This window comes from Magnolia sinica, chromosome 3 (genome assembly GCF_029962835.1).
Source record: "Magnolia sinica isolate HGM2019 chromosome 3, MsV1, whole genome shotgun sequence".
Classification (NCBI taxonomy): domain Eukaryota; kingdom Viridiplantae; phylum Streptophyta; class Magnoliopsida; order Magnoliales; family Magnoliaceae; genus Magnolia; species Magnolia sinica.
In genome coordinates this window covers 6035570-6179748 of record NC_080575.1, presented here as the reverse complement: position 1 = coordinate 6179748, position 144179 = coordinate 6035570, and the positions used below count along the sequence as shown (strand labels likewise).

Below are 144179 nucleotides of genomic sequence, written 5' to 3'. Positions count from 1 at the left end.
AATCACTTGGAAATTGCATATGCATGCAAGTAATTCAAATTAATCTGTACAAGTTGTGGGCCCCAATTAAGATGTGTCGTGAAAATTGCTTCATAATCTATTGGACGGTTAATAATGAAAAAAATAAATCCAATGGTTCTATTTTAATAAACGAGTGTCCATAAATTAGAGGTTAGGATTATCCAATCAATTCGATTTTGGAACCGTTAATTTGAGTTCATGTAAGCCACGTGTACAATTCCTGAGGTTGTGCCTGAGTATCAAGCCTCGTACTCTGCCGTTGTTGCGGAAGCTGACGAATGTCCAAATTAGTTCACCACACCCTACGTGAGGATATTCTGTCTCCATATGCAAGAGTGGATGATTAGGAATTGTGTGAGACGACATGAGAAGCAAGTAATCTGAACCGTTGATCCAATAGGCCTTACCATAGATAGATATATCCTACCAGATTGGAAGATCCTAGATATCCATCAGATTTCGCATATTCAGTTGAACTGGACGGTTGCTAATTGCAACTTTAATTTAATAGCCTTCCATTTGGAGGACACAAATCAAAGGGCTAGGATTGTGCGGCTGAGAAGGTTCTTTTTGTGGGACGGTTTTATCTAATACAAGGCATCAGACCGACGGTCCGAATCGCTGAACTATGGACCCCACTTGTGCAAACTTGTAGTTACGGTGGCCCAGACTGGCGGTCCTGTGTTAGTTCTGCACCATGTAGAAAACGATGGTGACTCGTCAACCGTAAACCTGGGATGGTAGGAGGGAATCTAGACCGTCCAAATAGCTGACCCAACTACGGATGGAGCAACTGCAGAGAACTGCATTGAGAAGTTAATATTAATCACGTGAGTTTCCCTTGAAATATGGACCACTCGATGTTCTAACCATCCATTTTAAAGCTATTAATTGGGTGGTCAGGATTTCTTGATCGGTGTGATTTTAGATACATGACCCATCCACCGTGGTACCCTCAATTTGGAGGGTGATGAGTCACTTAGGCGTTGGGGGTTTGTATAATACAAATTAGAAACAGGGAGATGCAGAAGAGATGAGGTGATGCATCAGAATCTTCTTGGTGGGCCCCACTGTGTGCATGATCTGGTCTAATCTAATCATGCTTCTAACTCATCAGGTGGGCCGCGTCCCAATTCAATATACATGTGTAGCCCACCTGATTGTTGGACTGGCCTGCTCTTTTGGCCAGGCCGTAAGTCCCTATCATGGTGGGGCCCACCTGATGAATGGCTTTATAGCCTAAACACTTGCCACGTCCGCAACATATTATGGTGCAACTTATATTATCGAACCCATAGAGATCCAAGCATTGATCAGAACCATCCATTTTATAGGCCCCACCTTGGATTTTCCCTATCTTGAAAATCCCACTGATAAGATTATCTAGGGGTGTATATGAACCGAGCTAGCTCGGTTAGCTCGCTTGACTCGACTCGGCAAAGCCCGACTCAACTCGGTTCGAAGTTGAATTCGAGCCGAGTCGAGCTTATTTTTTGAGGTATAAAATGAGTTCGAGTCGGCCTCAGCTAGACTCGACTCAAATTGAATTCAACTCGAATTCAGCTTGAATTAAACTCGGATCAAACCAGATTGGTGACTCGGATATTTTGCTATTGATGTTGTTCGCTAAGTATTTAATAAAATGACTGAACGAAGTGTGGCTGTTGGCAAGGAAGGTATGTACATGAAACAAATACCTTCTTTTTCTTGATTTTTATGTTGCTTAAAAAGTATTTGATGAAATACTTGTAAAACCATTGCTTCTGTTTCACATACAAAGAAATTTTAAAGGTGCAATCAATGTGTTTGTGGAAATGCCTCAATGGCGAACTCGGCTCGATCTTGGCTTGAGCTAGAAAATGAGTTTGAGCCGGGTTCGAGCAGGCTCCAGCTTGACTCGACTCGGATTGAATCCATCTCGAATCAAACTTGGATCAAACAAGTTCGGTGACTTGGTTGCTTTGCTATTGATGTTGTTCACCAAGTGTTTGATAAAATGACTCAACAAAGTGTGGCTAGTAGCAATGAAGGTATGTACATGCAACAAATATCTTTTTTTTTTTTTTGGTTTTTATGTTGCTTAAAAGGTGTTCGATGAAATACTTGTAAAACTATTGTTTCTGTTTTACATGCAAAGCAATTTTGAAGGTGCAGTCAAGATATTTGTGGAAATGCCTCAATGACGAACTCGGCCCGATCTTGGCTCGAACTCGGCCCGATCTGCTAACTGAACCGAGCCAAGCCAAGTTCAAGCTGGGGTCAGCTAGTTGCAACTCGACTCAATTCCACTCGATGTACACCCCTAAGATTATCCTAGCCATCTGCCGATGGCCTGAAAACGGCCAGCCAAAAAGGCCATTTCGTAAGCTGTCCATTAGGCGCGATCGGACGGTTAGGATCAGTTACGTGCACCATTTTTTGGGTGGCACTTGGATTCATCAAGAACACTACTTTTCACGCAATCCTTCAATCATGGGGATTTATTTGTCACTACCGCAGCACATGACGTTTGATACGCAGGCACTCAGAAAAAGTACACGTGGCATGCATAAATTCAGAATAAACCGATTAATTAATTTGTGCAGCTCAATGTCTCTGGCCCACATTCCCAAAATCAGATTTGTTGAGCAGTACTATTATCTGACCCATAGACACTTGATTGTTGAAGTGGGACCTTTTGGATATTTTTCATTTTAACCATCCAATAAATGTCAAACGCTCTAGTCAAATAATAAAATATCACCGTACACCAATTAATTTGAATTACATGCATGCCATTCATATAATTTCTAAGTGCCTGCGTATCATCCATCACATTCTTCCAGAGTATCAAAGTTTTTCTCTTTTATTACCTCATGCTTTGATCATGGCCACGAGAGTTTGAGTGGATAATGCCGATAGCGAACAAAACAAAACCCGACATGGTGCATGCATTTTCTATTGCGTACATACGTGGATTGAGTGTTTGGACGGCCCAAAACTAACTACTCCACCTAATCCTCAAAACTAACTCAATGCTTTGCATGATATTCGCAGGTTTATGCAATTCTTAAAAGTGGGGCCCACTCTCCAGTTATCCAGACCATCCTTAGGTGTTCAATCGCGGGTTAATCATGCCCCAATATATGTCAGACTTAAAGATCCTAGCCACCAATCTCTATATATATATTTCATTTTTTCTCTTCTCAACCTTCCTTTTTTAACAAAAAAATCAAAAGGTTTAGATTGTTCTATCAATGAGATTTTTTTCATATGTACCATCCAAGATGAGATTTGAAATTGAATGGTGTGGATTAATGAAAAATAGCCCATTTGTCCCAAATGAAAACGCACGTGCACTAGAGAGCTTTGATCTCGAGTAATATATTTCCACTCATAGAACGATACGTTGTCCGCACGTGCTTTTTGACGTAGCAAAGTTGACGTGGACAAAAAAGACACTCCCTATGCAAAACTATGTCTTAGCATACAATACAGATGCATACCTTCTTTATATGCATGCACCTCCATCCACACCGTCCAAATCGTAGGGCCCACTCTGGTGGCACTTTCGTAGAAGCTGTTCACTCAACGTGATCCTAACCATCTACTTTGTATTCATCAAGGAGATGGCTTAGATGGTAGTTTTAGATAGTATACCATGCAAAGAGGAACCCATGATTTAAATGGTTCAGATTGAGGCTTAGTGGTAGGGACGTGAATTGCATGAGCCCCACCACAGGAAGTTATGGGTCAGAAGCTATGTGGGGCCACAAAGATGCCGGTGAGAAATTCGATCCGTCCATCAGTTTCTAAAGCTTATAATAAGAGAGAATTCAAAATTCAGATGCATCGAAAGCTCAGGTGGCCAGAAAATAATGAAAATAGAAATATCAAGCGTTGAAACCTTACTATTGTGGACAATAATGCCCATGTGCCAACCAAAGCTTTAATAAGTTTATTACCACTGGAAAAAACTATTATCACTAATGTCATTATGAGCTAAAATTTCCATAGCCCTCGAACGGAAACGGATTGGCTACTCCCCCTGCCACCGGCCCCATGGCTGGTGGTCGGTGCTTTGTGGGCCCCACCATGATGTATGTGTTTCATCCACTCCGTTCATCCATTTTTACAGATCACTTTAGGGCTTGATCCCAATACTGAGAGGATATAAATGTCAGGTGGACCACACCACATGAAAACAACAGTGATTGGATATCCACCATTAAAATCCTCCCAAGGCCCACTGTACTGTTTATTTGGCATCCAATCTGTTGATTAGGTCATACAGACTCAGATGAAGGGAAAAAACAAAAATCAGCCTGATCCAAAACTTCTATAACCCCTTAAATGTTTTTAATGGTCGAAACTCATTCAGCCCTGTTTCCTGTAATGTGGTCCATTTGAGATTAGGATATACCTCATTTTGGGTCTTATACCTTAAAATGATCTATAAAAATAGATAGACAGCATGGATGAAACAAATACATCATAGTGGTGCCCACGGAGCAACGACCACCGGCCAATGGATGATGTCAGGGGGAGCAGCCACTCCGTTGCCCCTCACAAAGTTTTCAGCAGTAGGTGTTTAATTTTTATTATTTTTGTAGTCTTCATAAAGTTTCTAATGGCATTTAATTCTTATTATTTGTATTATATGACTTCCTTGAGTTTTAAGTTTTAGATATGCCTTATTCTTTTATTCTTATTCTATTGTGAGCTTGACAAACTGCTGCATGAAATTTTCTTTGTGGACCACCTAGCCTCATACCTCAGGAACTTCTTGTACCCAAGGGCATAGCCAATCAGCATTCTAGCATGCATGTTATAATTAATGTAATAGAATATTCCAAAATTTTAGTTATAAGTCCTTTTAGTTTTTTGGATTATTTGATACCTTGGCAGAGCATCAGTACTCAACACACTTAGAAATTATACATGTAGAAGATATTAACTTAGGATAAACCAATTAAATGATGGAAAACACTCACTAATTAAGTCACCCATTCAAGACAAAATTGGCTAAACTATAGTTTAAAAAATAATAATTAAAATCGACTTGACTATTTTGCGTCAGACTCTACTCAACCATATTTCAATAAGACTTGGGAAAAGTCAATCTAGTCAAGACATGGTTGGAACTCAGAAAAATCCCGGCTGGACTGAGAAAAACTCAACTCAACTGGGTTTGGCACAACTTGACACTATTTATATATTACTTATACTTAAAAATGTTTAATAATAATGAAAAAACTCAAGAAACTCTAGCTGAAATTTTTAGTCCAATTAATCACTTAACTAGATTTTGAGTCCAACCTATTTTTTGTGTTTTTAAACTATGTTTGGGTTCATGGGCCATGGGTGGACGACTTGGCTTAATTCACTGAACCATGGTCCCCACTTGTACAAACTACTAACCTAGCTGGCCAAAGTCTAACCTTAGGTCCTTAGCTCATGGGCTGGACTTGGACATGCCTTAGCCTGCCATGAATGATTTATATGGATTGTGGTCCCAGCCAGCTCATGCAGGCTTCGGTTGTAGGCAGGCTAGGACTTAGGTTCTTAGCTCAGGTTATGGACTTGGACATGCCTTGGCCGGATCGATCCTGCCTGGTTGTCACTGTGTCATTAATAACGTAATGGAATCTTAGTGGATTGGGTGTGGCCCTTATATGTAGTCTATATATATTCACGCCAAAATCTGTTTTGGTGGACCATATCATAGGAAAGAGTGGCGGTTGGCTATTAAAAACTTCTTGTTAGCTACAAAATTTTTGGATCAAGCTAATATTTATTTATTTTCCCTTCATTTAGGTTTATGTGACCTTATCAATAAGCTGGATTGAAAATAAACATGATGAAAACATTATAGTAAGCCTTAGGACGTTTTAATGGTGTACCTAATCCATTCATTTAAGTGGCCCATGTGTAAAAGTAGCACATGTGTGTAATCCATTCATTTAAGTGGCCCAGCCATGTAGATGCCCTTATTTGACATGGGTATGACCCATACCCGATTCAAGGTCCGATTATCCAATAAGTACCAAAACCCAATCGGATCTAGGTCCACCAAAAAACGAGAACCAGACCCAGAAAGACCCAAATCAGAATATACCGGGTCCGGGAAGTCTAACAAGCCAAATCATGATTTTAAGACTCGGACGAGTCTGGTTCGCTCATCTGAGTCAACTCGGACTCGGTTGGTCCAGTTCGACCGTGCTCATGTACATGCATCTTCTCCATCAATCTAGGCCGTCCAATTTGTATGACGGGCCAATTTTGAATGGATACCAATCAAAAAATCTGGTTGCCCAGTGGATGACACCAAATGAACGGTTGAATTACACTGTAAATAGTCCAAGTACATGGGCTAAAATACATTGATCGAGTGGCTATCCTCGTCCTATCCGATTTCTGAGTTACTGCCCCATTTATAGTCGGGCCCACAAATATCTTTTCTTTTTGGCACCGCTCCTCGTGTTGCTTGCTGTCCTCGACGGTTAAAGCGTCCATGCAACTAGCGACTTGCAAGTTGCAAACGGTGACATGCCATTGGAACCAGGGAGTGCTTTTTGGACAGTGATTTGCTAGAATACATCCCTACAACAGCATACATCAGCAGTATATACGTTGGATCTAACCGTTTACAAGATAGACCTCATAGTAGATGGAGGATGTTTGATAATGAAACACTCGCTTAGAATATGTAAGCAGTTTGTCTATTTAGCCTTTTTTTAAAATTTAGATATGGATAATATCATCATCATTGCTTCGTGGACCATTTATTTGAATATCTACAAATTTTCAATCTTGAAGATTTTTGAAGCAGCTACCATCATCATTGAATGCCGTCAGATCAACAGTTTAGATCACTGATTATGACACTAGATCCAATAGATGTAGTCGAGATGTATTCTAGCACAATACATGGCGATGTATTCCATCGAGCTTGATGAAACGCTAAAACATACAAAGGCGTCCCTGCTTTTCATTGTCCAGGGGGATAGAGGGCGATCACGGACACAAAATTTCCGAAGAGAGCCCGTGTAACAAAAAGCTCTTTGGGGCCACCATGATGTGCATGTGATATCCACCCCGTCCATCATCCTAGAACGTGATCCCAATAATCAAGCAGATCCAAAATTCAAGTGGGCCACACTACAGGGAACGGTAGGGATGGGGACACCCACTCAAGAGGGCCACATCACATCACATTCCATTCTCGTCAAAAGTAGGAATGCCGATACACGCCCTTAGTTGTTCGGTCGTCCACCTTGACGCAATCAATGGAAGAAATGGTTACAATTTAGGGCTGAAATTCAGGTGGGTTGGGTTGGGTGGGTCGGGTTGGGCCGGGTTGGTGCTCATCCCTAACCCAACCCAACCTCAGGTTGGGAATTTTCAACCCAAGCCCAACCTAAGCGGTCTCCGTCGGGTTGGTTCGACGGATACATACTAATATTTTCGTTATTACATTAGTCTATTATATTTCTATACACGTCTTATTTTTGTACCTATGATTTTTTTAATTTATATGTAATTATTTATGATAAAAAACTTCATTTTTTAAATAAACAAGCTAAAATATAAGACAACCACTTTTTTAAAAGTCGTGTTGTGTAGCAAGCAATCTATTTGGGAGAGAAATTCCGCGTATCTTGTTAGCTTTGGTCATCGGAAATAATGAGGACTAATGAGACCTGATGACATTGGAATTTTCCGTGCCTTCAACACAGACGATCAACACTCAATTATATATTGATCGGGTTTGAGTTAGGTCGGGCAACCCGAGACCTCAACCTAAGCCCAACCCAAGTTTTATCGGATTGATGTTTATATAACACAAGCTCAGGACCAAACCCAATAAATCCTGCCCAAGCCCAACCCAATGTCGGGTCGGTCATGGGTCGATCGGGTTGAACCCGCCCGACTTTCAACCCTAAGTTACATACTCAGTTGGATGATAAGAAAGGTTCTAACCAATAGATTCATGTTAATATATACAACATCTAATCCATCCAAAAGGTTAGTCCCACCGTGAGGATCATCCGGTGAAAAAATCAAACTGATCCACTCACGTGGTGGGTCATAACTTCACTTTTGAACTATTTATTTTCTATATTGTGAGTGGATTGATTTGATTCCTTCACCACATGATCTTCATGGCAGGATGAACTTGTTGGATGGTTTTGATCCCTAGCATACTTAGGAAAGTTAGCAATAGGCCAGTTGAATTGTAATTTATCATAAATTCAGTTGTACGTGAGCATATCTCTTTGAAGGAACCTTTCAAATCATGGATAAAGACTCAATGGCCACGATTCGGCCATGTTAGGGTTGATGCAAGGATGGATGTGATGAGGTTGATCACCATTTTCCATAGGTGATAACTACGAATCCATGAAGCTTCTTTAGACTCCTTACAATGATTCCTTGAATCTATAAGGAAAAATAGAAATAATTTCTTATAAATTTAAAATTAAATTGATTGGTGATTAAAAAAAATGAAATTACAATCCTTTAAATAGTGAACTCAAACTTAGGAAGTAGTTTTACACTCAAACTCTTTAAAAACATGACTTACTATGAATATTAAACTTACTATTTATAGACGGTTATGATTTTTACTAGACTCTATGATTTTCAGCCAAAAATGGTAAGTATCCTAAAACTCTAAGGATCAAAAGTTATATATGATTGAATTAAAATTAATATTTATAGTAAAAATGAAAATAAAATAGACTTTCGACCATTGATATGATGGAATCTCGCAAATCTAATGTGGTCAACCTGGCATAGCATGTTGGTTGGCTAAAATATCTTCTCCTATCCCAAAATCATATATGATACATTGAAAAACTCATTCCAATTTGCGAGATACAACTATTTTAAGTTTTTGACTATCTTAATCACTTCCGCATCCAATCGGCCTTCTTTGATCCATCTAATCCATCTTTGCCATGAAAGTTCCCGCAATGCGTGACGCGCTCTACATCAAGGGTTGACACATGGGTGAGTCATGGTGTCAACTTGGATTCGTCCCACTGAGTCTGATCATGAGTCAACCAGGACAAGTAGTCCCAAAGACTTGAATATTTGCATTTGAAAATTGCTATGCTTATTAAAATAATGAAGGTTTACAAGGTAATTATGATTAAGAAAGAGTTCATTCAACCTAAGTCACAACTCAAGCTCACCATTATGCTGCACTCCTTGGGGGCCACATGTAGAGACAGTTTGATGATCTGAACTGTTCATCCCTTTCGCCATATTTTGAATGGCTTATTGTCAATAAAAGAATATATATGATCTTGAAAATTGATTAGTAGCATTGAATGTAATTGAAAATTTCCTTTTTGGCAACTCCACATTAGCCATACATGTTAATGGTCACAATCATTCGGCATAAATTTCCACCTATGGCCCACCTACTCTAAGATGGAAGGATCTTATCATAGACCATTTCTACTTGTTGGTGCTAATGGAGCGATGACTTCTAAAATGTGCAAAGCAAATTCAATTTAAAACATTATCTTTCATAATTATTGTCGATTCACAAAAAACAATTAAAATCACAGATCCAAGAAACTTTCCATGGACGGAATCTATTGGATGAGAATATTTATCCATTTGTAAAACGTTTGTAAAAATGCTAGTGGGCCGCCAATCAATCTTGACTATTGGTAATACTTTCTTCAACCCAATGAGAGCTTCATTCAATGGCTCTTTCTAAAGGGCATAGATTAGGTGTTATCCCATCATGTAACACCTTAGTTGGGTGTTACCCTTACTGTGGAGCCCAGCTTGATGATGTGATGTATATCCATGCCGTCCATTCATTTTTTCAGCCTATTTTAGGATTTGATCCCAAATATTAAGCAGATCGAAATCTCAAGTGGACTACACTAAGGGAAACAATGGTGATTGAATTTCCACCATTAAAAACTCCCAAGGGCCCACAGTGAGAAGAGCCGTAATGTTTATTTGCCACCCAACTCTCTTATGACTTGGATGAAATAAAAAATACAAAGATTGCCTTGTTCCTAAATTTTGTGCCCTACAAAGCACTTTTAAGGCCTGCTTGGGAGTGTGGATTTGGAACCCTTTGGATTTGAAATCCCCCTGTTGTGTTTGGCACCTGGATTGAGAATCAACTTAATCCAAAAGTTGCTATGTATGGTATATTTATAGAGGTTTGAATTCAATTACTAAGTCAACTTTAACATTTCTAATTAGTGATGTATGTAATGTTTGACATAATGATTGTAATAAGCTTGCTGAAATATATGCTTTGCGGGAAAATAATGAAATTCCAAGTCTTGGATAGGCCACAGGCACAAGATCTTGTCCGAGTGACTAACCAATGATTTTTAACCATTGATTTACATGGAGAATGTTTGGACGGTGCTGATCATCATATTAAAGTAATTATAGTAATGCAATTGATAATCTAAATGTTCTAGGATACCATTAATGGGTCATGTGCCCAATAGAATAATAACCTAGTGACACACATATTACACATGCAACTCTTGGAAGGATTTAGATGTAATTCAAGCTCTCAACATGGATTTCAAACCCTCGTTTGAGGAGATTTGAAACCCCCAATTACTTTATGGTGCCAAACAACTATGGGATTTGAAATCACCTCAAATCCTCAAAACCCCCAAATCCATGATGCCAAATGACCCTTAGTGATTATTCACCACCTCTTCTAATGGTATCATCCACCAGAGATTTGGATTTGCTTAAATTTTGGGATAACCTCCTTAGGGCCGGTTTGATTTTTCAAATCCCGTGTAAATGGGTTTTGAATTAGTAATTATTATTCCTCCGCCCCGTTTGAAAATGCACTTACGTTTAACTTTTGAAAAGCATGTTAAAAAGACTGGTTTAAATTTTGGGATAACCTCCTTAGGGCTGGTTTGATTTTTCAAATCCCATGTAAATGGGCTGTGAATTAGTAATTATTATTCCTCCACCCCATTTGAAAATGCACTTAAATTTCAGTTTTGAAAAACGCATCAAAAAGATTGGTTTAAATTTTTGTGCCCTACCCTGATATATATGATATATCTACATCATCCATCCATTTTAGCGTAACATTTTGAGGCATGAGCCAAAAAATGAGGCTGATCCAACACTCAAGTGGCCCACACTAAAGGAAATAATGGCACTGATAAGTTTTTAATGGTAGATGTTTGATTCCCTAAACGCTGTGGTGTGGTCCACTTAAACTTTGTATCAGCCTCATTTTTTTGGTCAAGCCCTAAATTTAGCTAATATAACAGATGGATGGTATGGATAAGCCACATACATCAAGGTGGGCCCCAAATATATTTCTCAATGTCCTCGATTTTTTAGATCTAAAAAGTAACAGTCAAATCAAGGATTGGTAACAATGCCGCAATTACCAAAAGAAATAATCATTATCCCATTTGGACTGCATTTACCTATGGTTTAGAAAATCAAACATGCCCAAACGATATGAAAAACAAATGGGTGGCATGTATATGCAACACATTCATCAAGGTGGGCTCCACTAGGTAACAGGATCACCTACTAAGGTGTTACTCCACTAACACCTAATCTACCCCATTTTCTAAAAGGCGCGAATGCAAATAAAAAGTCTTAGTCTTCCAAATAAGTTCTCGTCTATTGGGCCAATTTGCTTTTCTTTTAAATTCTTATATCAAAGAGGTGTTTGTTTGTCGATCCGTGCCTCAGGATCTTGGAAACATCACTTATTTTATATTACCATACTTTCATAACTTAAATAAAATAACTAGTTTGGGAATGGTGCAATAAGACAAGGTCATGATTCAATGAGCAGCTTGCTCACTTGGGGAGCATGGATCTAAGTGCACGACCCACATGTTAGACATCCAGGCCATTCATCAAGTAGGGTAGTGAACATGCCATGTATAAAATAATGCTAGTCCCTTAAGCAAGTAAGTAGAACTTGTAAATAAAGATACTATGTTTAGAAAGAAAGTCCAACACTCCTCATTCAATGAACATGTGTGGCTCACTTGAAGCATATACCACCTTGGTTTTTCATGAATAGTAAATTCACATTGGTGCGATACTTGAAGAGTAGCTCAAACTTCTCGGATATGTGTACCAAACACTGCTATTTTTGACATGTTACTGCATTATCAAGCAAGCGCCGGTCACTAAATCAGAAACCTAGATTCATGGTTAACTAGCGAGAAAGGTTAGCATCAATCTGTGAAACTCGTGGAGCATGTTGATTTGTGGTGGGGTCGATTAGATGCTCGATCTACCTTTTATAGAGATAAGGAGTACTTAGGTTAACTTTTAAAAAGAGAGATGAGTTGTCCTAATTTTCTTATAATTCTATTTAAAATTACTATAGCATCAATTTTAAAAACTTTGATAAAAGTTTATTTAGATTGTAGATTAGGTTTGTAATATATTATAATTGTGCAATGATTATAAATTACAATACTTGTTTCCTATTATGCTAATACTTTAAGCAGTAGCTTTCATGTTTGACAAGCGTGATAAAATTATAATGACAGTACTTGCAAATTGTTGAAATGTTAGATCAACATGAGAAATACACTTGTGTGAGTGTTTAGAAAGAAAACTTTCTTTGTAATATAATATAAAAGTATAATTATTAAAATCTCTATCTCATGTTACATTTGCATTTGATTGTCAAATTATGTTGTAAAATTGTAATAAATGTATTTTTACAATATATCATGATCGTGTGTATGTACGTATGTATATCTGTTAAGATCAACGTATATGTATATTTGTTGAGATCAACGTATAAAGCATTTTCTAAATTTATCAATTAAAAAAATATAAAGTAGAAAATCAATAAAATAGAAAAATCAAAATTCTAGGTGACTAATACACCTTAAGAAATTTTGATTATTTATACATATGATATAATTCATAAGAGTACTGCTCAGTACTAACTAAGGTCGAGCAACATCTTCCTCAGGGGATGATTGTTCTGAATTCACGAAACTTCTCGACTCCTTAAAGAGAAACCTCGAATACCTGAGGAAAAGAAAATAAAAAATAATTTTAAAACATTCAAGTTTGATCTCCATGTGTCTCCTATTATGTCATTAATATAGAAAAAAAACTAAAACTCTTAATTATAAAAAATAACAAAATTTCAACTCTAATAAAAATCTTAATTATAATAAAACTCTTCTAAAGCTTAATTATCTTTTACAAGAAGCATCCTAATATAATTATGAGTTATTTTTAAAAAGAAGAAAATTTAAAACTCTAAATATAAGAAAAAATTTAAAAATTTAGAATTTCCAACCATGTGTCTTACTTTATGGGTCGGTTCACCTCGGATGACCCGTTTCAATAAAGATTGATAGGTTGTATGTCTCGTTAGGATACCCGCATCAAAAGTTATGATCAATTTATAGTCTTAACTTTTTTTAGACCGACCATGCTAGGATTGTATCAGTGACACTTTATACATCAACTACACTACTCAACGGAAGTGGAGATCCTTTACACAGATTTATTTTTATCAAAGATTTTCCTGTCTCCATTACAGTGGAATCAACATAATTTGTGATCCAAATTATGCCAGTTCGGATTTCAACTTTTCCTACCACCAATCAATTCCGTAGCATGCCCTCATCAAGACTATTCTATTTATATTACTTCTTGGGGAGTTTAACATGGTTGGCCTGACCTTTTGCACGGTTCAGATGTTACACACGCCTGACAAGTTGTCACGCACCGTGGATACATGAGAGCATTATCAAAAAAGGATCATTTTGCAAAAGTCTCAGCAAGGGTATCTGAGAGATATTTGATGCTCTGGCATTGTTTGAGGCTTGGTACTCTGGCACTCACAAATTGTACACGTGGAATATATTAACTTGATTTAGATCTGCCGAACACGTACTGACAAGGTAATAGTTCCAAATCCAGATGGGCTGAATAATTCCAACCTCTGATTGTGGACACTTGTTTGTTTGAAACGGAACCATTGGATATTTTCATTCTCAACCGTCCAATCAATGTCCACCAATCTGATAATCAGACCATCCAAATATTTTAGTTTTTTGGTTCATGATACATTTATAGGAGGACCATAATCTGGACCGTATAATTTAAAAGTAATTTCTAAGTGGCTGAGTATCATCCATCTCGTGCTGCCGGAGTATCAAACTTTTCTCATTATCTAACTCCTTTTTGTTTGTGGCTGTCAATCTCATCTTTTGGCGATATCTTCGACCGTGTCTATGTTACGTCGGTGTGGCCCACCGGCACTTCTATCAAAATCCATTAGACAAGAAGATGAGGTGAATCCATCCCACCTATGGTTGGGCCCCACGGTCCTAGCTTTATTGTCGGATGGGGCAACCTTTCTTTATCGAAAATGACGTACATACCCTTGTCTTTTTCCTCGCGGTCTCCTCTTCCATGAGGGTAAACCGTCATATTTGAAAGAGTCCCGAGTGACAGTCCCATACATCCTGCCTGCCAACTATTACATAAACTGATTTCTTCGCCGCCCACGTTTAGCTTATTTTATATGTCATCCGAGCCGAGCAGAAGGTATATGGGTGCGAAAACCATGACCGTCCATTCATCAGAACGGTTACACCGTCAAAGTCGATGGACAGCTGATGGTCTTACTTAATGTACAGTGTGGCCCACCTAATCAATGGATTTTTCCAATTTTAGATCCAGGTGATCTTCATGGTATGGCCCACTTTTTTTCACGGATTAGATGTTTCATGTGTCAAGTACTATATACTTAGTTGAACAGATCTGTACTTTCTATTTGGTTGAAATAAGGGTTAGATCATTTGCTTCAAAATTCACACACTCCGCAGGTTGAAATAGAGCCGGTCGCGGACACTTTCATGCCCCCACATGGCTCAGAGAAGGCCCGATAAGAGGCAGAAGTGATTAATATCGTAAAACCCTAAAATACGCATATCTCATAAATTGAAATGAGTTATCCTATGTAACATATATAATTTGGGTTAAAGAAGGCTAACCAACCCAGATATATTAGGATGCCTACGTTGGATTTGTAAGATTCCATCATATCAAAAGTTGAAAATATTTTTTAATTTTAATTTTATTATTTATAGTAAGTTTTATTTCGGTTATAACTTTTAATACTTTGAGCTTTAGTATTTGTGCCCAACATGAAAAGAGCTTAGATATTTAAAAGAATAATGTGGTTAAGCCAAATTGGATATTTATTATTTTTGGCTGAAAATCATAAAGTGCAGTAGAAATCATGACGGCCGGTAAATAGTTTACTATCTATAGTAAGCCACATTTTTAGAGAGTTTTTAATTGGAGTTTGATTCTGATATTTATTCCTAAGTTTTAAATTACTATTTAAAGGGTTTTAATTTCATTTTTATCATGAATTGATTTATTTTTGAATTTATTATAATTTATTTATATTTTTTCTTATGAGGTCATGGGTACGGATTAACTTTCCCTGTGAAAAAGACGGTGATCAGCCTCATCACGTCCATCCCCAAGTCACAGGTGGGCCACAGTGTACTACTCGAACTGACCATGAAAATAAATTCTTCATGGCCCTCCATTTTCCTAGTATGTGGTGGCTGACCTAAGGTCTGAAATGATTAGGCTAGAATCTCAAAACAGCGTAGGCCACCTGATGCAGTAAAAGAAAAATACGTAGTAAACGAATATACAAGTCCAAGATAAGAGTCCACACCAAGCACTCACGTACTACATCCTAGCCGTTCAAAAGCTGGGCCCCACTATGAAGATCCCATTGCACAAAAAATCAGGCCAGGCTAATCGTCAGGTGGGCCTCCCGTACAAAAAAAAAAACTAGTATTCCATGTACACCTGTGACTTAGCTAGAACCTGATTCTCACCTATGTCCATATTCACGGTGGGCCTCATCTTTTTAACGGATCAGATGTCAAAAGCATGTGAAACATTGCCATGTGCTCCGGGGTGTAGGGTAACCCCCGGTCTATTGAGGTGCATGTGATAATTCCTCCACTGTATATTTTAAAAGGATCATCTGGCCATTTTTTATTCATAGGATGGGTACGTAAGCAGTTTTGTTTGTGCCCATCAATTGCATTATTTTATCTTCGACGGTCTCTAGGTTACGAAATGTGTGGTCCACACCATAACGTCAAATGTTAATTAATTACATTAATCAAATATGCAGTCATGATTCCATAACTAGGATAGTGAAATACAAATGTATACCAGGATATCATTAGAAAATCATGAACTAGAAGTGAGATTACGCTAGGATCTATGAAGACTGATAGTAAGAGTGCTCCCAATGTAGAGGGTAATTTCAATTTCATATGAAGTTTTTATGTAAACCTTAATTCATTTGGAGTAATATACATGATGTCATGAGAGGGAAAATTGTTGTTGTTGCAGTAAAAGATCTTCTTCATTATTTTTTAAACCTTGGAACATAATAGATAGGTGTGAATTAGTGAATGCACTCAAAGTATATCATGTAAATCTCTTATTTATGTCAGCCTCTTTTTCTACTTTCTTTTAATTTTATTAATGTTGTGCATGTGGTTGAGAAGCGATTTTTCTCTCAATAAGTTAGTCATGTGCCTTGAGCCAAGCTAATCCAATAATGCACAACACTTGCTAGGCTTAATGATAAACAACTCAAGTCATTGCTCCAAGCACACCGCATGAAAGATGCATTTGACTCAATTTCTCCTAGCCAGTGGGCACCATTATTATTAATGCTATCATGGTACGGAATATTGCTTGAGCCTTGGATCTGCCTCATTTTTTGGACTCATGCCTTAAAATGATCTAGCAAAATGGACGAACAGCGATGAAATCATGGTGGACCTCTGCCTCTCCCCTTCAATTTAAAGAGATCCTAGTGATGTTACCATACAACCTTGTATATATGTTTTCAAGTACAACCCTTTCTTCCTACCAACGTATAATTCATCTTTATTGTGCATATGATATAAAAAATTACTTCATCTAATAAATATGATATAGGGTGAAAGCTATAGTAGTCTATTCATAATAGTGGTTACAACTCCATAGCCAATGGACTACAGATTAACACCAATATAGCCTATCTAATGAGTATATTGTTGTCATTTTCGCTCCAAGTGATCCTTGAAATATGAACTATGTTTTTTTACAACTCATATATTTAGACTGAGATGATAAATTGTAGGAAAATAAAAATAGTGTATGCAAACATTTCTTGTAAATCAATCTCTCGGCCGGACATTTTGCGAGGGAAGGTGGATTGTCCGTTGACCCTTGTGAGCTAACATGGCATGATTTAATTGAGTCGCGTGCTGCTGTTAGAAATGGAAGAGTGGATTAGATGTGCCTTGGCCTCATCCAAGATGGTGCAACCCTTACCTCGAGGTCCACTCTGATGAATGTATTCATGATGCCCATCTATTTTGCCAGGTCATTTTAGCTCATGAGCTCATAAATGAAGTAGATTAAAATCTAAGGTGGACCACACTATAAGAAATAGTTGTGATTTAATATTGGACCATTCAAAACTTCCCAAGGCACACCGTAATGTTTATTTCTCTACCATTAAAAACTTCACAAGGCCTATCATAATGTTTATTTTCCATCCAATTTGTTAATATGGTCTCATAAATTAGATGAAGGAAAAAAAAACTAATATCAGCTTCATCAAAAACTTTTGTGGCCTCCTTAGAAGTTTTTAATGGTCAATCACACCACTGTTTCCTATTATATGGTCCACCTGATATTTAAATTTATATCATTTGTTGGGCTCATGTATTAAACTAATATGAAATAATGAATGGACAAAATAGAGCATGGGATTGCCCGATGATCAAGTCATCAAGGATAACTTTGGATGACCTGACCTAATGTGAAAGGATTTGATTTGCTGCATGTTTTGTTGGGCATGTATTTGATTGGGCCTATCTTTACGGCACAGTTAGATAACTCATTTGTCATGGATAATCCCATCCATCATTCCATTTAATTCATGGTCATCAAGGTAGCATTGGAAAGAAATCAATCATTTTTTAATAAAATGAGCTAAAAAACCGAGGCAAATTCAAAACAAAAGCGAACCACACATCATGAAACGATGGTTATTGAATGTTTGTAGGCCATAAATGCTCTGGATCAAGCTGGTATTTGTGTTTTCACTTCGTCCAAATCTGTGTGATCTTTTCAAAAGATTGGATGGAAAATAAACGTTATAGTGGGACCCAAGAAGCTTTTATGGTGGATGTTCAATCATCACTGGTTCATGTTGTGTGGTCCACCTTAGATTTGGATTTTCTTTATTTTTAGGTGCATGAGCTGGAAAAATCGATGGACGGCGTAGATATACAACATATACACAACGGTGGCGCACGGTCACGGCTCACGTGTTTCCCTGGTCTCGCCGAATTCGCGCTCACGTCTTCAACTAACCTACATGTAGCATCAGAGAAGCTTCCTTTCCTCAACGGTCGCCGATTTTTTAAATCTAACCTGTCCCGCACGTCCACTTTGCAAGTACACTTGATTTGTCTACTCACCATCACGCGTGCTAATATTCGGTATCCATTCGGCCATTGGTTTAAAAATGTGGGACCCACCATTTAGATTTCCTCGGCCAATATGATTTAAATACTCGGATATATTTCACAATCACGATGATTAGCTGGGCTACTTGATTCCCCTTAGCCACCCAGTTCATTTGCACACGTGTACTCACCAGATTATATATCATCTTGATTCGCCCGATGAACGGATTGGATCTCGAATTCGAACGTGTGGAATAGCATAACCTAGCACGTGTACATTGCCGAATTCATCGGGCTCTCTTTCCTGCTCGATTACCGCAGGGATGGAGTAGGTGTTACACAGGGAAGACGTTAGTGGGTGTTTCCCTGAAGGTGGGGCCCACTTTGATATATTTTTTGTATATCCATGCCGTCCATAGATTTTCAAATATAATTTTATGGAATTATATAAAAAATAAATTAAATTCAACTCTGGAATGAACCACACCACTTTTGTGGGAACGGAGAAGTTTTTAATGGTAAGTATTCTATCCCTACTGTGTGGTCCAAATATCATTTGGATCTTCTTATTTTTAGTTTGTATACCATAAAACTAGCCGAAAAAACGGATGGACAGCGTGGATATACAAAATATAAATCAAGGTGGGCCCCACTGTTAGGGAAACACCCAGCTGGTTAATACCTAATATGCTCCCCCTCAAAATTCCTCCACCATTTGAATTTTACCGAATAATGCCTCAAGAAACCGATATTACCGATAGCCTTCTTCAGAGGTAAAAATTACGTTACTGCCTTTATTTTCTTTATTTTGTTTTTTTTACAATGGCGGCTTCGGTTAATCCCGGATCCACCGAGTCGGGTGGATAACTGACTGTAGGGCCCAATTTAATGTTTGTGCTTTACATCCATGCTGTCAATCCATTGTAACATCTCATTCTAGGATATTATCCCAAAAATTTAAGTAGATCCAAGTCTTAGGTCGACCACATCATAAGAAACAAAAGGAATTAAATACCAACCTTAAAAACTTCTTGGTCCCTTCTTATGGTATGATTTAACCGATATTTGAATTTATTTTATTTTTAAGATCATAACCTAAGATGAGCTTTCAAAATGGATGAATGGCTGGTTTTAAGTAGGGATTCACATATGGTGAAGCCATACACAAATTGTAGGTCCACGTGGCATACCTCTAACATCCAACCCACCCAATATATGAATTGAGGCAAATGAAAAATGCAAAGGATACAATTGTAAGGTGGACCAATCCATACAAAATAATATTAACGGATCAAAATATTCAAATTCATGTGTAGCTCATATGATGATTTGATCAGCCTGATTTTTTTCCTTGTGATCAACAAAGGTGGGGTGCATATGTTGGATGGCTCGGATGCTCTACACATACAACGCAATGACCCAAACAAGTATCGATTTTTACTACTTTTCAAAGAAAAGTTGGATTAGGACATTTTCACCGTATGGTTCTTCAACAATTCTTTTCTGATCGTCCAAAGCATTACTTGTTAAAATGTAAGGATACCAAAATATAAAAATGGAGGGAAATGACCTTGTGGGGGTGGACTCCGACAATCTCACATCCAATCTACAGGACACCTTAAATGTGGTAAATGATTTACTTAATCCAAACCGTCCATCCAGAATATCCTATATCAGATGGGAAGTACATTGGTGGCCATTATAATCGAATCATCCTAGCCATCCATTTTCAAACTTATACCTGCTAAATGGCTAACATTGAATTTTTCGCTTTTACATGGATTTAAACGACAGTAACTCTGGATGGAAACATTGTTACAACAATGTGAGATTTTGGTGTAGAAAAAAAGAAAGAGATTTTAACAGCAAAATTTCTCCTGAATCCATGATTTACTAAATAATGCCTCTACCATGACTTAAACTACAGGAAGGTCACTTTGGAGAAAGGAAATTACAAAAATACTCTCACCAAATTTTTTTCAATGCTGGAAGTTGGAGACTTGTGGGGCCATTTCATGTTTAAAACATCCAACCCGTCTAACATATAGACTCCTTTGTGATGGTCGTATGAGAAAATAATGAGGCTGATCAAATCATAAAATGTGTTGAAATTGAATTTAAATGTTTTGGATGGTGTATATTATTTTTCATGAATTATACCACGTTCCGGTGGAAGTCTTCATAATTTTGATTCATCTAAGAGTAATGTCGGTTTCCATCTTTCTGAGATGTTAGCCACATACCACACGGGCCCATAATTCCCAATTCCAACAAGGGCATTAGCGGAAATTCTACACTCCACTCTTAAATCAAATTGATTTGATGATCCCAGCTGTAAAATCAATGCCATGCAAAAAAATGGATGGATAAGATCTATTGTAGAGATCTTGACGCAGGGATGAACGTGATGAGGATAACTACTCCGAATCTACGGAGCTTCTCTGGACTCCTCACAGAGACTTCTCGAATCCACGAGGAAAGAAAGTCGAAAATAGAGATAAATTCTAATAAATTCGAAATTGATTAATTGATGAATAAAAATGAGTTCACAACCCTTTAAATAGGGGTACCAAGCAATGAGAAAGAAATTAAATCAAACTACAACTCAAACTCTTAGAATCTGCGACTTACTATAAATAGTAAACTTACTATTTATAGACGATCGTGACATCCACTAGTGCGCAAGGTTTTCGGCCAAAAATAGTAAGTGTCCTATTTGGCTTCACCAAACCGTTCTCTTAATTATTCTAAGCTCTTTTCACGTTGGGCGCAACTCCTAAAGCCCAATGGATGGAAAGTTATAATCAAACTAAAACTTACTATTTATAGTAAAAATGAAATTAAAACAGGGAAACAACCGTCGATCCAGGGGTTTTTCGCAATTCCAGGCTGTGCAACCCGGCATAGCAGGGTTGGTTGGCTTCAGTAGCTCGTTCTACCCCAAAATCATATATTTTTCGTTAGATAACTCATTCCGAATTGCAAGATACGCCCGATTTAAGGTTCGATGGTCTGGATCACTTCTATCATCGGTCGGGCCTTTTCTGATCCATCTTGGCCATGTAACTATCCACGACCCGCTCTACATCAGATCTAGTCACAGTGTTAGTGTTTTCGGCTATCAGATTGTTGTGGGAACCCTGGAAAATACACCCAGATCCATAGCTCAACTAGCAGACTGAGCGGAGATACCTTGTTTCAACACTTGAGGTCTTGGTATCGATCCTTAGCAGGGGTGGCTAACATGGAGTGTGTGTACTGACATGGGTGTGTACTAGCAAGCTAACCCCCCCTCTCCCTTTATTTTAATTTTTTATTTTTTACCCATTGCTCACCTAAGCACCACTTCACATGGAACTATGAACTTTCTTGAGAACCCATTGTATGTGATTTGACTCCAAGATGTGAACAGTCCACTTGAAGAAGCACCTCATGAAACACTCCGGGCCAATTTTTACTTTGATCCGAAGCTCAGGTAGGGTATGAAAAATGAAAACAACTTCCTCCTTTGATTTGCATTTCTCTTTGCTACAGCTCTCCAAAAATTTAGATCATGATGAAATTTTTTTCCTTCAGGTTTTATGTGATTTCGTATCATATGGACCGTTCATTTTAGACGCCCATGAAACGTGTGCAAAGGTGCGCATGTGCCCCAGGTGAGTGTGTGTGTATATATATATACCAACAAATGACCACTAATCCGTTAGTTATATTACCAAACAAGTGTAAATTTTGGTTGATGACGCTTCTAAGCTCAAAATTCATAACTTAGATAGTTTGATCTGACTTATGTGCATGCCACATGTGCAATGTTATTCATCCATCATACCCTTCCAGAATATCAAGCTTTTCTCATCTTTAAATTCTCCAAGACGTGTATAGTTGTCCAATGTGATTGAGATAAGCCAAAGCCCACCGTTAGTGATGTAATCGTTCATTTGGTGTTCCCCACAGCTCATTATGCAAATACAACTGATTACTGCAACCCCTCCAAAGTACCACTTTCTTAAGACATCCTAGCCATCTAAAATGTGGGCCCCGCTACAGTTTTCATCTATGTCGAAAATCATGCCCATCCGCTTATTAGGTGGGCCGCATCTGTTTGCAGAGTCAGAACATCATCCATCCATTGATTTTAGCAGCACAGCCCACCTGGTGAGTGTATCTGCCAGTTCTTCTGCACTACATGATCTTCATGGTGGGGGGCAATGTTTACATGGTTGGGATGTTCTAACTTCTATGTAAGTGACACGTCAGCCTGAAAGACCAAGCTGCATGTTAAGCTAGCATACAACCAGTTGTAGGAAGCGTACAAAACTTATAAAATAATCCTGACCGTCCAATTTAAAGTGAACCATTGACGTGTTTAGTCTTGATTCTCCATTGGGAAACCATGATAGAATTTACCAGATTATCCAATAGGTGGGTCCTTTGCATCTTAACTATCCACGGTGGGGCCGACTATATCAACATTCCTGATTGTGTAAGGTTGGAGGTTGATGTAGAGTGGGTTGTGGACACTTTCATGGCCAAGATAGAGGTGAAAGTAACTAGGATCACAAAAACCTCAAAGTTATTCATCTCACAAATCGGAATGAGTTTTTCAACATATCATATATGATTTTGGGTATGAGAACCTACTTTAGCCAAACAACCTACTATGCTAGGTAGCCAATGTCAGATTTGCAAGATTCCATTAAATCAACAATTTTAAGTCCATTTTATTTCCATTTTTACTATAAATAATAAATTTTAATTTGACCATAATTTTTAATACTTTTGAATTTTAGGAGCTGTGCCCAACATGAAAATAGTTTAGAAAAATTTTAAAATAATATAATTAGGATAAATTGAACAAACTTACTATTTTTTGCTAAAAATCATAAAGCTCAATAGAAATCATGTTTGTCCATAAATGATAAGTTTACTATTTATAGTAAGTAAGGTTTTTAGAGAACTTGACTTGTAATTTGAGTATGAAATTTCATCCTAAGTTTGAGTTCACTTTTTAAAGGATTGTAAAATTTTATTATTTTTTAATCATCAATCAATTTATTTTAAATTATTAAAAATTATTTTTATTTTCATCCCTAGCCGATTCAAGAGATGTATATACAAATTATTAAAAATTATTTTTATTTTCATCCCTAGTGGATTCAAGAAATCTATATACAGAATCTGAAGAAGCTTACATCGGAGTATTTATCACGGGAGGAGACGGTGATACCTCATCACGTCCTTCCCTACGTCAAAGGTGTAGGATTACCATAATCAAAACTCCAGCTAACTACCTGCCTTTTTTATTATTTTAAGAAAAAATTAGCGATGTAGTTGCTTCCCTTCCATGCCCTGTTTTTTTTTTGCTGGCCGAAAACTTAAGTAAGTAAATTTTTAGGGTATGGAAGGACAACTTTGGATGAAAATACCCGTGGCTTTTAGGGTAAAGCAATTGAAAAAAGTAAAAATATTTTTATTTTTATGGGTTTGTCCATATGTCTAGTTTAGTAAGTAAGTTTTGTTTTAATCGAATAAAAAAAGATGTATGGACGGTCACGCCTGTATTAAATAAGTTCCCTTATATTAATCCCTTTTGTCTATTTCATTAGGCGTTGAACTCTCACGGAAGCATGCCTTTCCATGCTTCTCATGTCACCGTTGATATTTCTTTGTGAAATTAACATTTACACAGCTCTTTATTGATTTTCACACACCCAGTTGTCAAATTGGAATTTGATGGAACAGAAGTGTACTATTTCAATTCTCAAAATAAAAAAATGTGTATTTAAATCAATGGGGTGGGCATGAATAGTGACCCGCATTTCGAATAAGAGAAATGCTCCCGTGCTCTCAAGCATTATAAGTTATAGTGTTCCTACCTACACTGGTTCAGTCAAGCAGGCCAATCAATCGATCTGAACCGTCCATTAAGTCCCGAACACATTCCATAGGCTATGAGAGTGGAAACATCTCACTGATCTGATGATCCAATCCATCCTTGATTTGGCCTTAGTCTTATCACCATCCATTTTCCATCCCATCGGTGCGATGGTTACAATCGCCTGGAAATAGTGATTCTTTGTAAATATAAGCATTCCATGATGGGTCGTAACAAATAGATGGATAGAATAGGTTTGTCGACTTATTTTATGTGAAGGATCTTGACCGTCCATGTTAGATGCTATTAATCAAATGGTTATATTCCTCAGATTAGTGAGATGTTTGTGCTGGATTCGATGAACGGTCTGGATCAATGGATTGGATCCTTCACCGTCCACGTTAGATGCTATTAATCAAATGGTTATATTTGTCAGATTAGTGAGATGTTTTGTGCTGGATTCGATGAACGGTCTGGATCAATGGATTGGATTGTTCAATGGGTCGTTGCACCATGGATAGGAGGGGATTTGAGGGGGTTTCAAATCCCCTCGTTGTTTGGCAGCACGAGGTTTCAAATCCAGGGGTTCCAATCCCCTCTTTCCGGGGTTTGTAATCCAAGGTGAGAGGTTACACCTAAAATCATTTCAGTAGTTACATGTGTAACATGTGTTTCACTATACATTTAACCATACATTATTATACTATTGGGCACATGGCTCACTAATGATGATCAGTACTATCTAAACATTATCGATGTAACTCAACACCGTCCAAGCATTGTCCAACACTGACCAAACATTGTCCGTGTAAATCAATGATTAAAAATCATTGGTTAGTGATCCAGACATGATCTCGTGCTTGTGGCTCTTCAGAGACTTAGAATTTCATCATTTTTGGGCAAAGCATGTATTTCAGCGGGCTTATCACAATCATTTTATTAAAAATTACATATCTCAGAGATATTAAAATTGATTTAATAATTAAATTCAAACCCTTTTTAATATACTTTGGATATGTGCTTTTGAATTAAAGTTTTTTTTTTTTTCGTTAGTACACCCACTGTTAATTCACACTTCACTATTAAATGAGGTATCTTTCACTCAATCTACCACTTGAGCTATGGATCTAGGTGTTGAATTAAAGTTGATTCATACTCCAAGGTGCCAAACACATTGGATTGCAAATCCAGGGTTTCTAATCCTGAGGGCTCCGAATTCATGTTCCAAATCCACACTCCTAGACAGGCCCTTATTATAGCCTACAAGCTTTAATGCTGTGACAACGCCACTGCATTTGAAAAGGTTTAAGAAAGAGAAATGCTCCGGCGCTCTAGAGCAATGTAATAATCTACGGTGCTTCTGGTTGCATCTGGCCATTTGGACAGTCCGATCAATCGATGCTGCATTTAGCAGTTTGGACAGTATAATCGATCGATCTGGACCATCTATTAACTCAACAATACATTTTATAGGCTACTATGCAAAAAATACACCATCAAATGATCCAATCCATTCTTTATTTTTTTTCCCCCTTTAGTCGTCCTTTCCCCACACCATCTATGTGATGGATGGTTAGGATTTCCTTTAAAAAGTTCTGTTTCAGAATCATAACCAACTTACGATGGCCCCCACATAGATTGATCAAATTATTGAGTAGACCTATTTTTGTGAAAGTGATCTGCACCGTGCAGATTAAAGGCTACTGATCAGATAGTTATGATTGTAGATTGGTGCAATGTTTTAATGGTTTCCTATGAAATCTACATTGGACATAATGGACAGTCTAGATGAATTGATTGGATTTCCAAAGTGTCCCAATCCAGCCAGGAGCATTATAACATCGACTGCTTTGAGAGAACTGGAGCATTTTTCTCTTTAAAAATGAAGAAAAATGCATTATGGCGTTGACAAATCGCTTTCTCTCTCGTATTTATATACAAGGATGGTATGTGGAGGCTTTTCTATGCATTAGATTTCCTCATTGGAGACGGAAGTGAAACCGTATCTTGTGTAGTTCTCGTCTGTTTTTTCCTCTCTTTTAGTTCCTCTGGTAGTTGGGTTTTCAGATACAGATATGCCTTAGATTGTTGTTTTTTATTTTCAGAAAGCAGCCATCTTTAGATTCTTTTGGTGTTTTTTTCTGTTGGGTTTTGGTTGGTTCGTTAGATATTCCTTGAATCGTTTGATTCTCGTAAAAAAGCAGCTTTCTTTAGTACAATTTTGTGTTTTTTTAAAACTTGGGTGGGTGTTCTCTTTCTGGGTTCGTCTTTGGTTCTTGAGATATTCCTTGGGTTTTTGTTTCTTATAAGAAAGCAGCAATCTTTAGCTGAATTTGGTGTCTTTCTTTCAATTGGGTGGCCGTTTTTTGTTGGGGTTTTTTCGAAAGAAGTTTTGGTTTAAAGAAGGTATGAGTAATCCAATGAGGCCGAGGATGAAGGTAACGTTCCATCTGGCTTACGATCGGGGATAAACGATCTGACCCATTTGGCATTTTCACAATTTAAAACGTTTTTCTTTTTAGTTTTCAATCAGTTCTTGTTTGGATTTTTTGATAACAGAGAAGATATCGAATGAGGGTGGTTTGAATTCTGTTTGAGGTAGAGAGGTTAGTACTTCAACACTGAAAAATCTCTGTTGGTTCTCAGTTGAGAAAGTTCTGCCGGGTTTATAATAGAATTTGAAGCTCAAAGACTCTGATTTGCTTTGTGTTCTTGTCAAAGTTATCGATTTTTGAAAGTTTTCAAATGGAAGGGGATGTTTCATATGTTTTATCTCTTTAAGGATTGAACATAAAAGGTTTAAAACCCAGAATTTTATTCCCTTTGTTCCTCATCGAGAAATTCCAATATATGGAGATTTTATGCTGGGTTTGTGATTGAGTTTGAAGGTCGAAGACTCTAAATTACTTCGATTTTTCTCCTGAGAATTTGTCGATTGCAGCATAAGAGTCTTGAAGCTTGAAGAAATTAAACTTTGATTTCTTTTACTTGTTTCTACTCAACCGGTGATTCTGATAAGCTTGTAATGGAGAAAATTGAATTCGGGAAGGGTAAACGAACCAAATTGGGACAGATTCTGCAGACTTTGGCGCGTTCGCGGTCAATCAGCAGTGTTAAAAGGTCATCAGGGATCCCTTCTGGTCCCATGTCAAAGAGCAAATCGTGGCCCCGGGCCACTAATACAGGCAATGATAAACACTGCCCAAAACACCGGGTTGCACCCGAAGGTTGCTTCTCTGTATATGTTGGTCCTGAGAAAGAACGCTTCGTGATCAAGACGGAATACGCCAACCATCCTCTCTTCAAGATGCTACTAGAGGAGGCTGAGATGGAATATGGGTACAACAGCTGTGGGCCTCTGGCGCTGCCCTGTGGCGTCGATATTTTTCACAAGGTCTTGTGCGAGATGGACAGTGATGAAATCCCCAGTGGATGCAATTTCACCAAGGGATATGCCGGGTATCAGCTTCTCAGCCCATCTCGGGCTGGGGCCGCAATGCACTGATCTGCTTTTATGTGGAGTTTCTTAGGCATTTCTGTGTAGTGAAATGTTTCATGGCCATTAGCTAGATTCAGTTCTTGTTTCCATGTACATAGCAAGGGAGGTTGTTCATATCATTTCTACTACATCCAAGGCCTGTGTAATCCAATCTGGCTATGTATGAGAATAAAGAGGTGAAGATCTTCTTCTAAGATCTTCTTTTATTTGAATATTTTTCACTGTTATGGTTGTGGATGGATTGTATTTTGTCCTTGTTTTTCCAGTGATTGTGAACTTGGTACTCGTAACTTCTCATCCATGGCTTCCGAATATTGGCTGAATGATGGGATTTTATTTTATTTTTTTGAGTTGATTTTATGTTTGGCAATTGTTGGTTATTTGTTTTGGTCAGTGATTCACATGTTCTAATATGGAATGTGATGTGTAAATAGGAAGATACTGTCAAGCACTAGTGTTGTGTTTGGATGCACAATTGAATTGGATCGCAATAGGTAGTTCATTTGGGTTGAAATCATGAAATTTTAGGGGCCTTCTGTTTTATTTGCCCCACAGAAGTAGCCTTCAAATTGCAGTTCCATTTCTTTTAAGTTCAGCTTCAAAAACCTGTTTTGCTGCTCCTTAAAAATGAATTCATCTCATTTTAGTCAATCATAATTATGTACTAGAGATCATGATTGTTGGTTATCAATACTAGTTCGAATTGTTACCGAAATGAAGTATGATCTCTAATACATAGTTATGACTGACTAAAATGAGATGAACTCATTTTTAAGTGGCACCCAAACAGGTTCTTAGCACCAAGAAAGGAAATTGCAATTTGGTCATATTGACTTAGGGCCTGTTTGGTTGCCACTGAAAAGTGAGTTCGTCTCATTTTAGTTACCCGTAATTATATATTAGAGATCATACTATATATAAATTGTTGGTTATCAGTTATTTTATTTTTTTCATTGTTAAAATCTCCAGTATAAATTGATCTCTGATATATATGGTTGACTAAAAAGAGATGAACTCTTTGTAAAGTGCCAACCAAACAGGCCATCTGTTTCAGTAGGGGATTGAGGAAAATCAGGATTAAGCCTAATTCAGATTTTGGCAGGCCCCATAACCTCAGCATCAGATTCACATCTCTAAAGTGAGTTTTTCTTCTGCTTATTCAAAATTAAGATTTTTGAAAAACAGTAAACATGTCGGAAATTGTGAAAGCATAGGTTTAACGATTCAAATCGACATGGAGGGGATGGAGATATCCCGCTTTTGCCGGATCCCTACCCAAACGGAGCTGTAATTGGATTAATCATTGCATCATTGGAGTCCACTTGATTAAGTTCAACCATCCATTAGACTTAGCCTAATCTTCTTGAATCAATATGTAAAAATCACATTGGTCTGTGTACTTGTGCTCCCTCTTTCGCTGTGCATTGCTCACTCCCTCTCCATTAGGCCATTGTGTCTGTGCTTCCTCTAGCACTCAAAAGAAAAGGAGGCGAGAGAGGAGCAGAGGAGGTAAACAAGTGAGGATTGTCTGCTTGCATTTGGTTGGGACCATGTCACCAGCTTACCATCTTCACTGTCAGATCGGAGAAGTAAATTGGCTTGTCTTCCCACCTGTGATTGATTTGAGTGGGCTACCAAATTCTATTTCTCGGTTCTATGTAGTCGTATAATTGTGGTTCTTGATCCATAACAATAACACCCAAAATGAATGTGCCTTATATTCCACTCCCAAGATACCATAATGGATGATTAAGGTTGACGGTTGATGTAGAGTGGGTCGTGGACACTTTCATGGAATAGATGGACCAGAGAAGGCCCGATCAGAGGCGTAAATGATCCGGACCATCAGAACCTTAAAACAGTCGTATGTCACAAACCAGAAAAACAGTTGTATCTTGGACACTTACTATTTTTGGCCGAAAACCATGAAGTCTAGTAGGAATGATGACCGTCTATTTATAGTAAGTCACGGTTTTAGGGAGTTTGAGTCTAAAACTTCATCCTAGGTTTGAGCTCATTATTTAAAGGATTGTAATTTCATTTTTTTTAAAAATTATCATCAATCAATTTATTTTTGAATTTATTAGAAATTATTTCTATTTTATCCCTCGTGGATTCGAGGAAACTCTGTGAGGAATCCAGAGAGCTCCGTGAATTTGGAGTGGTTATCCCTAAGGAAGACAGTGATCGACCTCATCACGTCCTTCCTTGCGTCAACAATTGGACTAAAGTATTATGATTACTATTATTATTGTTGTTGTCGTTGTTGTTATCTAATATTAAAAATGAACTTGGACATCCATTTTTGCATGCTATTTATTGGATGATTAGGATAATCTGAGATGTGACTTTTCCAAGAGGTCTAGGAAGAGTGGGTTCGATCAGATGAAGGGTCTGGATCAAGAAATTGGATTGGCCAATGTTTTGTGAATCAACCTACTGATGTAGCAAAACTAAAAAAAAAAAAAAAAAAAAAAAAAAGAAGAGAGAGAGAGAGAGAGAGAGAGAACCTGTTTTATATACAACTCAAGAATAAAACCTTATTCCACTTTTAACATTTAAATCTAATTCCAAATAAAACCGTATTCCACTTTTAACATTTAAATCTAATTCCAAAAGTGAGTTTCAGAATTCAACTGAATCAACTCAACTCAGCCGAGTTTCAAGCCAACTCAATGAGTTTTAAAACTACAGTCCCTGACCCTCCTCTGGCAGCAAGTGCCTCACATTCATTTCTATAATATTAATGAGAACTGAAGCAATAGGTGATGGCATGGTAAGTTGGCATACAGGCCTGTTTTTCCAGCCAACATTCTACTTGTGTAGGAGTACATGCCATGATAATGGTATGGCCCACCATGAAGATTGCTCATTTCGAAAACAGGATGATCCTCTACTTAGATGGGCCACACCTGGATTTCGAATCATATTGTCGGTTTTCCCTCGACCCGATTGGGACGATGAGCAGACTGGCCTGATTTTCGTGTCAGGCAATCTTCATGGTTGGGCCTACGCAAGTTGCAGTTGAATGCTGGCAGCAAAGATAGGTCTGCATGACAATTTACCATGCTGTGGCTTGTCAGTTATCAGTTTCCAATATTTATTTCTGTTCTCTTACATTTCAGCTTCTGATTTTTCTGGTTGAGCTTGTAACAAAAGGAATGGGCTAGTCCATCACTGGAATAAATGTGACATACCATAAATGTATCCTTCATGACTAACCAATGCTGCAACATTGTAGGAAATGATCAAAATTCCTTTCAATACATTCCTTTTGAGTTCATGGTCATGCTTTTTGTGGTTTACATGCTACATTTGGGTGTGTTTGGATGTTCAATTGAAATGAATTACAGTGACTCAATTCAATAAAGAGGAATGATCATAGTGGGTCTAGCCCTCAATTTACCATTATGGTTATCTGAGCTATTTTCTGAAGGTATGGTAATGCAGGGGCATTTTCACACCAGGCTCGAGTGGGGTCGCTTGTGGGATGCAGGGGCATACTCGGGGTGGGTGCGGCCTACGGAGGAGGTCTCGTGTTTGGGACTCCTCACCGGGGGTGATCAATGCGCATTTCACACTAGGCTCGAGTGGGGTAGCCCGTGAGATGCGGGGACACACTCGGGGTGGGCGGCCCGTGTGATTTGGGGCCCACGTAGGGGGTTCGGCCGAGGTCCTAACCCATGCGATGTGGGGCCTGGGCTATGAGATAAAGGGATTAATTCGCCATACTCTAACAGTTCGAGCTTTTAGAGCAAGTGGTTAATTGTCCTGCATCAAATTGGTATCAAAGCAGGAGGTCTCGTGTTCGAGACTCCTCACTGGGGGGTGATTAATGCAGGGGCATTTTCACACCGGGCTCGAGTGGGGTCGCTTGTGGGATGCAGGGGCACACTCGGGGTGGGTGCGGCCTACGGAGGAGGTCTTGTGTTCGAGACTCCTCACCAGGGGTGATTAATGTGTATTTCACACCAGGCTCGAGTGGGGTAACCCGTGAGATGCGGGGACACAGTCGGGGTGAGCAGCCCGTGTGATTTGGGGCCCACGTAGGGGGTTCGGCCGAGGTCCTAACCCATGTGATGTGGGGCCTGAGCTATGAGATAAAGGGATTAATTCGCCACACTCTAACAGTTCGAGCTTTTAGAGCAAGTGGTTAATTGTCCTGCATCATATGGTTTGTCATTATTATTATTATCAAAATGGTACCAACCCAAGTTTCTTCATTCATTCCTTATTATGATTTATTACAATTCAAATCGACAAAGATCCAAACGCACTGTTAGAAATCATCTTTGTATTAAGATATGTACTCTCCTCAAGAGCAAGACTTTCCGCTCTGATACCATGTCATACAACCACTTGCTCTAAAAGCTCGAGCCATTAGAGGATGGTGCATCAATGTCTATCAAGGGACTCTAACAGAGATTTTAAAAGACAATAGACAAGCCATGGCACCCAAATTCTGGCTACCATGTTGGTCCATTTGGGATGAACTGATCAGAAGGTCCTGTGATTTCAGAATTCTCTGAAGCAGGCATAGATCTTTCTGTTTCATTTGGATTTTCCAGATCTTATTGTCATATGAAGGAAAGAAAATGTGTATCTCACATATATGTCGCAAAATTGTGAGTATCAGAATGTTGCTCTGGTAGACCACCACATTGATATGCCGTATCCCCAAAAGCAAGGAGATTTCCCAATCACTGGTGATTTTGGCCTATTAACTCATTCATCCAGTGTCCCACCATTTCAACAGTACAGATCATACTTTTTTGTGACACATACTGCAGGGGAAGCTGCATAAGACTTCTACGATGTGGGCCACATAATAATATATGGATCAATATGGTGGCATGACATGCTGTTTGATACTGAAGCTTCAAAATTTTTATTATTCTGTCAATACAAATATCAAAAGGACAATCATTTTAACCATTTGGTCACTATTTCATGACACTTAAAAGCATATCATGCATCAAATTCTAAGATTTATTCAAGGGACTTTTCATTATCTTAATTTTCAGTTTTCTTTCACTTTATATGGACTTTTTTCATCATCATCTTCGTCATTGTCGTCGTCATGATTCCTGTTTCATCAAGACCCTTTTTCATCTTGAATATAAATAAAACAAAGAAACCAAGATTAAAACATCAAGCAAAGTCTCCAGTGGAGGATCGAATCTCTCAATGTATGCATATAGAAGGTCTCAAGTCCAACCCGTTGGATCATAAATTACTGTCCACCCAGCAAATAACTTCCAACCTTTCAAGTGTGTGTGACATCCACCCTCTGATAGGTTGACCCCATCATGAGGATCACCTTATGAAAAAATCAACGATGCCAACTAATCGAGTGACCACACTTGTATTTTGTTATTTATCAATGACTATACATTGTTTTCTATGGAGAGGCCACCTGATGAGTGAATGAGACTGAGTTTTGCACAAGGTGATCATCATGGTAGGGCCAACCTATTGAAAAGGTTGGATGTTGCACCCACATGAAAGGGTAGACATAATTCACTGCTTGGACTGTAAATGTATATGTATATATATGTATGTATGTGTGTGTGTGTGTGTGTGTGTGTGTGTGTGTACAAGTATGTATGTATAACACCTAGTGTTGTTTAACTCAAGTTTCCACCACAGAACTTCTTGAATATATTAAAAAACATGAAATACAGATCCAAACAGTACTTCTATATGAAGTGCATTTGGGTCTAAAAGAATTCTTATGAGCAACAAAGCATCTAATCTACACACAAAGAGCTTGCAATATCCAACTATAACTCTAAGGAGAGATCTGTTAATTCTACCCACACAACCACATGCTGCGCACACATGTGCCGGCATAGCCCACATGTGCAACTTACTGGTGGGCCCTGCTGTTTATGCCCTGGCCCTGAAAATCAGTCTGGTCGAACCATCAGGTCGGCCTATGTGTACAGAAAGAACAGGCAGTTAAGAAAGAGATCTTCCATGGTCGTACTCAATGTACATGTGCGGCCCACCTGATGATCAGACTGGCTTAGTTTTCATCTAAGGGCATCGACATGGTTGGGCTCACATAGTGTATGGCTTGATGTGGACTTGTAGAATTAGCATTCCTCTTCTAGAGATATACCAACTAAACACACATACTAATTTTCCTTTTATATCTGCATCAGTTCTTCGAAGATAGGCATAGCTGTAGCAGGCAGACCCAGCAGCACATTAATGCTTTTCTCCTCTTTCCCGTGTGATAGAAACAGGATAACTTCCTTCTCAGGCAGAGTGACCGGGCCCGACTGCATTGGCTCTCCCCACCCAAAATCTGAATTATGGAAAGACAGCCTAGACCAAGTAGTTATAAGAAGCGTTGCGTTTAGAGAAGGCCGATCTCTTGTCACTTCGAAGTAATCAATGGCCGATCTCATGTAATCATCCGTGACCATCTTAACCGCCTTTTGAACTAACCCAACTGAAAATGACAGTGGATTATGTATCAACTGGCCCACATTGCATAATGAATTGGTTAGTACTATTCCATTGCCAAAGTATCCTTTTGGTAGCGGCGGGTTGAATCTTGATCGTCCATCAACTGCGAAGAGGAGCTTTGTCTGTTGATCAGGGTGCATCTGTAACGCCTGGGTTCGAGCTCTCCACACAAATCCAGAGAGCGCTTCGAATGTGGTGCACTTGTCAAGGGCCTCGTCAGCCATGGCTTTTCGTTTGAGGTGTTCGAGCTTTTTGGGGTCAAAACAGAAGGACCGGTAGAGCATCTCATCATTGTCGATATCAACAACATTGGATATGCCCTTGATCTCTGCAAATTCATGGTGGGGGAAGTCTATTTTGGGTGGGACCCTTGATTTGAGGATGTTTCGATCTAGGAACGGAGGGACGGTTAATGGCAAGCCACGAGCGGTTTCCGCCCATGAGTTCACAAACTCCATTGCGCCGAGCCCATCAAACATGCAGTGGTTCAAGGCTAGCCCAAGAACAAATCCTCCACACTTGAATCTAGTCACCTGAAGAAAATGCAAGAATGACTAAAATCAAACACAAGAATTTTAGTAGACCTTCGCACTATTCTCATTGACTGCACCTTTGTGGAGCCAAGCAAGACAGCAATGGAATACTTAAGGTGCCACATGAGACGGCCTTTCCTTGTAATGGCTAGTTTTTCTTTTAAATTTGAGAAGATCTGAACATTGATTGTCTTTCCTCTCCTACCATCCAAACATAAACTCATGATTCCATGGAATCATAGTCACATAAGGATTCTCTTTCCAAGAAAGGCTTTCTTTTCACTTGTTCATGATTCAACGCATCCAAACAAGCCTCTTCGTCTATGGAACTGTTGAAACTCTAGCCAAAATTCAACTTGACCAATGGTGAGAAATGTGCTGAGAGGGATAAAGAAGAGTACCATGATCTAAATGCACAGTACATAGAGAAAGCCTATTGAAGCATGTACAAGGGATCAGTTTAGCCCATGGGGTAGCAGCTATACAAGTACCCATCAATAATCAAAGCCCACAATTCCAAAACCACACCAGGGAAGATCCCAATCATCCAGTTGATAGAATTTTGCCAATTCAATATGAACTGAAGACATCCAAGCTGGTGTGATGGACAGTTTTGAAACTCCCAGTCAACATGGGCCAATTCCATTTACATTGGCCATATAAACTGCAATTGGAGGTGCACTCGTATTTGCCTAGATGTACCTAAGCTGGTATTCAAATGTAGATGTGTATGTGTACACATACATGTGCAAATAAGCATATGCTTGCATGCATATGTGGCACAAGGAGGGACGTGATGAGGTCGATCACTGTCTTCCTCTAGGGATAACTACTCTGAATCCACAAAGCTCTCTAGACTCCTCAAAGAGCTTCCTTGAATCCACGAGGGATAAAAGCAGGAATAATTTCTAATAAATTTGAAATAACTTAGATTGATGATTTTTTTAAAAATGTGACTTACTATAAATAGTAAACTTTCTATTTATATACGACCTCTATTCCTATTAGACTTAATGGTTTTCAGCCAAAAATAGTTAAGTGTCCAATTTGGCCCAACCACGTTATTCTCCTAACTTTTCTAAGTCATTTTTATATTGGGGACGACTTTCACAACTCAAACGGATCAAAAGTTATACTCAAACTAAAACTTACTATTTATAGTAAAAACAAAACAAAAGGGGACTTTTGACCGTTGATCTGATGGAATCTCGCAAATCCGGCATGGGCAACCCGGCGTAGTGGGTTGGCTAGCTTAAGTAGGTCCTACCCCCAAAATCATATATAATGTGTCGAAAAAATCATCCCGGTTTGTGAGATACAGCTGATTTAAGGTTCTGACGGTCTGGATCATTTCCGCCTCCGATTGGGCCTTCCTTAGTCCATCTTTGCCATGATTGTGTCTGTGACCCGCTCTACATCAATATGGTATGTATGTACAAACTTACAATCAAATACATACATCCATACATGCATGCATTTATTAAATTTTTTTTTTTTTAAAAAAAGGTCAAGCAGAAAATTTCAGACCTGTGCCACCAGAGGAGGTATGTCCAGTATGTTCTTGGCACCAGGAATGTTGTAAACAAGCTTCCCAAGAGTGATGGGATCGGGCTTCGCTATATCTCCGATCATATCCATTGTACAATCTGCATCCGCCTCAACTAAGACGGCTCCTTCGCCCGTGCAATCCACAATCAGCTTTCCTTCTGAGCTGATTGTAAGGCGGCCCGCCAGTGGATAGTAGTGTACAAGAACCTTTGCCAATGCATCCTTGATAACTTCAGCTGCACTTTCATTCCCTTTGACACCGGCCTCGAAACAGTAGACGGTTCGGACAATCACAGCGATGTTCTGGTCGAGATTTGAAAGGAAATACAAACCCTTCTCTGTTTCCTCTGTAGGAGGAACCAGAGCTGGTTCTCCTTGCTTTACATTGAATTCAAAGACGCGGTCATTTGAGTACTCCATTTGGAAGTTAAAATGGAAGTTAGAACAGTCTCTCCTAAGCTCTTCTGCCTGAATCCAAAAACAAGAATTGTGGGAGTTATATCCCATGAGTGGGATTTCATGTCAATGTGTGGTGGGCCACTATGTGTCATGGATCGAAAATGTAGCTTGTTGGACAGTTGAGAAATCAAGCAGCACATGTGTGAGCCACTGATGCTGAGCGGTTATGATGCAGGACAATTAACCACTTACTCTAAAAGCTCGGACTGATAGAGCATGGTGAATTAATCCCTTTATCTCATAGCCCAGGCCTTAAATCCATGTGTTAGGTAAGAGGAGGGGCCCCAAATTCATGGGTTCCACCCCCTCGTGGGCCCCAAATCCATGGGTTCCGCCTCACATGGGCCCTAAATACATGGGTTATGCGGGCCATCCACCCCAAGTGTGCTCCCGCATCCCACAGGCCACCCCACTTGAGCCCGGTGTGAAAATGCCCCCGCATTAAGTTACCTACATTTAGACCGCAGCATATATATGATGCGGCCCACCTGATAAATGGCAACAGATTTGGCAATCCCACTTTATGAAGAGAACAAGAGAAACCCCAAAAAGAAAATTCAAGAAAAACTGGTTTCTCTTCAATGCATCGCTGAAATTCTCTTATATTGGCATGTTACATGTATACAAATGAAGAAGCGGTACTATTATGTAATAGTAATGGTTGTTATAACAGTATTCAAAGGAAAAGCAGAAACAGAAGCCCCAAAACACATTTACAATTTTCCGTAACAGCAGAGTCATTATTCAAAGAATAGAAGTTTTGACAATGTCGCCAAACGTAACAAGTTCAGGCCATTTCAGTTATAACCGCTTCATCAATGGCTGTCACATTTTTCCATTTTAAAATCAGGATTACATGTCTGCATTACCTGTCTGAAAACAGAACCATGGATAAGAACGTAGAGAATTTTCCAAAGAAACAGAGGAAAATAAATATTTAGAATTGAGGAATCAGATAGACGAATTCTACAATGTTTGAATCATGGGTCCCAGCATCACGGGGGATCGCTCGAAAATTACATTAAATGGATGATCCAAAATTATTTAATTTTCGATCATTGAACTTTGTCGATCACCCATTCCTCTTCCCAACCGTCCAGTTTGATGGCTTTGATTCGAATGGTTTGTAGTAGGTAACTAATGTGATTTTGAGGAATTCTCCATCCATAACAAGGTTCATGCCTTGGATGGTCTGGATTGACATACAGTCATTCTAGGTGTAGGGTGGACATGTGCATGTGTATGGTATGATTCATCTACATATAAAAGACTTGAAATGGAAATTTTTGGAAAGAAAGAGATAGAAATCTTCAGAACCCATTTAAGAGAATACCTTTAAGAAATAAACAGATGTATCAGAAGCACATGCGTTGTATGAAACCTTCAGTATCAGCTATTGAAAGTGAGATGCTTCTGTGTCAATGAGCAAAAAGAACTTATATAGAGAAATGAAAAAAGACCATAGACCTGATCAAATGATTCAAAATAGCTTCTTTTATGATCCAAGTTGAAGAAGAAAATGACAGGATTAAAGAAGAACTTGGATGGTTGAGATCAGAAATTGAATGGATTATTATTATTTTCTTTTTGGGTCATTGGGTGGGGTTTGGTCACTGACAATGGAACAAAAAATCACCAGTTTGGATTTGTGGAGTGTTGGTTGGGATAACTGATCACCTACAGCCAGCTGCATGCTGACTTCATACACGGCCCCATATTTCCCGCCAAGCTGTCACTTGCGCAGAACATTTGACCATCTCAAAGGTGGGCCCCATCAGGCCAATTGTCTGATTAGGTGGGCCATGGACGCCTATATATTAATTACACAGTCTGCTATCCATTGATTTCGTGGCATGGCTTACTTGATGAGTGGACCCACCCGATCTTCATTGTGGGGCCCACCGTTTGCATTAATCCGTTGGCCCTACACGAGTGACACATTGGCAGGAATGATGAGGCCGCATGAGATGTTAGCATTGGAGCTCGGCGTGGGATGACTCGACTCGTCCGACTCATTTGTCATTTAGACCTGATTCAACCCGAACTGAGTGGATGAGTCCATCCAAACTGAGTAGACTTTGTTAAATCCAAACTCAAACCGAGTCGAATTCAGGTCACCCGGTAAGTAACTCGACTAGACTCAATCCAAAATCCAACTCGGTAGTAACTCGACTCAATCCCAAACCCAACTGGTGTGTGTATACATATAGAGAGAGGGGGGCATGCTCACCTGCGGCCTGCGCACCTACGAACATATGCAACTTTGCACACGTGTCATGGGCCTTAATCCGAACGGTCCATGTGATGCGGCATCCCATGAAACCACCTCTAAGGATCAATTTTCACCTTGATCTAAAAGTCTCATGGGCCATATCAAAGAAAAATGCAAATCAAGAGAGGAAATTGTTTTATTTTTATTTTTATTTTTATGACTCACCAAAGTTTTGGTTCGAAGTAAAAGTTGGGCCTCAAGGGTTTCATGGGGTGCATCACATGAATCATTCATATTCTGTACTCAATGTAAGATGAGTTCTCAAAAAGTTCTCACGAGAACAGGTGCGCAGCTTAGCATTTGTGTATGCGTGTGTATATATATATGTGTGTGTGTGTGAAATGGTACCATGAGGTCGACCTCATGGGAAACTGTGTGGGCCCTACCATGATGTGTGTTGAGCATCAACACCATGCATTTGATGGGTCCCTTTTAGGTTATGGGATATCCTAGTAATCAGATGTATACTGAACTCAGGTGGGCCATACCATCTAAGACCATTAGAAGACATGCCTAAAATTTATAAAAGCACATGGTGGGGCTCACCTAAGTTTTTGGATGTGGGTCAAACTTGATCTGACCCCTCATTCAAGTGGGACACACATAGTGGATGGGCTGAATTCATGAACCACATCTCGGTGGCCCAATAAATAATTATGAATGTTTTAATGGGAGGGTAATCTTTTAGATTGTTGTATGTGGTGTGGCCCACTCAAGTCATGGATTGACTTGATTTTTAATCATGTGGCCCACCATGTAATGGCGCATCTGACTGATGGGGTAGATGGTCAACACACATCAAGGTGGGGCCCACAAAACTCGACCTAAGGGAAAGTTCCCATGAGGTTAACCTCATAGTACCATTTCCACACATTAGATGTTTCATATCTGACATGCCATTATAAAATAAAAAAGAAAAAAAAAAAAAAAAAAGGAAGAAAAAAAAAAGATCTGACATGCCATATAGTTAGGGATGTACATTGAGATAAACTGAGTCGAACTGGGCTCAACCCGGCCCGGTCCAGTCATTAGCCAAACCAGCCCGTACCCGGCCCGGCCCGGTCACCGGGCCAACATGTCTAGCACGAACCCGGCCCAATCAGCAATCGGGCGAGTTTGGGCCAGTTTCGGACCCACGATTTGGACAGCCTTGATTTTTTGATTCTGCTTCTTCTACTCCATGGGAAGAGATTTGACAGGTAACTTGAACGGCCTTGATTTTTGGAAAGGACTTTTGTCGTAGATTTTTGGGACTTTGCTCCATTTACAAAGGGACCCACGATTTGAACAGCCTGGATTGTTGTAAATGGTTAAGGTAACTAAGTAAGAATATATATATATATATATATATATATATATATATATATATATATATATATATATATATATATATATATATATATATATATGTCGAGTCGGGCCAGGTCAAGTTGGGTTTCAGGCCGAGTCGGGCCGAACTAGAACCTATCTGAACTCGGCCCGAACTCAGTTTCGGGCCGAAGAAAATGGCCCATCCCGACCCAAGCTCAATTCCAGGTCGGGCCGAGTTAAGCTTTTTCGGTCCGAGTCAAGCGAGCTAATCGGGCTAGCCCGGTTTGTGTACAGCCCTACATATAGCTGCTGCAATTCGGACAGGTGAACCTAGGTTTGGAGCTGTGGTTTCAACTTGGGTATAACCGGTGTCCTTGACCGGGTCGGACTCGATTCGAATTAGTTCAAGCTAAACTTGGACTCGGACCAGGTTAGACATGATGGACTTGATACCAAGTCAAGTTTGGATAGGTCTATTTCAAAATCGAATTGAACCGAGTTAACCCTAACTCGGTCCTGACTTGACTCGATCCCCAGCTCTAAACTTAGCATGCCGCCGGCTGTTAGGTTATCAGTTATAGTTGGTTGATGGGGTTGGCGCCCAAAATTTTGAGTTGTCCATGAAAGTTGGAATGCCAACACGCATGTATAAGGCAGACTGTCTGCATGACACCACACGTGCCAACTTGGCATGCTGCTCAAGATCTAACCCCTCCTTCAGGTGGGTCTCACAGTAGAGATGCAATCTCCACCTATGATCATCCGACCATCATGTTTCCAGAGAATGGACCACCTACAGTACAGTCCAAATAATGGACGGTCTGGGAACATTTTATGGTAGGCCTCTGTGATGAAGGAAGATAGTCTACAACTGAGCTAACGTGGATGAACGGTTTGGATCTCTTGCACATGAGGCCGCGTATGTGACAAAGCTCTTGAGAATTTGGACATGCATAGGTGCATGAGTACTTTCATGGGCCTGTAACTCACACGTGTCGATGCCACTTAGTCTGCTCATCTAGTGCTGCCACCGCGTACGTTGAATCTGGATCGTCGATCAATCATGTGTTACATTTGCATGTGCTGAAGAGGCCTTTTTTTTTTTTTTTGGGAAATCTGAATAGTGGGGCCCACCTGTTGAGCAGATAGGATCTCCCAAAAACGTTCAAGGTTAGGTTGTGTGGGCCTCCGATACAACCAAAGTCAATACGCGTTGAGAGAGCGTCGATACTCTGGCAGTGTGATGGATGATACTCGGGCACTAATAAATTACTTAGTATATGACTACTTGGAAAATACACCATTCAAATTAAAATGTTCAAATTATAGATGCGGTATTAGATGTTTCATGAACCAAAAATTACACTTTTTAGATTATCGGACTATTAGATTGGTGAGCATTTATTGGACGGTTAAGAATGAAAAATATCCAACGGCCTATTTCAATAAGCAAGTGTCAACAAATAAGAGGATAGGATTGTTCAGCCAATCTGATTTTCTAAGACTTAGATACAGTTATTTCTACAATTTAGTCGGCTTAGTTTGATTTAATTTACGCCCTCGTGCACAATTTCTGAGTACCAGCATATTAGGCGTAATACGCAGCCGGAGTAGCAAATAACTCTTGATTTCCTTTTGGGGTTTTGGTAGAATGCAGAGCCCGGCATGACAGATCCCATGCCAGGCCAGCTTTCCACGTTAACTGGCATACTTTTCAGAGATCTGGACGATCTGTTAGATATTTAATACTGTGAAAGTACAAAAAAATAAAAATCGTACATATACTCATCAGATGAACCACACGCGTGCTTTGAATTTGGACGACCTTTTCTTTCTAACCACCCATTTTCTGGTATAAATAGCTCTTATATAATAAGCGAACCACTATTATTTTTGGTCCATAGCATGGTCACACTGTACTCCATCTGATGAATGGTTCAAATATCTGATACGTTTGACAATTTAGCCCACCTACATGCAGGCACACCTGCCAATATGGACCACGAGTACGCACTCGGAGCTAGGGGTGTACATCGAGTCTAACCGGGTCAAGCTGGCTCAGCTCAGCCACTAGCTGACCTCAGCTTGAACTTGGCTTGGCTCGATCCTTGAGCTTGTCCGGCGAGCTCAGCTCAGTTCGATCAGCAAATTGAATCACTTTGACCTGAGTTCACCTTTACAACATTTTTATAAACACCTAAACTGCACCTTTAAAATCCCCGTGAAATAGTTGCAATGACTTATACAAGTATTTTATCAAACACCTTATAAGCAATATAAAAATTACAAAAAAATGGTATTTATTTCGTATACATACCTTTCTTGTCATCAGCCATGCTTTGTTGACTCATTTTATCAAATTCTAAGTGAGCAATATCAGTTTTAGAGTAACTGAGTTACTAAACTGGATCGATTTGAGTACGATTCAAGTTGTGCTAGCACAAACTTGGCTCCAAGTCATTTTTGAGCCTAAAAAATCAGCCTGGCTCAACTCAAACTCAACTTCAAATCAAGCTTTTTCGACGTGTACACCGCGTCTCAGAGCTTTCCATTCAGTGCCAGTACAACCCTTCTGCCTGGAAAGCCAGGCCATCGGGCATAGTTTGGGTGGATCCCAAGCTGTGGGGCCCACTTTCATATATATGACTCACATCCACACCGCCCATCGATTTTTTCAGATCATTTTAGTACCGCATCCAAAAATAAAATAGATCCAAATCTTAGTTGGACCATACCAAAGGAAACAATATTGAATGAATTCCCACCATTAAAAACTTCATAGGGACCATTGGAATGTTTATTTTCCATCCAACCTGTTGATAAAGTCAAAAATATCTGAATGAGTACATTATAAAAATATCAAATTAATTCAAAACTTTTGTGGCTAAAAAATATCTGAATGAGTAGATCATAAAAATATCAAATTGATCCAAAACTTTTGTGGCCCATGACAAGTTTTTAATGGTCGATTACCACTGTTTCCTGTATTATGTTCCACCTCAGATTTGGAGCTACTTAATTTCTGGAATCATGCTCTAAAATGATTTTTCAGAACGATTGGACGGCCTGGATATAAGGTACATGCATAAATATGGGCCCCACTGTCAGGGATCCCAACCACCTCGGTGGCCGCTCCCCCACATGGGATGCAAACTAGCCTTATTTTAATCCAAAAGATCTTAACGGTGCATCCAACCTGATGAAAAGCTCGGTTCTCACACACGTGATCCACATTGCTAAGTGTGCTTGCGTGTGAAAGTCTAGATGGGCAGAGCAACCTCGCGCGCGTGGAAATTGTAAACCTCTTCATTGATGTAACGTGCCGTTGAGATGTTGCCCTCAGTCGAGGTCCACTGTGCCTTTTATATGCTTCTCTTTTCCAGGAAAGCATTAGCTCAACAATAAATCCTAACCGTTGAAATAGGACAAGTGGTGATGTTGACTTTGTAATTACGTGCATGTAGATGCACCGCATTTTCGTGCCTCCACATTGTGTGATGATCTGAACCACATGTCCTGTCGGCTCAGCTGCTGATTGATTAGCTCGTGCCCAAATTTTACTTTGGTTGGACCATCTTGACCATCTAAGTAAATGGGCCTTTCTTCGCTTAATAGGAGCCGTTGTTTTTTAGCGTTCTGTATGGCACCATGTAGAGGGGTAGAATCGGGAAAAGGATTGGCTACTCCCCCTGCCACCAGCCAATGGCTGATGGTCTGTGCTCTGTAGGCCCCACCATGATGTGTGTATTTCATCCATTCCGTCCATCTATTTTTCTAGATCATTTTATGTCATGAGACCAAAAATGAACTATATTCCAATTTCAAATGTACCACAATAGAGGAAAGAGTGTTGAATGAATGTCGACCATTAAAAACTTTTTGGTAGCCATAAAAGTTTTGGATCAAGCTGATCTTTGTTTTTTCCCTTCATCTGGGTCTATATGACCTAATCAACAGATTGGATGTCAAATAAACAGTACATTAGACCTTAAGAGGATTTTAATGGTGGATATCCAATCACTATTTTTTCCTGTGGTGTGGTCCACCTGATATTTATATCCCTTTCATTTTTGGACTTCATATCTAAAATCATCTGTAAAAATGGATGAACGGAATGGATGAAACACACACATCATTGTGGGGCCCACAGAGCACCACCATCAGCCACCGGGCTGGTGGCAGGGGGAGTAGCCAATCCGTTTCCGTAGAATCGTCATGACATTATTGCAGATACGAAATTGACGGTCCTCGTCTCATCCATGTTTTTAAAAGAGGCACAGAAAATGCCGTGGCTCCAGCGGCATGGAATGAACACCTGCAACCGGCTGCATGTGAACCGTCAACTAGAGTCATTTGTAGACGTCCATTTGAGTTGTGCAATAGGTGGGTCCTACCATGAAGATAACCTCGTACTAATTACATCAGGTTGATCCATCTACCAGGCTGGTTAGGTGTGTTTTCATGCAGGGTGGCCCACCTGAGGAATGGACCAACTTGACTCTTGCGCCTGGTGATCTTTATGGTGGGCCACCTTATGCATGACCCAGGTGTCCTACACATCTGGCTCTTAGACAGGTGAGTTGGGTTTCAAGCATGGTTTGCCAACCGGGCCAGGCGACCGGGAACCCATGGCCATCAAGGATTATGATGAACGATCCAATGTCCTACATGTGTGCCACGATTGACAAGTGTGTTGGGTTGGAAGCATGGTTGGCCAACCGGGTCAGGTGACCTGGACCCATCACCATTGTCGATTGCTTAATTAGAGATAGATTAAGAATAGGGATTTTCGTTTTCTCCCTCTCTATTTATATTAATAAAATAATGCAATATGTTAGTCCGTGGGACCAATCAAAAATTATAATATTCTCTCCTTTTAACAACCATCAGGTAAGAGATGAGGATGATCACGTTACTAGGTTGTCTTGGGTACCAGGACCAATGGTGACGCAGGGAGGGATGTGATGAGCTTCATCACCGGCTTCCTTAGGGTATATCAACCCCAAATCTACGGAGCTCTCCGGACTCTTCCCCAAGCTTTCTTGAATTGATAAAATAATTTCTAATAAATTTGAAATAAATTGATTGGTGATATAAAAATAACTAAGATTACAACCCTTTAAATAATGAGCTCAAATGCAAGATGAGTGTTAGACTCAAACACCTTAAAATGATTTATTATAAATAATAAACTTATTATTTATAGATGATGTCAATTCCTATTAGACTTCATGGTTTTCAATCAAAAATAATGCGTGTCCAATTTGACCTAACTATATTATTCTCCTAATTTTTTTAAGCCATTTTCATGTTGGGCATGACTCTTATGATTCAAAAGATTAAAAATGGGACTTTTGAATATTGATATGATGGAATCTCGCAAAATTGACATGGGCAACCCAACGTAGCGTAGATCCTTGTCTTAAGTAGCTTCTCCTACCTCAAAATCATACATGATATGTTAAAAAACTCATCTAGATTTGTGAGATATGATTGTTTTAAGGTTTTGACAGTTCCAATCATTTCTACCTCCAATTGGTCCATCTTTGCCATGAAAGTATTCACAATGATGAATTTGACTGTAATAGAACCGAACCATTCATAGGACCTGTTAAGAAAATTGAGTGAGTGGTCCACAATCATTTTTTATTTTTTATTTTTATTTTTACACATGCACACAAATGACAAATTCTTTAGTGGGCCCAGGTAGAGAGGCTATCGACCTGGACTTGCAATTTTTCAAGGTCTTAGTCCAACCAGTTGGACTGTAAGTTATGATCCTGCCAGCGGATAACTTAACACCTTTCATGTGTGTGTAATAGAACCGAACCATTCATAGGACCTGTTAAGAAAATTGAGTGAGTGGTCCACAATCATTTTTTATTTTTTATTTTTATTTTTACACATGCACACACACCCCACACACTCACGCTAGTGGAATTTCACCACCTATGGGTACTCGAACCCTTGACCGGGAGTTGAAACTCCTGAGAGTCTACCACCCAAGCAAGAGTAAGAACCCGTCCACAATCATATTTTGATATTTATCAATGGATAGATATTGTTTTCTATGGTGTGGCCCTCTTTATTAGTATATTAGCTTAAATTTTACATTAGGTAATCCTTATAGATAAACTTAAAAAGTTCAGAGATAAACCCTATATGGACTGTAAAATTTTACTAAGGCTCCCCACCGACCTGACTTTTTAAAAGTTGCAAGGGGCAAATTATTATAGCTTTAAACTGTTCCTTCATTCATATAACTAGGATCAAACCATGGTTTAAAAATCATGCCAATGGGATGATTATAAACTTCTAATCGACAACATGAAAATGGACAGTTAAGATTAACTGAAGAAACAAAATGGATGCCACTTTGCATTTCTTATGATTTTAAAGTGCCACTTTGATTCGATGATTCTAACATGAGATTTATTACTCATAAACAGTAGATGAGTGTAGCAAATTAATGTTATTAAAAGACTAGGAACATCCACTCCGTTGTCATTTCCACCAGCTCATGTTAGCCTTGAGCCGAAAAGTAAGAACTCAAGTAGACCTTTCAACAAGGCGATCTTATGGTTGAAATCTTTTTGGGTTCCACTGGAGTTTTGGATCGTGCTAACCCATTTATCCCAACAAGGATCACCTTATGAACAGGTTGGATGGCATATAAGTATTATGGCGGTCTTCTAATGTTTCAACGGTGGGTGTTCCATCTGAATCGGTTGGATGGCATATAAGCATCAAGGTGGTCTAAGAAGGTTTCTGAGGTGTGGGCCGCTTGAGCTTTGAATGGCTTGATTTTTGGGCTCATGTCCAAATATGAGTAAGGTTGCATGAATGTTGGATGGAGTGGAGGTTACGCGGAGTTGACGGTAGGCCCAAGGGGTTTTCGTTGCGCGTGATTCCTATAACTGGTGTAATAAATCGGCATCTCCACTGTGACGGACTTCAAGAACAATGAACCTAATTGGTCTAAGTGCAACATAGCCAGCATATGCATCAATTAGTTATTGGGCCTAAAATATTATCAGAGGTCTATCCCATGAGCATTGATATTCAGCCCATGCCCAATCGAAAGTGTATTGGATTGGACTGTTGCTGTTTCCTGTTCTTGACCGCTCATCTGTAGGACACAAATATAAAATACTCAATGATCCCATCCAAGAAAGTTTTTTTTTTTTTATTCTCCCTCATGTTCCATTCCCTGTGGGCCCAAAGAAACCATTGGACTGAATCAAGGAGCCATGGGCTGCACATGTACAAACTAAAGGCTAGAGGAAACCATGCAGATAGGGGTGTAAATGGGTCAGGTCGGCCAAATAATTGGTGGGTCTGGGTCTAAAGTTTACTCCCAAGGAGCAGGACAGTGCCTGACCCAAAGGTTCGACTCAAATTTCTAATGGTCTGTGTAGGTTCTCTTAAATCAACTTGACCTGACCCAATTTAGACCCACTTTCCAATTTGGGTCAGACTACAATCGACCTGACTTAGACCCAACCCAAAACTTAATAATAAAAAAAAAACAGTTAATTGATAATCTTTTTCTTTTCTGGGCTTGATTACAACATTGGTTCACCACCTCCAATCCCTAATCCGGATCTATATCTGTGTGCTTCTATAAATGGACGGAGCTATAAAGAAAATGGGCTGACTATTTTTTACTTGGACATGATTAGGGGTGCAACTCAACAGGTCGGGTTGGGATGGTGGTTAAGCCAAGCCCAACCTGGCCTCAAAGTACCCAGTCAGTAAGTTGACCCAACCCAAATTTCCACCTGAGGTGACCAACCCAAACCCAACCTCGTATCTTCCATGCTTAATGCAACTCAACCTCAACCCAACCCAATCCAAATACATGTGATTACTTCCAACCTGACGTGAACCCATCCTAAATTCTAATTGGGCTGATGTTTTTCAACCTGACCCCGCCCTGAGGACCTTGATAGGGTGTGGGTCAGTCCACCCCAACCCAAGTTGTTGCCCTAGACACAGTTTATGCCTGACAAGGTCTAATTTCTGACCAAGTTCTTAAACGGTTCAGGTCCAGTTGTTGGTCTCGAATTTGGTCACATGGTACACGTGTGCAGTTTAAGGGCATGCTAGAACTGATTAGATTTGATTCAAGCTGTGATTACTAACTCCTGATGTCGAGATAGAGCAACATTCAGTCATGGTTCGACTGTACATTTATTAAGTTGAATGTTGAGTTGCGCAATATCATGTAACTTGCGAATGTTGGGACTCTTCCTCCAATGAGTTTTTTTTTTTTTTTTTTAATTTATTTATTTATTTAAAATTTTAATTTTAATTTTAATTCTAAAAATTAAATATTTTCAAATGTGCAACAATTATATAGTTAAATGAAAACAAATATATGACAGATGCAGAAATGGACAATACTTACCGCTACAACATGATCACTAACTTAACTAAGAGTAGTAGGATATTTTCTGGACTAGTATGCTGGTGAGCGAGGTTGGAATAATGCTAAAAGTTACAGTTACGGTTAACTTAACATATGAGCTTAGTTGGTTGATTTTTGAGGCTACAGTCTTCCTTCAAATCTGGTACACAGGCATATATAGAAAGAAATTATAGCTATTAACTACAACTAAAAGTTGGCTCGGCATAATTGTAGGAATGGACTGGAACTAGATTACTCATAGTGACTAAGCATTTTACAGCTAAGAAGTGGCGAGGATGATAAGCTAAACTAACATAAACAATGTTGTGTTGGCTGATTGTTTGGCTTTTAATTTGATTGTATGTTTGCTCTTCGTATCTACCTATGCTATTTATAGGTGCCAGCAAAACAGTTTGTCTACGTGGTATCTTTATATGCTCTTGTGGCATTAATGATTACTCATCCTTATGCGGATGACACTAATTTTCTGCTAAAGACGTTCACAGGAAGTTCCGTGTTGGGAACTTAGGTGGGCCTATTGTGATTTTTTGAGAAATCCATTTCATCCATCTATTTTGTGAGCTCATTTTATGATATGAGGATAAAAATAAGCTATATCCAATACTCAAGTAGGCTGAAAACATAAGGATTGAACATCCATGGTTGAAATATTCATGGGGCCGCAAAAGTTTTGAATCGGTCTAATATTTGTATTCTCAGTTCATCCCAGTAGGAATGACATTACGAAAGGTATGAACAACAGGTAAACATCAATGTCGATCCAAGGGGGTTTCAACTGAATTTGGTAGGAATGACATAACGGAATGTATGAACTGCAGGTAAACAACAATGTCGATCCAAGGAGGTTTCAACTTAATTTCCTTACCCCAATCTTTCTTTCGTGTGGCCCACATGACTTTTGGATTTTGCTCACTTTTGATCTCAGGTATTAAAATGAGCTCACAAAATGAATGGAAGTAGTGGATTTCTCAAAAACACCACAGGGAAAGGTTTTAACAGTAAATCTGTGTCTTTATCCATAAATAACTTAAACTTCAAAGCATTTACACCATATGATCTATCCCTTTGTATATTAGGAATATTGACTCTTTTCAAAAAGAACTTAAACACCAAAGCTTTTGGACTATATGATCTATCCTTTGTATATTTGGAATATTGACTTTTTCTTTCAAATTTTAAATTTTAATGCCCGCCTTGCAACGCACATGAAGCAGTGCGCATTCTAGGTGCATGGGGCCGACCCATAATCTGTGTATGAAATCTACCCACCCGTAACGTGTCCATGGAATCTAAACCGTGCATATGGTAAGAAACGCCATGCTCACCGTATTATCCTATGGATGTGATATTAAAAAAATGAAAACGCCACATTCCATCTTGAATTTCTATCGTAGGTGTGACCCACCTCAATGTCCTTTGTTGTTCCCTTTGCTATTGCCCATCCTAGCTATAGATCGGTCTGTACTTTAGAATCTATATCTACTATGGATGTATGCACCAGATGCACGGTTTCGATTCCACATGCAAATCATCTTTGTACCCAAACGCACGGTAGCTTAACGTGCGTTCGAACATGTGGGACGGGATCCTCACAGTACCACAACACTTGTTTGTAGGAAGCGCGTGCAACACCCGAACTCTGTGGAGCCCACCGTGATGTATGTAAAATATCAGTTCCGTCCATCGATTTCTAAACCTAAAGTTCTCTACCCATAAAAAAAATCAGATCCATTGAAAACACAGGTGACTCACAAACCCGGGAACAATATAAATCATGATTAAAACCTCTAAATTAGCTCGTTGTGACCAACCTGGGTTTTGGAGCGATTTATTTTTTAAATTTCACTTCATCATGGTGGGGGTCACCTAATTAACGGTTTGGATGAAATATTAACAGCATGGTGGGCCCAAAAGGTTTCTATGGTGGGTGTTCTCATCCTTACTATTCCCTTTATTTTGGCCCGCCTGAGTTTTGGATCGGTATGATTTTAGGCCTCATGTTGTAAAATGAGGTGGCTCAACTGATGGACGGAGGGGATGTTACACGTAGATCAAGATGGGACCGTAGATCTCAGGTGTTACACGATCTTCCTGCAGCCGTTGTTGTGGAGGATTCCGGTCCATTTATTTTATGCGAGTCTTTTTCAATACCGATCCAGAATGGACTGAACTACTTGGACGGTTTGGATTGAGGTACACATATATCTCGTGATGGGTATCAGCTACAGATCGTTCATTTTCGGTGGGCCCAAGAGGCGTTGTACTGTCCTGGTCCGTTCATCGCGACAAGCTAGAGTTAACCTTGACTCTCTTCTCCCACCTCTCTCCTTCGCTTCTTCTTCTTCAGCGAGCGAGAAACATGGACGCCGAGAAGACATGCCGTCAATCCGTCATTCTACTCCACAACGCGATGATCGTGACCGTCGATTCTCAAAACAGAGTCTTCCGGAACGGCGGTCTCGTTGTTGATGGAGATAAGATCACAGCCATCGGCCAATCTCCTCAAATTCTCCGCGATTTCTCCGCTTCCGCTGACGAAATCGTTGACCTCCAAGGCCGCATCTTGCTTCCAGGTCTTCTCTCTTCTCTCCGTTGCGATTGAGATTCGTCGCTTCGATCCATCCACGGTGGGCCCTCTGGCTTGCTTAATCAGATGATCCTGGCCCTCATCTGACGGGCCCTCCTGTTGATGGATGATTGTGCGAATATCACACCGTTAGGAAAGTCCTAGCCAGCTAGGTTTCAAACATGGACTGCTGAAGGTTTTTGTTTTAGACCGTCCGGTTGAAGTTCGAAAACCAACGGATAGGATTATTCGATAGCTGAGAAAATGGTACAGCTGTCCATCTACAGTTGGCCCACACGGTTGGAGGGCTCTGATCATCAACCCATTCATCCATGTGGGCTGATCGTGGATGCGATCGGCAGCCGATGAACCAGACCTGGTCTTATAGCATCTGGGCGGGCAGATGGTTGTTCAAGCACAGCCCAGACCGCGAACGGATTGGCTATCCCCCTGCAACCACCAGCCCGGTGGCTGGTGGTCGGTGCTCTGTGGGCCCCACCATGATGTATGCGTTTCATCCATGCCGTCCATCTATTTTTCCAGATCATTTTATGGTATGAGACCAAAAATGAGGTATATCCCAATCTCAACTGGACTACATAACAGGAAACAGTGTTGAATGAACGTAGACCATTAAAAACCCTTTGGGGCCCATAAAAGTATTGGATCAAGCCGATCTTTGTTTTTCCCTTCATCTGGGCCTGTATGACCTAATCAACAGATTGGATGTAAAATAAACAGTACAGTGGACCTTAGGAGGATTTTAATGGTCGATATCCAATCACTATTGTTTTCCTGTGGTGTGGTACAACTTAGATTTATATCCCTCTCGTTTTTGGAATGAAGCCCTAAAATGATCTGTAAAAATGGATGAACCAGACCTGGTCTTATAGCATCTGGGCGGGCAGATGGTTGTTCAAGCACAGCCCAGACCGCGAGCTAATTTGGGTATTTACACAAACGCTCATATCTAGCCCAAGTTTTATTGGGCCTGAAAATGGGGCCTAGATCTAATCCACGGGCCTTGAAGTTCAGCCCATTCCAGGCGCAAACCGGGTGGGACTTGTTCCAGGTTGGGTCATCGGACTCCAGTTGCCACCCTAATTCTTGTTGACAATTTCATACTAGTGGGAACCACCTTTTAGTGATCCTTCTTCCGGTGGACGGTGCCAACAGATAATCCTAGCTAGTGATTGGAATAAGTCCACAGATTGGATGGCTAGGATTATTTAGTGGAACAGGATTCGTGTAGCCACCCCAATTAATTGAGATAAGGCATGGATGATGAGTGATCTTTTGGTCAACTGCACTTGATGAAACTAGGCCAGATCGAGCCTGGTAATGTCATTATGTCAATATGATATTGACCTGGGCCCAAATCTGGCCCGGCCCATTAGAATAGTACCCATCTCCTTTTTTTTTTTTTTTGAGTTGAAGAGTGAGATTGTATTCTTTTCACGCTTTTCAGCGCGATTCTAATAAAATTTTTAGCTCTCTCTCTAAAGAAAAGAAAAAAAAAATGAAAAAGAAAAAGAAAAGGAAAAAAGGTAACCAGTCATCACCGAGACCATTACAAGAGAGCAAAGCTTTTCCAAAACCAGCACCTGTTCAAAAATAGAATTGGATTGATCAAATTCATTTTTCTGCTTGCCCCGTATATAAAATTTCTTAAAAAGATTCATTTATATCGTTTTAGTCCCAAAGAAGCATGCCCATTTAATAGCTACCGTGGAACCGCATGAGAGGCACCAAAATCATACAAATCAACGTAGAGTTCCTCAAAGTCTCCTACTAATAAAGTTCCTCAGGAAACACTCTTTTCCTCATGAATCTTTTCCCATGCATTCCTAGGAAATGCAATGACACTTATTTCTCTCCTTGGGACCTTTTATTTGTAACCACTTCTTATTGCCAAGTCACACACATTACCCCACCACAGTCCACTTGTGGCAAAGCTGTGCCCCACCATGTGTGCTACATCAACACACCACTCATCTACCAGCATGACACTATAGATCCAAGATCCAATCCATCTATCAAAATGGCACCGCTACAGTGATGCCCTAGCTCAAGAATCAGGTTGACCCATTGTTCAGTTGGACCACAGTTTTCAAAACAAATGTATGGCTCTAAAAAGACTTGGCTGAAGTTTTCTAAATTCTAACCCACTCAACTGTTTCCAATATTGAGGCGCATACGCTGTACAAGGTCGGGCCAACCTGATGGATGGATTGGATCTTGCACCTATGTGCCGTGCTGGCATGTGTGGTGTGTACATGAGCTTTATTACACACGCATGTGCATTTAGAAAAGCTCAAATTACAATATCAAATTCATATATAAAACTATACTAGATATGCTTAGTGCATGTACTAAAATGACCCACATGATCCTACCCCCCAGTGTATCACATATTGGAGGAAGTAGTGTACTGTACCCTTTCCCATACCACATATTGGAGTGAGCCATGATCCCAAGAACCTTGATTCTTAGTGATCGGAGATTGTTCGTGTATCTAAAAGCACTAGGGTGCTTTAAAGCTTAGAACACTTTAATGTACTTGAGCATTTCTCCTTGTGTAATAAGCATCGAGTGGAGGGAGACTGACATATCTGCTGATTCGAGCTGGTCCAGTGAGCTTAGAGCAAATTAGCCAGTTTGGATTCTTTTTTATTTGAATGCACCACGATTATTATTGGCTTGCCTTTGAAATATATTATATGTAGGATAGAACTTGTTGGATTATTTGCATTACCCCCAAAGTAGTGGAATTGATTGATTCATCACATGTTAACAGGTTTTATCAATACTCATGTTCACACCTCTCAACAGCTAGCAAGAGGGATAGCTGATGATGTTGATTTGATGACTTGGTTACACGGCCGTATCTGGCCATATGAATCAAGCATGACAGAGGAGGATTCATATATCTCGACGTTACTGTGTGGAATCGAGCTCATACACTCTGGTGTAAGTGTTACCTATGCTATTGGTTTTGGAATCGCAATCGATGCTGAAATTGTTGGAAGTGTAAAAGTTTCCAAATATTGAGCTTGTTTGCAGGACCCAAATTGAAAGATCATAATTCTGTCTTAAATAGAATTCTATTGAGATTTATTCGTAATGCTAATTGAAATTTACTCCAATCCATATACATCTAGAATCTGATCTTCCTTTCTAATGTAGCATGTCGTGTTTTCGCATATAGTTATCTTTAGTATTCCAAATATTGGTGATATTATCGATAATATCGTCGATATTATTGGTGTGGCAAGGTTAGCGATACCGAAACTACTGAAAGTATTAAAAAAAAAAAAAATAAAAAAGAGAGAGAGAGAGAGAGAGAGAGAGAGAGAGAGATGCAATAATTTCTCATTAAATGGGCAGAGAAATGGGCAAATTCTTTTTCCTATTCGAAAACATTGTGTACACTTCTATTTCTTTTGCTTGAAGCTTGCTGTTGATCCTGGGTTCAATCAACAATCCCTTAGATCTACAACTCCATTATTCCATCTACAATGTAGATTTGTTGTTATAATTCATTCCAAATGGTCATAAATGGTTCAAAATAATTCTGAGTATTATTATACCCTACATCCATATTTTTCTAGGTGAGGAAATATGGCCTGAAATTACTAGTTTTTCTTCTCTGGTTAACGCTGTACATGTTGGTCCACCTTTTGCTAATTCATACTGTTCATCTAGCGGGGGTCATGAAAGCCGCAAGGGACATGCATACCCATCCAACAATTCACATGCAAATGGATGTCAAAGTAGAAAGTATAGCTGACTGTCCATATAAGTTCACTGGCCAGATGGCTTGCAATTGTTTGGCAGGGTAGATCCTTTGTCTGTTGCCCATCCATGGAAGGATCGCCCAAAGACTAATCTCGGTGCTGAAAGATGCAAAGATAATCCACACCACCATGAATGCTTGATTCAAATGAAAACACTGGCAATTTGGGCCAAACTCTCTCTGTCTCTGATTATGCAATTTATTATCCTTGTGATCTCTTGAATCAGGTGACATGCTTTGCTGAAGCAGGTGGGCAGCATGTTTCTGAAATGGCACGGGCAGTGGAATTATTGGGCATACGGGCATGTTTAACACAATCGACCATGGATTCTGGTGAGGGTCTTCCTGCAAATTGGAGTATTCACACCACTGATTATTGTATTCAGGTCAAAAGCTAGAACCTTGTTTTTTTTTCATGTTATAAGATCAATATAGTTGATAGTCAATTTTACACATGTTTTTTCATGAGGGTGATTTAGTGTCCTATCTTCTCATGAACGGTGTTTCTAGATTGACCTTGTGTACATTGTACAGATGGAGTGATTAGCATGTTTCTGAGACATTTGAACTGTGCATCAGTTGGACCCTCACTATTTTGATCATCTGGCCCAAGAATCATGTTGGTCCAATCACCATGGGTGCAACTGCAACATGTTACTTTTTTTTTACACATGAGTGGTCCATTTGATGAGTTGACTGGAACCTTGATTGGGTCATCTACATGATGGGCCCACTTGAAACATGGCTCAGATGTGCCACATGGGCTAGTTGCCACCAATAACATGTTCAAACAAGTTCTGATGCACATGGTTTTGGTAGTTATATGGATGATTTTTCAAAGGACTATGGGGATCACTTTCGCTCCCAACGACAGTTATATCTCATTGGCATTGCAAGAATTTCTTATTGTATCAGATCTTTGTTTCTCTGAAACAGTCATTCATCGATTTTATGACTGATATCAGTGCCAATGTTTTAAATATCGATGATATTGGCCGATATATCCCACAATATATCTTGTATCTCACCTGTGTGATACAAAACACACAGGTAGTGCCAATATATCCCACATGTTCGATCCGGTGAGCATTTTCAATTTCTGATCTCCTTTTTATTTAAATTATGTTAAATCAGTGTCAAATGGTTACAAATCCACTGGTTTTTCATGTCTTGTATGAAAAATTGTGGAGTTGGAGCTTTGATTTCGATATCCATTGGTTATTCATGTTCTCCATGTTTTTTTATTTTTCTCTTGAAAATTTCCTTCAACCAGCTGTCAATTGAGACTAATTTTGAAGTATTTAGGAGTATTTGATGAAATGATCATCACATACACTATAATTTCGAAATTTGAGTGTAGGTGGTTCGATTTGGGGAAAATTTGAAATTTCCCCAATTTCTCCCAGATTGTGTGCAATGTTGCACTCCAAGCATGAAATCAAACATGTATGAGGGTTGATCTACTGATTTGTCAAGTCCTTGTCAGTTTTTGGAAAATAAAATTCAGTTTTTAATAAAAAAATATTAAAAAAAATATATATTTTTCGAAATTTCCCTTCAACCAATTGTCAATTGAGATTAATTTTGAAGTATTTAGGAGTGTTTGATGAAATGATCATCGCATATACTTTAAATGTTATGCATTCAATTTGAATACAATCGCATTAATTCAGTCAACAATGCATAGCTTAGGACCCTATACAAAGGAAACCTATTATATGTACTTCTTTTTTGAGATGTTATGATTTAAATGTATGTGTTAAGGTCTTTTCAATAATCCCTGAAATTTCATTATAAAATTCAACCATTTCCCCAATGTTTCTCCATGTTTCGCAAAAAGTGCGATAAATTACCCGATACAAATGATATATCCCGTGCGATAACCAATACGTATTTGTATCCCAAGGATGTGATACGTAACGCGATACCGATATTTTGAACACTGATTAGTGCATTGACTCAAGTGTACAGTCCCAAAAGGATCTCTACAAGAAGCATCATGATACGGCAGATGGACGCATTAGAGTATGGTTCGGATTAAGACAAATTATGAATGCAACTGATCGTTTATTACTTGAGACTAGAGACGTGGCCAAAGAACTCAATACAGGCATTCACATGGTACAAATCTGACTTTCCGGCATGTATTTTTTCTCAATTACAGTGCTTTGGTTGTTCCTTATATGCTTATTAATTTTCTGAAATAATTTCACTTCATTGTTATTCTTAAACGGGCCTAGGAAAAAAAACAAACATTTCAATGGCAGTAAAGCTTTTAATTTCATTTTGATCTTTAGTGTGGTTAATGCCAAACTTTGGCTAGATATCAGTAAAAATCTCTGGTTACCTTTAAGAGGTGTCCTTTGAAACACCAATCACAACCGTTAAATGTTTTGGTCGGCAAATAGATTGCTAAGAGACAAACAGCCAAGATCCATTCACTGGGCAAAGAAGCCAATGATTACATGGCTAGGGTCCTCATATCAGGGACATCCACTGCGGGGCCCAATGGAGCAGCGGTAAGGATCACTGAACAGTGGGTCCCACTTGAGAGAGAGAGAGGGAGGCTTGCTCCAAATTCATGCGAAACCAAAAAGCATGAGGGCTGTTTCTAAGCCATTGGGTTCACTGGACAATTAGGATTTTAGTTCACACTTACCTCCCTTGGCCAGCTCCCTTGGCCCCTGTGCTACGGATCGCAGGGGAACAATATCCTAAATCGCCACCACTATCTTTTAAGCCTTATCCTAATGAATTGGGGTCGGCTACATGAGCTCAGCCATTCCACTCTATTAAGGGCCAGAACATCAGCTAGACCATAACCCATCAAGTCTTATCTTTCTACCTCCATCCATGTCCTTTTGGGTCTCCCCTTGTGCCTTTAGAGCCTTCGATTTGTACCAAGTCACTCCTAACTGGCGTGGTTCTTGTTCTCCATTTTACATGATCAAACCATCTAAGTCTACTTTCCCTCATCTTATTACCTATTGGTGCTACTCTTAAGTTCCCTTGAATGCATTCATTTCTAATTCTATCATTCCCTGTCTTACCACTCATCCATCTCAACATCCTCCTTTCAACTATACTCATCCTCTGAACATGTTGTTCCTTGTCTGTTCAACATTCTCTCTCATAAAGAGATGCTGGTCTTATAGCTAGCCTATAAAATTTCCCTTTCAGTTTGAGTGGTACACGATGATCACTCACAACTTTAGAGGAACATCTCCATTTCTTCCACCTAGCTTGAATTCTATGGGCAACATCCTTGTCAATCTCTCCCCTCTAATGAATTATTAACCCAAGGCATCTAAATGGGTCATTTGGGGAAACTTCTTGGCCAGCAATCTTACCTAATTCCTCGTTTGCACTCCTATTGTTACTAAAATCGCAATCTATATACTCTATTTTAGTCCAACTAATTTTAAGTCCTTTAGATTCTAAAGAATCCCTCCATACATCTAGCTTTGTGTTTTCTCGCTCCCTTTTGTTCATTGGAACTATGTCATTTGCAAACAACATAAACCATGGGATCTCTTCCTGAAAATTCCTTGTTAAGTCATCTATAACCAATGGGAAAAGGTACGAGCTCAATGCTGACCCCTAGTGCAAGCCTATAGTTATTGGGAACTCAACTTTTCTCTACACTGGCGATCCTCACATTTGTTACCTTTCTCTCATACACATCCCTAATCACATCAATATATCATCTTGAAACTCCTTTCTTTACCAACACCCACTACATTAACTCTCTAGGGATCTCTTCCTGAAAATTCCTTGTTAAGTCATCTATAACCAATGGGAAAAGGTATGAGCTCAATGCTGACCCCTAGTGCAAGCCTATAGTGATTGGGAACTCAACTTTTCTCTCCACTGGCGATCCTCACATTTGTTACCTTTACCTCATACACATCCCTAATCACATCAATATATCATCTTGAAACTCCTTTCTTTACCAACACCCACTACATTAACTCTCTAGGGACGCTATCGTATGCTTTCTCTAAGTCAATAAAAGACCATGTGGAGATATTTTTTCTTCTCGTATTTCTCCATCAATTGTCTAAGTAGGAAAATAGCTTCAGTGGTAGACCTCCAAAGCATAAAACCAGACTGGTTATCTGATACATTAATCTCATGCCTTAGTCTTTGCTCCATCACTCTCTCCCAAAGTTTTATAGAACTTGACTGAGATTTTCAAATCTGAATGCCTATATATGTATAACTCATCAAAGCATGATTTCCATCCTTATGCTCGATAGAAGGAATGAGAGAAGCATAATAGAAAAATATTGGAAGGGAAAAATGCTTCGAAATGAATCTGTTCCCATGCAATAGTCAGAAATTCTTGACGGTAGCGAGCTAGAACAACTTGTTCTTCCTGAATACCTCAATTCAACGCCAAAGAATTTCCCGCTGCTACCATATAGTATTCATCTCTACTTGGTGATAAATAAACCATCTGTACTTCTTTGGATCTTTCAGATATTTCATAAAACATGTATGTATGTATATATATACATATAGGATTTCCTCAGCAAGAAAAGATATATATATAAAAAATCACTTCTATGATTTGATGAAATGTCCTTTCTGGTAAGGTTGTGCTCCCTCCATTCAAAAGTTTCCTAACTTATTTATATGCTTGAGACAACATAAAACCAATGTTGACATAATACATCAACACCAAAACACATCTGCATTACTTAGGTCAAGCCAATGCATATATTGGAGCTCATGCTACCATTTAGCTGTTCGCATTGTCAAAAATACAAGAATACAAGAAAGAGTCGAGGAGCATATCTAGAATTGTGGGAGCTTTTTCCCCCCTCTTATTTTATCGATTTTAGAAGAGAGATGGTAGAATATGTCCGGGCCTCAGTAATTAGAAGAGAAAGGAACAGTTGATTCCTCTTTTAGAAGCTGGACTAGTCGAATCTATCATTACTCAACAGATTAGTTGATCAATGAAAGGATGCTTTCTAACAATACTTTCCTGGTTTAGTTATGGAAGTTCAAGAAATGGATTTTGTCAGCTATAGGGTAATATTGGGAGTTTCTTTAAGAAAGTTTGAAAGCATTGTACTTAATTAGGCTAAATAGGTTTGATGACCTATGGTTTAATTGAGGATTTGGTCCTTGATAGAGTGAAATAGCGAGAACAGGATTCATGTAGCCAACTCTAACTAGTTAGAATAAGGATTAGCTGATGATGATGATGATTTAGTTTGGAAAAATCAATGGCTGAAATTAAGTGTCATTAATGGTTGGGGTTTATTTTATGTCAGAGCTGTTTTCTTTAGGGCCTGTTTGGTTTTCCCAGATACAAGTAATCCTCCTGCATTGAAGTAATGATTGCTGTTTTACATGTATTTATAATGATTGGTGATATTTCGGTTGACTACAGTCGATCGTTTGTTTTCTACAATCTTTTGAGTGTACTGTTGACCAAATCACCTGCCTTGTGTTTGGTTTGAAGGTGTATTACAAGCATCACACCGGCTGGGTTGTTATGGTGTCCACCACCTCAGCCCGGTTCACACAGCCTTGTGTTTGGTGCCCCGCCTTCTGTGCATGTATCATCCATGCAGTCATGGTCAATCGTTGTTTTTGGAAACGGATTGGCTGATCAACAGCAGGATATGGCGTTACCTCTGTAGTCTATTTCCTTCCGAATACGCAGCCATGAAGACGGTATTTGATAGCCTTTCAGCAAGATATTTTCTTCACAGCCTGAAAACCAGAGAGGGAACGATGGTTGGCCGTGAAGACGGTAGTTGATAGTGAGAGGGACGAGCGTTGTTGTGGTTTTAAGAGAATATGTTGGACGTTCTTTATGTTATGAAGTTGAAACATTCTGATTTTCTTGGTAGTAATTCTAACTGATTTCTCAAAACCATTTGGTGTGAATGTGTGATTATCACTACAATTAGGGCTTGTTTGGTTTTCCTAGATACAAGTAATCGGCCTGCAAAGGGTAATAATGACTTTTCACCATTGTTTGTTTTTAATGGTATTTAAACGAATTTAAAAAGGGCGCTGCAGTTGGACTGAAAAGGCGGTAGAAGCAGACGGCGTATCCTGACCAAGTGCAGGTACTTGAGGGTAAATCTCTGACGCCCTCAAGTCAGTCTGAAAATGCCATTGTGGTCCGCGGGACACCGTCCACTGTAGCCACTTATATTACACCTCTCCTTATTGTATATATTTCATCGTACAAAAACGCTCGTACCTCTCCATACCCAGCGAGACCCCACCGAGTGACAAACCCACCTGAAGAAGGTAAGATCCACACCTATCCAACGGGCTGGCGTCCCTCTCCCCTACCAGAAACACTCGTCCCTCTCGCTATCAACTACCGTCTTCACGGCTAACCATCGTTCCCGCTCTGGTTTTCAGGCTATGAAGAAAATATCTTGCTGAAAGGCTATTACCTACCGTCTTCACGGCTGTTGTTCAGCTGTTGATCAGCTAATCTGTTTCCAAAAACAACGATTGACCATGACCGCATGGATGATACATGCACAGAAGGCGGGGCACCAAACACAGGGCTGTGTGAACCGGGCTGAGGTGGTGGACACCATAACAACCCAGCCGGTGTGATGCTTGTAATACACCTTCACACCAAACACGAGGCTGGTGATTTGGTCAACAATACACTCAAAAGATTGTAGAAAACAAATGACCGATTGTAGTCAACCGAAATATCACCAATCATTACAAATACATGTAAAACAGCAATCATTACTTCAATGCAGGCCGATTACTTGTATCTGGGAAAACCAAACAGGCCCTTAGTGCGATATTCATCTTATTTGAAGTAAGAAAAATTGCTCTTATTATTTTTCCTATTTGCTGCAAATTTCTGGTTATTTCTCTTCTACATGTTGAATTGGGAACCATGCAGAGTTACAGACGAACAGACCTGACAGACATTCGAAGACACTACAGCCTGTACGAAGAAAGATTTACTTGTATCCGGCTCCCCTTTTCATTTATTTTTACCTTTTTCGTTTTCTAGTTTAAAAACCTCCTTGGCATCTTAAAACACTGCCAGGATTCTGGAATCCACGAGGAAAAGAAAGCAGAAAATAGAAATAAATTCTAATAAATTCGAAATTGATTAATTCATGAATAAAAACGAGTTCACAACCCTTTAAATAGGGCTACCAAGCAATGTGAGAGAAATCAGAAGCAAACTACAACTAAAACTCCTAGAATTCGCAACTTACTATAGATAATAAACTTACTAGTTATAGATGGTCATGATGTCTACTAGTGCGCAAGGCTTTCGGCCAAAAATAGTAAGTGTCCTATTTAGCTTCACCAAACCGTTCTCCTAATTATTCTAAGCTCTTTTCATGTTGGGCGCAACTCCTAAAGCCCGACGGATGAAGAGTTATAATCAAACTAAAACTTACTATTTATAGTAAAAACGGAATTAAAATAGCAAACGACTGTCGATTCAGGAGTATTTTGCAAATCTGGCTTACGCAACCCAGCTAGCTGGGTTGGTTGGCTAAAGTGGCTCATTCTACCCCAAAATCATATATTTTACGCCCGATAACTCATTCTGGATTATGAGATACGCCCGATCTATGGTTCAACGGTTCAGATCACATCTTTCGTCGACCGGACCTTTTCTGATCCATCTTGGCCATGAAATTGTCTACGACCCGCTCGACATCAGTCTCCTCCACTTCAAAAGAACTCGTCCTCGAGTTCTCGTCATGCTCAGTTCATGATACTCGGTTAGGTCCGCGACATTGAAAGTCCGTGAGATTGCCATGTCATCCTGGAAGATCAACAATATAAGCGTTATCATTAATCTTTCGGATGATTGGGACGGGTCCAATCTTCTTATTTTTCAACTTGTTGTACGTCCCGTCGGAAATCTCTCTTTGCGCAGATGGACCATAACGCGGTCGCCCACCTCGAACACTTTTTGTCGCCGATGCTTGTCCGCTTGTTCCTTGTACTTCTCGTTCGAGGCATGTAGCTTGGTATGACTTTCGCATGGATGCCCATGATCTTATCGGCCATAGTTCTGCTGCAATGCTCGTGCACAGGTGCTTGGGCGGAGGGACCAAGTCAAGTGTGTGGCGAGGCACTCGTCCGTATATAACTGGAATGGTGATCTCCCTGTTGAGCGGTTCACCATGTTGTTGAATGCAAACTCGCTTGAGACAAGGCCAAATCCCATCGCTTCGGTTTTCTCCTGAAATACGGCGAAGGAGGTTTCCCAACGTGCGATTCACAACTTGAAACTGCCCATCAGGGTGGTAAGCACTTGAATTGAAGTCGTGTATCGAATCGATTCCATAAAGTCCGCCAAAAGTGGCTAATGAACTTCGTGTCACGATCGGAAGTCATGGTCTTGCTGACCCCGTCAAGCCGTCCGACATACATGAAAAATAAATTAGACACGTGTGTTGCATCGAGGGTCTAATTGCATCGGATAAACTGCGCCATCTTAGAGAAACGATCTACCACCACGAACACCGAATCCATGCCACGTTGTGTTCGTGGGAAACCAAGCACGAAGTCCATTGATAAATCCTCCCAAGGACCGTCAGAAACAGGTAACGGGGTGAGGCCCGTATTATGAGATCGCCCCTTGGAGGTCTCGACAAACATGACAACGTTGTACGGCTTTTCCCACATCACGTACTAAGTTGCGGCCAATAATACAGCTCTTCCACAAGAGCTCGCGTCTTGTCTCGCCTGTGTCCACCAAGGCCACCTCCATGTAGCTCTGAATAATCTGCTCCCTCGAGAGAACTTTGGGGATGCACAATCGATTCCCTTTGAAGAGAAAATCGTCTGTATATGAAGGTCACCGGGGTGACTTCTCGACACTTCATCCAAGAATCTTTGAAGTCCTCATCCTCGGCATACTGACTCCTTGAGATAGTCGAAGCCGACTACTTCGTTGCTCATTGTAACTAGTAATGATGCACGACGGCTAAGTGCATCGCCACCTTGTTCTGCAACCCTAATTTGTGAGCGAACGTGAATTCCTGTAAAACGCAACCCATCTAAAGCATGCACACGATTCACGTTAGTCTGACTATTAATAAACTTTAATGCTTGATGGTCAGTGTACAAAACAAATTTTCTTTGAATCAGATAATGCCACCAATGTCGCAGCGTCTGTACAACTGCGTACAATTCAAGCTCATAAGTCGACGACTTCTTTCGGGCTTCGCTGAGCTTCTCGCTGTAGAAGGCTACCGGCCTGCCTTCCTGTGATAATACTCCAATTCCAACATATGAAGCATCACACTCAACCTCAAATAATTTGTCAAAATTAGGAAGCACCAAGACCGGTGTTGTAGACAAACGATGTTTGGTCTCATGAAAGTTTTTATCAGCTTTATCAGTCCACTGGAACGGTCCTTTTTACATGTAATCTGTTATAGGCGCGACTATGGTGCTAAAATCTCGCACAAATCAACGATAGAAAGTCGCCAACCCGTGAAAACTCCTCACCTCATAAATGTTTGTCGGGATCGACCATTCCCTAATAGCTCGCACCTTTTCATCGTATACACGAATGTCTGTGGACGTTATAACAAATCCTAGAAACAATAGGCTGCCAGTTAAAAAACTACACTTCTTCAAGTTGAGGTACAACTTGTTAAGTTGTAGGACCTATAGCACTTACTTGAGATGTTTCCTGTGCTCCGCCTCATCCTGGCTATATATCAATATGTCATCAAAATATACTACCACAAATCTGCCAGTGAACAGTTTTAGAACTTGATTCATCAAACGCATAAAAGTACTTGGTGTGTTTGGTAGGCCGAAGGGCATGACCAGCCACTCATACAACCCTTCCTTGGTCTTGAATACCGTTTTCCACTCATCACCGGGTCGAATACGAATCTGATGGTACCCGCTCCTTAGATCTAGTTTAGAGAACACCTTGGCCCCTTCTAACATATCGAGCATGTCGTCCAACCGTGGTATTGGGAACCGATATTTGATGGTAATTTTGTTGATTGCTCGGCTGTCGACACACATGCGCCAGCTTCCATCTTTTTTTTGGCGTTAATAATGCTGGTACGACACATGGGCTCATGCTCTCTCTCAAGAGACCCTTACGGATCAATTCCTCCACTTGCCCCTGAAGTATCTCACACTCCTTCGGACTCATCCGATAATGAGGGCGATTGGGCAGGCTAGCCCCAGGGACGAGGTCTATGTGATGTTGGATGTCCCTCATGGGGGGCAATCCATCAGGTAAATCCTCAGGCCAGACTTCTTTGAATTCGTTTAGCAACAGTCTTAAACTTGGAGGGATGTTTAAGGGTTCCTCTTCCTCGCCCTTCACCACTACAGCGTATACCTCGCCGGTTTCCTTGGATTCTTCCATAAAATCCCGAATGGTCAAGAGGGAACTCCCCTCCACTTTAGAGGCTTCAGGGTGGTTCTCTGGTGCCATAGGGGCAAGGATTATTTTTCAACTATCCTTGACGAATACGTAAACATTATCTCGTCCCCGATGGGTCGCATCACGGTCCGACTGCCAAGGTCGACCGAGTAACATATGACAAGCTTCCATATCGACCACGTCACAAAGTATTTGATCTTTATAATTTTTGCCAATTGAAAAAGAGATAGTGCATTGTTCAGTTACCTTGGTCTCATTCACCTTTTTTATCCAGCCAATTGAGTACGGGGAAGGATGTTTCATCGTTGGTAGCCGCAACTTGTCCACCATCACTCTTGAAACGATGTTCTCGCTACTACCACTGTCTATGATTACATCACAGACCTTTCCATTGACGGTGCACCGAGTTCGAAATATATTGTGTCGTTGTGGATGTAATTCCTTTCGTGGGGCATACAGCAATCGCCTCACAACTAGAAATTCGCCATGATCCTCGCCCGTCATTTCATCGCCACCTGCTATTTCTTCAGTGATTTGTTCATGTTCATCAAAGCGATGGTCTTCCTCTACGGCCTCATCTTCAGTGCCCCCTTCATTTATAGTCAAGTGTGCTGCGGGACGTTGAGGACAAGTGTTTGATAAGTGGCCTGGTTGGCCACAGCGGTAACAATTGTTCGACCTTGGCCGAGCATAAGGATTTGGAATCCTACTCGGACTCGCTGTTGTAGGTGCTGCACGTTGAGGCCTGGATGAGCCGCTCCCCGTATCACGGTTTGCGGTTGTAGGAAGTTGAGGTACTAGGTCTTTTCCTCGTGGCAGCACTGGATCCTGCGTGGGACCCGTCATGGGGGGTCGAGTTGAAGGATATGGACGAGCAGGAGCTCTTGCAAGTTGTGTTTCTGCCCTACCCGCCAATTGAACTGCTTCATCCACAGTCCCGACTGGGTACATCTGAACTCGGTCCTGAATTGTCGGTCGCAACCCACCTATAAATCGCGCCACCTTCTGTGACTCAGATTCTGACAGATCGTTTCGTGTAGCCAGCCGTTGGAATTCTTCAGTATAATCTGTGACTGTTCGATTTCCTTGCCTGCAATTTTGATATTGCTGGAATAATATCTGCTCATAATCACTGGGGAGAAATCGAGATCGAAGAAGACGTCTCATCCGTGGCCATGATGAGATGGGCGCCTTGTTCTGGCGGGCTCGTGAGAGTTGTAATTGTTCCCACCATGCAGAAGCACCAGATTTTAATTTAAACGCTACCAATTTTACCTTTTTATGATCTGGCACGTCCATGTAATCAAAATATCTCTCTACTTCGGCTAGCCAATCGAGAAAATCTTCTATACGTAATAAACCGTTAAAACTAGGAAGTTCAGCCTTACCTCGATAGTCTCTTTCAGCACGATCTAGATGATCACCTCCATGGATTGGTCGTCGCGCAAAACCCTCATTAAGGTCCTCGTCGCTAGAACTTGAATCATCTGGTGTAGCCCTACGGTTTGCCACTGGTAGTGCTCTACGAAAATCGGGGTTGTGTCGTACAGCAACCATGGGTGGTGGAGCACCGCCTAGGGCTCGGGGCGGAAGTAGCGCATCTGCAAGACGGTCGAGAGTTGCCTGCAGCCCTTGCATGGTCAACTGACTCTCCCGGTGGAAAGCTTCCATTCTTTCCAAAAGATAACGAATCCCTGGATCACCGTCCACAGGATTTTGATTCATACCTTCGTTGTTTGCCATCGGCCCGAGGGGAATCCTCGCTCTGATACCAATTAACGCAGGGATGAACGTGATGAGGATAACTACTCCGAATCCACGGAGCTTCTCTGGACTCCTCACAGAGACTTCTCGAATCCACGAGGAAAAGAAAGCAGAAAATAGAAATAAATTCTAATAAATTCGAAATTGATTAATTGATGAATAAAAACGAGTTCACAACCCTTTAAATAGGGCTACCAAGCAATGGGAAAGAAATTAGAAGCAAACTACAACTCAAACTCTTAGAATCCGCGACTTACTATAAATAGTAAACTTACTATTTATAGACGGTCGTGATGTCTACTAGTGCGCAAGGTTTTCGGCCAAAAATAGTAAGTGTCCTATTTGGCTTCACCAAACCGTTCTCCTAATTATTCTAAGCTCTTTTCACGTTGGGCGCAACTCCTAAAGCCCGACGGATGAAGAGTTATAATCAAACTAAAACTTACTATTTATAGTAAAAACGAAATTAAAACAGGGAAACGACCGTCAATCCAGGGGTTTTTCGCAATTCCGGGCTGCGCAACCCGGCGTAGCGGGGTTGGTTGGCTTCAGTAGCTCGTTCTACCCCAAAATCATATATTTTACGTCAGATAACTCATTCCGGATTGCAAGATACGCCCGATTTAAGGTTCGATGGTCTGGATCACTTCTGTCGTCGACCGGGCCTTTTCTGATCCATCTTGGCCATGTAATTGTCCGCGACCCGGCTCCCCTTTTCATTTATTTTTACCTTTTTCGTTTTCTAGTTTAAAAACCTCCTTGGCATCTTAAAACACTGCCAGGATTCTGATTGACCTTGATGAGATATCGTGGTCAATTTACTGATTTTTTTATTTTTTTATTTTTATTTTGTTTTTAGACACGAATAGCAACCATGCATTTTCACATGCATAAAGGGTGCCTAATATCTTCCAAATGAAGCCCTGAAGTCCCTAGTTGTGGACCACTAAATTGGAGTCATGTCAAAAGATTTCTTAGAATTAGCGCAATTGACTTTCTGTCAGTCCTTCAAAATCATCAGTGTCAACTCTAAGTCAGCAAGTTTCATTCCTAGTGGATCTAAGCACGTTTCTTACTGCTGCTTCAGTAATCCCAGTATGTCAACTCATCATCTTACATGGTTGAAAGGCAATCTTTTCCTCAGTTGCTTAAAGGTTTATGTTTCTTGTCCTATTGGATAATTCATGCTTGATTGTTGGAAAGAATGAATGCATTTAGAGATACAAGTTAAGAATTGGAAAATCTTTAGGAATTAGGAAGTACATTCATCTTTGCTAAACATTTTGCATCACTACACTCATCTTCACATGCAACATTTCGCTATTTGCAGATTTTAAATTAGATGTGTGGGACATTGATTTTATTTTTGAAGTGTCTGTGGAATGCTATGTTTTCAAGAATGCTGGATTTAGTTGTACTTTTTCTTCATTCTTTGAATACTTTCTAGACCTAATGTATTTGTACAATTCCGTTATAAAAAAATTGAACCGCTGATTTTCATGGATTAATCTTTCGGTATTGTCTAGCATGTTGCAGAGATAGCTTACGAGAATCAACACGTGATGAGGACTAGAGAAGTTAATCATGGAACAGTGGCATACTTGGAGAAAATAGGGCTTCTACAGAGTAATTTGTTAGCAGTTCATTCTGTTTGGGTCAATGATGCTGAGGTGATCTTAGAGACTGACTGTTCTTGTTAGGCTTGAGCTACCTTTAGTTTATGATGAGAAGTGCTGGGGCCATTTGTGTTAGCACAAATTGAACAGGTGACTGGTGCGACAATTGTATGAGATGCAGACCACTCATCACGTGCGGGCCACTGTGAACTTGCCCTGACAAAATTAGGCTGGTCTGCATGTATGACAAAAAATGGATGGTTAGTTTGTTGTACATGACCTGATCAATGGATCATCCTGTTTTTTGGATCAGGCGTGTTCACGGTGGCACCAATTCAATGCATTTTCCCGATGCTACGCATGTGTCATGTTGGTGCTTGCTGCAAATCGCCTCTTCAATCTGTCCTTGTGTCCTTGTGTGAATTGCTTCAGAATTTCTTATTTATAATGGCTAAAGAGAAAGCTATATTGTTCCTAGGCACTAATTTCTTTGTGCTTAGTTTATTTTTTACTCTTTTAATTTTAATTAACAGGCATGCCTCAATGTTTTTTTTTTTTTTTTTCTGTTTTTATTTATTTATTTATTTTAAAGTAGCATGCCTCTTCAACAAATCTGAACTCTGATGTATGTTAATTGAGTTAAATCCTTCTCCCATATTCCATATTGGCTTCTATTCAATGAAAATGATGCACTTACAATCATCTCTTATACAATGAATGTATACACATGATACATCTAGGCCAAGACCCCAATCTGCTCTAAAGTTGCATTTAGATGTTTACCTGAGCTGAATTGCAATAACTAATTTCAGTAAAGGCTAGATGGCCGAAGTGGAGTGAGCCACACCCCTTTCATGGTGAGGGACTGGGCTCCAAATAGCCCTTACGATCATTGCATGTGCAACTTGACATGGATGAATCTCAACTCAAGTTGGTCGACATTATGAATCGTATGGTGCTACTGCACTTTGGTTATTTTCTGTACTACTTACCAAATGAATTGTGATTCAGTTCAACTGATCTTCCAAATATGCCCTGAATATTCAAAATGTATAGAATACAAACACTGGTCTTCCATTTCTTATTTTCTCTTTGCTGGCACTGTCATTTCATTGTTTTCACATATCTATATAGTTTGTGGTCTTAGGAAACCTGGTGAAATCTCTCATATATCATGTTACTTAGACATCTTGTTTCTTTATTGTATTTTGTATCCTATGCCATTATATTAACTGCCAGCTTTGTTAACAGATTGGTTTTCTTTCAAGAGCTGGTGTGAAAGTTTCCCATTGTCCTGCTGCTGCAATGCGCATGCTAGGCTTTGCTCCCATAAAGGAGATGCTTGAGTCTGGAATTTGCATCTCCTTGGGTACAGATGGAGCTCCATCAAATAATAGGATGAGCATTGGTTTGTTCTTAGATCTCGATTTCATGGTCTTGCCTTTTCAGCATTACAAATCCATTTGGTTTGGTGCTAAATGGACTACCAAATCTTTTCTCAGAGAGTTTCGTCTTCCTGTAGAAACATCAAAGTGAAAAAAAATGCATTCTAGAATTAATAGATGACTGTCTTGTAGAATGGCTTTTGCCTAAACTTCCTAAACAGGTGTACACAGTATAATTTCATTGAATTTACATCATTTGCACCATTACTATAAACATCTTCCTTTAAGAAGTGCCAAGGATATTCATAAGACGTTGATTGAGAATCCTCTTTCCATACACATGCAAATGTGGCTCACATCTTGATGATCCAGGCCATTCATCAGGTGGGCCCTGCTCTGAACATGAACTGGCCCAAAAAAAGCCCAAATGCTGATTAGGTGGGTCACACATTATGTTGAATTTGAATTATTGGTCATTTTATTTAGACTGTTCCTTTGATTGTAAACATGTGAAATACCTGATTTTTGGGTCTGATTCGCTCACACACTGGGCACCAACCGATGAATGGCTTGGATCTTGCATGTGTGCCACATTCTTGCCTGTTGTACAGAGGACGTCTGATCCTCTTCACTCAAATGTCTCTACTAGTTTTGTATGGAATTAGATGGTACTGTCATTAGTTGTCAGCCTCAGCATTTTAACATGCTGAATCTTGTTGAAGTGATAAGAGGATCACTGAGGAGTTTCAATTGAACCTGTTGTTTTGTTTGAACAAATGAATAAGCATCAGGTCTCGTGTGGAATATGTGATCCATGCCAATGGATAGAATCATGCTTGATGGTGTTAAATTGAGTGAAACTAGAAATTCGTATTGATATTTGAGTTCAGTAGCAGGATAAATGTGACAGTTTTACATCATTAGGAGGTAAGAAACTCCTGGGATGGTGACAATGGTCGTTTGTTTGTGCCATTTGTTCTATGCTACTCGTTGTTTCTCTTTTAACTATGGTTTTGATCATCATTGAAGTTGTAGAATTGTTCTTGTAGAAAATGAAAAACTATGAAAACTTTATTTTCTTATAATTTTCTGCCAATACTTGTGATGCAGGACACATGATTTAATGCTAGCATGCAACGTGGAGTCCATAAAGTAATTCAATTAACAAAAGATGCTAACCTACCAATTAATTAAGAGTAAATAATAAGAAATAAAATCTGATTTAACCTAAATCACATGCCCGCATGCTAAGAAATCACATAAATCAATTAAAACTAGGATCGATGGAAGGATATAACTTCTAATTTAGCATAGATACATTCTACACTCAATTTACAAATTTGTAGGTTTTATGATTAGGGTCAGGAAAGAGAAAAATATGAAATTAAGAAAATTATGGTTCATAGGAATTGAGAATTTTGGAATTAGGGTTTTTAGAAATTGGAAAAAATGGAAAATTGAATATATAGGGTTTAGAAGGTTGTAATGGGAAGACAATAGAAGAAGAAGAAGAATACCTTTCAAAGAAGAGAGATGAATGATGTAAGAAGAAAAATACCTTTCGAAGATGAGGAGGAAGGATGTACCTTGGGGAATCCACCACTAAACAAGTTTGTACCCTTGCACAATTCAATTGGAATGGGTTTTTTTTTTTCTAAAAAAACCTTAGAAAACAATGAGGAAAATTCCTTCACACAAGAGGGCTTTTTTTTCCCTTCTCAAGTCTCCACTAAAACTCCACTCCCCTTGTGGTTTTATAATTTAAAAAATCGGAATTAAAATTCAACATAATTACAATTATGCTATTCACTTAAGTAAAGCGGTTTATAATCCAAAATAAGAAAACTAAAACATTTATTATCAATCCCAACCATCAAATAAATCTCAAAAATAACAAGAAATATAAAGAAAGCAAGATCAGAGTCCAAGGGGCCCATATCAGGAAGATCTGGTGGCCTGATGGCTTGATCGACAAGATTCAACGGTTGGATCGATATGAAATAGAAATCCTATGACCAAAATAGTCTCCTAAGCAGCCCACATGCATCATACTAAAGTGGGGTCTTCCCGATGCACGTCTAATGCATGTGGGGTCTTCAAAATGGTCCGGCGGGCCCCATCTGGAACTCGTCTCCCATCCACAAAGAAAGATGCGCTGATGTGGGTGGTTGCCTCCATCTCTGGTACATCCGAGTAGGTCTTCTTATGTCCCCATCAACCTGGCTATGTAACAGTGGGGAATTGTAACACAAGTATCATTTTTTATAAAAATCTGCTTGTAAATTTCAATTATAGCTGCTAGAGGTAACAAAAAATTCATAAACATTCAAGACAGAGTTGTGGTTTTTGGCTGGTTGGTGGGGCATAGGAAGATCCTGACCATTGACAATCTTAAAAAAAGAGGGATGGCTATCCCTAATATTTGCTTGTGCTGCATGCGCCAGGAGGAATCAGTGGATCACTTGCTAGATCATTGTTCTTTTATTTCCCAGATTTGGGCCGACTTTTTACGGTGCTTCAACATCAGCTTCTGCTTCCTTGAGAAGGTGGATTCTCTTTTGCAAGTGTGGCACGGGATTTATATCGGCAATGTTAAAACCAAGATATGGAGGATGGCGGTGCTTGCTATTTGGTGGTTCGTTTGGGAGGAGCACAATAATAGATGTTTCAGGGATGAAGCCCATTCCGCGCAGTTCGTGGCCTCCAAGTCTAAGAAGGCCCTGATTGAGTGGGTTACGCAGGTTGAAGTGCTGAAGGACACAGATCTGCAGTTTTTAGGATCCTGATATGAGTTTGTTTGATCTGCTATCTCAGCGGATCTTCTTTCTCAGTTTCCTTTGCCTTGTGTTTGTTTTCCTTTTTTGCTGCTTTTTTTGTTTTTTTGTTTTTCTGTCCCTTGGGATTCGACCTCGGTCTTACCGAGTTTATTACTACATCGCAACCCTATACTTGGGGAGTGAACAACAAGGGACCATGTTTCAGGTAATGGCTAAAATTGGCCTTCAGAGGAAGGGTCTAGAATCCGGAGGCTTAAAATAAGTGTAACCATGTCAGTCTTTGAAATGCAACTTTATTAGGAACAATTGGAAAGGTAAGACCTTATTTAAAAATATGACAATCAAGAGATTCCTCAAAGCGATTGATTGCCTTAACTCTATTATTCACAAAGATGAGGAGATTGATGACGATGTTTTCAATAGAATTAGAGTTGGCTGGATGAGATGGAGATGTGCTCTTGGAGTATTGTCTGATGAGGGAAAATGTTCATAAACTAGTATTCAACTGGTTATGCTATAACCCCAAGTGTGGAGTAGTTACAAGACAACATGATAAGATATTGAGTGATGAAAAGATGAGGATGTTGAGATGTATGTGTGGGAGGACTTGGAAGGATGGAATTAAGAGTGAGGTTACTGAAGCAACTCCCAATAAGCGATAAAATGATGGAGAGTGGAGTGAGATTGTTCAGTCATCCACAACAAAGACCAGAGCCAGCTCAGGTAAGAAAGGGAACGGCGATTAAAATTGAAGGGTTTGAAACAAAAATTAAGAGGAAGATATAACAGGACTTGGATCAAGATGATGAGAAGGGATTTGAAGGCTTGTTCAGGTTGTGGGGATGCTAGGATCTCAATGTCCATAAAACTAGGAAACAAAAAGCTCCCACTTGCAGAAGTGCTTTGATCATGTGTGTCATTGATCATGCAAAGATCATCATCATCATCTAAGCCTTATACCAGTTAATTGGGTTCGGCTACATAAATCCTGTTCACCATTCCACTCAATCAAGGGCTAAACCTTCAATTAGACCATTGGTCATCATGTCTTTTCTTACTACCTCCATCCACATCCTATTGTTTAGTTGATCATGCGAAGATAATGTGAAATAACCACTACCATAAATTTTGGTTATACAAGGAAATAAATAAAGGTGACACATAATATACATGATTCATTACATTGTGACTACACCCACGAGGAAGCACTAGTAAATTATTCAACTAACAAAATAAGGAGAATAAAAGACGCAAGAGAAGATTGCTCATATGGTAAACAAATAAACATCTCTCACCTCCTCTTATCATGTGAGAACCTTTTGGGAAGTCATCCCATCTCCTCTCCCTTGCCAACACATGAGAAGAAACACATTGGAGAAAACTCTCACTTTGAGAGGAACCCTCATGACAACTCTTTCCTCTCTCCATCTTGCAAGCGCAACGGAAAACCCTTCTAGGCTCTAAAGAGAGAATACTATATCGGATTCCCATAAGCTTTTTTGACATCTTGTCTCAGGTTTAGTCCGTTTCTTGCTTTGGCCTGAATTTAGGCCTGGACCCAGCCAAGGACAACCATAACTGGGTTTGGAATCAGAATGCTGTTGCTTTTCACTAGAAAATGTTGTCAGATATGGGCCCAGTCTCAACCCATTTATGTGTAAGGCCTAAAAATTAGGCTGAGGCCCCCAGCACACTGGCCTAAAAAGTCAGACCAAAGCAAGGGCAACCCTACTTAAAATTTCATACGTTAACATATTAAATGCAACAGATGAAGTGATATGGTTACTATAAGCATTGAAGTATAAAAATATACCTAGAACCAAATTCTAGTGATCAACGTTAAGAAGTCTGTTTATGCTTTGATGTTGCTTTCTTTTTTACTTCTCTTTTCTTCACCTGCATTTGTCAAACCTAAAGGCTTCACTATGCATCTTCTTTAATTGATAGTTATGATATTAAATGTTCGGTGTGCAGTTGATGAAATGTTTCTAGCTTCACTAGTTAACAAAGGACGGGAAGCTCATACAAAGGGAACGACCGATCCCACTGCTGTTCCTGCTGAAACCGTTCTACAAATGGTGACAGTAAATGGCGCAAAATCAGTACTATGGGACAATGAAATTGGATCTCTTGAGATTGGGAAAAAGGTTGGATAAATGAATCAGCCCCGTTTGATATTCATGTGCCTATAGGGCTACAAAAAATAATATCTTCTTCTTTTTCTTTGTTATTAGTATTTTCAAAATGAGTTAAGTGACAGTGTGACTGAAATTGCAAAGAATGTTCTCCTCATGAGCAGAGAAATTTGTTTTGGAGTAAATTTAAATTGCATTTAGAGAAATAAGATGGCTACTAGGGAGAGTCCTACTTCCTGCTCACACCTCAATGTCGCACGTGTGTGCAAGATCTGGGACTTCATGAGGTGGAGCCCACCGTGTATGTCCCATTGCATAAAAACATGAGGACATTATGCATATCCTCAACATTTGATTACCTTCCTTTTTTTTTTTTTTTTTTTGGTATCTACATCTATTCTATGTGATCCACAGCAATATCATTAAAACTATCTGGGCACCCAAGTTACCACTTCAATCAGCTATTCTCAAGTCCGATCCTTTATGTTTCGAGGGCTTATTGGCATCTATTTAAATCATGTTCTCTTCTATCACTTCCACAATAAGAAAATCTTACCTGCCGTAAATCAGAACAAATCGAACTGATGGATGTTTTGATTCTTTTTGCAGGCTGACATGATCATTGTCAATCCCTTTTCATGGTCTATGGTTCCCTTACATGACTGGTAAGTGTCTGCCCATGAAATAACATCAGAGCTGAATATAGTGGCAGTAATTTATGCATTTTGTGTCAATATGATTAGAGTTTATGGTTTCTTAATTGGGTAAATGTTCATTTTGCGCCTTGTGTTGAAGTAGCTGCCTACCATCATTTTGCTTTGAAAGGTAATGCCATTTTATTATGGGAGTGCAAAGGCTCATATATACATCACAAAATCACATCCCGGCTAAGAACAACCAATCATGATGGTAGCTGCCTACCATCATCCTCAGATTTGCTGGAAAATAAGTTATAACAGTCCACCAGATTTTAAATATGGTTGAGAAGTGAGCTATTATACAATTCTTGGGCCAAAAGGTTGGACAATACTCATGGTGTGCCGTAACAGTAACAGTGGCTACCATTATGTGTTATTGGGTCGTAATGGCAGTAATGGCCCATAATGGCCCGTTAATTGTCTGATATGGGGCTGATATTGTATTGTAATGGTAATGGTGATGGCCGTTACGGCCATCGTTACTGTTACAGAATACCTTGACAATACTGTTTAGGTTTCAGTTTGCGCAGGTGGGGAATGGGCCACCTGTAGTTTTAAACCATCCACTTGCTTAGAGGTGGCCCACCTGAAGAGTGAAGAGTAGACTTCCGAATTTTTGTTCTGGGTCATCTTTTTGGAGGGGCCCACCTTATGCCCTGTTCAGATGCCTCACACACATGCCAGGTTAGCATGTCTGCTGTTTATGAATGTGTGCACAGACTAGAGAGGGTGCGTTTGGTGTTAGCAAGTCTCGTCTGTTACCTGTGCATAAATGGTACTTATGGAGTTGTGAGCGACTAAATTCATGAGATATTACTTGTTTTTTTTTTTGGCAATGTGCAGCATTTCCAGCCTCGTTTATTGTATGCGAACAGAGAACATTGATTCCGTCATGTGTAATGGCAGATGGATTATGAAGAATCAAAAGATCTTGACTGTGAATGAGGTAAGTAATCATGGATTGTATTCTATTTTCTTTTGGGAAGATATAAGCACAATCACTATTTAAGCCCACCCTGACTGATAAAGAGGAACAATCACCTGCAAGCTGCTGTAGGTTTGCTGAACTTTCAACTCATCTTTTCAAGTGCCAACGGGTCCCATGTAGGATATCCAAGCAGTCCAGAAGGTGGGTGCACTATGAAGGTCACCTGTTGCAAAGATCAAGCAGACCAATCATAAGATGGGTCCGTACTCTGTACTACAAAGCAATTGATGATCTAAAGCAGACATGCTGATGTTCTGATACAATATACTCATGCATCCTGCCTGATGAGTGGAGTGGCCTAATTCTTGTGTCAGGTGATCTTCATGGCTGGGCCTACCTTCTGCTTGGTTGGGTATCCTCTGCACAACCCATTGGCAGTTGGCCAGTAGATGGGCTGAAAGTTAAGCTACCTACAACTGGTTGTAGGTGGTCATTACTGATTGATAAATACTCTGATCCTCTCTACTTTTTGTAATATAATACTACAAAATGGTAGAAAGGATGGATGCACTAACTGTCAGGTTGAATGTTGGTGTCAAGTTCCAAAAAAAAAATAAAAATGAAGAAGAATACATATGATTACTGAGGATGGGTTCCTCTAAATATAAGCTATGCTATGGCTCTACCGGTTTTTCCCCTGATTTTGAAAAGCTATATAGCAATCCCAAATAAGAATTGTTGGAAAAAACAACACTGTAATGAGGCTACTTATTTCAAGTCGTCAATGGAAGGATTGAAACTGTGATCTGAAGTGTTGGAAAATGTGGTATCTCTGGTCTGATTTTCTTCATGTGATTAGTGCATATTTTAATGTTCAACTAGTAATAGACATCTGCTAGCGCCACCTGCACCCTCTCCACACTCAGTACATGTGCCAACCTGGTAAGTGCATCGGACATCCGATTGGTGCATTAGGTGTCCCCAACCATAACCTTACACATATATCAGGCTGGTCCACTCATTGGGTGTCCAACTCTTGAGGCATTCCAAATGTAGATGCTTCTTCTTTTTTTTTAAAAAAAATAATAATTTTAAAATAGAATCTTTTATCATGAGCGAGTGTGGTCCACAAGATTGGTCATTATAACTTAGAGCTAGTAAATGATCTGTAATCTAAATAAATGTGAATTATAAACTTGATGGAATTGTGAGAATGTTTGATCATCATCATGATAGCCTTCCCCCAGCAATCCAGGGTCAGCTTTTAAAATGTGAATTGGCAAAAATTTTATGATTTGCTGCCCACCAAGCATCAATATTCTTCTACCCGGGCTCGTGGACACCGGCTATTGCAGAGGCACATTGGGAACACTCACATGCCAACATGGTCCCACCTCCCAGTCCAACTACTACACGCACACCCCAAAGAACAAGCAAGCGAAGTAGGCTTTGATTGTTTATATGAATGCTATTTTGGTGATAAAATATGACCCTTATGAGATTCAAAATTTGAAGGAATTTTTGGCAAAAGAATTTGAGATCAGGATCTAGGAAATCTGAAATATTTTCTAGGTATAGAAGTTGCTTGATTAAAGAATGTAGGTTTATATCTCAGAGAAAGTACACCTTAGACTTACTGAAGGAGACCGGTAAGCTAGGTTCTCGAGTAGTAGACACTCCTATTGATCATAATCATAAGCTGAGTGAACATGAAAGGGAGTTGTTATTGAACAAAGAAATGTATCAGAGGTTGGTTGGCCGACTTCTCTATATTTCCCTCACCAGACTTGATATAGCATGCAGTAAGGGTGATTATTTAGTTATGCAAGCTTCTCAGGTTCCTCACTTGGAGATGGTTGAAAGCATCTTGAGATATTTAAAGGCATCTCCTGGGAAGGGCCTTTTGTTTGCAGATCATGTCATCAATGCGTAAAGGCTTACACTGATGTAGATTTGGCTAGTCGTGTAGATGATAGAAAGTCAACTAGAGGATACTGTACTTTTGTGGGAGGAATTTTGGTCACATGGATAAGCAAGAAACAAATTATGGTTGCAAAGTCTGGTGCTGAAGTAGAGTACATGGCTGGGGCACATGGTGTAGCAGAGTTATTGTGGCTGAAAATTATATTTTGTGATTTGGGAATCAAGGCAGATGCTCTTATGAGGCTGTTTTGTGATAGCAAGGCAACATTAGCATATCACAAAATCTAGTTCATCATTATCGCACCAAGCACATTGAAGTTTACAGGCATTTCATTCATGAGCAAGTTATCTCTTTTGCTTACCGTTTATAGCAACTGAGAATTAGCTTGCTAGCATTCTCACTAGGGAGCAGTCAAGACAAAATTAGAATACGTTTTTATTAAGCTGGGCATGATAGACATCTATGCACAGCTTGAGGGGGAGCGTTGAGTATATAGTTAGAAGGGTTTTTATGTAATATGTGGTCTAATAAGAGCCTATTTGTAATTTTCAATAAGTTGCTTTTTAAGTATGGGAAAGGGGGTTGAATAGAGCCCTAAGAATTTCTTCTCTATTCTTCTTCTTTCCTTTCTCTTCTTCTTCCCTTCTTCTACCTTTCTTCCTAGAATCTTATTCCCCGTTTCTACTAATACCACTTACATGCCTATGTGGGGGATGCCCCATGGTGCATATTAATTGTTAACCCGACTGTCACATGCCTACTTTCGGAAGGTAATTTGCAAATAGTCAGGGTCTAGAGCATGTGGTGTCAGGCAAGGCTGCTAAGCATGATGGCACACACAGATCAAGGTTACCTAAATCCCCCACGTTTTCTGTTCCGAATTGTGCAATCCGGATTATGGGTCCCTTATGATCTGTATCACTATTTTTACTGACCAAAATTACGGTTCACACTCTTATTGTTGATTAAGTTGTGATCTAAGCTTATATTTGGAATGTACAGACTTGCTCTTTGATTTATGTAATAACAAGCATATACAATACAATACAATACAAGCATGGGGGGTTTTCAATTTTGACATAGATCATTACATAGGTAAATTACAATCCCAATTTTGAATATATAACTCTATCATGTATGTACGCACTGGAACAATCCACATGATCCTACTTCTAGCATACCGTGCAATGAAGTAGCGTATTGTGTAGCCATTCCCCTACCACATACGGGAACGGCTCACAATCAAGGTAATCTTGAAACAGGCCACAGGACTGGAAAAGGGAAATGATATGCTCAAGTGGTTGGCTGCACAAAATTTTAAGGAGCCCGCCAAAATGCGTATGCCAAACACCACTCACATGCTAAAACATGACAAACAATCGATTGAAGAGAAGTTGCATGAATGGGGTTAGTAATTGGAGGACCTCTTCCAACTGAAGTAGTGGCAAGGCATTATCCTTGAAAGACAAGAAGGGTCCTCATGTAAGCAAAAAGGTGAGTGAGAGTCCCCATCTCAACTTCTATTCGACCTACAACTGCCATTGATTGAATGCCCTTTTTTCCATACAGTCAAATGTTTAGCATATGAGTGGTGTCTGGAAAATATCTTCCGGTGGCTCCTTACAAAAGCGTATACAACCGCTCGAGCATGTTCTTTCTGGTATGATGGTGGCCTTTTGCTTAGTGCACTTTTTCTGTTGAATTTGAATCATTAGTTTATTATTATTATTTCCTTAACCATCCATTTTCATGCTAACTATCAAATGTCTAGGACCGTCTTATCAGGTAGATTTTAGGGTCACAGTCCTTCCCACCATGGGGCCCATCTGATTAGTGAACCCAGGGCCCTAATTTTACAAACTGAAGGCGATACAATAAATACCCTCGGTCAAGCATCATGCAGTTCATATGTTTGAATTGCATATGTTATTCAATGCAGGCTAACCAAGTTCCTACTTGTATTGAGCAGGGTGAAGTTATTTCCCAGGCAATGCGAGCTTCAGGCGAACTTTTGAAGAGGGCTGGCATCACAATTCCTAATAGAATGAATTTTATTTGATATGTGGAAAGAGGCAATTGCGCTGTTCTTCTAAGAGAACCAGTTAGAGGATCCGCTCTGTTCATTGGTTGGTTGCATCCAAATTCAAGAAACACATCTGGTTCATTGTTCATATGGCCATGTAGGAAATAAAATGCACTAAAGAATGTTTGACTAGAAAATGGGCTGCTCCAATCATAGGACCATCTCTAGATGTGGGCCCCATGTGGCTATCAAAAAACATTGTGAATTTTGGTGGTAGTCTCAAAATAGGAAATCTAGTTTGAGTTGCTAATTCCTATTTTAAAAATTGTGTTTGCTTAGGTAACTAGTCATAGGTTGATATCTTGGTCATTGCAAGTAGGGTTCTGCTAAACACTCTTATATCATCCTCTCTATTTCCGGGTTGTTTTTGTAAGGTGTTTTGGGGATTTTCATCAGTGCTGCAATGCTGTTTGACAACAGCCACTTGCTGAAACCATTTGCAGTATCGGTTTCATTGGTGTTGAGGGCATTTAGGGCTCTTTTGGATACCACCAAATAAGTTATTTTTTCTAGTTACAAAGTAGATAAGTGACTTATTTCAGATAAGTAAGTTTGGTTTATGATTAGTTTTAAGTAACTTTTTTACTTAAAAAAGTACTTAATCGCTTCAGTTAATTTTTTATAGCTTTTCTACTTTTCATAAGTTGCTGAAGAGAGGCATAGGAGAGATGAAAGAGAGGAGAAGCTGATAAATATGTTGTTTACCAAACTTACTTATCTTCTTTAATAACTAGAAACTAAGATAAGCTACTTGTGGCATAAGTAGCTTATCTTAAGTAACTTTCTATACAAACGCTCCCTTACTGTCTTGAGGATAAAGCCATGATTCTGGCCAAGTGATCTGTCTCCTCAATCCTACTTCACTAGCATGGTGAATAAGATGGATGGTCCATATCTGTGATTCATTTTTTTTCCTTGTCAATTCAAAGTCTTTAGGGGCAAGGAGGTGGGGTCCACTTGATTGATGGTTCAAATTCATGCTTAAGTCTGTCTTAAATGTTCTGGAACATCCATTTTGTTGGCTGCATCAAATGACTAGGGTCATATTGGATGCAGATTGCATATTGAGTAAACTCTATGGGGCCCACCATGATGTATGTGTCTTATCCATGTCGTCCATCCATTTTACCAGCTCATTTTAGGGCATTAGGACAAAATTGAAACATATCCAAAGTTCAAGTGGATCACACCACAGGAAACAGTGGGGATAACGACGTCCACCGTTGAAACTTAAAACCTTCCTAGGATCCACAGTGATGTTTATTTGTCATCAAACCCGTTTATAAGGTTGCATAGACATGGATGAATGGAGAACACAAATATCAGCTTGATCCAAAACTTGTGGACCCCAAGAAACTGTTTCCTGTGGTGTGGTCGACTTGAGCTTTGGATATGCTTCAATTTTGGGCTTATTCCCCAAAATGAGATGGATAAACAGATGGATGGCTTGTATAAGACACGTAGATCAAGTGGGCCTACAGAGTTTACTCAGTGCGCAATCCGCCTCTAGTCGTGTTATCAATGTGATTCTTGAGAGGGACATGGAATTGAAGGTGGGACCCATAAGATGAATGGTCCAGATCTATGATCATATTGTTTGTCACAAAAGATCTGGACTAACCATTTTGAAAGCATTGATCATGATCATTATATCAAAATGATTGTTGAGAGGCGCAGGGACTAGGGTTGTCCTATCAATGTGGTTCTTGAGAGTGAGGGAGAATTAGAGGTGGGGCCCACAAGATGTATAATCTGGCTCTGTCATAAATGATCTAGGCTGGGCTGTTGATTTTGTTCGTTGTCGATGGGGCTGGCTGGGATCCAGACAACAGTGATTCTTCAGAATGGGGAATCAAAGGTGGGCCCCACATGATAAGCAATGTAGGGTCATAATCAAGCTGACTTTTCTTTTTCAATTGTTTGGACCGTCCATTTTGTAGTCATTGATTAAGTTGCTGAGATCATCAGATCAAAGTGATTGTTGAGAGAAATGGAAAACTAGGGGTGGGTGGGGACCAAATGATGGATGGTCCGGATCCATGATCAAACATTCTTTTCATAGATGATCTGGATCATCCATTTTATTGGTTGTTGGTCAGATGATTCTTGAGATGAACGAGTAAAAAAAGGCGAGGCCCCAAGAATTCTAGCCATGATTCGACCCATTACCTTGTGGTCCGACCCGATCTACTTAAATTCTAAAACCCAAGCTAAAGCTGACCCAACCCATCTAACTGTAAATGGGACCTAACCGGATCGGGCCTAGCATGATCCAACGGCCCAGCCCATTATAACATATATGGATGGGCTTCTAACCCGAGCCTGATCCGAAACCCATTTAGCTCTGCCCGAACCCACCTCAGAAGTAGGTTGGGCCTGTTGATATCTGGGCCCACCTGACCTATTAACGGCCGTATTAAGAAGATAAGATGTTCTTCTGAATCTAGTACGGTCTTGAATCTAGTCATGATTCGGCTGAGTTCAAGGTGACTTGTTCGGGTCTAACCGGATCAGGTCGGATCTAGTCCGATCGCCGATTAGACTCGGACGAGTGGTATTGGACTCGTCTTAAAACCATGCATCGAGATGCCCCCTAGGCATACGATCTTTGGTCGTTTTCTTGTTGAATGTGGGCCATTTTGCTATTTTTACTTTGGTCGCCTGGCTGTACAGGTGCACGTGGTGCTGGATCGGGTGCATCCAATGCTATGCTGGACGCAGTCCCCATCCATCCAGGGTCGCGCCAATACAGAGTCAGGATCTGAGGTTACTACGTATATCCACGCATCTAGAAGTTCTCAATCTTTCAGAAATTCTGTGGCTGGATATTGGATACGTAAACCCACCTTGACTAATCTGGACCGTTGGCAGGTGCCCCTTAATAGTTTAGAAATGGACTGAAATCATGCCTACTCCATCATGGGGAATGATCACGTACGTTCGACCTCTGAGCTGTGTGGGGTCCACAGTGCTCTTCAAATTCAATTCAAACCGTCCACTCCATGGGCCCCTTCATGGGGTGCCTAGATCCTAAATTGCAGTCTGATCCATATTTCAGACGAACCACATGAAAGGGAACAATGGGGGACGTTGGGGAGGATGACACCTGTGATAGACACTTTCAGATGGAATGTGGGGTCCATTATTTGTATTTATTCCATCTAAGCCGTTCATCAAGTGCGGCCCAGCAGGATTAAGGTAAACCCCGAAATGCAGGCCATTCTAAAACTCGGGTGCCCCACACCGCCTGAATATGTGGGTTTTAGGCATGATCGTACATTTCTACTTGTGGTGGCCCACTTGAGTTTACTATCTGGATGATTCTGGGCATGCACCGTTAACATGAGGAATCGCACTTGATTCACGGCTTGGATTGTATGTACACATCCCAGGTAGGCACTACACAGCTCGAACATGTGGTTAATAACCATACATCCGAACGCATCTAATCATTATCAATCGATCATAGCTGTCCAAGTCCAATCAACGGATATTTGGCTGTTCACTTGGTTGTCTTTGATTTCTGATCGTCCATTTTGCAGACTCATGATGAAAAGGTAAGATCATTTCAACAATTTGAGCCATGAGCAACCGAGGCGGGTCCCATCTATCTGGTCCAATTAGAGCGGCACACTACTCCAATGCAGTGATTCGTAGGGTCTAAAAATAAGGACAATCCCTAATTCAGGTGGACCACACTGAGGAAACCCGTTTAGAGGGTAAGCATTTCTATAGACATTGTTTGCAATTGTTAGGTCCACTTGAATCTTGAATGGGAAATTTTTTATACCTAGGCTCAAACTTAGGTCATGTAACTAGTGGTCGGATTAGATTTAGGAAAAACAGTACTGTGGGTCCCATCCCATGCGACAAACCCCTTCGTTGGCACAGACAGTAGGGATGGGAGCAGATTTGAGGTTGGGTATTACCGCGTTTGGCTAGGTCGTGATTATGACCATCCATACCATCCATCTATTTTTTAAAGTCATTTTATCGTAAGAGCCTAAATCTGAGATCCAAATCTTGAGTGGACCACATCATAGGAAACAGTGTTGATTGAGCGCTCACCGTTAAAAACTTATCGGGGCCACAAAATTTTTGGATCTGAGATATGTTTTTTCCCTTCAGCCAGTTCTGTATGACCTAATCAACAGGTTGGATGTTAGACAAACATTACAATGGATCCCAGGAGGCTTTTAACGGTAGACATTCAATTATTACTGTTTTCTTGTGGTGTGGTCCACCTGAGATTTATATCTGCCTCATTATTGGTTCAAGTTCTAAAATGATCTGAAAAGATGGATGAACGGCGTGGATAAAACACATACATCATGATGGGGCTCAGACCACCGACCACTAGCCATCGCGGCTGCAGGAATACCATGGGAAACTATGGCGGCGGCCACAGAAGTTTAATATATGACATTTGTACATACAGAACCCTACGAACGGTTTGGATGACATATAAACAGCTTGGTCGGCTCTAGGAAGGTCTCAACGGTGGATGTTTCCGTTCTATCTGTTTTGTGTGGTGTGGACCACTTTAGTATTGGATATACCTGTTTTTTAGGCTCTCGACCTACTGTGGACTTGCGAAACTGATGGACGGAGTGGATTTATCACAGGCATCTCTGTGGGCCACATATCTTACGACCACAGTAACATCTTGTGGTGGCCGGGATCACAGGCAATGGGCGTCTGAGTGTATCCCGAAAGAGAACTATTGGGAGATCATAACCATCCACTTTCTATCCAAATCTCGATGAATAGATGGAGACAGATCCAAAGTCAATGGTTGAATTGAAAAGTTAGGATCGTCTAATCAGCGTGATTTTTGGGTCATCTTCCATCTACAACGGGTCCCACCAGTTGGACGGTCCCGATTCCTAACTTACATGTATGGTCATGTGTTACAACTTCCATTTTCCAACGGTCATGTGTTACAACTTCCATTTTCCAATTGGAGTGAAAAGTGAAAACCTGGATGTGGTTTTGAAATTTTATCGGAGCAGATTAGGTGCAGGACTGGCCGCACCTAACACAGTACGGCCCTGACTGTGGGGCCTACCTTGATGCAATTATTGTATATCCAAACCGTTCATCAGATTTCCATATCATTTAAAGATATGATTGCAAGAATGAAGAAGAAAAAATCTCAGGTGTACCACACCACATAAAAATTGATTATTTACCATTAAAAACTTCTTGGGGGCAAGAAAAGCTTTGGGTCAAGATGATTTTTTTTTTTTTTTTTTTACCTTCATACAGATCTCTCTGAATTTATAAATAGGTTGGATTTCAAATAAACATCGGGTGGGCCCTAGGAAGTTTTTAATTGTGAGCGTTCAACCACCAATCTTTCTTATAATGTGGTCCACCTACACTTTATTTCTGGTCACAAGACATAAAATGATCTGAAAAAATATATGGACGGTGTGGATATACAATATATACATCAAAGTGGGCCCCATGGTCAGGGCCACGCCGTGTTGGGTGGAACCGGGGCCGCTCCCGAATGTAAGTGGATATCAGCTACTGCTTCTTATTTTTAAAACGGAGAAATAATCCAGTGCTCTCTCAGAGCACTATGTGTTATAATGTTCCTAGTTGCATCGTTTCACATGTACAGTCAAATAGACCTATCTGGACTGTCCATTAAGTTCAGAATACATTTGATGGTCCATCATGAAAAAAATCATACTGATCGGATAATCTAATCCATCCTTAATTTGTCCTTGTTTTCTGTGTCCATCACTTTTTCCAAGCCATGGATGGGATGGTTAGAATTGCCTAAGAAAATTAATTCTTTATAATCATAAAAAATTCATGATAATCCCTAACAAATAGATGGATTACATTATTAATTGGACCTATTTTATGTAAATGATCTTGACCATATATCCTTAAGTCTATTGATCGATTGTGATGTATTTGTTATATCAGTGTGATGTTTTTAGGATACTCTATAAATTATGGTTTGGACCCAATGAACTCTCTAGATCAATGGATTAAAATTCCTAAGTGTCCCAATGAAAGTAGGAGCACCATAACATATAGATCTGTAAAAGCACTGGACCATTTCTCTCTTTTAAAAATGCGCATGTATAAAGTGGGGTAAGCTCCTCGACTTTCACTCGTTCATTTACAGTTACAGGTATGGCCTCTCTCTCTCTCTCGCATTTCAATCCTTTCTCCATTCTATCTTTAGTATCAAGTGATCTCCACTAGACATCCGGTCTGGTGGGCCACCATGTTGATGGACCACACACTGGACCACAGGCACAAGGTCAATGGGTACAGTATCTTTAACCATTAGATTAATGGGACCGAATCGTAAACAACACCTGTTTTATGCAGATAGTAAAATCCCTAGCTGTTTGGGGCTCCTCAAGTTGTATATGTGAAATCCACTCCGTCCATCAGGTGTTCACCATTATTTTGACCGTACATATAAAATATCAGCCTATGAAAAACCTCAAATAGACTACACCGTAGGAGAAAATTGTAAAATTGTGCCTAAAATCTGAATCAGGATGGTTTTTTTTTTTTGTTTTTTTTGTTTTTTTCGTTTTTATTTTCTCTTTATCCTCGTGAGTCACACCTGATGAATGGGTTTGATGGAAGACGAACACTATAGTAGCCCCACACACAAACCTATGTTTGGCTTCCCATCCCATCGTTCTCTGTTGGGTGGCCCACCTGAGTTGTAGATCTTGATAATTTAGGACTACATGGCTTATAATTGAGAAGCGCAATTGATGGACGGAGGGGATTTCAAATGGATAGCATGGTCAGCCCTAATTGCTGTCTGTTTTACACGTTGCGTGAAACAGGTGTTGTAGGGAACTCCGGTCCAGATTGATGTGATTTCCACCTATTTAATGTGGGCCATTGATAATTTTTTTTTTTCGTGGGTTCTTTAATTGTTCATTTCAGGCCAATGATTGGATGATTGCTGAGGCCGGATCTTCTACAAATCCCTGTAGAATAAGCTTATTATACAAAAGGTTGTGTGGGGACAGGTGATCCAACCTATCCACCAGGGGGCCGCCGCATCATGGAAAATGGAGACTCCGAAAATCAGGCCGATCTGGCCATCATGTGGCCACCATTTAAACTTTAAGTCTTTCTATGGTGTGCCCCACCTAATAAATGAATAGGCCTTATTTTTTAGGAACCTCATCATCACGGTGAGGCCCACTTAATGTGGGGGTTGGATGGCATACACCAAACAAGGTGGGCCCCACACAGGCAAGAGTGAATAATTACTTCTTGTACTTTTAATTTTAATTTTTTTTAATTTTTTTATTTATTTATTTAGGGGTTAGCTTGTTAGTACACACCCCTGTCAGTACACACACACTCCATGTTAGCCACCCCTGCTAGGGATCGATACCAAGACCTTAAGTGTTGAAATGAGGTATCTCCACTCAGTCTGCCAGTTGAGCTATGGATCTGGGTGTTTTACTTCTTGTACTTAGAGGGGTCATGTGTAGGAAAATCCACCTCGTCCATTAGTTGCATCTGCATTTCCTAGGCTGATTCAACACTCAGGTGGAGGTGGGCATCGAGTCGAGTTGGACCGGATTGGGTCCAACTCGACTCGATCGGATTTTTTAAGAATCTGACCCGAACTTGATCCGATCTGGGACCGAGTCCAGTAGGGCTGACTCGATCCGATCCAAATCCTTATTGGCCTGACCTGAATCGAGTCCGAATCGGTCCAGGAAACCGAATTGAGTCGGATCGAGTTGAGTCTAGGGAGAGAGAGGGAGAGAAAGGGGGAGAGAAAGAAGGAGATGTGGGAAATCGAGAGAGAAAAGGAGAGAAAGGAGGAGAGAAGGAAGGAGAGGAAGGAAATCGGGAGAGAAAGATGGAGAGAAAGGAGGAGAGATGGGTGGGTGCGGCTCCTCCTTCGGGTAGAGAAAGAAGGGTTAGGGTTCGTTCGAATTTCGGATTTCGAATCAGTGCGGATCGAGTAGGACCACTGAGATCCGATCGTGCATCGGATCGAGTTCGGATCGTGGTCAATCCGGACCGATTCGAATTCGAAATCCGAACAAACCCCAACTCCTCTTTCTATACCCGAAGGAGGCACCCACCCATCTCTCCTCCTTTCTCTCCCGATTTCCCTACTCTCCTTCCTTCTCTCCTCATTCTCTCCTTCTTTCTCTCTCCGTTTCCCACATCTCCTTCTTTCTCTTCATTTCTCTCCCTCTCTCTCCCTAGACTCAACTCGATCCGATTCGATTTAGTTTCCCAGACTGAGTCAGACTCGGTTCAGGTCAGGCCAGCAAGGATTTGGATCGGATTGAGTTAGCCCTGCTGGACTCGGTCTCGGATCGGATCAAGTTCGGATCAGGTTCTTGAAAAATCAGATCAAGTCGAGTTGGACCCAATCCGATCCTACTCGACTCGATGCCAACTGTACAAGGAAAGCAGGTATCAGAGTCCTAGACAATGATGATGCGATGGAACCGATTGTAAGAACGAAACCAAGTGCCCATCATGATGAGAACAAACCAACGGCTAGAATTGAAGGTAATGGCCATGTCCATCATCGGCCCCATCCACTGCCTACAGGTGTTCTTCTTTTCTTTTCTTTTCCTTTCACTCTAGGGGTGTGGGGCCCACCGTACAGTAGGATCCACGTCCGTTGATTACGTCAATCTTGACCATCTAACGCCTCATTTTGGATAGAGCATGTCCTGAAAAACGCCTTGATTCGATGATCTTAACCATCTGATTTAACACATTGAATTAGGATGGCTAAGTGTTTTCTTTTCAACCCTACTTTTGATAGCTGCCAATTAGATGGTGAGGATTGTCCCTTCAGCTTGATTTTTGGACGGTCTGGATTGATGTACAAGTTTGACTTGGGTAGGCTGGATAGGTGCCGTCCTCTGTCAATCTCAATCATCTAATTTACTAGCCTTACTGAAAAATGTCTAGATCGGACGATCTTAACCGTCTGATTTCACTACCGAATTAGGGTTATCGAGTGTTTACAGCACATATGCCCCTCATATAGTTCAATCCAGACCAAGTCGTGGACCTTATTGTATATAGAGAATAGCCCAAATGTCAAGTTGATCCGTTGATTTTCACCGTTTGATTGGTGACCATCAAATCAACGGTTAGAAAGTGAACAATTACAAGTCTGAATTCATCATGTTCAATCAGATTATTAAGACCGTCCAGTTAGTTTTATTTTCCAGGCTGTATGCTGACAAGTTTTTCAACATTGACGCCCTCTATTTGGACGGCTGGATTGATGTACATGCGTATGAGATCTTGACCTTTCATTTATTTGGCACAAGCTATGCCTTGATCCGGAGAATTCTTGATGATTCAGATGTACAGTGAGATAAATTAGATCTAACAAGGTGTCCACATTCAGCAGAGAAATAATCATCTAATTGACAGCTAGGATTTTTAATCCGTTTTCTTTCTATTATCTGAAATTGAATTACAGTTTCAAATTTAAACGAAGTTTTAGATGAGGAGAAAAAGATAAGAACTACTATATAAATGGGGATGTCATCTCTTGGAAATCATATCAAGAAACAATATTGAGAGTATATACACGACGAAAATTGAGAGACTAATATTGTTAATCCATATTTCCTTAAACGATATAAGCCATAAATTGTAATCATCTATACTACAGAATAGTAGTGGTTAAGTGGACCACTAGACCAGAACCATTCATCCTCAACTTTGTGCTGGTCCGATATTGTGTAGACTGTCAGATTCTGAAGGCCCATTCTTCCGCACAGACTTTCATGTGTCATGTGTGAGGAGTTTTGACTGCTTGATAACTAAGATTAGAGCTGTACACGAGTCGAGTCGAGTATTGCCCTACTCGTACTTCGCTCTTAACGCTCTAGTGCTGCTCGTACTCGGCTCTACTCGGCCAACGAGCATAGACTCTTTGCTCGTACTCTACTCGCCCGAGTACGAGCCGAGTACGAGTAGTAAACGAGTCGAGTCGAGTCCGAGTTTTCGAGGCGAGTTCGAGTACGAGCAGATATCGAGTCGAGTAGAGTGCGAGTTTTCGAGGCGAGTTCGAGTCAATTGGAATTCGAAGTTAAACTAAACAATAAAATATATAAAATGCATATAATTTATGATTAAAAAACTTTGATAATTATATTAACATATTTACATTACATTGTTCACTTCAAAATGACAATTTATAACTAATAACCTTCATAAGAGGAGTGTCTTCCTGTATTGTTATCTGATCCATTGGAACTGCTATCTATTTTTTCATATACAAATTGGTTCACTTCCTCTGAGTCAGAAGGCGAAGAGATTTTTCCTTCGTGCTCTTTTACACTTTGAACTAGATTTTTCAAACTTGCTTTATGTGAAGAATTGTATATAGTACCCAATGCCCTATAAAATTCACCGAGACGAGTCAGGAATTTGAAATTGTTACTCTTTTTCTTCTTCTTGTTTGTCGTACTCGAGTAACTTGACCCTGCTTCAACATCGTGTTGTCTTTGACTCGAATATCGCTGAAGTTTAGAAACATCTTCCATACTGCGTTTTAAGGTGAGTTGGAATTGTTCTTCCTCCAAAGCTTTTAATTTGGCTTCCTCCTCTGCATCCTCTGTGGATGTCATTCGTGTACTAGATCCAGAAGCAGAAAGTTTGGATGGAGTGAAAGGTTTTCTATTCGAATCTAACAGAACTTGAAAAAGAATTTGGACATCCTTAGGGGCATTGGGGCATAGTTTTGCATCACCACCTCGACATGACAAGTGTAAGTGAAAGCGATTAGTCTTGTTTACAAACTTTGCGCCACACAAATCACACTTAATCTTTATTTTTCCAGACCTTTGTGGTGATTCAACTAGGGAAGCATAGTCCCAAATGTTTGTCGATGGCTCAGATGACGACATATTTATGTTCAATTTTTAATTAAAAAATCAGAATATTGAGAAATAAATTGAACTTGATATAGGAACAAAAGAAAGCAATATAAATGTATCAAAAGTCAAAAATAAAAGCAAATGAATAGACATATGTAAATAAATATCAAAGATTAAAAGTTTTCCAAACCACATTCCAAAAGGACCAACACTTTCGTGTTTGCAATTGCAGTGAAATAATATTACAGATCATTCAACATTCAACTAAAAAAATTACAAAACCCAAAATAATTACTGATCTGTAGGTAGAGACTCGTCACGAATCTCAATCTTCTCATCATCATCATCATCATCATTCATATCTCCTCCCCATATTGGGCGCAACCAATCTTGCGTACAAATCAACGCTTCAACTGTATTTGGTGAAAGTGAGCTTCGATACTTGCTCACAACCCTGCTCTCTGTGCTGAATGCGGATTCTGATGCCACTGTTGAAATTGGTATAGATAATATGTCCCGTGCCATCACAGATAATGTAGGGTATTTTGATTCACTAACCCTCATCTTCCACCATTCCAACACATCAAATTCGGATTGTACTACAATTGGCTCCTTGAGGTATATTTCTAACTCTGATTCTTTAGTATCAACTCCTATTCGTGCTTGTGCCAAGTATGATATGTATTCATGTAGCACATCCAGATTACCAGGTACAGAAATATCCGCATCTCTATTTTCTTCAACACCCGCTGTAGGTAAAGTATTAACATACGATTTGTACAAATCTTCAAAGGCTTAACGAACCTTAGACGTCTCTGTTGCCGCTCTTTCAGTAGGATAAAGCTTCATGAAAATAAAGCTAACCAACCCCATATTACAATGAAGATCAAGAACAACTGCCAAGGACATCAACAGATGACATTCGTCCCAGCATTTATCGAACTTCGTCTTCATACCAACTGTCAGCTGGCGTATGAAATCTGGACCCGCACTGGTATTTTTCTGTAGAGCATCCTTAATCTTCCAAAGAGACGGAAGAAACAGATTCGCGGTTGGATACTGATTCCCAAAAAAAATCTTCGTGCAATCGTAGAAAACTTTGAGAAATGTGTGAACTTGTTGTGCTTTGGCCCAATCATCTGTGCTCGGCAACCAAGAATACGTTCTGTTACGTGCCGCGTATTCAGAAAATTTAAGCTGTAATTCCATTGCCGCATCTAACATTTCATAGGTTGAGTTCCAATGTGTACAGATATCCAACTTCAACGTTTTTTTAGATGGCACATTCAAACGTTGGATGATATCATTCCATACACTCAGTCTCGATGGCGACCCCCTTATATATTTCACACTTTCTCTTATGTTCTCTATAGTGTTGTTAATTGCTTTCAGCCCTTCTTGTACAATCAAATTTACAATATAGGCACAACATCTGACCTGGAATATTTTTCCTTCAAAATTAAAATAAATTTCCTGTAGCCCTGAACTAGTTACGTAAGCATGAAATGACACTGTCATTTACTGAAGCATTGTCTAAAGTTATTGTTGAAATTTGCTTCTGAATGCCCCAGCCTTCTAGACAACTGTAAATGCAATCTGAAATAAGTAAACCAGTATGTGGAGGAGGAAGGTGTTTGAACTTCAAAATTCTCTTGTATAGTTTCCAATCTTTATCAACATAGTGAGCGGTTAATGAAATGTATTCTTTTCTTTGATTGGACGCCGTCCATAAATCAGAAGTCAAAGCTATTCTAGTCACTGAAGCCAAAACTTCTTTCAGTTTCATCTTTTCCTTTGCGTACATCTTCATGCTTTCTCTCTGCACTGTGATGCGGGAGACATTCTCGGCCCGAGGGTTAAGGAATTGATAGAAAGCCCTAAACCCTTTACTTTCAATCATTTTGAAAGGTTTTTCTTCCAAAATCACTAAGGACACGTCTTGCTTTCTTAGGACACGTCTTCAAATGTCTAATTAGATGTGTCGTAGATCCTCCTGGAATCTTGCTGAATATCCCTTTGCAGTGATTACACTTTATCTTCTGTACACTGTTAACTGTCACATCTTCGAAATCATTCCACACTGCTGATCTCTTCTTCTTCCCGTTACATGCGGTTGATGTGTCTGTGTCTCCCTCTACTATTAGAGGAGATGTAGCCGATGCACCCATTCCAGGGGTATTTGGGCTTTCGTCTTGATTAGCCATCTATAAAATAAAGTTCTCGATATGTTATACGGTTATACCTAGGGTCCTAGATGGGTAGACCGCTAGACATGTATAATTACTTAACTGTCTAAATCAGCCACCCATTCAAAGTTAAATAGATTGTAATGCTTCATTTTTCAATTTAAATGCTATACCGAAATTTCGGCAGCATTTTCCCTTATCTCTCCAGAATATATTAATCTTGTATTTGATTCCCATGTCAATCATCAACACAAAGTATGGACATTTGACGACGGAAATAAATACATGAAATATATCTAGAGAGAAAAAGAAGAGACGAAACCAGAACAGGTATATGTATTTAAATTAGAATAAATGAAGACATTACAATTTATCTAACCTTGAACTGTCCAAAAATGGACAATTTGAGAATTTCTATGCATCCAAGAACACACTGAATCTATGTCTGGCTACATAGAATCCTCAAATGGGCAACTGATTATCTTATATTACAAGTCTACAACTAAAACAATACAAATAATTCATATCTATGCAAACAAAGGAGCATGCTGAAATTGACATTTATCATCTAGCTAACTAATAACAAAATGTCAAATGAAAAACCAAAGGCATCTTAAAGTGGTAGCATTCAACACTAACAAAGTAACAAGTAAGCTGTCATTTATAAAATAAATTAAGAAACATAGAAAACATAATTATTTTAGGGCATGGTATCAAGGGAAAACACAAATAGTGATTGCCCTCTTATTCCTTAAAAAACCTAAGACCCAGCTTAATAGATGGCTAAAAATGAATCCATCTCATTTTATTTAATAGTAATCACGCATTAGAGATATGAATATTTGATACATAACTAGTTTAATAACCCATGATGGGAAACACTTTGTGAAAAACTCAGCCCTATCCACTTATTAAGTGGATCACATTTAAAGATCTTTATAAACAAAAGCTACTCTGACTTTGATAGGCCCACCATGATATTAATTGGAGACCCATGATAGGCTTAGAAACAAACAAACAAACAAAATGATGACTTGTAATTCAGGTGGGCCACACTAAAGTAAACAATTGGGAGTGAGATGTTCACCCTTGATTAAACAATTTCTATATTAACAATTTCTAACATATATTAAACAATTTCTATATTAACATATCAGGTTAATCCCAAAATTATATTTTGACCATAGAGGATCAAATTGAATATTTTGACCTGGGCCCACATGACCAATTTGAGACGGAGGGCAGGCTAGGAATTTTGATGGCTAGCTAGCCTGAAGCCATCAAGATCCATCTAGATCTTCAACTCCCATCACCTTTGATTGGTTCATGTTAGTTGGCTACTTTGTAAGTGTCACATGTGACTTATTTACTACAACCATGTGAAATCTCTCACCCCACCTGACAAATGATGTAGACATTAGGTCTGTCAGGCTCACCCAAATGCTTACTTTTCTTCCGACAACATGTGATGACCCAAACCGCCCATTTAGAACAACTAAATAAAGTTGGTACATAAATAAAAATCTCATTAATTAGACATGTTCATACAATGTTTCTTAGGATCAGTGTTTCATAAATGCAATTTCTAACTCACCTTTGTAGGATGATCTTCAATCACTTACAAACATTTCAAGGGCCTAATCTACCATTAGGAGTCATGGTTTGGTGATCCAAAATGTTAATATAGTGGGACTTACAATGGATGGTCTATGCACAAAAATCCCCAAGAGTGTTTGGTCATTTTCTTTGTTTAATGGCTCTTTTGTCAGTGTGGATTTGAAATCATGCAGAATGAAGGTGAATCTTATAGTTTGTGTCGAATCGAGCCCATTTGAAATCATGACCTTTTGAAGGATTTGGATCAAAAATCCCTCCAATTCTTTATTTCTAAATGACCAAAAAATAATATATCCGGTCCCAAAAATACATTGGATTCCATGCTTCCAAATAAGCCTTAAGTAGTTCTTCATTGATGGTTGTGGACGGATATCACGATTTTTACATCCAAAAGATGCGCCTAGGCTGTTGTTAGTATACAATAAGATGATTCAGCCCAAAGGTTGTATAACTTGTTTAATTGATTTTCACTTTGTACACTGCAGGTTTAGTAATCCAACTAATATAACTTAGTTGAAAAATCCTAGCTATAGAATATTTACCTTTCATGTATAAATGGAAACTGAACTTAACAATTCACCATGATATCAAGAGAAAACACAAATATCAGGTTAATCTCAAACTATATTAACAATTTCTAACATATATTAGCAATAAAAAATAAAAAAAATCAACCCCACACCTTACCGGGCGAGCAGAAGAGGGACGACTGGCAGCTGCGTGCAGGGCAGGGCGATGACGGACGACGGGACGAGTGGCAGCCTGATAGGGACAAGCTGCGGCACCGGACGAGTGGCAGGGACGAGCTTCGTCACCGGACAGGGGCACCGGACAGGCCGCAGGGACGAGCGGCACCGCCGGACAGGGGACAGGGGCGAGTGAGAGAGAGAGAGGGAAGAAGAGGGACGGTTGGACGGGTGCTGGGAGAGGAGAGAGAGAGAGAGAGAGAGAGAGAGAGAGAGAGAGATTTTTTTTTCGAACGCTCGCTGGGAGGGAAGGGTTTGGGCGCTACTTGAAAAGAACGGGTGGGGCCGTGGGGATAGGGTTTGGGCGCTGCTGGAAACTGACGAGTGGGGTAGGATTTTTTTTTCGGGCGGACTTATGTACACAAGTACGAGTCGAGTACCGAGTCGAGTACCTCTAGACTCGTACTCTACTCGTAATCTAAACGAGTCGTGGAAACCCGCTCGTACTCGGCTCTAACTTAGACGAGTCGAGTACGAGTCGAGTATTCTGAGTCGAGTTGAGCGAGTACTCGAGCCTTAGTCTTCTCGTGTACAGCTCTAACTAAGATAATTTCACTGTTGATATATTCAAAAGTTGCATTGGTTTTCATTTTCAACTGTGATTATCTATGTTGGATTGGAATTGATCTATTTGAATTATAGAAAATGTAAAATGTGGCAATGTCACACGTGTTGATATATCATGTGGCAGCTTTTAAATGAACAAATGGGACCCAGGCATTTGATGGGTGGTTCTTGTTTGTGGATCTTTCATTCATTGTTGCTGATGGGATCTTGATTTTCTTATGAATTTAAATGATTGTTATTAGTTTGTTCAAACTTTAGGTCGTGTTTGGATGCTTGCTTAAAGTGAATTACAATAAATCAATTTAATAAAGCAGAAATGGCCAATGTGGGGGTGGTGCGCCGTCATTCTAATTCATGATGATGATCAAACCCAGCACTTTGGAAATCTACTCTAACAGATTCCATTTTGAGAGAAGATTTGAAAGGTTTTAAGCATATGTGCTAGCTCAAACATGGTCATTTTCTCTTTACCCAAATGAATGATCTCAATTCATTTAGATTGAGCATCCAAACATACCACTCATCCATGTGTAGCATGGATGCAAGAAGAGAAGAAAAATTAGAAGGAATCACAGAGAAATCCTTCTGCAGGGAAGCCACTAACTAGTATTGCCGCTGTTACTCCCACTAAAGGATCCAATGGAAAGAAGAATATGGCTGGGGATGTTATTCTATCGCCGCTTGCTTGCAATGGCATCAAGGTTTTCACTTTAAGTGAGCTCAAGCAGGCGATGGAGAACTTAAGCGAGGGACACTTATTAGGAGAAGGGGGTTTGGACTTGTGTATTATGGCTCGGTACAGGAGACTGGAACTGTGGGGTCCACAAGAGGAGCTATGCCGGTTGCTATCAAGAAGATGGACGAAGGGGGACTTCAAGGGCGGAAGGAATGGTTGGTGAGGATCTACCCATTTTTTTTCATTTGAAAAATGATCCACTGCTCCCAAATCATTATAAGTTATATTGCTCCATGGAAAGTCCAATTGATCTATATGGACTGTCCATTAGGTCTGGACCAGACTTCAAGGGCCAACATGCCAAAATCACTTCTTTCAGATGATATGAACATTTGAAAATTGTCCATTTTCCCAGCCATGAACTTTCTGATCCATGGATGGGATGGTTAGGATTGCCTAATTGAAGTGATTCTTTAGAACCATGAGACCAAATGGATAGTTCAGACGGTTGTTTGAGTTTTATTTTTATAAATAAAATTCGGGTTATTGAGTTTTTAGGATTATTAATTGGATGGTTAGAATCATTAGATCATGTGCTGAGCCTAATGTACAGCACAGGTGGATTGATCGAACTGCAGATTTTCCTACGCAACTTGAGACACTTGGAGAACTAGCTCATTTCTTGAATTTGATACCGTTTTAACTGTTTGCTTGGTGTGTTTGGATAGGCTGAGGTGAATTATTTAGGCCAGCTTTGGCATTCTCATCTCGTGAAGCTCATTGGCTACTCCATGGAGGAAAATCAGCACATCTTAATCTCTGAATACATGACACATGGAAGTCTAGATCACCACCTTTTCGGCAGTGAGTATCCATATTTCTACCTCTTTAATTAGTGTCTGTTTTTGTGTGTATGAATTTTATTTATTTTTGATACTATGGTGACTCACATGATATCATTCATAAGAAGAAAAGACAATTTGGGGTGTGTTTAGATGCACAATTGAAATGAATTGCAGAAAAATTGTAATCAGCACCTCTTTCTTACCTTCATATTCACATAGGTTGTAGATTTTGAAAGGGTTGCAAGTGTAGTTTAAGGGCTTACTTCCTCATTACAGACTTCTGTAAAAGTCATTGCATTTTGTCATTTCCTGCTGATTAAACTGAATGTTATCATTTCATTTCACTTGCACATCCAAACACAACCTTAAAATAAGAATACAATAAGCTCAAGTGCATTGGCTAATATTATACAATCAATAGGATACCTGCCAGTGGAATGAATGCTCGAGTCGTAGCTCATGTGCTAACATGGCGCACGTGTGAGAGATTCAAACTGTTCATCAGGCTAACCCACTAGATATACAACCTGAATTATCATGTAGTGGTGGGACAGATGGAGCAAGTCTCATTTACAAAAGAAGTTTATGATGCAGGACAATTAACCACTTGCTTTAAAAGCTTGAACTGATAGAACATGGCGAATTAATTCCTTTATCCCATAGTCCAGGCCCCACATCGCATGGGTTAGGACCTTGGTCAAAACCCTCTCGTAGGCCTCACTTCACATGGGTTCCGCTTCACATGAGCCACCCACTTCACATGGATGGAGCCCGGCTCACACGGGCTGTTCACACCCCCCCCCCCCCATCCCACAGGTAACCCCACTTGAGCCCGGTGTGAATATACCCCTGCATTAGTTTATACCTGATTAGGACTTATGTAAAATGTTTACCGTACACGAAGGTTTTATTTTGTCACTCGGGCTATTGTTATTGTTTAAAGGAGGTTCTGTTTTTATAGGACAGGGTATTCCACTTTTATGGGATACGAGAATAAAAATAGCTTTTGGAGTTTCAAAGGCGATGGACTTTCTGCACAAACAGGCCCCTCCAGTAATATATAGGGATCTCAAGGCAGCTAATATCCTCCTTGATTCAGTATGTTTGGTTGTTATGCTTGTCGTAAGCTATTTGTATTTTTTGCAGTGTTTGGATGCACAAGTGAATTGAATTGCAAAACATTCAGTTTAATGAAGAGTAACTGGCCAGAAGTAACAATATTAGAATAGATAAGTATGCCTCAAATTGGAGCTATATTCCTTTCTTTTAATTGATTAAATTTTATTTTTTTTTCAGTGCAACTTTATGGTGCCTCCAAACGGCACTGTAGTTGCTAAACTGAACTGAACTGAACTGAATTGAACTGAATTGAAATTCACTTAAATAGAGGAAATGGCCAAAGTGAGGGTGGTACTATTCTACTTTGGTAATAACAACTAAATCTCTAATCATGGTTCCATGCATTTCTAGTTGGATTTGAAACATTGTTACTTCTTGTTATGAATGGGTGGGGATACCATGTTTTGGTTATTTGCACTTTATCAAATTGAAGTGTTGCAAACTGATTTGATTTGAACATCCAAACACAGCCTAATTGCACAGAGAGAAAGAGAGAATGTACTGTGTACTAATATTGAAATCGTAGTGTGGAGATTAAAATTCTGAGTTTTAAACTCTCATGTATGTCCTCTTGCAGCATTTCAATGCAAAAATTTCTGATTTTGGCTTGGCAAAGGACGGGCCGACCGGGACTTGCTCGCACGTAACAACTAGAGTGCTCGGGACTTACGGTTATGCTGCTCCTGAATATGTGCAAACAGGTAAGGTTTCCTATCCTGCCATTATCCAGACTTTTGATCCGACATGCCTCGCACTGGATTATTACCCAAAATACCTCTGATTGGAAGATGGTACCCGTCCAATCTCTGGCATTCTTTTTCCAGTTGAATGTGGACTATTTCTGTGTTGCTTTTCAAACATCAGAAGAACAGTCTTGATTGCCCGATCATCGACCTCACTTGAGGATCGAATAATTGTAAGGGGTTGAGATGAGCAATCAAATATTCATTTAGGCACTCAATTGAACTTGGTTGTTATTCATTCAATTTTTTTATAGAGGAAATCACAACAGTAGGGAGGCCATATTCATTTCTTTCACAATTGAAATTGAACTATTGCAATTCAATTCAATTGATCATCAAAATGCAGTATCCTGTATCAAAGTTTTTTTTGGACCTTTGGTTTATATGTTCAAAACCAACCTTGGATTTCCATTTTCCACAAGTGGGGCCTACAGTTCATACTGATGGTCCATACCATGATGGTCTAATAAACCAAAAATCAATTGGTGACCATCAAGTAAGAACTGAGAATGGAGATAACATCATTCAATATTTTAAAAGCCAAAATTTCAATGGCTAGTGTCTTACATTCTCAATATTTTTAGAATGTTCTGATGATTCATGCATTTCTTTATGTACCATGTAGCATGTTTTGATAATTCATTCATTTCTTTTTTCTTTCTTGGTAAGGCCATTTAAGAGTGACGTCTGACGTTACGGCTTTGGGGTACTGTTACTTGAAATAATAACTGGTCTCCCAGCTCTTGATCTTACAAGGACATCGCTGGAGCGAGAGCTAGTCACATGGATCAAACCTTACTTAGCCACCCAAGACAGGCAGTTGGATATTATAGACCCGAGGCTGTACGGTCAATATACAAGGAGTGCAGCATCCCTGGTCATCCTTCTGGCCACCAAATGCCTACTTGATGATGCAAATGCAAGACCTGATATGACCACAATCTCAGAAACTCTTGGTAAATTGGTTGAATTATTGGAATTGGAGGGAAACCATTGTAAGTACGGAAGAGGTATGTGTTATGTGGGCTCTACTAGTTCCAAGAACTTTAGTGGTTTGTCCCTTGATTTTGATTGAGGAAGACATGCAAAAAAATAAAAAATAAAAATTGTGGTTAAAGCTACTTCAATTATAAGCTTGTGTTCATTTTTCTTTATATTGTTTGATTCATGCCATGAATAAAAGGACACAAGCTTATCGGTTTGATGTGATTCATGCAATTACATTGCTCACCCGGGAAGTTTTTATGTACTGTTTTGCCTCGTTACCACACCATGGATTTGAAATAACCATGATTAGAAATACCCAGAATTTGGAATCCTCCTATTGTGTTTGGCACCTTGAACTTAGAATCGCTGATAATCCAAAAATAGCTATGTAGAGTATATTTATAGGGGTTTGAATTTAATTACTAAATCAACTTTAATATCTCTAATTAGTATATGTATGCAATGTTTGACACAATGATTGTAATAAGCCTGTTGAAATATATACTTCCAAAAATGGTGAAATTCCCGGCCTCGGGTGAGCCACAAGCATTGGATCACATCCAAGTGACTAACAACGATTTTTAATGGTTGATTGACATGGACAATGTTAGAATTGTTCAGATTATCCTATAAAAGTAATTTTAGCAATGCGGTTGATAATCTGATTGTTTTGGGATATCATCAATGGCTAATGGATTAGTAGCCAAGTGACACATATGCTACGCATGTGACTCATGGGAGGATTTTAGATGAAATCCTAGCTTCTATCTTGGATTTCAAACTCTTTTATTTCCATGATCACTTCACTCTTTTTCTTATGAACGGTCTCAAACTTTGAGTGATGTGAGGCTGGAATATTTAAATCTAAGTGACTTTTTTTTTTAAGGGAATCATCCATCCATGGCAAGACCCATCAAGTAAACAGTTTGGATCACTGGAAATACCCTAGCTCATCCAACATCTAAAGTTGGATGCATGAAATTGGGACTGTTTATCCACTCATAGATGGGGCCACACTGAAAATTGCAAGGATTGGGAGATTCCTTAGAACTCAATCATCATTAATGTGGATCGGGGGTCTTGGTCCAGTTTTCCAGAAACATTTGGCCCACATGATCAGCAAGTCTGCTTAAAGCTTAGGTCCTAGAACACATGGTGTGGCCCACTTAATGAATGGCCAATATATAGTAGACAGTTGCGGGATGACCACAGGTAGGCTAGCTATGGGCGTGTGAACGTAAAGCAAGCGCAAGCTCAGCATTGCTCAAATGAGCAAAATGATGAGGATAGTAATGTGAACATCACAAATGAGAGCATGGAAAGATGAGCAACACCCAAACCATTCATCAGGTGGGCCCCACCATGAACATAAAATATGGCTAAAAGATACGCCAACATTCTCAGATAGATCAGGATTGTACAAGTCCCATCTATGAATTGCCATTTCCCTTTGGCACTTCTGTCGAGAGAGAGAGAGAGAGAGAGAGAGAGAGAGAGAGAGAGAGAGATGATGATGATGATGATGCATGCCAGCTAATGACAAGGGAACGAATGCAGATGGATTGAGATAATTAGCATTAAAACGGATGCCAACACGATAAGATTTACCTGTTTAGTGGTTGTGTAGCAGATTAAAAAAACATACCAAAAGCTAAATCGAATATTATTACATTAAAACTACTTGGAAATACAAAGCGTGGAGTGTACTTTCAATGGGAAAATTTTCAATGTTGTTACCCAGAAATAGAAGGCTATCTCTTTGAATCATCAACCAAGAAAGAAAGCAAAGGGAAAACCACTTGGCGGGCATAGTTCAGTACTTGAGTTGAATGCATAAACTGAAATCGTAATGGGACTAGGCCACCTGTCTCTGCTCCATTAAGCTCCATATCAGAGCTATCACCAATAGGATGACTATAAATGAAATGCCTACAGCCATGCCTAACGCTCGAACGATGATTATACTGCTTCCCACAATGGAAACCAGAGGCAAAACCAGAGTGACAATCATACGGATGACTGCATACATAAAAAAGTAGATTATTTTAAAAAAATGAAATAAATTTTTTTTTTCAACAGGATAAGATATAGTACTATTGTTTTGGGTTCTCTGTGTTTTCCATTATTAAGTTTTAATCCGTTTGAGATTTTAAATTCCACCATATGGGATCTTGGTTTAGTGATCAAAATCATTGATTCGGTGGGCCTTACCATGGATAACCAGTCCTACCACCACTTTCCCATTTTGCCAACTTTGAGCTGGACAAACTCTCATAATAAAATAAGGTCCGGACATGGGAAATGTAAGCCACACACGGTCTATTCATTCACAATCTACAAGGCTCTTTTTCAGACTTCCTATCTGAATTATTTCCACTGGTGTGGGTGAACCCGATTGGTTTGAGCTGGTAAATACACAATACGAAGATGGTGGAACATATTCACAGACAATCCCAGCGGTCTACATTATGCCGGCACCACTTTCGACGGCCATTGTATTCTTCCCAATCCGCTCCCGTTCTATGAAAATGCGGCCATGGAAGAAAGAAAAAAAGTAAAAATTAATTATACCTGTGGAGAAGTCGGCCATTTTGTTCTTTCCAATCCTCCCTCTTTCCACTCTTTTTCACTCTTCCTCTTTTTATCTCCTTCTTTCTCTTATAACTAGGTGCGATTGTCCGAACCTGACATGAACAAGTTACACTTCTTAAGCTATCTATAAGAAGAGAATGGACTCGGTTGATTTGAACTCGGTTGGAAAGGTTACCTGACGCCGATGTCTACCACTAGGATCGGGACTGGGAGCCCCAACGTTGTTGGTCTGCTGACTGAGTACGGTCCAAAAATAGTTTGGGATTCGGGTCAGCCCCGACTCATTGAGTTGACTCGGTTTGGATAAACAGCATTCTCCTTCCGACCATGAATTGAATAATGAAAGAGCATGAAAATACAAATCTACATAGAAATAATATGAGTTTGGATGCAATGCATATTTGAGGCCAAAATGCAATTTAGCGGTACATCCGAACAGGCCGAACTCAACTTGTAAACAACAAAGAAATAAGGAATGGGGCATCTGATACCATGAAAGAAGGTTTTTTCCACTGTAAATATCCTGACTCAAAAAATCAGGCCACTCCAACCATCAGGTGGACCACACATAAATCAAATGGTTACCTTTGGAAAAGCTCGCTTTTTGTTTCCTTTGTTGTTAACCTTCTCTTTTCACTGTGTTCTTTCCGCTCAGCAGAGCCGCAGTCTTGTAAGGAAAGAGGTTCTTTGCTGTAAGCATAGAACGGAAAAAAGGAGAGTAAATAAAGAGAAGGAAAGAAAAAAACAAGCTCAAGAGAAGAATACACTACTCTCTCTCTCTCTCTCTCTCTCTCTCTCTCTCTCTCTCTCAGGGGTGTGGCAGTCGACCTGGCGAGTCGAGTGGCTGACTCGGGCTTGGCCTTGCCGGATTCGAAGTCTGCCCCGACCTCCACTCTCCCTACGCCTCTCTCTCCTCTCCTACTGATCTCTCTCTCTCTCTCTCTCTCTCTCTCTCTCTCTCTCTCTCTCTCTCTCTCTCTCTCTCTCTCTCTCTCTCTCTCTCTCTCTCTCTCTCTCCGGATTCTCGGTGGGAATCCCGGGGAAACAGGGCCCCTTTTATAGGGTAGGGCTCGCTCAGGACCGCCCTATCTGTTTCAGCGAACGGCTAGGATAGGTGGCCAAATCTCTTGCTTTCCTCCGCTTTCTGCTTTGCATGGGAGAAATCCATGGGTGGAATGGATCTCTCATCATCATGGACCACCGGACGAGTGTTCCTGATCATAAGATGGGGCCCATTCCATCGTGGTGGGTCCTTGGGTTAGACGGAGAAGAAGACGCTGCCACTAATGGCGATTTCTCGTTGACAGGTTAAGATGGCAATCCAAGCCATCTGGATGGACCAGATGGGGTCTCTGATCATTGCAGGGCCCACTTATCCTATCAGCATTCGTGATCCTCCTCACATCTCACGAGTTTTTCAGCCGATACCAACAAACCGCGTGAAAGGAGTTGTTTTCGGGACGCTAGTCACCCTAAGCGAGGCTACCCTAGCTCGGACGTCCAGGATGGCACCTCGAAGTCTCGGCAACGGTCCGGATCGCGCCAGCTTGCGTTACTCGAAGAGGAAGGGATTCCTTCTCCTTTTGTTGTGCAGAGGAATGTCCCTCCTTTAGTGGCATCGAACGGAGCGGTGGGATACACCCAAATGGAGGGCGGAGATTGAAAAATACCATTGCTTGCGGATTGCCAACCTGGCAGCGAAATGGATTTCCGTTTTTGGAAGTTGCCGAACACAGGCGATTTGCACCAGGGATCGTGTGATGCACACGTATTCCAAAGTGCAGGAAGGGCCAGGGTTTTGATGGGTTTTTGTGTTTGATACGATGAATGGCTCAGATCTCTGGTATCGGCTGGAGTACTGGGCCAAATCCAGATCAAACGCCCGATGCCTGCTCTCATGCAAGCTGCTTGAGCTCATCTCTGTGTGCTCATATGCTATCGGAAACCTGGAAATATAATGGGAATTGGGTAAGAATTGTCTGAAAAACACGATGAACGGTTCGGATTTACGATATGGATAGTGGATGTGGGCCACAAACCGAACAGATGGACTGTTGTTCGTCCGTTCAAAAACGCGTTGAGCGCGGGAAGAAGGAATTTTCCTCCTTTCGGGAATCCTGGTCAAACTCGTTTTGACCAGGGTCGGTGTACCGCGGTAATACATGGGTTGTGCACACGTGCATTTGTGTGGGGCCTCAACATGATGTTTTATCGAAATCCACTCCGTTCATGATTCTACGTGGATCCAAATGGGACACCTGACCGGAGATGAGGAAAATCGAAAGCTTATATGGGTCGTACTAAGCAAAATGTGGTCAATGTTGGTTTTCCATCGATCCGACGGTCATATTAATTCTTCGTCTAATCATTAGTGATTCTTATGATTTCTAGCCCTGCCTGTATGGAAATCCTTAGTGAACTTGGTGATCTAAGGCCCTAATTATGACATCGAGGGACAGATTGCTAAACCGAGTACGGTGACCCGATAAAGAATAGCTCTAGTTCTTAAAAGGGCCATCCAGCGAACATTCTGACCATTAGTCCTTAATCCCGAATGATCCAATGGTTGGATTTGTTAATCGAGGAGATTACAACTCCAAAATTAAATCCAGTTGGCTGTGTGATGGTCCATCTTTAAAACTAACGGGTGGATCACTTGATTTAAGGATTGTGATTTGCTTTAAATGGTTGGATTGAGACTAAAATGAACTTAAATATTCACTTAAATCAAGTTTTATATTTATGTTAAATTAGGTTATATGGTAACACTCGTATTAAAAAGTACGAGTGTTACATGAAATGCACTAGCCCAAGTGAGGCTGGTGTACCTGTCAGCCGGGGTATGGATATGCATAAATGGATAGTTAACACTTAACAGGGATGGATGTGTCCTGCACATGATAAGTATATTAGCTAGAGTTTTGGGTTAGGGACCACTCTCCACTAGACCTGTTTGATGAACCACTCAGATCTTGCACGCTTCTTTCATGTTAGCATGGGTGGAGCACACATAAGAGTTCCTTTATGGGAATTGATCAGATTTTATGACATTTTCCCTACAAACATCTCTGTAATAGCCCACGCCCATGCTGTATGATATTGTTCGCCCTGGGCACAGCCCGCACGGTTTTATTCTTGGGGAATTCCCCCAAAAGGCCTCATGCAGTATAAGGTGATAACTCCACATATAATTACCATTACTTCAGACGACACTTTCGATGTGGGACAAAGTTTCACCTTCACTGTGTGCACAGTAGCCTGCCAGCCATCTTGGGGCCGGCCCACATGTGCGCCCGCCCACGTGGTGTCACAATATCCCCCATCGAGGGCAGAGCCGTCCTCGACTCTGATACCATTTGTAACAGCCCACGCCCACACTATATGATATTGTCCACTCTGGGCACAGCCGCAAGGTTTTGTTCTTGGAGAACTCTCCTAAAAAGGCCTTATGCAGTATAAGGTGACAACACCACATATAACTACCATTACTTCAGACGACACTTCCGATGTGGGATAAAGTTTTACCTTCACTGTTTGCATAGTAGCCTGTCAGCCATCTTGGGGCCAGCCCACACGTGCGCCCGCCCATGTGTGCCCGCCCACATGTAGCCACAGTGACGGGGTGTCACAATCTTTCCTTTCTTTTGAATGATACATATTGTTTTTGTTGAAGGTGAATTAGATGTTGAAATCAATGGTTCAAAAGCAGTTATGCTTGAGCCTGAGTGAAAATTACAGCTATGTTCTTTTTTTATTTTTTATATATTATTCTTTGCTAAAATATAATTGTAACAGTTGTTAGAAATCTGCCTTTCCCACCTATAACAGCTATCGTTTTATGTAATGCATAATATTTTTTTCAAGGTGCCATAACAGTTGTTAGAAATCTGTCTTTCCCACTTTTATTTAAAAACTGCATACTTGATTTTATATGTTTTATTACGAGATATGGATAAAAAGCAGAAAAGTCGAGAGAATGGAGAAAAGCAAAGGAAACAGAAACTAGGAGTAAAAAGGAGGAGACGTTCAAGAAAGTCGCTGCTCCTCTTCTTCCCGAGCCCACATACAAAGATGCTTTACTTGAGTTTCACGTGTACCAGAGACGACATGGCCCATCGGAACATAGAGATGCGCTCTTCAGCCCCCATGTGATGGTCTAGCACAACTCAACTTTCACCTAGCCACGCCTGGAAACGTGTCGCCACCATCTTGGGCGAGTTGGATTGCCTGGTGTGGCGAATTAGGTGGTGTTGCCAACCCTAGTGACGGTGTGTTGATGTTTTGGGCACTGTAGGGCCAATGTGATATATGTATTTTATATATATACAAGCAGTTCATTTATTTTTTAAGCTCATTGTATTGCATTAACGTAAAAAATGAAGCACAACTGAAGCATTTAGAAAAGCATTTAGAAAATTTGCTTGGACCTTAGTAACATTTATTTGTCATCCAAATTAATTGATATAGTCACTTAGGCATGGATGAAAGGAAAATAAAATTATCAACTTAATCCAAAGCTTTTGTGGCTCCAATAAGTTTTTAATATTGGTAGGCATTCAATTGCCAATATTTCCCATAATGTAGTCCACTTGAGTTTTGAATCTTTTTCATTTTTCAATTATACCCTTAAATGAGGGATAGAATGGATGGATGGTGTGAATATGAAACACATATATCATGATGGGCCCCACACTGGCCAAATACATCAATACCACTGATGCATCCCTTAGGGATGTACTTTGGAATAACTTTCAAACATATACTTTGCATGGGCCAAATCTTTAAAAGCAGACATCTCCCCAATACATCCCCATCACAAAGACTCTCCTACCCCTTTGGTTTGTTCGTTTTTACTCGATTTTACTTCTTGGGGCCAAGAATAAAAAATTTCGGTGGTTTGTTGGTTTTTACTCGATTTTACTTCTTGGGGCCAAGAATAAAAATTTTCGGTCTGTGTAAGCACACCGCACACCGTGGTGGTGTGCCCATGATCATGATGAAGTGAAATTCCAAATATCAGCCTATTTTATAATTAATGTGATTCGTATAAGCCTATTTCTTGTTATTTATTTATTTATTTGTTTATAACAGTAAATAAAGAAAATCTTGATATATGGAGTAATCTAACATAAAACCCGAAAACTCAAAACAAGTTAAAAATAGAAAAAAAAATCAATTTAAAAATCAAGAAAATGCAATTTACTAGACAGAAAATACTTTCCCTCTATAAATACTCCGTCTCATCCCTCATTTTTTAAAATTTTTTTTTATAAACACACGCACACACACCACCACACACTCATGCCGTAGTGGAATTTCACCACCTATGGGTACTCGAACCCTTAACAGGTGTTGAAACTCGTGAGAGTCTACCACCGGAGTAATAGTAAGGACCCAACCGTCTCATCCCTCATAACTCGGGACAAAGAGAGAGAAACTCTTCTAAAAAAAAGGCAGTTACACGCAAGCTTTTCTTTGCTTCATTATTTTTTCCGTCTATTATAAAGATTGTTTTTATTAGTTAAATCTCCAACTTTCATTAGCATATCCATCCACGTACTTTGGTATGAGCTGCTAGCCAATATGTGGCAATGTGGCTTTGTGGTTGTTGGGGCCATCCATCCAGTGGACCACAACAATCCGCGGGCCTTATCCGTGCCAACGGTCCACATTGCCAAGTGGCATCCCTGAAGTGACTAGATGTACGGTCCTGATCCCCTCCATTTGCAATGTGGAAGCCTTATATACATACCCTAAATATATACATTGTACACTCATTTTTAAAAGTAGAGGTTGCTAATCCCACATGCTTGTATTGGGCATTCGGCCTGCATTCGAACGGCTGTGCCAATGTGGCCACACCGCTAGATTCAAGCCGTCCATCAGGTGGGCCTATATGTTGCCACTGTGGTGACCCTAGGTAGACCATATATGCTGTATATGAATTATGACAAAAATACAAATACACCCTCTCCCAAGCAACTTGTATTAATGAGAATTCTCAACTAAGATACATGGACAAAGGGCTTTGCTAACATAATTATGTGATACCAAACCTTTTAAATCACACATGGGGGTGGCCCAGCTTTTCGTGTGGAAGAGATGAAATGAACTGGATATCAGTTTTTCATGCAAAACAAGTCCTCCCTACTGCTATTTCAAGACACCCAAAATGCAGCCTTGTCAGTTCCATAGGTAGGGACTGTTCATCCAATGAACCTGATCATAGATGGGGCCACACTGAAAATTGCAAGGATTGGGGGATTCCTTGATGGAACTCAATCATCATTAATGTGAATCACTTGATTATTATTAATCATCAGCTTGCATGATCTTTTGTCGGCAGTAATCAAGGTCTAGTCAGTGTATTTCTTGAGCTACAGCATCCCGGAGAAGCACCAGCCAGATTAACAGTTTGATCATGTGAAACCACCATATCTACTTCTAATTCTAGAAAAACCAGGCAAAAGTAGACAACAAACACTTGAAATGAAAATATGATGAATGTGCTGGAACACATACTCAATTGACAATGTTCACCCAATTACTAGATCAGGGCTGTTCATCAGGTGGGCCTAAGGTATGTTTGCCATGACCCAAATATCAGGTTAATGAGCTCATCCAGTGGGTCAGATCTGTTTGTTGAATGTGGATGGGGGGTCTTGGTCAAGTTTTCCAGAAACATTTGGCCCACATGATCAGCAAGTCTGCTTAAAGCTTAGGTCCTAGAACACATGGTGTGGCCCACTTAATGAATGGCCAATATATAGTAGACAGTTGCGGGATGACCACAGGTAGGCTATGGGCATGTGAACGTAAAGCAAGCGCAAGCTCAGCATCGCTCAAATGAGCAAAATGATGAGGATAGTAATGTGAACATCACAAATGAGAGCATGGAAGATGAGCAACGCCCAAACCATTCATCAGGTGGGCCCCACCATGAACATAAAATATGGCTAAAAGATACGCCAACATTCTCAGATATATCAGGATTGTACAAGTCCCATCTATGAATTGCCATTTCCCTTTGGCACTTCTGTCGAGAGAGAGAGAGAGAGAGAGAGAGAGAGAGAGAGAGAGAGAGAGAGATGATGATGATGATGATGATGATGCATGTCAACTAATGACAAGGGAACGAATGCAGATGGATTGAGATAATCAGCATGAAAACGGATGCCAACACGATAAGATTTACCTGTTTAGTGGTTGTGTAGCAGATTAAAAAAACATATTAAAAGCTAAATCGAATATTATTACATTAAAACTGCTTGGAAATACAAAGCGTGGAGTGTACTTTCAATGGGCAAATTTTCAATGTTGTTGCCCAGAAATAGAAGGCTATCTCTTTGAATCATTAACCAAGAAAGAAAGCAAAGGGAAAACCACTTGTCGGGCATAGTTCAGTACTTGAGTTGAATGCATAAACTGAAATCGTAATGGGCCTAGGCCACCTGTCTCTGCTCCATTAAGCTCCATATCAGAGCTATCACCAATAGGATGACTATAAATGAAATGCCTACACCCATGCCTAACGCTCGAATGATTATTATACTGCTTCCCACAATGGAAACCAGAGCCAAAACCAGAGTGACAATCATACGGATGACTGCATACATAAACAAATAGATTATTTTTAAAAAATGAAATAAATTTTTTTTTCAACGGATAAGATCTAGTAATATACCTGTGGAGATGTCGGCCATTGTGTTCTTCCCTATCCTCCCTCTTTCCACTCTCTCCTTCTTTCTCTCTTCTTCTCTCTCTCTCTCTCTCTCTCTCTCTGGAATTTCGGTGGAGATTCAGAGGAAAACGTGGCCCTTATAAAGGGCTAGGGCTGGTTCTATCAGCACCCAACATCCGCTGTATTACGTTATTGACGGCCAGGATGAAGTGGTTGCATAATCGTTTCATGATTTCATGTAACCAATCCATCACGCGGGATGAATTACCACTGAAATGTCCCACCGAACAAACCCCATTGATCAGAAAACGGGGCCCTCAACATCACGGTGGGTTCCCTAGCTAAACGGGGAAGATGAAGCCATCTCCCATGGCGAATTTTCGTACATGGTCTATCAAGGTGATCTGAATCGTTTGGAAGGACTGGATGGTACCAATGATTTCTGTGGGGCCCACCAAACCCATCGTAAACCACAACATCCTTCCATCTCGCGAGATTTTCCGCCGTGACTATTTTCTCGCGCCACGTGAAGCTTTTTCGGAAAACTGTTGCCCTAATAGCTAGGACCGTTTCTGCCCTAGATCGAGCGTCCAGGATTGGTCAGAAAAGCTTGATCGAGGGTTCGGATCGTGCCAGTACGAGTTTTCCCGAATAGGAAGGTATCTTTCTTCCTTTCTTCGACGCAGGAAAAATTCCCTTTTTCGGCGCTGAGTGGAGGGCTCGGATAAGCTCCCAATGAAGGGCTGAGGTTGAGAGAAGCGAGCTCACACGGATTGCCATCCTGGCACCATGGAAACGGAATTTCCATTTTCGGCAAAATAGCCCAACGTAAGTGGGATTTCGCCTGAGATCGTTCTCTTTCTTGGGTGTTTCGACACGTGAAAATTGCTGTGATTTAGTTGTACCTGAGGGTTCTACAAGATGGACGGTTTAGATCTTCCGTTTGGGGATCATGGTGAGCCACGGCGCATAGCAAACGGACACCGTCCGTCGCTGGCCGAAAATGAAGGAAATAGGGGAGGGATTCCTCCTCTCGCGGGAATCCTCGGGTCAACCCAATTTGACAGAATCCTCAATCAGGAGCACTGCAGGTGCACCGCTCCTGGTGCACACACGCAGAGGTCATGGGACCCACAATGATTTTTTTGGTAAATCTGCTCCATCCATCACACTCTATAGGTCGTATTATAGAGACGAGATAGATTCAAGCCTTAGGTGGGACACGCCGAGTGATCCTGTCTTATTTGTTGATTCACATTGATCTAGCGGCTGGATTGATTCCGATCTGAACTTCAACAGTCTTGGAAATTGTTTGGATGGTTAGGACCATTTATCCCACGAATTCACCATATTGAATGTCAATATTATAATATCTTCAATAATCATCATCGTCATCATCGTTATCATCATCATCATCATTTTCCATGGTGAGCGCCACCTTCCCCATTGTTCTCTATTGCTCCATTTTGTGTGGCCCACATGAGTTGTGGACCAGAATGGAATTGGGGTTGCATCTAATGGACGGTTTAGATGGCATTAGCACATAATCGTATTCCCTTGAAGATTAGGCAAGGCCCATGCTAGTGGGCTTTCAGCCAGCCACACCCACTCAGCCCATTTATGAATTTAGAGTCGAGGCCCACTGACAGAGTGGTCTGAGGCCCATGTTGATGCAGGGCCAATATATCAACACACAGATGTCGATTAGAAACATGCTTGCTAAACCAAACACATGCACATGCTACAATTCCAAACGTGTGATAGATCTGAGCTTTCTATTTCATTAAAAGCATTGATGCTAAATATCTATCCTCCTCACTCCTAAAGAGACTCGGATTGCATGGTGTAGCACACACCACTGACTTCCATGGTGTGTTTACGTAGCAAAGTTCCATGGGTACACCCATGAATGAGCTGGGCATCGGGCCGATCCGAAATCTTATTGGTCTGACCCGAACTCGATCCAATCCGAGACCGAGCCCGGGTCACTTGACTCGGACCGATCTGAAATGTGGATTGCCTTATTCAATCCGAGTCCGACTCGGTTCAGAAAACCGAGTTGGATCGGATTGGGCATAGTTCGGATCGGGTCAGATGTCAGTTAATATATGTCGCTTATGCAATATTGGAATGCATGTATATCAAGTGTCAAACGAAGCAGGAGTATAATACAACTCTTTCCAATTTCATCTCATCTTCTTCCAGCGGGTGATGAAAATAACAACGAACGGCTTAAGTTCGACCTTCACTTGATGGTGAAGCGGGTAGTCCATGGATAAAGTCCGGATCCCGGAACAGGCAATGCCACGTGGGCACTGGCAAGACGTCTACGCATGTGCGGTGAGCGTCCAAAGGAAGGCACATTTAAGAAGAAGAGTAATTTAAGAAGAAAAGAATAGAAAGCAGCGGTGGCAGAGATGAAAAAAGATGCAGAGAGATCTTTATCTAATCATGCAGATTTGATACAAGAGTGGCGGTAGTGAAAGCTTCAGTGTACCAATGAAAACCGATTTGCAAGCCATATGTTAAATCAGTATTAAATATTGTTTATTTTTATAAAAACTTAATAGATGAAAGAGATGCATGAAATATCCCCATGTTGAAGGCAAATGTGGGACTGAAGTGATCATGCAATGCCTTCAACATTGCATGGGGATGGGATGGATACCCATTCACCAACTTAATCATCAAGTCATGCATGGACATGTTGGGACATGTTTCTTAAGCCCACATGCCTATGGAGCCCTGTCCATCCATATGCAAGCACGTTTGCTAACATCAGATGCATGGGTGAGATCCAAGCTTTCCATCAGGTGGGTCACAGTGTGAGATCCAAGCTTTCCATCGGGTGAGATCTCATCAAACCCTTTACTCTTCTTTTTTGGACAGAACTTAGTAAACAGTTGTAACCCATTTCAAAAGCCCAAGGATTCCGGATCTGATCGAATCGAATCAGTCCCAATCGGATCCAATCGGATCGGATCGGGTCGGATTAGACCCAATCCGAACTCGACTAGAAGAGATTTTGGATCTGGATGGGGCTACCCGATTCGCACCGATCCAGACCATCGGTTCGGGTCGGATCCACTGGATCGGATCTGAAATGCCCAGCTCCATGATGCATGCCTTATATACACTTTGTCTATTTTTTTTATATCATTTTAAGGCATGATTGCAATAGTAATTAGATATAAAGCTTGAGTGGATTACACCTCATAAAGCAGTGGGGGCAATGACACCAACCACCATGATGTTTATTTGCCATTCAACGTTTTCATAAGGTCATGTGGAAATAAATAAAGGGAAACATAGACATGAGCTTCATCCAAAACATCTGTGGCCCTTGAGAAGTTTTCAATAGTTGGCATTTAATGTTGTTTTTGAAGTCTTAAATTGTAACGCCCTATTTTCGAACCCCTAGCGCAACGGTCTTTACCTTTGAAAACTTGAGGGGGTGTTTGTAGCATGGGATTAGATGGGTTTAAGTAGGATGGAATTATCAAAATGTAATGATTATACTGTATCAGGGATTGTCTCCTAATCCCATGGATTGAGGCCATCCCACTCCATGTTTGGGAATAGGATTGGCTACTCATCTTGCTACCACTGGTCGGTGCTCTATGGGCCCCACCATGAAGTATGTGTTTCATCCGTGCCGTCCACCCATTCTTCCATGTCATTTTATGGTATGAGCCCAAAAATGAGTTTGATCCAAAGGTCAAGTGGATCACAAAGTTGGCCCTAGGAGGTTTTTAATGTTGTAATTTAATAACTACTGTTTTCCCATGGTGTGGTCCACCTTAGATTTATATCTACCTCATTTTTGGGATGAAGCCCAAAAATTATATTTCAAAATGGATGAATGGCATGGATAAAATACATACATCATGGTGGGGTCTACACAGCACCAACCATTAGCTACACGAAACCCAAAGTAGGTTAGTAGAAACCCTTGCCCCAGTGTTGATTCCAAGAAGGGCTTTACAATCCATACCTTGTGTGATTCCCAAACACACCTTGCAATGATCCACAGGATCTTAAAACCCACTTCCACCTAATCTCATTTAAACCCATGCGTCGAACGCCTCCTGAGTGTTATTTAAGAGTGTCACACACGTGCAAGGGAATTAAAACTAAACATGGTGAACCATTTCATAGCAAATCATATCAAAATCCTAGTCTACTCAGCTGGGGACTATTAGTACAAAACCATAAGTTTCAAATGTTTCAAGAGTCGCCTTGCAAGTCCAGTCGGCAAGTCGAGTGGCTGACTCAGGTTTGGCTTTGCCGGATTCAAAGTCTACTCATGACCTCTCTCTCTCTCTCTCTCTCTCTCTCTCTCTCTCTCTCTCTCCCCTACTGATCTCTCTATTTCTCCCTCTGAAGCAGGCCTACTGGACCACCACAACTCGCCCCGAGCCTATTTAACCCAACAGGTTTAACACAGTGCGGCACCGCGGTCCCTCTTTGTCCCATATTCGGTCGACTTTCTCTCCCCTTAATCCTCGCCTGATTTTTCTCTCCTGCCTCACTCCTTATTCCCATCGACCCCTTGGCTGCAATCCGGGGAAAAATGCGGCCTTTATATAGGCCTAGGGCGGAAGCAGATTGCGTATTGGGGTCTACCATGATATACATATTTTATCTACTCCGTCCATCCATTTTAAAAGATAATTTGATGGCTTGATCCAAAAAATGAAATTAGTCAAATCTCAAGTGGACCTCACCATGGGAAACAGTGTGAATTGAATTCTACTGTTGAAAATTTATTGGGGCCCACAAATTTTTTGGATTAAGATGATATTTGTGTTTTCCCTTCGTCCATGTCTATGTGATCTTATAAACATGTTGGATGGCAAATAAACATCACTGTGGGCCCTAGCAAGTTTTCAACGGTGGAAGTCATTATTCCTACTATTTCCTTTGGTGTGATCCACTTGAGCATACGTTTATTTTGGACTCAACGACTAAAATGATCTGGAAAAACGTATGGACGGCCTGGATAACCCACATACATTAATAGTAGGTCCAACTGAGTTTACTCAGTACGATAAAAGGGACGGCTAGGATAGGGTAGCCATCATTCCATTTTTCTACGCCTACACGGGGACGATCCTTTACATGGGATGGATGCCTATCGATATGGCCCACCAGACAAGGGTATGAGATTGAGAAATGGGGCCCATACCATCATGGTGGGCTCCCTAGCTGGATGGAGAAGATGAAGTCGTTGTCCATAGCGAATCTTCATCAGCGGCTTAAACCGATGATCCAAGCCACCTGGGTGGACCGGATGGGTCCACTTTCTGCGGTGGGGCCCACAAATCTCATCTGGATTCTCATCGATATGGCCCTAGGTGGTCTATGCTATATATGAATTATGACAAAAATACAAATACACCCTCTCCCAAGCAACATGTATTAATGAGGATTCTCAACTAAGACTTAGCAATTAAAAGATCAAGACAAAAAGATCAATTTCCATAAAGAGTATTCTCATAACTTCAATACATGAACAAAGTGCTTTGCTAACATAATCATGCGACACCATACCTTTTAAATCACACATGGAAGACCTATTGTAAATCCAAACCATTCATTCACTCATACAATTAAAAGATAGTCTATTCAATGGAATGAAAATAGACAAGTCAATATTGACCACAAACAAAATATTCCTCATCTTGAAACATTTAGAGGTCGTTTGGCACCTTGGATTGGAGGGGATTGGAGAGGATTAGAGGGGGTTTCAAATCCCCACGGTTGTTTGGCAGCAAAAAGCAATTGGGGATTGCCAATCCAGGGGGTTTCCAATCCCCTCTTTGAGGGGGTTTGTAATCCAAGGTGAGAGCTTGGATTACACCTAAAATCATTTGAATAGTTGCATGTATAAATGTATGTCACTGTACACTATCATTCTACTGGGCACATGGCCCACTAACGATGATCAGCACCATCCAAACATTGTTCATGTAGATCAGCACCGTCCAAATATTGTCCAGCACCGTCCAAACATTGTCCATATCAATCAACGATTAAAAATCGTTGGTTAGTCACTCAGACATGATCTTGTGCTTGCGGTCCATCTAAGACTTGGAATTTCATCACTTTTAGACAAAACATATATTTTAGCGGGCTTATCACAACCATAGTGTCAAAAATTATATATCTCACTAATTGGGGATATTAAAGTTGATTTAGTAATTAAATTCAAACCCCCGTGAATATACCATGTATAGGTATTTTTGAATTAAAGTTGATTCACACTCAAGGGTACCAAACACACCCAGAGGATTGCCAATCCAGGGGGTTTCCAATCCTGGGGGTTGCGAATCCAGGGGGTTCCAAATCCACGCTCCCAAACAGGCCCTTAGTATATAAATAAAAAAAATTAAGCAGCAAGCCCAACTCAATTAGTTGGGATATGGCTCGAATGGGCCTATGCTTCTTCCTGTGCCCGGACAGATGGGGCTATTGCCACCTCTCCCTGTCTCTTCCTATATAAGCTCCATAAGTCCTTATCACAGCTACCATGAATGAGATACATATAATGGAAATGCCTACAACAATGTGTGGGCGTGTCCCTCGTATGATGATTGCAATACTTCCCATAATGGAAATAAGAGCGGCGGCTATAATGATAGAATGTATGGCTGCATTAGATTATTTTTTAAAAATGAAATAAAAAAGTGAAATAAGGTATATTTTCAACGGTTAAGATCTAGTACTATGGATATGGCCCACCAGACAAGGGTCTGAGATTGAGAAATGGAGCCCATACCATCATGGTGGGTTCCCTAGCTGGACGGAGAAGATGAAGTCGTTGTCCATGGCAAATCTTCATCAACGGCCTAAACCGATGATTCAAGCCACCTTGGTGGGGCCCACTAATCTCATCTGAGATCGCTCCTGCTCAGCCTCTCACGAGAAATTCAGCCGCGGGCTCTTCTCGTGCGGAAGGAGAACTTCTCGCAGTGCTGCTAGCCCTAATGGCTAGGATCGAGCCAGCACATACTTCCAAAGAGGGAAAGCATCCAACCAACTTTCCCTCCCCAGCAGGTGTCCCGCCTTTCCAGTCGTTGGGTCAAGGGCAGGGATTGATGGTGGAGGGACGGTTGGGATCGAGGAGGGAATGGAGCAGATCTCCAGCGTCGCAGCCACATAGCTCCTATTTTCGGAAGGGAATTCACTGCACACCCCGTCTGGCCCTGCTTGTGCACATAAACGTCTGTATGAGCTCAAACGTACGACGTGGATCAGGTCTTCCGAGGTTTCTATATCCGATGGACGGTTCGGATTAGTGTCCTGATCCCTGTAGGTGGGCCACTGATCGTTCGAGCATACCGTTCGTTCGAACCTCCTTGCGGGCGGGAAACCGAAAGAAGGGAAGAATCCCTCCTCTTTCGGGACATATCGGGTCAAGGCAGGTTAGACCCGGGCCTTTGGTCCCAGCATTGCAGGTGCACGCCTATGGTGGTACACACCCAATCCATTGTGGGTCCACAGCGGTGTATTGTCCAAATCTACTACGTCCATTGGAGGTCATCACCGATCAGGCAGATTTAAAGCTCAGTTGTGGAACCGATAAACGGTAGATTCAGTGAGACGGGTCCCCATCCGTTTCCTGGCCCTGGGGCCAAACCAAATCCGTCTCTCAGTTCTAATACTAAAATTTGACAGAAAAGCTGTACATGACATTTGCTTTAACAGAAGGGATCATCCTAATTTATAAATGCACTCCGTACACCGTATTACCAAAAGGCAAAAGTAGAAAAGAAACCAGCATCTATCAAGTTCAGGTAAGAAAAATCTCTTTGGGGCATAGAGATGTTTGTGTGACCTCCACTCCGTTCATCATTTGCTACGGATCATGTGAGCAGGTGAATCCAAAAAATCAGACCAATCATAAACTCAAGTGGCTCACACCATGATGATCGCAAGGTGGGGTCCACCCTGACATTTATATGCCATACAACCAGTTGGCAAGGTGACCGCTACCTGGAGGAAGGGAAAGCACCAATATCAGACTAATTCAGAACTTCGATGGGCCCTAGAATGTTTCAATGGTCGGTGCTCTCGTTTTTCATGGTGTGTCCCATTTGAAATTTGGATCTGACTGATTTTTGGTCTCACGCCCTAACATGATCCGGTGAAACTGATGGACGGAGGGGATGTCATACAAGCATTATGGTGGACCCCACATAGCTTTCTGCGGCACAGGCTCTTCCAACAATGTGCTGTAGGAAATTGGTGTCCCGTTAAGCGATCATGCGTGTATAAGAGAGCCACTTACACGCCATCCGATGTGGAAAGGTGGCACACATGGGTATGATCCAAGCTGTCCAACAGGTGAGCCCCAAGGTGCAGATGCACCTATCAAATATTCTGACTTGTCACTCATTAAACAGCCATGATGCCACCAAGAGAAGGATGGCTCAAAAAAGGTAGGCTGAATTTCCTTTGCCATCCATTGGTTCCGTAAAATACAGCCCGTTTGATGAATAGACAGAGTCAACTATCTGTGAAGGACATCTGCATGGTGGGATGTATCTGATGGACGGACTGGATCTTGCACAAACTTGTGGGCTGATGAACAAGCTCGATGGCAAATAAACATCATGGTACGCATTCTAATTTTCTATATCGTTTGATTTTCGGATGTGTGGTAAAACGCATAAGCTTGTGTGGCCCACCACTTATGTAATATCCATTCAGTCCATAAGCTTCTATTTTCCAAAAAAATAATAATAATTAATTAATTATACCTGAGGAGGTGTTGTTTGACATGTTTGAATCAACAAGGAATTTTTGAAATCCCACACGCTATATTTTAGAAAAAATAAATAACAATCAACCAACCTAGCTTTGGTTAGTTAATAATGAAATGCTTCTTAGATATGGCAATGAGATTTAAGAGAGAGAGGCAAGAAGAGACATGGGACTGTAGGAGAGAGCTGAAGTGGTGAGAGAATGAGGTGATATGGCAGTGAGATTTAAGGGAGAAAGAGGCAAGAAGAGACATGCGACTGTGGGAGAGAGCTAGAGTGGTGAGAGAATGAGGCGAGAGTGAGAGTAGTTTTGTCAATATTAAAATATATTATACTATTCGTATTGGTAATTAATAACTCTGCTGGTGAAATATGGACTGGTTTTGAGAAAATCAAGAGGTTTTTGGTCCATATCTGAAAAGTTATGCGGTCATATGGAAAAATCTCTATATATATATATTTTTTAAGTGTGTATATCAGGCATCATATGTAGTCATAGTCAAATGGTATCAAATAACTAATTAATAATAAATTATATTTAGAAAATATGAATAAATTATTTACTCACCTTTTCCTATACCATACTCATTCCAAATGTTTACATTCCCAAATAATCCTGCATTAAAGAAATAGAGATATTATTAACCATTTAAAATGGGCATGATGTGAATGCATGAATCATTACCAGTTGGGCACATTGTCTTGGAACACTTAAAGATTGTTGGCCAAAATTTAGAAGCAATTCAGACATTGATTTTGAAATGACGATTCTGAAATGCACTTAAAATTCTTGTTTACTATTATTAGGCGGCTATATAGTAATGCATGCTGAGATTCTTAGTGCACTGCTATGTATGAACATTGTTTTCCTCTGTTTTAGCTGTCATGCGATACAGTCTGAAATGAAGATGGTGTAAATACGACCCATTACGGTTCCGTAAGTCTCCAACAGCTATTATGCACAATAACCCTAGAAGTAAATGAAATAAAAATTGTATGTACCTTTATTTTCTTCTTCTTTCATTGTGCCGTGCTTAGTCTGTTACTTTTCTTATTCTTTCGCTATAGTGCCTTCTCAGTTATCTCTCTTTTTCCACTCTTCTTCTTCTTTGTTGTGCTGCGTTTAAGTCACCCTTTTTCCCTTCTCTCTTCTTTCCGCTCCAAACAATCTGCACGCATTGGTGTCTGTGAGAAAGTTGTAAAAAGAGCTAAAGAGTTCTTTTTTAATACTCGGATCACGTATGACGCTAGATGCAGTTGGGACGTTTGTGCTTTTTCCTAATGGTCAGCCCACCTTAATGTTTATGTTCATGCCATCCACCAGTTTTTTCAGTTCATTTTTGGGCATGGCTAAAAAAATAAGCAAATACGAATTTCAAGTGGACCACATCATAGGAAAAAGTGCTCATTGAATTTCCACCACTAAAAACTTTCCAGGGCCACTATAATTTTTATTTGCCATCCAACCTATAAATAAGGACAAATTGGAGGTGGGCATTTAATTCCTACTATATAGTGCACTTAATATGGAATTTGCTTCGTTTTGGGACCACCCTCTAAAATGACCTGAAAAAACTGACAAATGGCATAGATATATAATAGATACATCAAGGTTGGGCACACAGCGAGAGTAACACCCATGAGTCTAGTGTAATAAAGCTTTATATATATGAAATTTGTTCACTTGATATGTATTAAATTAAACTGAATCCATTAAAATGTGGGGCCTGCTTTTGCTAAGTCAAAATTCAAAAATAAAAATGATGTGATGATATAATTTATGGACACTTGTTTATTGTAATTAAATATTTTTAATTCTTCATTGTCTAATAAATGTCAAACAATCCAATGGTAGGATAATAAAATAAGTATAAGTTGGGATCGTTGGATATTTTTTATTCTTCACTATCCAATAAAAGTCCATTGATATAGGGTCAATTACATTAGTGAAATGAGTGTCAATAGATTGCATAAATTTGAGGATAACTTGGAGTATCAAATAGTCTTTAAAATCAGTCCCAAATCATCGGCAATATTTATCCAAATTTTATTTTATTTTTTTCTAAAATTCATTGCTGAAAATGAAGTCAAATAGTCAAGGTTCCGCATTAGTAAAATAAGTATCATAGCTTGCATGAATTTAGGGCTAATATTTTTTGAGCATTTGAGTGGCCCCCAAATCAATGACAATATTCATTCAAATTTAATTTAAGGCTAAATCAATTATGCACTGTCTGAATGATCAATTCCATGCATATTTCGTTTTTTTTTTTTTTTTTTTTTTTTTAAAGCAAGTCAAAACAAGTTTAGTTCGATTCCATACACATCTCAATAAGAAACTTGCCATGTGAAATCAAACCAAGTTCAATTCCATGCATATTCTCACGGAAAAGCAAATCATGTTAAAACAATCTATTTTCAATTTCATAAAAGAAAAAAATATAAAATCAAAGCTGCCACTCTATGAAAAGGTAATCACCAAAATCGAAATGGTAGACAACATTCTAAAATGCAAATCAACTACAAATAGAAGTGCTTTCACAATGCATGTAGAAAGTTCTTCGAAAATAGAAAAAAAGAGCCTCATAGTTATTAGTAGATTAAAAAAAAAAAAAAAAAATCATCCTACACCTCAATCATTCTACGTTGGCCATCTCTTTCTAAAGAGTCTCGATGGGCCGGTCATGCACAAGTATCATTAAAAGATCACGGAAATCAAATCCTACACGCTATATTTTAGAAAAATAAAAATAAAGTCAGCCAACCTAGCTTTGGTTAGTTAATAAGGATAAAAAAAAAGTCCCAACATACATAAAATCTTTATTCCTTTTTGTTCTTTAACTTAAGGTTTTCTGAACATGCTTCTTGGATATGGCAGTGAGATTTAAGGGAGAAAGAGATAAGAATATAAATGGGAAGATGTAAGGGAGAAAGAGGCAAGAATAGACATGGGACCGTGGGAGAGAGCTGGAGTGGTGAGAGAGTGAGGGGTTTATATAGCAGGAAAAAGGGAAGGCGGAGATAAGTAGACAAGTAAAGGTAAGTGAAACTTAGTCATTTGATACTCTGGCAGAGCATTATGCTTGCTACACATGCACTTAAAGATTATACAAATGTCAAATACTAATTCAAATTAGAACAACTCAATTGTGGAAGTAGTCACAATCCTAAAATGGTTTAATCATTAAATCCTAATCTCTCAATTCATGGACACTATTGGATATTTTCACTTTTAACCATCTAATAAATGTCCATCAATCTACTAATTACATAATAAGATAAGTGGTATTTTTTTATCATGATAAAATTTAAAATGATACTCATATTTTAAACAGTTCAGTTTTTGTTGACTACTTGAGTTATGGATCTCTTTAGATTTTAGGATTTAGGCCTAAAAGGGTATTTGATGGATGGGTTGGATAGCACTCTCATAACCTGATGGCCAGACCTAATCTACTTCCATGTGATAAAGTACACGTGGTTTGTATGAAACTCAAATCAGACCGTCCAAATCATGAGGTCCACAGTAGATAGGTACAGTGGATGTGGCTTGGTGCATGGACGAACAAACAATCCTAACCATCTGATCAGTAATTACTTAATGGAAATTCCTTTCTTTCAAATCTGGGATTCACATTTCCAAGTAGTTATTATCATTTTTTTTTTCAATCTTCTGTTTACCTCAACCATGGATTTTCAAGCACTAAACAGCAGTGCTCAACATCTGCCAAAATGACACACATGTGAAATTTAGGCCTAGAGCTATTCATCAGGAGGGACCCGTGATGAAATGCACTAGCCCAAAAGTGAGGCTGGTCTATCTGTCAGCTGGGGGTATGGATATGCATAAATGGATAGTTAACAGGTATGGATGTGTGCTCCACATGATAAGTAGACCAGCTAGATTTTTGGGCCACGGTCCACTCACCACTAGACCTGTTTGATGAACCGCCTAGATCTTGCACACTTCTGTCATGTTAGCACGGGTGGAGCACACATAAGAGAGTTCCTTTGTGGGAAATGATCAGATTTTATGACATTATTCTTTCAGATATCTCTCCTTTCTTTTGAATGATACATATTGTGTTTGTTGAAGGTGAATTAGATGTTGAAATCAATGGTTCAAAAGCAGTTATGATTGGGCTGTATGAAAATAACAGCTATGTTTTTTTTCTTCGTAAAACGGCATTATATTCCATAAGGCGGCATTGTTATACTTTAAAAAAGCATTTTTTGTTAATTACAGCCATTGTTCTAATATATAATGACTGTTATTGAGAAAATATTATAAACCAGCATTACATAAAACGATGTACGATTACTGTTCTCATTATAACAACTGTTATGGCACCTTTTAAGGAAATCGTATTGGTACTGAGTTACTCAGTATCGCTCATATCATATTGAGTAAACTATGTTGGGCCCACCGTGAATGTATCTGGTCTATCCACACCGTCCATCCGCTTTTCCATCTTAATTTAGGGGTTGAGACCAAAATTTAAGCATACCATTGGAAACAGTTGGAATAATGATTTCCACCGTTGAAACCTTTCTAGGGCCTACAGTGATGTTTATTTATCATCCAACCTGTTCATAAGATCACACAGACATGGATTAAAGGAAAAAACAAATATGATCTTGATCCAAAACTTCTGTGGCCCCCATGAAATTTTCAACGGTAGATGTTCAATTCACACTATTTCCTATGGTGTGGTCCACTTGAGGTTTGGATATACTTAATTTCTAGGTTTAAACTCTAAAATTATCTGTTAAAATGGATGGACGGAGTGGATAAAATATATAAATCACGGTGGACCCCACAGAGTTTACTCAGTACGCAATCCGCTTCCCCTTTTAAGACCTTAGTTACAGGAACAAAAGCATCTTATTGGAGCAGTCCTACCCGTTCATAACTGAAGTACTCATTTGATTTTCTTCAATTAATCTACCCAAGAGCAGAAAAATCCAATCCAAAGGATGAATTTTTATTACTTAAGCTTGCTATACATTGTATTTGGAAAAATGGACTCTTTTTTTTTTTTTTTTTTCATAAATTGAAATGGCTTTTGAGAATGTGGAAAAAGAAAAACGTAGTATACCCATACCGTTTCTTTAGATTCCTATCTTATTCCATTTCAGTGGCTCGACCAATAACGAATGGCGAAAGCTAAAAAAATCCATGGTTTCCCAGTAGATCGCCATTTCGACCAAGCTGTGGAACCAGAAAAGAGAAGCGATTTTTCGCACAGCTTGCTCGTTGTTCTTTAGTTTCTTCAATCTATCAGAAGTCTGGTCGTTTCAGAAAACTCTCTCTCTCTCTCTCTCTTTTGGATTTGAGAGATTTCAAAGATTGTATTTGCTAATGGTCCACCTAGGTGGATGGCAAAGATAGAGTAGAGAAGGCCGCAAAAATACTAATGATTGTCATAACCTTAAATCAATCATATCTCGCAAACATGAATAAATTCAAATCTCAAGTGAACCACCGGAAATGATAGTGATAGACTGGCAAAACTTCTTATGGGTCACAAAAGCTTTGGATTAAATTGAAATTTGTGTGTTTCCTTAGTATAGGTCTTTAGTTCTCTTTGATGGAAGCGAATTGGCTGGTGTACCACACACTAGCTATAAAACTGTTGTAGGTATGTGTGGTGCGAAGATGAGCACGGTTCAAAGGAGATCAAAGTTACATGGTCGCACATTGATGTATTTATTATATCTACACTGTTTATATATTTTTAGAGATTATTTCATAGCATTATCCAAAAAATAGTTCAAAGGAGATCAGAGTTACATGGTCCCACATTGATGTATTTATTATATTTACACCATTCATCTATTTTTAGAGATAATTTTAGAGCATTCTCCAAAAAATAAATCATATCCAAAAATCATCTAGACTACACCACAAATAGCTTGGAGATAATGATTTTCACTGTTAAAAAATTCATAGGGCCCTCCATAAGGTTCATTTTCCATCCAATCTGTTCATAAGGTCACAAAGACCTGAATTAAGGGGAAAAACAAATTTTATATTGATCCAAAACTTCTGTGACCCCAAAAAGGGTTTCAATGGTAGACGCTCAATCCCACACTGCTTTTTTCAGCGCGGTCTACTTGATAGTTAGATCTATCTTATTTTTCTTCTCAAGCCTTAAGACGAGCTCACCAAATGGACGGACGGTATGTATGTAACACATACCTTATGATCAGACCCGCAGAACTGGCTGACATCAATACAGCAGCTATATAGCGGGTGTGAGGTACACCAGCCAATCCACTTCCATAAATTTCACGGTGACGTGGATCTAGCAGGATTCAGTTTGTGACGCCATCTAATGGGCCACTTGCTAAGATGGTCCAATGATTTCAACCGTCCACATTCTTGAATCTAACACAATGACGGCCGTGATCATCCGACCACTCACCATGTGACTCGCATGTGGATCCGTCTCTAAGGCTAAGCGGAAGTGCCCACTCACCATCGTAGATGTGTCAGTGGAAATAACGAATAGGAACTATTCATCTATGTGGAATGTAACGTGGATTGCTTAAATAATTAATGTGATTCATATAAGCCTATTTTGTAATTAATGTGATTCATATAATTGCCTATTTCTTGTTTTTATTATTATTATTTATAACAGTAAATTAAAAAAAAAAATCTTGATATATGGAGTAATCTTACATAAAACCCGAAAAATCAAAACAAGTTAAAAATAGAAAAAAAAAAAAAATCAATTTAAAAATGTTTAAAAATGCAATTTAATAGACAGAAAATACTTTCTCTATAAATACTCCGTCTCATCCCTCATACCTCCTAACCTTGGAACAAAGAAAGAGAAACTCTTATTAAAAAAATGGCACTTACACGCAAGCTTTGCTTGGCTTCATTATTTTTTCCGTCCATTATAAAGATTGTTTTTATTAGTTAAATCTCCAACTTTCATTAGCTATTATGTGGGCCATGCACATACCTTAGTATATCCATCCACGTACTTTGGTATGAGCTGCTAGCCAATATGTGGCAATGTGGCTTTGTGGTTGTTGGGGCCATCCATCCAGTGGACCACAACAATCCGCGGGCCTTATCGGTGCCAACGGGCCACATTGCCAAGTGGCATCCTTGAAGTGACTAGATGTACGGTTCTGATCCCTTCCATTTGCAACGTGGAAGCCGTACATACATACCGTAAATATATACATTGTATACTCACTTTTGAAAGTAGAGGTTGCTAATCCCACGTGCTTGTATTGGGCATTCGGCCTGCATTCGAACGGCTGTGCCAATGTGGCCACACCGATAGATTCAAGCCGTCCATCAGGTGGGCCTATGTTGCCAGTGTGGTGACCCTAGGTAGACTATAGATGCTGTATATGAATTATGACAAAAATACAAATACACCCTCTCCCAAGCAACATGTATTAATGAGAATTCTCAACTAAGATACATGGACAAAGGGCTTTGCTAACATAATTATGTGATACCAAACCTTTTAAATCACACATGGGGGTGGCCCAGCTTTTCGTGTGGAAGAGATGAAATGAACTGGATATCAATTTGTCATGCAAAACAAGTCCTCCCAACTGCTATTTCAAGACACCCAAAATGCAGCCTTGTCAGTTCCATAGGTAGGGACTGTTCATCCAATGAACCTGATCATATATGGGGCCACACCGAAAATTGCAAGGATTGGGAGATTCCTTGATGGAACTCAATCATCATTAATGTGAATCACTTGATTATTATTAATCATCAGCTTGCATCATCTTTTGTCGCCAGTAATCAAGGTCTAGTCAGTGTATTTCTTGAGCTACAGCATCCTGAAGAAGCACCAGCCAGATTAACAGTTTGATCTTGTGAAACCACCATATGTACTTTTAATGCTAGAAAAACCAGGCAAAAGTAGACAACAAACACTTGAAATGAAAATATCATGAATGTGCTGGAACACATACTCAATTGACAATGTTCACCCAATTACTTGATCAGGTGTTCATCAGGTGGGCCTAAGGTATGTTTGCCATGACCCAAATATCAGGTTAATGAGCTCATCCAGTGGGTCAGATCTGTTTGTTGAATGTGGATCGGGGGTCTTGGTCCAGTTTTCCAGAAACATTTGGCCCACATGATCAGCAAGTCTGCTTAAAGCTTAGGTCCTAGAACACATGGTGTGGCCCACTTAATGAATGGCCAATATATAGTAGACAGTTGCGGGATGACCACAGGTAGGCTACGGGCTTGTGAACGTAAAGCAAGCGCAAGCTCAGCATCGCTCAAATGAGCAAAATGATGAAGATAGTAATGTGAACATCACAAATGAGAGCATGGAACATGAGCAACACCCAAACCATTCATCAGGTGGGCCCCACCATGAACATAAAATATGGCTAAAAGATACGCCAACATTCTCAGATAGAGGATTGTACAAGTCCCATCTATGAATTGGCATTTCCCTTTGGCATGTCTGTCCTCACCTGCAAATATGCATGTCACCTAATGACAAGGGAACAAATGCAGATGGTTTGAGATAAGCATTAAAACGGATGCCAACATGATAAGATTTACCTGTTTAGTGGTTGTGTATCAGATTAAAAAAACATATTAAAAGCTAAATCGAATATTATAACATTAAAACTGCTTGAAGCGCGAAGTGTACTTGCAATGGGCAAATATTCAAAACTAATAAAAATTTTCAATGTTGTTGCCCAGAAATAGAAGGCTATCTCTGTGAATCATCAACCAACAAAGAAAGCAAGGGGAAAACCACTTGCCGGGCATAGTTCAGTACTTGAGTTCAATGCATAGACTGAAATCGTTTCATGATGATGAGGCTCATATCCATATATCGCTGAGCACAGTTGGTCAGGCAGGATGTTTCGCTAGAGCTGAACTTGCTGCCAGGTGTCCCAGTAATGCACTTGTCCCAGCATACGTTCGTAAGCTTCCCCACCATTTCGGTTACCATGGCCCGCTCCTTCTCTTGCTGCACAAACCCAAGAAAGTGTCCAGTCAAACAGTCTGAGAACATATACATATATAATATGCTTTAGAAGGAAAACAAAATCTTCAGATGAAAAATCCTAGGACATTCATCTCTCACGCATCGCGTATAGATATTGATAACTGGAATTTCGTGTAATTGGGTTTTGAGTAATACTATTGATAGCTAGAGTTCGGCTAAGCCCACTGACACCTCTCCGCATGGCCACATGTGACCATCATGGCGCTTGTGTGCCATGTAAAGACCCTGCATCAGGTAGGCCACAAAGCGCCAGTGACCTGCCTATGAAACCAGGCTGGTCAGCTAATCATGTGGGCAACGTACACACTGAATACAGGCCGCTAGACTATTTGTTCCCACCTGACTTCTTGGATAGGTTATCTACACACTGTAGTGCACCAGCTACACAGGACTGGTAAAGCCGCATGAAGCTGATACTGCTAAAGATGACGATGACATCAACATGTGTGAGAAATGCTAGGCCATATATATCTATCCTTAGCTAAGGTGGGTGTGCTTCTCTTGGATGTAGTTTTATTGTAGCTATTGTTGCATTCCATCTCCTTTGATGTTTTTAATAGATACATTACCCATTGGGAAAAAGAAAACGAACAAAGTCTTGCATGTGAAGAGATTGAAGTTCCATGCAGGAAATAAACACTTAGGCCCTGTTTGGTTGCCACTTAAAAATGAGTTTCATCTTATTTTAGCTAATAGTAACAATGCATTCGAGCCATTGGTAAGGATTAAAAATAATCTTCACAACTCATAATTTATATAAACCATGATCTCTAATATATTTTGAGATGAAATCAATTTTAACTGGCATCCAAACAGGGCCTTGTAGTTCAAAGTATTTAATTTTAGAATCAATAGCAGCTCTGTAGTCCATACAAGCTGTTATTAATTATTATATTGATAGCACAGATGGTTAAACTTCACGTAATCATGAAATGATAGTCACTACAAAACAGCCAAGCAAATCAGAAAGGAGCTCAACCCAAAAAGACAATGATTATAAACTTGGCCCGATTGACAAAAAAGAGGTTATAGAGCTTGTCTGAAATGCCAAGACAGAAGGTAATTCAAGATCAGATTCATGACTCATGGTTTTTTATTTTATTTTATTTTTTGAACGGTCATTGCTTATGAGTTATGACATGAAACTAATATGCATCTCGTTTTACATTTTTTTTTATTGGTATGTGTTGTTTTATGAATTTTCCTCCTCCTCCTCCTCCTCCTCCTTTTTTCTTTTTTTTTCTTTGTTTTTTTCTTTTGTGGGATAGGTAACTTCGGCTCAAAACTGAGACCTCAATGTTGAAATACGCGCCATCTACCATTCAGCTACAAGCTACAAGCACGAAGGCTACATGGATGTAGTGGCATGAATACTGCATTCCCATTCCGCTGGAGAATCAAACCATTCACACTTAGGGGCGTTTGGATTGTAAGTTACTTAAGGTAAACTACTTATGCCTCGAGTAGCTTATCTTGGTTTCTACTTATTAATATGAAGTGATTAAGTACTTTTAAGTAAAAAAGTTACTTATAATTGATCATAAACCTAACTTACTTACCTCAAATAAGTTACTTATCCACTGCTGTAAGTAGAAAAGTAACTTGCTTGGTGGTGTCCAAACGGGCCCTTGGTTAAAAGGAACAAAATTAAACTTTCCCTTTGACCTACATGCAAAGCATTTGGACAAAGAAGAATTATATGATCCTGGATCCTATATGTATCCTTGGGCAATAAGTTACAATAAATTGGGCAAATGGTTTGATGGTCAAGATAATTGATATGCCAGATCCCACGGTGGTCCCTGGATGGACCATCCCTAAAAAATCACCCTTATGGAAAAATTCTAACCCTTCAATCCGTGGCTGAAAATATACAGACCAGAAAAAAGTAACAGTTCACATGAAATTGAAGGCCAACGATTGGGTTTCTGGAATCTTCCAATATGGAAGATTTTTGGGGCATTGTCCATCCACACTGGGTCCCATCAGATCAATGATTTGGATCACCAAAATGCGGCCAGACTTGTAGAACTCAGAGCAAAAGGATGCTATACATATCCATCAGCCAAGAATCATGTAATTCCACTTTTTGCATAAACCAACATACAGTTAAAAGTTTAATCTCACCGGTCAATCTAAAGCCTCTGAACTTCAAAATTCCACAAAAATCATTTCAACTAAACTAACAAGTGTATAACTTTGACTCAACCATGACCAGACATAACTTTAGTATCGCTTCTAAGTAAGAGATTGAGAAAATGTACAACCTTATCAGACCTGGATTTTCTTTGAGGGAGAATTCATAAATAACATCACAAGCATGATCAATCAAAAACCAAGAAGTCAAATGCTAATATGATATGCACGCTTCATGGAACTCCATGAGACACCGACCAAAAGATCTCCACCATACGGGCATGAACAAGGCACGTGAGTGCGGTAATCCAACCATTGACCTGCAAATGGATGGATGGCCAACCCAAAGTTGAGTTAAAGCCGTGCTGATTAAACAGCTATAGTCATTCACTCACACCAATTTTCCAATTATGGCCCATCTACTGTTGGCCAACCAGATTAGTGGTCCCCATCACCACACATAAGATGCCACGTTTATGTTGGATCATACTTCATCGACCACATGTAACCAATCAATGAAACAGATGCATCATAGTAGCATTCTTTGAATTGAAAATACCCATTACTATGCAAATTCTTAAAAGCAGATTTCACAACATTTCATGAAATTTCGTAGCCCCTCCAAACTCAGAAGAATGAGATTGGCCTTTCAATTTCTGAGTCGAATCTAACAGCAAACTCTCGACATAATCCTCAAATGTAAGAGCGTGTTTGGATGTCCAATGGGTAGAGGCACAACCATATGATTTTCAATCCAAATGTCAATATGGAGTGGAGGAGGCGGAAAAACCAAATCCCACCCAACGCGGTTCCAGTCTTCATGCTGCCGCAGATACACAACATGTATATCCATAGCCATTTAGCAAAAATACCCACTCTGATTCCGATTAGGGGTACATCCAAACAGGCCAAAAATACCACAAGTTCAATTTTTTATTTATTTATTTTTTATTTTTAAAAAAACATATTTAACAAAACAGAAAGACCCATTACTCCATACATCCTAAAAAACGTTCTTCCGTACCATTATACGATTTTATTTTTTTTTAATGGTGCAATTTCACGGTATAGAAAAAATTCAAAGCATCACAAAATCCATCAATGAAGAAAACCCAAATCACAAAAAGAGGAGAATAGCATACAACCAATCTATAATCTAAGATTAGAATAACAGCGTTATTTGCAAATTCCATATGAGGAAAGGGGGTGATAAGCAGAAATAGTAATAATAAAGAAAGAAAATAGGAGGTATTTTTTTAATCTTCTTACTTCAAGAAATCGCTGCAATTCGGCGGAATCCAGCGATGAAGGATCCATTCTCTCTCTCTCTCTCTCTCTCTCTCTACAAAACCCTAAAACGTCTAAAACCCTTCTTAGATGGAACTGTATTTATTGGATACTCGATCCAAAGTGTACTCGGGTTTTCAGTTCCGAAAACGAAAATGCTTGGGTGACTTTCGTACGGATATGGGCGTGACCTTCGCTGACGTGGACCGAACGATTTCAGGTGTCTGAGATCCGCTCCGTCCATCTGGTGCGCATCCTCTGTTTAGATATAAAATCAGGCTGATTCAACACTCAGGTGGGCTACACCATGGGAAACAATTAGAGGTGGGAAGTGTTACCGTTAAATCGTTCAAACTGCTTGTGGGATCTATCTTCATGTGTATATAGCATCTAATCCACTCATCTGACGTTCCACAATAAGATGAATGGATTACCTAAAGTTAGAAATTTAAAAGACTCAAGTGGGCCACACCACATAAATTTATAATTTTATTCATGATTTTACACTGTTTCTTATGTTATGTCCCACCTAATGCTTTGATTTGACTGAATTTTAGTATCCATGGTGAAAACGTTACGGCTCACCTGATGGACGGGGTGGATTTGATGAATATTTGTCCTCCGTGGCGCAAGTCCTGAAAAGTAGGACCCATATGAGACATACAAAACGGTGGGCCACGCCTTGAAGGTCACCTGTAACAAAAATCAAGCCGGTCCACCCATGAGGTAGGACATAAAATCAAAATAAATGTAAGCTGAGGGTGACTCTTGACTTGGAATACAGGTGGGGCCCAGCTTTTACACGGGTGAGATGTGCTACATTTGACATGCACGTAGCTTAGATAAGGCTACATACTAAGGCAGACTTGGACGTCTATAAAAGTTGGAAAGTGTACAAGGAGAGCCTTTCATTAAGTGATCCAAACCGTTGACATGATGGGCCTCACCATGGATGGCCCATCAACGAAAAATCCCCAAATGGGGCTCATCATATCAATGGCATTGATAACTGATCCATCGGAACGACTTATACAGAGGTCCAGACTCAAAATGGAACACGACTGTACAAATCTCAGACCAGCAATGCATATTGATATTCTACTACATGTGCAATAAGTTTTTTTTTCCACAAAGTAGTTTGTGGGGCCCACTACGATGTGTGTATGACATCCAAACGGTACATCATGTGAATTCCCTCATGTTCTCCTTTGATCCCAAAAATCAGGCCAATCCAAATCTAAGTGGACCACACCAGATAAATAGTGCCTAAAAACTCTAAGATCATTTTATTATTTATTTATTTTTGAAGCGTCCATTCATCCTGATGAGGAACCTGCCTGATTCTTTATTCTTGTGGATGGTTAGGATATCCCTACGCAAACGTTGGTCAAACATCCAAAGCTAAATATTAGTGGGGCCAGACTAGATTGATTGCCACGTACGTAAATCTGGCCGTTCAATCGCTAAGTTGGGAACAACTTATGAAGCAACGGTAAAGTAGATGACGTATCTCGAAGTTCCTTAATGGCCCATTTGTTTGGTAAACTGGTCCACTGGATGAGCGGAGGAGACTGACTTGTTCCATGAAACAACGACGGTTGGTTGGTCCACCCAATGGACAGCTTAGATGTTTCAGTGAATGAAGGAGCTTTGAAGGATCTGCATTGGTCTTTATTAAGACAGGTATAATTCAAAATGTAGATTGATAAAAGCTGTCAGATTGTAATTATAAGATGGTTTTTATTTGGATCGGCATAATTCAAAATTTAGATATGAAAAAAATTATTGATTGTAATTATGTAAATTGATTTAGTTAGATTTTAAAATTACTTTGTACAACTAATTTTAGATTAAGAATTTACTAATCTTTGGTTGTTTTCTTTATTCCAAAACCTTGCAAAAGTAATGATTATTTTGGTCCACATAGTTCAACAAACAGACCAGGTTTTGTTTGTCATATAGGGAAATTTCAGATTTCAGGACCGACTGCTACTTTCTAGGTCTAATGGTTAGATTCTTGAGAACAACAATTATAACTAATGAAAGAAATCATTTCAAGTGGCAATCCAAAAAAAAAAAAAAAAAACAACCCACAAATTCTACCCATCTAAACATGGTACATGAATTTAACAATTCAAAATGTGAACATGAAAAAAGTAATAGTTATTTTAATCAATATAAGTTGAAAATGAACAATAATTATTTCATTAAGCAAATAAAATTTCAGCTTTCAAGAGCTTTAAGGACTAACAACTACTTTCTAGACTAATTTACAAACCAATCCATAACAAGTGGTAGACTGAATGAAAATAACATCGATTCTCAAATAGGGTGTGGCTAATGGTGGGGTATTTTAACTAATATATTAACTTTAAAAAAAAAAAAAAAAAGTCTTAAAGACTATTAAGGATTTCAAATATGTGGAAGACTCAAAGGGGCACAAAGTAGGGTAGAGATATTTGAAAATTCTTTTATAAATGTCGTCATTTAGATGGGCTTCAAGACGATATGATGCACCATGCCATGGTATTTTATTGGGTTGGTTTTCACCCTTGATTGCATCTTATGTGATAATCTATATGGTTTTTGTTCTCGTTACTAACTTATATAACTTGCGACTTTATAATCAACCTTCATTGATGATAATATGTTTGATTATGCTTCTTGGACTTGAATATTAGCCATTAAAACTTTACTTTTTAATGCTCCATATCCATCTCCATACACAAGCATCTCTTTAGCAAATGTTTCTTTAGATGGCCCCTGCAGCCTAGAATTTGGATTCAAATGATTGTCTAAGATGACCCACCCCTGCATGGTAGCTGTGGTATGATTGACATCATTTTCCATCAAAACCTTTAGGGATGTATGAAAGGTGTGCAGGCATCAGGCAAGTGTTGTGTGGCACAATTCAAACCATTCATATGAATCCCATGGGACTCTAAATAGATGAGAACCCCCTTACGAGTTATTGTTGTAATATTCTCACTGCAGGGCAATTCATAGATATCTTTTTGAGAGTAGCATGATCAGAATCCTAGTATAGTCATTTTTATGAGGTTAATATGATTGGGATCTTTGGATTTTTAGGCCTGGTTGCCATTGGTCATGCAAGTAAATATAATGCATTCCATTTTGATTTGAGATGGGGATGATTGCTCGATTTAAGATGGGGATGATTGCTCTTCTTTGGCAATGCATGATGGTATTAGGAAAGATATGAGGGAGAAAAGAAAACACTGCTTCTAAAAACTTAGGCTACCTGTCTTCTGTCTTATGTTCTATTTGGATTACGGTGTTTGCCACATTAGTTTGTGTATTTAAATCTTTGTGCTGTTCTTATGTAATACAAGCGCATTTTCACACCAGGTTCGAGTGGATTAACCTATGGGATGTAACTTGGGATGGGTGGCCCATGTGAGGCGGGCCCCTCCTACATGAGGAGGTTGGCTCATGTAAGATAGAACTCATGAGATATGGAACCCACGAAATGATTAGGACCTAATCCATGTAGTGGGATTTCACCACCTATGGGTACTCGAACCCTTGACCAGGTGTTGAAACTCCTGAGAGTCTACCATTGGAGCAAGAGTAAGGATTCATTATAGTCCATCGGTTTGAGCTTTTAAAGCAAGTGATTAATTGTCTTGCATCAATTTCGTTCAAAACTTCTCACTGCTATGTGAAGTCGACCTATCCATTTATTTCACTTAGGTGGGTCAAGAGTCATCATATGACCCCCGACATGTCGTCTTCTTTTTTCAAAGAAAAACTAAATCCCCAATAATAGATGTATTTTTGCCAATAATCAAGAAAGCGAGTGTGCTTAATCATAGAATTAAAAATATATGACCATCAACACTAAGGGAAAACTGAAAACACTAAATGTTGTATGTAGAAAAAGTCCAATTTTGTAGTTGGTACTATGAAGCTGACAGCTATAATATTTGTTAGACATATATCTTTTCTAACCATCCCATAAATGTTCACAAATTCAAAAGTTAGGCAATCAAATATGAATGATGCTTCGGTTCATATACATCTAAACTTTTCATTTAAATTACTCATGAGTTATGGGTGCAATTTCTAAGTGTTTGCTTATTGAAGTTCTATCCATGTGGGATTTCCAATGAATTTTGAATTCATTATATTTATGGGCCCCACACTAATGTAAAGAGAAAATAGAATCCAACTAAACTACTTTCGTAACTCTCTTTGTCAAAAAGTATTTGATGAGAGAGATTTTAGAGATTTTTTTAATCTATATAAAGAGAATGATTACAGCTATGATAGATTACGTGAGATAGAGAGACTATTATTTGAAGAATCCTGGCCATAAGACATACATGAAACCAATTTTAGTAAATGGAGAGCTTTTTTTTTTTGGGTTAGCTCGTTAGTACACACCCATGTCAGTACACACACTCTATGTTAGCCACCCCCACTAGGGATCCATACCAAGACCTCAAGTGTTTAAATGAAGAGCTCTTGTATTTGGAGATTAATATTGAAGAGTCCTTATGTGTCTTGGCCTATTGACGTATGTGAGCATATCTCTACATGATGCATATGTTTACATAAGTTGTTAATCTGATTCGTTGCTTACAATTTCATGGCCCATCAAATAGAGGTTTTGCTGAATATGGTATTTTTGGTAGAGGAAGAATCTAATTCCAAACATTTCACCACCTATATGGATACTCAACCCTTGACCGGGTGTTGTTGAAACTCTTGAGAGTCTACCACCCGAGCAAGATTAAGGATCCTAATGAGTGTACATGTCCAATTTTTAAACAGAGTGTAACATCACAAAGGGCCCATTGATTGCACGTGGCGTAGATTCCATGCAAAAGTAACACTTTTGGCCTCATTAATGGAGCTGATTAATTATCATTTGTAAACGGGTCCGAGCTGAGTTACACTTACACCCAAGTCAATTGGATACTACCCGATTATCCAATCACGTGGACCCCATAGGTCCATACCTCAGTCTGAGTTAGACCGGTCCATCAGACGATCCAATCCATTGATGTGACCAAATGTATGTGGGTCCATATCCAGGTTTGCCATGTCTTCAGATTGGCCCAACCCACCGGTGAACCAACCGATATAAAGCTCTGTTGGACACTTGAAAGGATTGGCCCAGAAAGGAAATAACTGGACCCATCTGTTAATTAATGTTGATAAATGTGGGCTGTATGATTGTACGGCCCACCCACCAGGATGATTTTAATATGGCGCGTAACGAATGTATGACCCACATTTATCAACGTTAAAACACTACCTGTGTATTGGAATAGGATTGCATGCTGACCCTACTAGTACCAATGGGCAATATTGGTCAATGCTACATGGGCTCCATCATGATATATGTGTTTTATATCTACCCACCCATTTATTTCTTCAGCTTACTTTAATGCATGAGCTAAAATATAAGGCAAATCAAAATCTCAGTGTAGTGCCCTGTGAGAAAACAGTTGTGATTCAACGCCTACTCTCTCTCTCTCTCTCTCTCTCTCTCTCTCTCTCTCTCTCTCTCTCTCTCTCTCTCTCTCTCTCTCTCTCTATATATATATATATATATAACACTTAACTAAGGTCTACTGTCATATCAATTAGGTCACACGGGCCTAGGTGACAAGAAAAATCAAATCGCGGCCTGATCCAAAAATTTTGGGGCTCATAAGAAGTTAATGGTGGTGTGCAAATACCTCTGTTTCTTGTGGTATGGTTCGCTTGAGATTTGAATCTTTTCATTTTTAGGTTCATGCTCTAAAATGAATTGTCAAAATTAATAGGCAAAATAATACATATAATATGGTGAGTTTCATTGAGCGCTACTAGTAGCAACCTCAATGCTGGCAGGCCCCTTGGATTGCATTGCCCGTTGGGTCCCAGGTGTATGTATTGATTGCTATTGAATAAGAAATTGCTAGAATGCGCAGTGCCTTGTCATGTATGATTTATGTGATTGTGCCCCTGAAAATAGCTGTTGTGGTTTGATTTATAGATTTGGCGACATGACAAATGCAGGCGTGTCAAAATTCAACGTGCGGCTCAGTTTAAATTGAACAACTATGCCAAAATTGAATGCAGACCGTTGCTCATTTTGGATCAGTCTGCTTTTTGTTTCTTCTCCTCATCTTAGTGAGTCAAACCCAATGAACGTGTTTGATTAACACACTGAGTTGGTCCACAAACAAATCTATGGCTGACGTCACACCCATCTGAGTTGGGGATTTGGCTGATCTTTTGCCCACTGACTGGCATCGAGGACTGCTGCTGATGGACGGAGTGGACGCCACACGGACAACATGGTGGGCCCACTTGGGTGTTTTGGGCGGAAACGGATTGGCTAGTCTCCCTGCCACCAACCAATTGCTGGTGGTCGGTGCTCTGTGGGCCCCACCATGAAGTATGCGTTTCATCCATGCCGTCCATCTATTTTTTTAGATCATTTTATGGTATTATGCAAAAAATTATGTTTATCCAAATCTCAAGTGGACCATATTACAGGAAACAGTGTTAAATGAACGTCGACCATTAAAAATCTCTCGGGAGCCATAAAAGTTCGGGATCGAGCTGATATTTGTTTTTTCCCTTCATCCGGGTCTCTATCACCTAATCAACAGATTGCATGTCAAATAAACAGTACAGGGGCCTTAGGAGTATTTTAATGGTGGATATACAATTGCTAATGTTTTCCTGTGATGTGGTCCACCTGATATTTATATCCCTCTCATTTTTTAGCCCTAAAATGATACGTAAAAATGGAAGAACGAATGGATGAAACATATACATCATGGTGGGGTCCACATAGCACCGACCACCAGCCACCGGGCTGGTGTCAGGTGAAGTTGCCAATCCGTTTCCGTTTTGGGCGTTGTGGGAAACCGGTTGCCTTGTCTAGTGACAGGCCGTTGATAAGACAGCCACATCATGACAGACCATGACTATCTATTCTCCGCCAACCGCCGTCTGTCGGTAGCCACGTGTTTAAGAAAACAAAAGGCCAATTGGCCACATGCATTGGAAAATTGGCCCACTTTGATGTGTGGCCTATAGATCTCGCACGCACAAGGGAGCTATAGATCCACGACCTTGATTCAACCATGGTCCACCTTTCATAAATGGCGCGTGTACAAAAACAAAACAGATAATAAAACACTGACCAGTGGTTCACATTTGACATGCATGTATGGTCCACCATATAATCTGATCAGAAAAAATGTTGTATTATAGAAATTAAACGGAGGATCCAATCATATGAACGGACTGGATTTATTAAAAACGATCCAAATTGGTACATGTGATGGATAGGAGTTCTTAATCGTACTCTCGCGAATCGAAAGTTGGAGCAGCAGTCGACAATTGACATCTTCCACATTTAAAGGACGAGCGTCCGAAAAACAGCAAGAAATTGCCGAGAAAATAAGAGAGAGTATTTTGATACTCAGGCAGCGTCTTCATACGCAGGCACTCATAATTGGACACGTGGAATATTGTAACAAAAAAAACGATTAAATTGTTAAAAACACTTCTGATGAGTCATACCTCAACATCAGATTGATTTTTAATAATCAAAACATCTGATTATTGACACATGTTTGTTGAAACAGGACCATTGGATTTTTCATTCTAAACTGTCCATTAAATTCCACCAATCCGGTATCCAGACAATAAATTAATCTTATTTTTTAGGTTCATAAAACATCTAAGCTGTACAAAATAAACTGGAATGTTTGAATTTTCTTAATTAAATTGAAAATTTGCAATTTCTACGCGACCGTGCATCATCCACCACGCTGCCAGAGTATGAGAAAATAGTGAGAGGCATATGATCGATCCGTTCGCCACGTAAGGCACGTGTCATCTCCAGCGAGGCAGATGTTCTTTGGCATATTCCTCATCCTTTTGAGAAAATCAGACGAGCGGAACGGAACGGGACGGGAGGTTCACGCAACGAAAAAAAAAAAGCAGAGAGAGACATCCGTTCCGTCTCGCCAGACAGGATCACTCCGTTTTCCGTCCACCACCAACGGAAATGGAATATTCCATCTCAAATCTCTCCTTCAAGGAGAAAAACAAAGAAGCTCCCGTTTCATTCCGTCTCCCTCCATAAAAACCCCTCCCGCCATCCCTCCTCCAAAAAGCATCCCACATTCTCGATCAAATCCTCACCGTCGTTTTCCAAACCAATGGCTCTCAAATCCGTACACGTGTCCGACGTTCCGAACTTCGACCACATGCCGGAGAACGCCGTTCGCGCTCTTTCCTCCCCTCGCTTCCCAAGAGGTAAAACGGAAAAGAAAAAAGAAAGCAGCAAAAAGCAGTAGTAGATCTTCGAATATTTCCGTTTGATTTTCCTCTTTCCGTTTTGTTTTTGACATTTCAGGACCTGACGGTGTTAAAGCGTCGTTTAAACCGCCGAAGTTTGTCGTGATCGGCCACCGTGGCAACGGCATGAACATGCTTTACTCGGCGGACCGAAGAATGAAGGCAATCAAGGAGAATTCGATCCTCTCCTTCGACGCGGCGGGCAAATTCGCCGTTGATTTCGTCGAGTTCGACGTTCAGGTGATTAACGGCTTTCCGTCTTCTCTTTCTTTTTTGCTTTTCTTGCTTTTCTTTTTCGTTTTTTTTTTTTTCCTTGAATTCGGTTTTCGTTGCCCGAGTTTTCTTTTACTTTTGAGCGTTTCCCCTTTTATTCGTAGCTTGTGAGAAACCTTCATAGGGCCCACCGTGATGTTGAGATCCCATCCAACCCGTTCATAAGGTGATAACTAGATGAAAGGGAAATACAAATACAACCCAAATATCCAAAATTTCTCCGACCCCAGTCAGATTTCAACGGTGGGCGTTCAATCCTCCCTCATGTGGTCGACTTGAGTTTTGAATCTCCTTCGTGTCTGGGCTCATGTCCAAAAATAGCTGAAGAAAAGATGGATGAAGCGGATATAACACCAGCATTGTGGTGGGTCCCACAGAGGTTTGTGCCTGTAAACTGGCAAGTCGCGTCCCTCATGGAAGTTACAAGATGAAGACACATTTACGGTCCTAACATCATCTGGCTGTCTTGAGTGCCACGTGGCAATTTCTTTCTTGTCGCAGGAAAGGGGTGCTGGTTGCTGAGTCCGTGTCCGATGGAATCATTTGTAAACCTAAGCCTGTGGGCCCCACCGTAATGTCCGTGTCATATCCATTCCGTCCATCTGCTTCAACACCTCATTTCAAGAAAATATCGCACGCATGAAGAGGCAGATGAAAAGAGCTCAAGTGGGACAACACAAGAAACCGTGGGGATTGAGCGACCATCATGGAAGGAAGCAGATTGCGTATTGAGTAAACTATGTGGGGCCCACCTTGATGTATGTGTTATTATCCACTCCGTCCATCCGTTTTATCAGATCATTTTATGCCATGAGCCGAAAATTGAAGCATATCCAAAACTCAAGTGGACCACACAACAGGAAACAGGCGGGGATAATGACGCCCACCGTTGAAACCTTCTACGGCCCACGGTGTTGTTTCATTGCCATCAAACCTGTTCATAAGGTCACACAGACATGGATGAAGGGAAAACACAAATATCAAATTGATCCAAAACTTCTGTGGTCCCTATGAAGTTTTCAGCTTTAGACGTTCAATTCAAACTGTTTCCTGTGGTGTGGTCCACTTGAAATTTGGATATGATTCGATTTTGGTTTTATGCCCTAAAATGACTAGTAAAATAGATGGGCGGCGTGGATAGGACACATACATGATACATCACAGGGGGACCCACAGAGTTTACTCAGTACGCAATCGGCTTCACCATGGAAACCTTCTTGGGCCCACAAAAGTCTTGGATGAGGCTGATATACGTGCTTTCTTTCGTCCCAGTGGGATCACCTTATGAACGGATTGGATGGGATATAAAGGTCACAAGTGGGCCAGTAAGGTTTCAACGGTGCGAGCTGGCTAAAGCCTAAACGTATGGAGGGGACATGAGACGGACATGAGGATGGTCCCACGAGCTTGAGAAGTGACGTCACCAAGTTCTGTGGGCCTCACCACGATTTTTGTGTTATATCCACACCATACACCCATTTGGATAGATCATTTTTAGGGCATGAACCAAAGAATGAGGCAGATTCAAAGCTCAACCCCACCACAGAAAACAGTGGGGCAGTGACGCCCACCGTTGAAAGCTTCCTGGGCCATCATGATGTTTATTTGTCATCCAAACCTTTATCATAAATTAACAAAGACATGGACGAAGGGAAAACATATCGGATTGATCGAAAACTTCTATGGCCCAAGAAAATTTTAATGGTAGGCATTCAATCCTGCTGTTTTTTGGTGGGGTCCATTTGAACTTTGGATTTGCCTCCTTCTTTGGCTCATGCCCTAAAATAATCTCTCCAAATAAATGGACGGTGTGGATAAAACAGATACATCATATTTGGGCCCACAGAAATTGGTGACGTTACTTCCATAGTGAAATCGCTACTTACCAGTTCCACGAGCTTAACTCAGTACCCGTACTGAGTAAACTCTGTGGGGTCCACCGTTATTTATGTATTCTATCTCAAAAATGAATTGAAATTCTACCTCACCTGGATATGCTTCCATTTTGAGTACAACCACTCAAATTATATGAAAAAACAGATGGACGGTGTGGATAAACAACATACATTAACAGTGGTCACAACTGAGTTTACTCGGTAGATAAAAGCGTACTGAGTAACTCAACACGCAACCCGATTTCCACCCGAGTTTCCTTTAACCTGCTAATCGCGTCAATGTCCTACTGGCCAGGATCCTGGGCCACGAGCATGGTGTGGCGCCACGTGTGCCACGTCATCACATGTGTCCCCCGCTCGATTAGGTCCAGCGAGTAGAGCGGGCTGGTTCGCTCATCAGTTGTGCCAAGCTGAAAAATGGACGGTTGATAAAGCAGGGTCCCAAAATCGGATCCGTCTGCTAATTTGGCGGGCCATACGTAAGGTGGGCTGTGGGCCATTCGTACTTTATTATTATTTTGTTTTTAATTTCCCCATCCATTTCCATCGCACACATGTGGCCCACCTGAACTACGGATTTGTCTGATTCTTGTGCCACGGCATCCACACACTTCCTATGTTGGCACGCGTAAGCCGTGAGAGACATGTAGAAGGTTGGGCTGAAAGTCGGGCGGGTTGGGTTGGGTTGGGTTGGGTCAACCCTAACCCAACCCAAGGTTCCTATACCTCAACCCTAACTCAACCCAACCCAATCTCGGGTTGGGAATTCTCAACCCAAGCCCAACCCAAGCGGGCCTGGTTGGGTT

General features: G+C 40.0%; 5 protein-coding genes and 2 long non-coding RNA genes across 13 annotated transcripts in view; 3 read left to right on the top strand and 4 right to left on the bottom strand.

Annotated features, from left to right (window-relative positions):
- Positions 1-26306: 26306 nt before the first annotated feature.
- LOC131239387 (auxin-responsive protein SAUR72) lies at positions 26307-28128 on the top strand. Its single transcript, XM_058237079.1, has one exon. It carries the CDS (start codon positions 27443-27445, stop codon positions 27920-27922), a length of 480 nt encoding a protein of 159 aa, XP_058093062.1. The 5' UTR covers positions 26307-27442; the 3' UTR covers positions 27923-28128.
- Positions 28129-33530: 5402 nt separating this feature from the next.
- Positions 33531-38535, bottom strand: LOC131239386 (omega-hydroxypalmitate O-feruloyl transferase-like). Its single transcript, XM_058237078.1, has 3 exons — positions 38267-38535; positions 36454-36942; positions 33531-34926 (listed from the first exon to the last, which is right to left on the bottom strand). Exons 2-3 carry the CDS (start codon positions 36892-36894, stop codon positions 34069-34071), a joined length of 1299 nt encoding a protein of 432 aa, XP_058093061.1. The 5' UTR covers positions 36895-36942; positions 38267-38535; the 3' UTR covers positions 33531-34068.
- A 12654-nt stretch (positions 38536-51189) lies between these two features.
- Positions 51190-81380, top strand: LOC131239385 (uncharacterized). 6 transcript variants are annotated; one of them, XM_058237071.1, is made up of 10 exons: positions 51208-51520; positions 54311-54483; positions 55537-55695; positions 57281-57430; positions 68993-69136; positions 70334-70490; positions 75219-75391; positions 75989-76044; positions 76921-77023; positions 80192-80885. In XM_058237071.1, exons 1-10 carry the CDS (start codon positions 51307-51309, stop codon positions 80339-80341), a joined length of 1479 nt encoding a protein of 492 aa, XP_058093054.1. In that variant the 5' UTR covers positions 51208-51306; the 3' UTR covers positions 80342-80885. The 6 variants fall into 6 exon arrangements, with proteins under 6 accessions (XP_058093059.1, XP_058093056.1, XP_058093054.1 ...); XM_058237075.1 differs by lacking the exon at positions 80192-80885 and adding an exon at positions 80899-80997 and having other exon boundaries at positions 51215-51520; positions 76984-77023; XM_058237072.1 differs by lacking the exon at positions 80192-80885 and adding an exon at positions 80899-81380 and having other exon boundaries at positions 51231-51520.
- A 22738-nt stretch (positions 81381-104118) lies between these two features.
- On the bottom strand, positions 104119-104748 carry LOC131241403 (uncharacterized). Its single transcript, XR_009169009.1, has 3 exons — positions 104736-104748; positions 104556-104660; positions 104119-104288 (listed from the first exon to the last, which is right to left on the bottom strand). It is a non-coding gene; the product is annotated as an uncharacterized LOC131241403 (long non-coding RNA).
- A 6440-nt stretch (positions 104749-111188) lies between these two features.
- On the bottom strand, positions 111189-111706 carry LOC131241402 (uncharacterized). Its single transcript, XR_009169008.1, has 2 exons — positions 111655-111706; positions 111189-111576 (listed from the first exon to the last, which is right to left on the bottom strand). It is a non-coding gene; the product is annotated as an uncharacterized LOC131241402 (long non-coding RNA).
- A 17318-nt stretch (positions 111707-129024) lies between these two features.
- On the bottom strand, positions 129025-133019 carry LOC131239384 (mitochondrial import inner membrane translocase subunit TIM8). The gene is made up of 2 exons (XM_058237070.1): positions 132851-133019; positions 129025-129406 (listed from the first exon to the last, which is right to left on the bottom strand). Exons 1-2 carry the CDS (start codon positions 132896-132898, stop codon positions 129218-129220), a joined length of 237 nt encoding a protein of 78 aa, XP_058093053.1. The 5' UTR covers positions 132899-133019; the 3' UTR covers positions 129025-129217.
- A 7915-nt stretch (positions 133020-140934) lies between these two features.
- LOC131239383 (glycerophosphodiester phosphodiesterase GDPD2-like) overlaps positions 140935-144179 on the top strand; it is a 12286-nt gene continuing 9041 nt past the window's right edge. For both annotated transcript variants that reach the window (XM_058237068.1, XM_058237069.1), the window contains exons 1-2: positions 140935-141163; positions 141264-141445. In XM_058237068.1, coding sequence (XP_058093051.1) covers positions 141067-141163; positions 141264-141445 — 279 coding nt within the window. In that variant the 5' untranslated portion in view covers positions 140935-141066. The remainder of the gene's footprint in view (positions 141164-141263; positions 141446-144179) is intronic.

Coding starts and splice junctions, on each gene's coding strand:
- LOC131239387 (XM_058237079.1), top strand. CDS start 27,443: ATGGAGAAAATTGAATTCGGGAAGGGTAAACGAACCAAATTGGGACAG.
- LOC131239385 (XM_058237071.1), top strand. CDS start 51,307: ATGGACGCCGAGAAGACATGCCGTCAATCCGTCATTCTACTCCACAAC. Junction 69,137..70,333: donor TTTGGGTCAATGATGCTGAG/GTGATCTTAGAG, acceptor CTTTGTTAACAG/ATTGGTTTTCTTTCAAGAGC. Junction 77,024..80,191: donor AGATCTTGACTGTGAATGAG/GTAAGTAATCAT, acceptor ATCTTGAAACAG/GCCACAGGACTGGAAAAGGG.
- LOC131239384 (XM_058237070.1), bottom strand. CDS start 132,898: ATGGATCCTTCATCGCTGGATTCCGCCGAATTGCAGCGATTTCTTGAA. Junction 129,407..132,850: donor AATTGCAGCGATTTCTTGAA/GTAAGAAGATTA, acceptor GGGTTTGTGCAG/CAAGAGAAGGAGCGGGCCAT.
- LOC131239386 (XM_058237078.1), bottom strand. CDS start 36,894: ATGGAGTACTCAAATGACCGCGTCTTTGAATTCAATGTAAAGCAAGGA. Junction 34,927..36,453: donor TACCTCCTCTGGTGGCACAG/GTCTGAAATTTT, acceptor CATTTTCTTCAG/GTGACTAGATTCAAGTGTGG.